Source organism: Nicotiana tabacum, chromosome 2 (genome assembly GCF_000715075.1).
Source record: "Nicotiana tabacum cultivar K326 chromosome 2, ASM71507v2, whole genome shotgun sequence".
NCBI lineage: Eukaryota > Viridiplantae > Streptophyta > Magnoliopsida > Solanales > Solanaceae > Nicotiana > Nicotiana tabacum.
This window is the reverse complement of record NC_134081.1, coordinates 2,589,684-2,733,862: the sequence shown is the minus strand read 5'-3', so window position 1 is coordinate 2,733,862 and position 144,179 is coordinate 2,589,684. Positions and strand designations below refer to the sequence as shown.

General features: G+C 37.6%; 2 protein-coding genes and 1 long non-coding RNA gene across 3 annotated transcripts; 2 read left to right on the top strand and 1 right to left on the bottom strand.

The window, feature by feature from the left end:
* The first annotated feature begins 866 nt into the window (after positions 1-866).
* LOC107824637 (uncharacterized) lies at positions 867-2,543 on the top strand. The gene is made up of 3 exons (XR_001656893.2): positions 867-1,010; positions 1,675-1,765; positions 2,303-2,543. It is a non-coding gene; the product is annotated as an uncharacterized LOC107824637 (long non-coding RNA).
* A 16,932-nt stretch (positions 2,544-19,475) lies between these two features.
* LOC142173849 (F-box/kelch-repeat protein At1g57790-like) lies at positions 19,476-20,588 on the top strand. The gene has a single exon (XM_075239715.1). It carries the CDS (start codon positions 19,476-19,478, stop codon positions 20,586-20,588), a length of 1,113 nt encoding a protein of 370 aa, XP_075095816.1.
* A 24,128-nt stretch (positions 20,589-44,716) lies between these two features.
* LOC142173847 (1,4-alpha-glucan-branching enzyme 1, chloroplastic/amyloplastic-like) lies at positions 44,717-142,679 on the bottom strand. The gene is made up of 10 exons (XM_075239712.1): positions 142,546-142,679; positions 67,619-67,764; positions 64,446-64,554; positions 61,237-61,262; positions 48,468-48,655; positions 48,020-48,118; positions 47,351-47,393; positions 46,150-46,209; positions 44,843-44,923; positions 44,717-44,758 (listed from the first exon to the last, which is right to left on the bottom strand). Exons 1-10 carry the CDS (start codon positions 142,673-142,675, stop codon positions 44,717-44,719), a joined length of 924 nt encoding a protein of 307 aa, XP_075095813.1. The 5' UTR covers positions 142,676-142,679.
* Between the last annotated feature and the right edge of the window lie 1,500 nt (positions 142,680-144,179).

The window sequence follows — 144,179 nt, the reverse complement described above, 5'->3', positions numbered from 1 at the left end:
AAATATTTATCGTACTATGCCCAGGAAGTATGGTAATGTATGGAGTAAGCCTAAGATCAGCCTTAGAGCCAAACTCAATAGACTCAGTTGTGAACCTAAATCCAGTAATGGCCCAGTTAACCATCCAGACTCCTCATAGGATGGAGAACCAAGAGAGCCCAACAGTGAATGGGAAATCCAAAAAAGGAAGCAACAAACCAACCCAAGGTTACTGATGAATTTCATCATCTGAAATGCTAGGGGGAAATTTTTAATAAGAACTTAATAGACAAATTTTATTAATTTTAAATATTAAAAATTAGCATATAAGGTATTATAGTCCAAAAAATAGATTATTACAGTTATGTCCTTTCCCTATGAGTTCTTCCGCTTAATATTTTAGGGCTATTTTGGTATATTAATATTATATTTATGCTTTTATAATAATATAGGCTCTCATTTTTCTAAATGAATTTGGACAATATAATACATTCTCAAATTAAATTAGTAATAGGACATTATAATATGTTTTCAAATTAAATTAGTAATAGGAATTTTTAAGAAGTATATTGTAAAGTAATAGGATTGCATGACTAAAAATATTTACTTTTTTAATTTTATATGAATTAGATATCCCGAAAGTAATTATACTAATAGTATTCCTAAAGGTAATCATGTAGGATTCCTAACGTGTAGTATTATATCCTAAAACTAATAGGATTATAAGACTAATATCTAGAATTCCGATTATGTCCTTTTATTATTAGTTATTATGCTTAATGTTAAAAGGTTATTTTTGTAAACCGGCACAATATATTCATATATATATATATATATATATATATATATATATACACGTTTTTTGCCCTTTGCTCTCTATTCGAAGCGCCTCTTCCGCCGAAGTGGAAGACAAACCGGCTGCTGCTTTTGCTGTTGTGAGTTGTTTTTCTAGGTGTGACCGCCAATAATATCAACATTGCCGCTTGGGTTTCCTCTTAGTCTTTCCGGCTTCGCTTTTCTGCTATCTATAAGTGAGTACTTCTTGCTTCCTCTTTTATCTCCTCCTTTAGATTTCTGTGCCGGGGTTAATGGACTGCAGTGGCTTCGGCAGCTTTTAATTGCTATCCAGGAGTTTGTTGCAAATTTTTTCTTCCCCTGTTTGCTTACGATATAATCTTTAACGGTGAAAAGCTAGGAAATTACAACTACCTTTAGTTGGAACAGATACTTAGATGCGTTGTTATTTATACTCCAAATTCCGTTGTTCTTTTAGGACGGAGGGAATTAATTTTTAATTTTAAGTTACTTTATCTTATCGTGAACAGAACTATTCTTGATTATCACAGAGTAATTTTTAGTTTCTGTACCAGAAGTAGAAACATTTACTAATGGTGAATTTTAGGTTCAGCAATTTTTCTTGTCTGCAATTTTTCTTGTCTTAAGGAATAAGAGGCGTTCAAACGGAGTGAAGATTCATACAGTCAACCCGACTAGCTTCGGAATAAGGATATTTATTGTTATTGTTGTTGATTAAGGGATAAGAGGTGTTCAAACGGAATGAAGATTCATATCGCTGATTCGACTAGCTTGGGAGCGAGGATAGTTATTGTTGTTATTGCTGGCTTTAGGAATATGAATTAAGATTTGAGAGCTCAAAGGGACTGAGAACATTTCTTCTGTTATTTATAACAACAGATATGCTGCCAGTGGCCACAAACTGTGGGATAGTTAAATACACCACCAATCAAACCAAGAAATTTCAACAGGCCATATTTATGGATGACAAGTAAGTCATTTTCTCTGATCAAATAAGAAGATGCTCAGCTGACATGCATAACTTTGCAGGAAGAAACCTTTCTTGTTCACCATATGGGAAGATCTGAAGTTTTCATAAAAGAATTCGTTGTTTTGGTTGTTGAAGAATATGAAATACATGTCAAGTGAAGTTGCTCACATATACTTTTCTGATAATGCCATTTGGCAAAACTGGAAAAAGGTAGATAGAGATATTTACTTACAAAAAGGATTGAATCTAAAACTTTTAGCGTAATTTTTTTTAGAATTTTGGTTTTTTCCATTCTTTGGCCCAGAGTAAAGATTTGGACAACTTGAGTTGTTTAGTTAGCCCTTCTGGTTGAGTATAAACAAAAAATATCTATGAATTGCTCAAATTAAAATAAACAATTTGGACTAAACACCGGCTTCGAGCAGGCTACATGGATGACTGCCTATTCATCTTCTAATTTATCTATTCTTTCTAATTTCTTTTTACATATTGTAAATTAATGCAGTTTCATTTGCCTGTATATTTTTATATGGGTAGGTGCAAAATCAATATACTTCTAATGTCGAATCAAACCTAAGGAACTGTTGAAGGCACCACAGGCCACAGGAAAAGTGTGAGCTATGGCGATGTGTGAGCTTATGATCCTGCTGTTAATGTTATAAGTTGCCAGTAAACATATCTTGTGAATTTGAGCACTTAAGATTTTGATCAGTTATGCAATACTACTGCAAGCAACTAACTATTGAAATATAATTACTTTTCTTGTTGTCAAGAGAAACCAGTGTCATCTAATTATCTTTAAGTTTTCCAAAAAGTGAACTTGGTAGTCTCTGCACAAGAGATCATTCCAGCATACATTGTCACTATATCTTTATTTACAATCCTTGTTACTATTTACAAAAAGCAATGACAATGACTTTGAAGATCACAGTGTATAAGGAGAAAATATTCTTTACATGAACAAAGATGTTTCGTGCAGAAAAGAACAAACTTTTCTAGAACAAGTAACTTTTCGGACAGTTATATTATTTCCAGTCCAAATGAGGCAGTGCCTAATGTCACCGGGAGCGAGTGGGGTGGGGGGGGCTGAGATCTTGAGAATGGATCAAGGAAATCGTGATGCTCCCCCAGCCATTCCTCATGCTGAACAGGCTATGGGGATCTGGATCTGGCCTTGCGATTGGGGCCGGCCAAGCCGACTGGGCTGGCTATCCCGATAGCAGACGGTCCACTACTTGCTTTGGACTTCAAAGAGTACATCTGTTCTGCCTAAATTTGCTTCCTCAGTTTACATTTGAAATAGTGATCGCTTCATTTTAAACTTCGAGGGGCACTTATTCATGAGATTACATACTTAAACTTCTCTTTGATGATTTCCATCAGTCATGATAATTTTAAAGGGTAGAAATATATTCCAAATTGAATTTAGTAATGCAAATTGACAAGAGTGGGTTGCTCTAGTGGTAAGCACCCTCCACTTCGTCATTTTTTATGAAGTTGCCCGTCAGCATGACTGCTTATCCTCTACAGATATTTTGGTCATTTTAGTTATAACTGTGCAGTATTTGGTTATTCTCTAGGCTTTAATGCTTTTCTTGAGGATTACAAATGTCTAATATTCGCTCAGCAAAGGTAATAATTTCATGAAATGAATAGTTGCTCAACATTTTTAGATATAAGAGTTGTTTTTAATTTTTATAAACTATATATCTTGCAAATGGATATCATGTTTCAAGAGATCCAGTTGCTGACAATCGGTCTCCAGCTTTTTATATTGAAAAAAGAAGTTAACTGATATTCGTACGGTAATAGTGATACTATTATATAATCAACACAACTGATTCAACCACAAATGTGGAGTAAGAATAAGCAGTGCGGTCGAAATAATAAAAAAATGCTCTTTCTTTAAAGATAAACTATTTTCGCTCAAATATAGATGATTTAAAAAAATGACTCTAAATGTTAATGGGTATCTCCATCTATAAATATTCAACCAAAAAACCTGGTTTATTATTTCGCTTTGACGAGTGCATACACTGTTCCGAGATTTTCCCAATTCCGGTTCTACGAGGTAAGCTAATTGAAAACATTTGCCTCCCCATTATTTAATTTGGCTTTTATAAATATTCGACTTTGGATTTTTAACGAAAAATCTGGTTTACCTATACTCAACTGTTTGCAGGTCTTTCCGATTACACGTCTGATATAAAATGCATTTTTAGATTGGGATTGTTACATAAATAACCTGTTAGATTTAATATTTATTTTTTATAACTGATATACATATATTATACATTGTTATATATATGTACATATATTGGTCAGAAAATTGACACTTAAACTCTAAACTGCTCCGTGCAACTTCTTTTAAATTAAGTAGCCCAAATAATCATAGAGCAGGAAGGAAGGAAAGCTTTACAGCTTTGACTATAGCTATTGGGTTCGGGCTTTACCTGAGCCTGGTCTCATTGTAAATGGGAATAACCAGGCAGCTCATGGTCAACGTGTATGCCTGGCCACCTGGAGGATAAAATTATAATTTGTTATTACAGTTATTATCCGTTTGATTTCTCTTACCAGACTAAACACCTCTTATCTTCACACCTCTGCTCACTCACTCCTCCCTTCTGACCATAGTTATTTTCTTAGTCAGCTCTAAGCCCTCACGCTATGTTGCATAACTGATGCATTGGCTACCTTATTTTGTCCAGTTTAGTGCTGCCTGAGAAAGACTTATTTATAATGCAGTACTACTTCATCTGTACGAGTATTCCAAAAACATTTGTATGCTTCGAATTTGATTTTGAACTTTCTGCCTTAATTTGTTATTACCTTTGTATTGTTGTAAAGTAATTGACAAGAATTATGTAACATATTTTTCAATATGAACTACCGGTATATTCCAATAAAGAAATGCCACTAACCTGAGATTCCAATACATCGGTGTAGTTGATTGATGAACATATTTTTGTTGATGAAAAAAGTTAATCATCATAGATCTTTTGTCTGCATAGCTAACATGGTGTTGTAACTATGTAGTCTGCCTGTATATACATATTTTGTAGGCTGCCAACTTGTGTTTGACTGGCAAATGAGAACCTGCAACTTTTTTAGGCTGCCAAATAACGCCATTACTAACGTCCTCTTATTTCCAACATTGCAGAAAACATGGAAAATGCGCTTTACTTTAATAACTTATTGGCATGTATATTTACATTTTTGTTAGCCGATAAAACATATTGGTCCTGTAACTGATGCAAATAGTGGTTACTGAAAACTCAACCCGAAAAGATGGTCTCTTCCACTAACCTCTTCCCATGAGCTTCCGGAGTCCTTGTTACGGCCAAACACACTCACGCAAGTATACGTGGTCGTCAAGTAATAAAGTAGTGAATAAAGTATCGTTCCCACGAAGACTTATGATTAACTTTGACTAATTCAAACTCGAATAGCTTATTGATTCAAGATATTTCTAACAAAATATATAATTTTCTAACTTACTACCTACGGACGATCAAATAATGAATCGCTAAGAATTCAACACAACACTTAAATAGTTTTGTTCAACAATCAATAAGATATAATATTCCAGGGTCACGGGTCATCTAACATTCATGTTGCATTCGTATTTTAAAATAGCTAATTGATTTATCTGAATTGTTGATTCACAGGGTTAATTTCACTCGTAAGAATCTGTCGAGTTCTTACTCGCATGCTCAAGTTAACTTAATACCTATATGTCTATGGAATTAAGTTTAACAAGAACTCATTTACAATTCCTGTATTTTAACCGAGTAAGGCAATTAGGTATATGTCTATCCTAATCGCGAATCCTTTCCCCGATGCCCGGGTTTTGAAAACTTACTCTATTTACTTCTATATGCAATCTAGGGTTCCCACTTTCGAGTTCAACTCTAGATTCGTAGATAGTATTTCACTGTTAATTACTCAGCAAAATAATTAGAAACAGAATTAAATAAACAACCCAATATGATAAACCCAACGTCGTCAAATTAAACTTCAAACATCAACATTCATGTATACCCATGACCCTAGAATAATAGGGTTCTTAGCCACTCATATTCAGGCAATCATCCCAAATTTCATAAGATTGCATAAAAATCAATAAAAGAAAGAAAGGATAAAACTCCAGACGAATTCCGTGGTCTTTGAACTTGGTTATAGCCTTTTTTCTTCTCTTCCCCCGTCTCTCCCCTCTACAAGAGGCGTTTTAAAGCTTATATATTGCGTCCAAAAGTTGTAATCTAGAGTTCTCCTAACTCTAGTCCAAATCGGCTTCAGGGGTTGATGCTAAGGCGGATGCGACGCATCCACCTCGTCCTCCATTTCTTAACTTTGCATGTGAGGGTAGACGCGACGCATCCAGCCTTCTCTTCTACTTCCCAGTTTCGCACGCGATGGCGAACGCTATGGCCCAACTTCACTGCTAAGGTTGCACGCAGGATGATATTTTCCTAGGTTGGATGCGACGCATCCAACCCTTCTTCCTCTGGCTAAACCACCTTTTCTTCATATTTTGCACTCCGAACACCTTAAATCGTCACACATAACTTAATTAGTCATCAAACCAATAATTACACCATGTTGGGAGTTTTAAAGATTAAATAACATCAAGAAGTGGTTAAAACATGGGTAAAGTAACATCAACACATATCGAAATATGCCAAACATCACTACCCCACACTTAAACCTTTGTTCGTCCTCGAACAAACCATCACTATAGTAAACAAAATAAAATTAAGCTCTTATCATTCAAAGCACACTACATCTATGACCATGGTTATTTGCTACAATTAGGCTCTAGACTATGCATCAACACACTTCCCTTTTCTTATGCCCTTCTTTAAACATATTCGAACAAAGACAACATGCTCACAACAATCCTAACCTCAAAAACCGACTCAATGTCACAATGCACTCATGGCTTGAACAACCAACATCATAGAGAAGTCTAATAACGTTACCTATCCCTCGTGAAACCATGTGCCCTCAGAACAAAAGCAGAGAGAGTAAAATCAATCCACACATTCGAATCTCATGCTCACAAAGAAAATTGCTCACTCTCACAAAAGAAGTCACATGCATGTAATTGGTACCATAGGCTTGCCCTTAATGTAAATCTCTACTAATGTAAGCTCGCTCGATCTAAAATCAATTAGGACTTTTTCATGGTTGTAATGTGGGCTAAGGGACGGGTAGGATATATTTAAGGAATAGTGACTCACCCTCCTAAGCACTTTAACACATCATCAAATAACTTAAGCGCGAATTCTTCAACACCCTTTCAATTTCACCAATAATATCACTCCAAACAATATTTCCTCTTTCTTTAAGCACTACTTTAATTCATACCCACTAGCAAGAACAAGACAACAATTTATTCATCTATATTTTTCTTTTTTTCTTTTTTTTTTCTTTCAATTTATGCTAGTGGCGTATTATTTTACAAAATAAGTGCACCCTTTTTTTTTTCTTTCATTGGTTCCACTCAAAAGTCACCCCACACTTAGTCCCTTCTTACTTCTTTTAGCGCTCATCTAACAATTAAAGTGCTTTAAGAGGTAAAAAGATCAAAACAATGTCAATTAAGAATAAAAAGGGTGTAGGCTTGTAATGCGGGTACCAAACAAAAGTCAATAGGCTCAAAAGGGTTAACTAAGGATCAATTTTATTTGGGATAAGCAATTAAGCTCAAAAAAAAAAAAAAATTCAAAGAAAGCCTAAAATCATTTTTCAAACTGAGCATCACCTCAAATTTCGCTTCAACTCACATACCGGGCAAGTTCTAGACACAAGTACACTACATGGACTACACAAAAACCTTACCACACATGGCACATGACTCATTAAGGACGGTCACATTCCGACTCTCAAACAATGCAAGTATTCACGGAGCAACGAGATATTAAGCATTAAGCGCAAAGTGAACACAAGTCAAGAAAATGAGAAATAGGCGCCACAAAATATGCTATCCATTTTAACAAGGCATCATCAATAATTTCAGAGTGAGAAGGGAAGATATTACATATGTAAAAGCCTAAATATGCCATTATCAACCAAGTCAAGGTCACCTAGGTTCATCATTCTTCCTCCTTTTATTCCCTACATTCCTACTCTACTCTAAAAAGAAAACAAAATTACCCGGTTCAAACTACATCCCATGGAAAAGAACCGAGGCACAAAGAAAAACCACAGGGGATTATTACTATCTACAAAGATACTATATATATATATATATATATATATATATATATATATATATATATATATATATATATATATATATATTTTTTTTTTTTAATAATGATAAACTGATAGTTACTCCATATAGATGAATTTACTGCTATTTTATGCCATTAATCCAGTGAATATTTTAGTACATTCATCCATACATCAAAACATGAATCACCCCCCACCCCACACTTAGGACTGTGCGTTGTCCCCAACGCACACAAACAAGGTAAAGTAGGGTGAGAAGAACTCCCTCAAGTCAAGGTGGAGGGCTCATCCGCAGTCTGTGGAGGAGCATCTGCATCCATAGCATTCCTATCATCAACAACTGGTGCTGATTCTGTAGCAGGTGTTACAGCGACCTCAGTAGGCCTGTTGAGTGGAGCCTCAGTGACTATGGGAGGAACAGGAGTGGATGGTCCGGCAGTGGATGATGCAATCAGCTGGGAGATGTCTGTACCTGCACATTGAACCAGAGCTCTGAGGAGTAATGATATCTCCTTCATCATCGTGGCCTGCTCGGTCTGAACTCGGCTTAGATCCGCACGAGTCTGTCTCAACTCATCCCTGGTGGCACTCAACTCGACACGAGTCGCTATCAGCTCAGCCCTGTTCTCTTGCATATCTGCTTGCATTTGCTCAAATAATTGTTGAATGGTGAGCTTAGAAGACCTTCCCTTGTTCGGCTCTAGAACATGAGTGACATCATATGGTCCTGGAGCTTTAGCCTCAATGTCGTCATTCTCCTTGTCCCATAGTACTCCCATCTCTGTCAAAAAAGCCGTTAGGGTATTAGCAAAGAACAGCCTCCACTTGTAATTCATCCTGGTTCGCTGCATTTGATCATGCATGATGGCTCCTAAGTTGAGTGGTATCCCCTCTAATAAAGCATATAATACGAGTGCGTGGTAACGAGGGACATCAGTTTTATGTTGGCATGGCATCAGGCGGTTACATATGAAATTTAGAGCCACACGTGCTAACGCACTCATGAATTCCTTGGCTATAGAGTGGTACTCCATACTCCCATGCTTCCATTCTGCATCCTTCCTGGTAGGGCATAGGACAGACTTAATGTGTGCATAATCTGGTGTTTTGCATATGGAGTCAAACCTATCTGTAAGTGTGTGTGGCACCCTTAAGAAGTTATTCAGAGCTTCAGCTGACACATTAATATCTACCCCTCTTACTCGCACAATGTTTCCCCTGGCGTGACGCCAATTGGCGTAGAGCTCTCTAACAATGGTGAGGTTGGCTTTGCCGTGACCTTTCAAGATGGGTCCCCATTTTTGCACCTCTCGAATTGACTTTAGAAACTCTGAGTACTTTGTCTTAAGTGGTCCGATGTTTATCAGCTTTTCCGGAATATACTTCTTTGAAACCAGTATCTTCTTATAGGCTCGGAATGCCTTCTCATTAACAAAGTATTTCTCCCAATCAACTCGGTCTATGGGTTCACCCTCGTCTTCATCACTCATGTTGACATGTAGGTGGTCATTGTCCGAATCGGAATCGGATTCAGATTCTGTAGTAATCTTCTCCTTCCCTTTATCAGTCGGATCACTCATTTTCGAAGCTTTTCTTTGGTATGTCACAGGCTCTCTTATCTCTATTCCTTTGCTTGGTGTAATACCCTTCTTCACTGTCCTCCTGACTAATGTTTCCTCCTCCTCTTGCTCTGAATCATCACTTAACTGCCTAGGCAGCAGTTCCATTTCCTTCTCCGTCCGCTTCCTTTTTTCTGTGGATTTGGACCGCCCGCTGCCCTTCCGGTAGGCTTTTTGGGCGGTTGCTTGTTACCATCTTTGTCTTGTTGCTTGGATGGTTTACTCACTGCTGTCATTTTACGAATCTAAGTACCTGCAATGCAAAGAATTCAACAATTAGCAGATGAAACAGCGAAGTTCAGCTTGAAAGCAATTGCAACAGCTTGCAGACTTCAAATTATTCGTAAAGTCATGCCATTCACTACTTCATGGAATTGTAGCTCATGACTTTCAGCAAGTATGTGATAACTCTCTTCAAAAATTCAATTTCACATAGCCCCTCACTCGACCCCACACTTATTCTCAAGCATACACCAATGTTGCTCGGTTACTCAGACTTCACCGATGCCTAAATTTTCCTCAGGGACAATTCGTCGAACATGTGGTATGCAACAAGTGTGCCTAGTTCATTCTATCAGTTGAGCAATGCAACTACCCTCCCAAAGTTTGACGAGATGAAGGGAATTATAGTTTATCATCTCGCAACCATTACAACGACCAAGAACGACAGCCGTAAAAAATTTTAAAATTGCAAAACCTACTTGTTGCTACCATTGAGGGAGGGAAGAGAGAAGAATTAGGAGAGAAGCCAACGGAAGAACGAAGAGGATGATGCGTACCTGTCGCGTTTGTATGCGTTGCAATTTCGATTAAAGAAATCCGTTCTGCGTTCGTAGGCGTCGCAAAAAGAGACGAGTGGATGCGTCGCAAGAAGAGTTTTTAACGAATTCGTTATCTTAAGATGTGTTAAAATATATAGTACTTACCTGTGCGTGCGAGCTTTGACGCGACGCATCCCCTTGTCTTCCTTCAAAAAAATTTTCGGACGCGACACGGACGCGATAGGCAGACTTCACTGCCTTGAGCAATTGGCCCGTCAAAAAAAAAAAAAAATTTTTGCTGAGGGGGATGCGACGCATCCCCTTGTTTTTTTTATTTTTTCATTTTTTTTATTTCTTTTATTTTTTTTATTTTATTATTTTTTTTTTAAGATCTACGTCCTACAAAAATAAAAATAAAAATAAAAATGAACTAACTAACTTGGGTGGCCTCCCAAGAAGCGCCTGATTTAACGTCGCGGCACGACGCAACATGTTCTTCATGCCTCCACTAAATCCATTGTGGTCTTGTGACGTGCAATGTCACCACCCCAATAGTGTTTTACTCTTTGGCCATTTACCAAGAATGTCGTATTGGACCCCTTATCACATAATTCTATCGCACCATGAGGTTTCACACTAACCACTTCAAACGGACCCGACCATCGAGATTTAAGCTTTCCTGGAAAAAGCTTTAGCCTTGAATTAAATAGTAGAATTTCTTGACCTGGTTCAAACTCACGATGTTGGATATGCTTATCATGCCATCTTTTGGTCTTCTCTTTATACAATTTGGCATTTTCATACGCATGCAATCGAAACTCATCAAGCTCGTTGAGTTGTAGCAATCTCTTCTCACCGGCCAAGTCCATCTCCATATTTAGCTTTTTAATCGCCCAATATGCTTTGTGTTCAAGCTCGACGGGCAGATGGCAGGCCTTCCCATAAACCAACCTGTACGGAGAAGTGCCTATTGGGGTCTTGTACGCAGTGCGATATGCCCATAATGCGTCATCCAGCTTCCCGGCCCAGTCCTTTCTATTCATACTTACTGTCTTTTCCAAAATCTGCTTGACCTCTCTGTTGGAAACTTCTACTTGACCACTCGTTTGGGGATGATAGGCAGTGGAAACTTTGTGCTTGACTCCGTATTTTGCAAGAATATTATTCAGCAGTTTGTTACAAAAGTGAGTTCCCCCGTCGCTTATCAACACTCTTGGAGTCCCAAAACGTGTGAAGATGTGCTTCTTTACAAAGCCTACCACAACCTTTGCGTCGTTAGTAGGAAGAGCAATGGCCTCTACCCACTTAGAAACATAGTCGACCGCCACCAAGATGTATCTGTGCCCGTTAGAATATGGGAATGTTCCCATAAAATCAATCCCCCAAACATCAAAAGGTTCTACCGCCAGAATATTTTGCAAGGGCATCTCGTGCTTCCTCGTGATAGTTCCAGTTCTTTGGCATCTATCACAATTTTTAACGAAGGCATGTGCATCCTTAAACAATTTTGGCCAATAAAAACCTGATTGTAGCACTTTTTGGGCGGTTCTATCCCCGCCGTGATGACCTCCATATGGTGACGCATGGCAGTCATGTAGTATAGCCTTCATCTCTTCCTCAGGAACACACCTTCTCACCAACTGATCTGCACACTGCCTATATAGGAATGGCTCATCCCACACGTAGAACCTTACATCATGTAGGAATCTTCTTCTATTGTCAGCTGTCCATTCTAGTGGCGTCACCCCACTTGCGATAAAATTCACATAATCTGCATACCATGGGGCTTCACCTGAGGTGACTGCTAATATTTGCTCATCCGAAAATGTTTCTTTAATTGACCCTCCTTCAGCTACATGGTCCCGACTTTCTAATCTGGACAAATGATCGGCCACTTGATTTTCTGTCCCTTTTCGATCTCGGATCTCTAAGTCAAATTCTTGCAAGAGGAGGACCCAACGAATCAGCCTCGGCTTGGCGTCTTTCTTTTCAAATAAGTATCTGATAGCTGAATGATCTGTGTAGACGATGACTTTGGTTCCCACTAGATAGGATCTAAACTTGTCAAACGCCCACACCACTGCAAGCAACTCCTTTTCAGTCACTGTATAATTCATCTGAGCTGGATTCATAGTTTTGCTTGAATAATAAATGGAGTGAAAGATTTTATCCCTCCTTTGCCCCAACACCGCTCCAATTGCTATGTCACTTGCATCGCACATCAACTCAAATGGTTGTGCCCAATCGGGGCCAATGATAATTGGTGCAGTCACCAATCTTCCCTTCAGCTCCTCAAATGCTTTCAGACATGCATTATCAAACTTGAAGGTAACATCTTTCTCTAGAAGCCTGCATAAAGGGGAAGAAATTTTCGAAAAATCTTTAATGAAACGACGATAAAAACCTGCATGACCCAAGAAACTGCGAATGCCTTTGATGGATGTCGGCGGGGGCAATTTTTCAATCGTCTCCACCTTTGCTTTATCCACCTGTAGACCATCTTTTGAAACCTTGTGCCCCAAAACTATACCTTCACGTACCATGAAATGGCACTTTTCCCAGTTTAGCACCAAGTTTGTCTCTTCACACCTAGCTAGCACTTTATCAAGGTTCATCAAACAACTATCAAAAGAACATCCAAACACAGAAAAATCGTCCATGAATACTTCTACAAATCTTTCAACCATGTCAGTGAAAATAGCCATCATACACCTTTGAAAAGTCGCAGGTGCATTACAAAGACCGAAGGGCATTCTCTTGAACGCATACGTGCCATAAGGACATGTAAATGTAGTTTTCTCTTGGTCTTCTGGGGCTATAGCAATCTGATTATACCCCGAATAACCGTCCAGGAAACAGTAGTATTCCTGGCCAGCTAATCTATCAAGCATTTGGTCAATAAAAGGAAGGGGAAAGTGGTCTTTCCGGGTGGCATTGTTCAGTTTTCTGTAATCTATGCAAATTCTCCATCCAGTGACAGTTCTTGTAGGAATTAAGTCATTATTTTCATTAACTACTACGGTTATCCCCCCTTTCTTCGGCACACATTGAACGGGGCTTACCCATTTACTATCAGAGATTGGAAATACAATACCTGCATCAAGCCACTTAATCACTTCTTTTCTTACCACTTCTTTCATGATTGGATTTAGTCGGCGTTGGTGTTCTACACTTGGCTTGTGTCCGTCCTCCATGAGGATTTTGTGCATGCAGAAAGCTGGACTAATGCCTTTAATGTCAGACATTGTCCACCCAATTGCTCGCTTGTGCTCACGTAGCACCCTTAATAGCTTTTCTTCCTGTAATTTAGACAAGTGAGCAGAAATAATAACAGGTAAAGTGTCAGAACTTCCCAAATAAGCATATTGAAGGTGAGGGGTAGGGGTTTAAGTTCCAAATTTGGAGCTTTTTCAATTGACGGCTTTGGTGGGGGGCCACTTGGCCTATTCAGGGGCTCAAACGGGATTATTCCTTGCATGTAACCACATGATGTATCTAGGATATGCATCATCTCCTCAACCTCATCATCCATCTCCAAGCTATCAAACATCATGATTGCTTTTTCTAAACAGTCGTCTAGATATACACTCGTGTCAAGAAGTTTCTCATCCACCTCCACCACAGATATCATAGAGAGCTCCTCATAGTGGCGGGGAAGTTGGATTGCTTTGTAGACATTGAAGACTGCTTCCTCGTTATCCACTCTCATAATCATTTTCCCTTCTCTCACTTTAATTATTGCATCGCCAGTAGCCAAGAGAGGTCGTCCCAATATGATTGGAACTTGTTCATCAGCCTCGAAGTCTAGAATAATGAAGTCAGCTGGGAAGATGAATTTTCCAATTTGCAGCAGCACATCTTCAATCACTCCTTCGGGGTAGGCTATGGACCTATCAGCTAATTGCAACATCACGGTGGTTGGTCTCGGAGCTCCCAGACCTAATTGCTTAAACAAGGATAAAGGCATCAGATTTATGCTTGCACCCAAATCACACAGAGCACGTCCCACGTCAATATTACCGATTTGTACTGGAATGGTGAAGCTGCCAGGATCCTTAAGCTTTTGGGGAAGCTTGTTTTGGACCCTTGATGTGCACTCCTCAGTAAGTGCAACCGTCTCGAACTCAGTCAATTTCCTCTTATGAGCCACTATGTCTTTTATGTACTTAGCGTACTTTGGAATTTCACGAAGTACATCCACTAATGGAATATTTAATTGAACCTGACTCAACATGGAGAGAAATTTGTTGAACATGCGATCGTCATTCCTTTTCTGTAATCTTTGGGGGAAAGGTGGTGGTGGCCTTGTAACCTCCATTCGCTCTGAACTTGCATCATCTTCCTTTGACTCTTGTGTTGCCTTAGGTGTCAACTCCCCCTCAGGTATAGGTTTTTCTTTTATCTTCCTTGGCACTTCCTCTAGTTCCCTCCCGTTTCTAAGTGTAACTGCATTAACTTGAGGGTTCTTCTCTGTATCACTGGGAAGTGAGCCTGTAGGTCTAGTATTTTGGTTTGCTGCTAACTGCCCCATTTGCCTCTCAAGATTTCTGAAATCGGTCCTGAGCTGTTGTTTGTCTAGCAACAACTTTTTCAGCAAGTCATTCGTACTTTCTTCCATTTGTTGGGGTGGCTTCTGAGGTTGAGTAAAATTCCCTTGAGGCCTATACTGATTCTGTTGACTTCCGCCCCATGAGAAGTTAGGATGATTCCTCCAGTTTGGGTTGTAAGTGTTCCCATATTGCGCATGTTGATTCATAGGACCTCTGTTTTGTTGCCCCACATAGTATATAGATTCAGGATTCGTGGGGCACATGTCAATCATATGACTGTCTCCGCATAGTTCGCAACAAATAGACATCTGCTGTACATGTTGCATTTGTTGTGTTGTCATTCTATTTATCTGATTTGCCAATTTTGCTATATCGGCTCTCATGGCGGAAAAGTCATCAAGCTCAATCAAACCGGCGGCCTTCTGTTTAATTCCCCTTCGTGAATCCCCCTCTCCTTGCCAATTATGGTCATTAGCAGTGAAATTATTTAGCAAGAGTTGTATTTCACTATACGGTCTTGCCATGCAACTACCCCCACAAGCTGAGTCAAGATTCATCTTTGATGCTTCATCTAACCCATCAACAAAAGTGTGACCCAATACCTCATCAGTTTGACAATGATGCGGGCAGTCTCTGAGTAGCTTCTTGTATCTTTCCCAAGCTTGACGAAGTGTCTCGCCATCCCGTTGTTGGAACCCAAGAATTTGGCTCCTCAGCGACTTTGTCTTCTTAGTTGGGAAAAACTTGATCAGGAATTTCCTTGCTAGATCATCCCAAGTGTGGATAGAGTTCGCGGGCTCCTTTTGCAACCATTCTTTAGCTTCCCCCAACAGTGAAAAAGGGAATAGTGTCAGCCTGACATAGTCCTTGGAGACGTTCGGATAATTGTAAGTGTCCGTGATTTCCAAGAAGTTCTGAATATGCCTCTGCGGGTCCTCATGAGATAGACCCACATATTGTCCTGTGGACTGAATCAGCTGTACCATGTACTGTTTGAGTTCAAAATGCCCAGTGATATCAGGCTTCACAATAGCCTGAGTCATATTCGCAAGATTGGGCCTTGCGGCTTCAATTACCGGACGCTCTTCATTGCCTGCCATATCTATTGGCTGTGGTTGGACTGCGATGTCCAACTCTCTTTCTATTCTCGTTCTAGCTTCGTGTTCCCTTCTCACTCTATGTAGTGTTCGTTCGATTTCTGGATCAAGAGGAATGAGGTTGTTTGCACTTCTACTCCTCTGCATTCGAGAGAAGACCCTGCGTTGACACAAACCAGGCAAACTGAAAATTAAAACTTGAAAACAAATATCTAATAAAAGCTTAACTTAGTCACGTAGCTAATTTCTAAGTCCCCGGCAACGGCGCCAAAAACTTGTTACGGCCAAACACACTCACGCAAGTATACGTGGTCGTCAAGTAATAAAGTAGTGAATAAAGTATCGTTCCCACGAAGACTTATGATTAACTTTGACTAATTCAAACTCGAATAGCTTATTGATTCAAGATATTTCTAACAAAATATATAATTTTCTAACTTACTACCTACGGACGATCAAATAATGAATCGCTAAGAATTCAACACAACACTTAAATAGTTTTGTTCAACAATCAATAAGATATAATATTCCAGGGTCACGGGTCATCTAACATTCATGTTGCATTCGTATTTTAAAATAGCTAATTGATTTATCTGAATTGTTGATTCACAGGGTTAATTTCACTCGTAAGAATCTGTCGAGTTCTTACTCGCATGCTCAAGTTAACTTAATACCTATATGTCTATGGAATTAAGTTTAACAAGAACTCATTTACAATTCCTGTATTTTAACCGAGTAAGGCAATTAGGTATATGTCTATCCTAATCGCGAATCCTTTCCCCGATGCCCGGGTTTTGAAAACTTACTCTATTTACTTCTATATGCAATCTAGGGTTCCCACTTTCGAGTTCAACTCTAGATTCGTAGATAGTATTTCACTGTTAATTACTCAGCAAAATAATTAGAAACAGAATTAAATAAACAACCCAATATGATAAACCCAACGTCGTCAAATTAAACTTCAAACATCAACATTCATGTATACCCATGACCCTAGAATAATAGGGTTCTTAGCCACTCATATTCAGGCAATCATCCCAAATTTCATAAGATTGCATAAAAATCAATAAAAGAAAGAAAGGATAAAACTCCAGACGAATTCCGTGGTCTTTGAACTTGGTTATAGCCTTTTTTTCTTCTCTTCCCCCGTCTCTCCCCTCTACAAGAGGCGTTTTTTTAGCTTATATATCGCGTCCAAAAGTTGTAATCTAGAGTTCTCCTAACTCTAGTCCAAATCGGCTTCAGGGGTTGATGCTAAGGCGGATGCGACGCATCCACCTCGTCCTCCATTTCTTAACTTTGCATGTGAGGGTAGACGCGACGCATCCAGCCTTCTCTTCTACTTCCCAGTTTCGCACGCTATGGCCCAACTTCACTGCTAAGGTTGCACGCAGGATGATGTTTTCCTAGGTTGGATGCGACGCATCCAACCCTTCTTCCTCTGGCTAAACCACCTTTTCTTCATATTTTGCACTCCGAACACCTTAAATCGTCACACATAACTTAATTAGTCATCAAACCAATAATTATACCATGTTGGGAGTTTTAAAGATTAAATAACATCAAGAAGTGGTTAAAACATGGGTAAAGTAATATCAACACATATCGAAATATGCCAAACATCAGTCCTTATCCAATAGTCCTTATCTATTGAAGTTATTACCTATTTGACTAGCCAGACTAAATAGAAATAAAACTAACTTTTTTTGGATGGGTAAAAATAGAATGATAAATAAATAGAAAAAGTTATTGCTTGTCCATTACAGACATGGGATCCAAAGGAGTATTCAAAGAGCTATTTTACGATGAGTTTAATATAGTTATCTTAATCTCTTTTCATCCCTCCCGATTGAGTTTTGCAGACTATATCTCAAATAATAATACATCTCATAGAAATTTATCCATTATTTTTATAAAATAATATAAATTTGGGTCCGGGCCCAGCACAGGCCATTCTCTATAAGTAGAAAGTATAAATATGTCCCCAAATGAGTAGCGCTAGCCGTGAAAGAAATTATAAAAAAAGTTGATTATACTATGATATTAAGAGTCAAAATATTTAAAATGCAAACTCACAAAAATACATAAATCCCCTACACGGCGAAGACTAGTATATTATATAAGGAGAGGAGCCAGGGGTTCACATGCACCATGCTCTTCCATATAGATATCATCCGATGGATATTTGGTCAAGACTATATAAGAATACAATCTTCAAACAATAAAAGACAAACAAATTGATCAATTGCATTTGGGAGGAAGTGTTAACCAGTAAAATTAGGCTCTGTGTTTCCAAATTGAATACATAAAGACGACGGTCTACGTGCTTAGTGAAGTAGATGGATTCTCTCTTGAGATTAGTAACTTTTGTGGAGCAAATTGTTCCCCGATAATCCTCTAGAAAAATTGCAGTTTCGCCAATACTTTTCACCTTTACCCACGTTTTTTCTATAAAATCAAATCGAAACACCAGAAAGCCGTATATCTCCTGCATTTGCCATCCATGATACAACATGTGAACATATAACAACGCGTCATTATCGTATTGAATGAGGTTACACGCATAGTGTGGCATGTCTAAGAATTCTCCAAAATCATCCGGGGGATGGTTAACCATTGGTGTAGCTGTTACTATTCCTGAGTCATGATCTAGATCGAAAAGTACTAGAATTTCTTTTTGAAAAGATAATCCATAAAGCTTTCCTATGAAAATTGTCCAGAACCACATTATGCTATTTTCACTAATTGGTTGTAAATCATATTTGTGAAATTCTTGATTATACGTCCCTGGCTTACAAAAATAAAGTGAAGACGGGGGGTCAAAGAAGAGAATGCAATATTCAGGCTCATGGGGTGGTGCGGACAAGAGGCATTGTAGTTCGTTGTATCTAGTATCTGGGAGTGGTGGGAGTTGAATTTTGTCATTTGAAATAGGATTCCAAATGTAGCAATCTCCAGAATTAGAGTCAAGTAATACCAGCCACCCATGAGCACATTCACATATCTTTTTGTTTCGAAGCTCTGGTATAGTTCACATGTAATACCGATCTTCTGAGATGCTGAAAAATATTTGTTTTTGCTTGTCAGCTCCATGAAAAATAACAAGCCAAGGGTGTTGTTGTGGAGAGAAAGGAGGTTCACCATATTTGTTCATGACTTTTTTTCTTTCTGCAAAAGAAAAAGAGAATAATATTATTAATGTATTGCTAATAACCCCTATTAATTACAAAGAATTAGGTAGAGTTAATTAAGTGTTTTAAGCTAATCGATTAATATCATTCGATTCAAGAAAGAGTATATTTTTGTTGAACAAAATTCTTGAAAGAATTAAGAGGACCCAAATTACTTAACAATTTGAAGATTAATGAACTGTGTTTAATTCGTAAGTTTTTAATTTTGTATATCCATATTGGCATTAAATCAAGGTTTTATCTTTATTTCACATGGAGCGTGCGGATGATGATAGACTTTGGTCTAATACTCCAATTGATATACTCGAATTAATCTCATCACGTCTTGTTGGTAGAGATTATATTATGTTTTGTGTTGTTTGTAAGAGTTGGCGCTTGCCTACACTAACCCCTCGGCCTCCTCCTCTGACTCTGCATGAATATGATTCTTGTATCAATACACCTTGTTTGATGACTATATATGAAGAAAGAGGCGAAATAGAATTCTTTAATCCACTCTACAATGCCGTAACTCACAAGATGAATATCCCACATGAGTTAAAGGGTTCCCGAATTCGTTGTGCAATAAAAGATTGGTTGCTCATGAGTCAAGGCAGACGTCGCATGTTCTTTTTCAATCCCATTACCAAAGTCATAATTCAACTCCCTGATATAGAAGAGGAGTTGGAAAACCAATTCCCCTCATGGACGTTTTCGTGTCCCCCAGATTCTTCATCATCTGATTGTTTTGTCGTCGGTTTTTTCATTGGTGGTTCTCCCCCACTGGTATGCATTATCAAAGTTGGAGACAATATATGGACGTATCATATTTTTTATGATGAAGACGAAGGATTATTTATGTGCAATAACCCGGTATTTTTCAAAAACAATAGTGTTTACCTATTAGGCAATAAAGGGAATCTAGGAATACTAAGTATAGAGGAAAACTCAGCTGAAGAGACACCTACCTGGGAATTTTATTGGGATTCCTTGCCACGTCGATTAAGAAGCTCAATTGAACATGTTTTCACGGCTGAAGATGTTGATAATGGAGGAATATTGGTTGTATTTCTAACTCATGAAGAAGGAAAAGTAGAGGTTTGGAGATACAACGTGATCGATGAAAACTTGGAGAGGGAACAAATAACTAGTTTGGATAACAGAACACTATTTGTGAAAAAAGAAGCTTCATTCTTGAAACCTTGTATTGCGCCAGGGTTAGGAAATAAAATATTTTTTTCAATGTTTCATGACAACAACAAGGCCGTTTTTTATTGTTTGGCCACTCGCAAATATTACTCTTTCAATGCAGCTTTCTCAAGTTCAAATTGTTACAAATTGGACCAACCAACACCCTGCATCTGGATTGATCCCTCATATGATTGAAGTAAAGAATGATTTTCCCTTTGTTTTGGTATTTTTCATTAGTTAGCAATGTGGTATTGGTACTACGAGATAAAGAGATGAACTACTTGCTTTGCGTTTTCACTTCATTTATTTTGCGCATCTTTCGCATTATTTGGTATTATATATTTTGATAAGTAACCCCGAGTACTGAACACAAGGTAAAAAATCAAAACAAAAAAATACTTATATGATAGTAGAAACTTGGCCAAACTTATGGACGTATATCACTTGAATATAATCAAAACCATGGACGGATTTATAGGTGTAATTACGGGGCACATGAACCCATAGTCTCTTCGTAAAATAAAATATTTTATATACATATTTTTTTAAATTAGTGTAATATTAACTGTTGGCATTCATGTTTTAAAAAGGTTGAATTGTTCACTTGGTTTAAGGTTGAGTTATTTACTAAGAGGTATAATGAGCAATTCCTACTAAATACATTTTTTCTCCATTTTTTAATAAATAATGCACTCATGCATGTACTAGAAATTCTAAATCCGCCTCTTATCGAGATAATGACCATGTCATGGTTAATTCGGTCACGAGAACATATATAGCAATTGAAGTCATCTAACCGACCGAAAAACATATATTCATTCCCAGTTTAAATTCACTTAATAGGAGATATTTATAAAGGAAATTTTGGACGGTGGTTGCCCATCTCTTATTTGCCAACCAATAAGATTTCTGAAATTAATCACTCGAGTTGGTTTGATTATTTTTTTCTATTGAAAAGGAGGTAGATGTTTGCACGTATATTGCTGTAGTGGCGGAGTCAGAATTTTTATTAAGGGGAGTCAAAACATGAAAATAAACTTACCAAGAAAAGAAAGGGGTGTCATTATGTAGTATATGTACATATTTTAAAAAAGATTACCGAGCTAAACACTGTAACAAACGACACCCATAGGGTGCATGTGGCTCCGCCACTGTATTGCTTCATATGTGGGTTTCGATCCTCCAAGACCTCTAACAGGGGCGGGTCCACGTTGGTTCAAGCGGGTTCAGACTTTAATTGGTCCTCCCGTGTTCTTCATTTTCTGATTTTTTTTTGTGGCTATTTCAAGGACGGAATATTGAGGTGAATATTTTAAAGACAGAATACATCGACAAACTCTTAAAGTTGTCTTTCACTTTTCCCTTAGATATTCCATCTAAGTCCGTTCCATTTGAACACTCCAATTACAGCTTAAATGTGTCATTTGAACACAAAATTCATAGACACCCAATTAATTCACACACCAAAGTGACGAATACGATGAGGACACGTGGATTTAACTTAATACCTCTCGTCGTCATCTTCCCAACGACCCCTCACCGGAAAAATTAATTTTCGGCCATTTCTTTTCCAAAACGCAGTAGCAAACGAACAGAACAGAAGGAATCCATTACCAATAAAATCATTAGCAAATAAACTAGAGCAGCAAACGAAGGGAAACACCAATGAACAACCAATTTAGATCCAACGTAAATGAACAAAAAATGGGGCTTAATCATAACAACCAATGAACAGAAGCATGAAGGTTGCCGGAAACACCAAAATTCGACTAAACCACAAAGTCGTCGGAAAACAAAATTTCGACCGGATTAAATAATGGTGGAGTTTCACCATATGTTTTTAGATATATAATCTGTAGACAAAAATGAAAAGACAAAACGAGGAGAAGACGACATCGACGCATAAGGGTCGCCAAAACTTGTTATTTCCGATCATATCTGCTCGAATCTAGCCGCATCTGGTTAAGATTAAGATTCAAGTCACAAAATTTAATTGTTGAGGAAAAAGCAAAACTTCGTCGGGAAATATGAAGTTTCGCCGGACGAGTGTAAATGAGAGGGCTCTTGCCACTGTTCTTGTTCGTGCCATCCTATAGTTGCTCACATGGTGGAAGATAAATAGGAAAGATGAGGTAGGCAGCTAGCGGCGATGCTACTTTTCCGGCAAGAATTGCAGCGTCAATCAGATCTTAAAAATGAGAAGGAAAATGAAAAATTTATGATGGTGGCTAGATTTAAAGGTGGTAGTGGGGTTGTGCGCAGATCTAAAGGAGGATACAATAGTAATGGTATGAACAAATCTAAAAATAATTTGGGTTAAGATGGGTTTTTTTTTTGGATGATTTCAGGTGCTTAAAAAATGTGATAAACACTTACTTTGACATGTCAGTATATTGTGCTTAAATGACATATTTAAGTTATTGGAGTGTTCAAATGGAACAACTTAAGATTGATATTTATTTGTAAGATTTTTTTAAGTTTAATAAATTGTTAAATTTGTAAAGGTAGATTGATTTGTTGTTAAAATTTATGTAAATCTAATTTTTCTAAAAAATTGTGCAGCTTCGAAACAAAATAAATAGTAGCGGGCAAAAAAAAATAAAATTTTGTTAGAACCAAAATAAAGAGTACAAGATAAACCTTGTTTGTTTGTTAACTCAGAGATGCTTCTATTACTGAGACTACTGTGATGACTCGCCATGTCATCATGCCACATAAGCGCCATTTGGCATATATTAATGCCATGTGGAAGCTTACATAGGAGGAATGCTTGCATTTGTGAGAAGATTCTAGAGAAGTATGGACATTTCCTTTGGAAGATCCTAGATGTTTATGGATTTGCTAGGAAAGTCCTTGGAATCTTCTAGGCTTGTAGAGAATTCTAGAGAAAGCCCTTATCTTGTAAATATTAAGGACTTGTGTAACAATTAATATTTGCACACTAGCCCCTAGGAGACTAGTATATAAAGGAGGCCATTCATTTGTAATACATCAAGCAAACAATTCAAGTTCTCTCTAATATAAAGCTTCCATTAACAATTCTCTTGTGTTCTTTCTACCATTCTCTTAGCGATCTTGAGTGTAGTAAGGCTAACTTGGCATAACAAGAACGTGAGCAAATTGTCAAGTGTCGCACGTGTACTTAGTTAATTACTAAGGACGTGACAACGTGGTATCAGAGCAAAGGTTGCGACTAAGGGAATGGCGAACGACAAAAAAATTAACGCTGCCAACACTCAAGCCAACGTCATCCAGGATGCTGCTGGCAAGAGCGGCCGTAACAAAAAGAGAAATGCCACCAACAAGGGCCAGGAGGTGCCACCTGAGGTTGCGTCAAACGAAGGGCTTACATCCCAAGAACCATCTGCCACTGAGGCGAGCGAGGATGAAGTGGAGGTCCTGCCTGAGGACGTCTCGCTCGGTAAAGAGTGGGTGATGAAGATGAACGCGGGGATGGACGCCGTGGAGATCTTTGGCCAACGCTTGGGGAAGGTGGAAGGCACCCTTAGTGTTCTTGAGGGGCACACTCTTGAAGAGATTGAGAGCATCCGAAATGACTTGGAGGGACGTACACAGACCGAGATGGAACTAAGGCAAACTATCACTGCCTTAGAGTGCAGACTCATGGAGGCTTTGAGTACTATCGATGCTATGAAGGCAAAGATAGAGTCACTCGAGGAGCATGTTAGTGCTGGCGTGACCGAGGCAGCTAGCAATGTTGTGGTGACGAGGGAGGCCAAGATCGAGGCTCCCAAACCCCCAGTGTTCAAAGGTGTTTGTGATGCGCAAGAAGTGGAAAACTTCCTTTGACACTTGGAGAACTACTTCAAGCGCGGCAAAGTGAAGGACGACGAGGCCATGATCAACACTGCGGTGTTGTACCTCTCAGAGACTGTCATGCTATGGTGGAGAAGGAAGATGGACGACGTGGATAAAGGTATATGTACTATTAGCACGTGGGATCAGTTCAAAGCCGAGTTCAATCGACAGTTCTTTCCAAACAATGTCTTGTATGAGGCAAGGCGCAAACTTAGGGAGTTGAAGCAAATAGGGAGCATATGTGTCTATGTCAAGGAATTCACTACCCTTATGATTCAAATCCCCAACCTGACCAATGATGACTTGTTATTCCACTTCATGGACGGGTTGCAAAATTGGGCTAAGCAGGAGTTACAACGCCGGCAAGTCACAAATATAGACCAAGCCATAGTGGAGGCCGAATCATTGATGGATTTCAGGCATGACAAACACAACAAAGGGAAAGTCAAAGAATCAAAGTTTAACAATGTCAAAGGTGGGGGAGACCGTGGCAAAGGCAAGGAGATACAACAACAACACTACAAGACTTAAGATTCCAAAAAGCTGAGTGGCCGTCAGGGGTACGCTGAGAAGAAAGTGCAGGCCGAGAAGAAGGGATGTTACATATGCGGAGGGCCTCACAGCTTCAGGAATTGTCCCGACCTAAAGAGCCTTAGCGCTATGGTCCGTGAACGGAAGGAGCAGCCGCAAGGAGAGAGTTCGGGAACCGCACAGTTAGGTATGATCGGATTATGCGGTGCTGTCACAAAGCAATCTATCCAACCTACCGAGAATGGAAACTAGTACGTGGATATCACCATCAACAACAAGCCTGCTCGTGCAATGATGGATACTGGAGCAACTCATAATTTTGTGACTGAGGCTGCCGCAAAAAAACTAGAATTGAAGCTTGCTCCAACCAACTCCCGCGTCAAGACCGTGAATGCCGAGGTACAAAATGCTCGTGGGGTAGCTAATGGAGTTGGTGTCAAATTGGAAACTTGGAAAGGTATGACAAACTTTACCGTAACTGCTATGGATATCTTTGACATCATATTGGGACAAGAGTTCTTTAGATATTGTCATATTTTGATCGATCCCTACCCCCAACATCTCTTGGTTATGGAGCGAGAAGGAGCTTGCATGGTACCTACAGTGTCTATGCCACACGGACAGAGCCAAGCACAACTCTCAGCTATGCAGGTTATAAAGGGGATCAAGAAGGGGGAGCCGACGTTCGTGGCAACCATCGCAAGTCTGGAGGAAGACAAGAGTTTTCAAGAGACACTACCACCTTGCATAGAGAAGTTGCTTGAGGAAAACAAAGATGTCATGCCCGAGGAGTTGCCTAAGCACTTGCCGCCTAGGCGAGAGGTGGATCACAAGATTGAGTTGGAGCTAGGGGCTAAGCCACCCGCATTTGCCCCATATCGTATGGCACCGCCCGAGCTAGAGGAGCTTAGGAAACAATTGAAAGAGTTTCTAGATGCTGGTCACATTCGCCCATCAAAGGCACCTTTCGGCGCACCAGTATTGTTCCAGAAGAAGAAGGATGGATCACTACGCTTGTGCATATACTACCGATCACTTAATAAGGTCACGGTGAAGAATAAGTACCCAATCCCGCTCATTGCTGACTTATTCGATAGACTTGGGCAAGCCAAGTATTTTACCAAGGTGGATCTTCGCAAGGGCTACTACCAGGTTCGCATTGCAGAGGGGGATGAGCCAAAGACAACATGTGTGACGAGATATGGAGCCTTTGAGTGGTTGGTGATGCCTTTCGGCTTAACCAATGCACCTGCCACATTTTGCACCCTTATGAATAAGATTTTCCATCCTTACCTTGATCAGTTCATGGTAGTCTACCTAGACGACATAGTCATCTACAGCAACACCTTGGAAGAGCACATGAAGCACTTAAGGAAGGTTTTCCAAGTCTTGCGGGAGAACGGGCTATACATCAAAAGGGAGAAATGCGAGTTTTCACAATCAAAGGTGCACTTCTTAGGCCATGTTATTAGCAATGGCGAGCTACACATAGACGAGGCTAAGGTACGTGCTATCCAGGAGTGGGAGGCACCTATAAAGGTAACTGAGTTGAGATCCTTCCTTGGCCTTGTTAACTACTATCGTCGGTTCATCTGTGGCTACTCAGCAAAGGCCGCACCATTGACTGAGTTGCTAAAGAAGAACAAGCCATGGGTTTGGACGGAGCATTGTCAAAGGGCGTTTGAAGACCTCAAGGCAGCTGTAACAGAGGAGCCAGTCTTGGCATTACCTGACTTTGCCAAGACATTTGAGGTGCATACAGATGCCTCAGATTTTGCCATTGGGGGTGTCTTGATGCAGGATAAGCATCCCATAGCATTTGAGAGTCGCAAGTTAAATGAGACGGAGCGGCGTTACACAGTGCAAGAGAAGGAGATGACTGCTATTGTGCATTGCCTTCGTACATGGCGACATTATTTGCTTGGGTCGAGGTTCGTGGTCAAGACCAACAATGTAGCTACTAGCTACTTTCAGACGCAGAAGAAGCTCACCCCAGAACAGGCTCGGTGGTAGGATTTCTTGGCCGAATTTGATTATGTACTAGAGTATAAGCCGGGCAAAGGTAACGTTGTAGCCGATGCCTTGAGCCGGAAAGCCGAGCTTGCTGCAATCACTTCAACAAGATGGGACATTCGTGAGGCTATAAAAGAAGGCATGCAACACGATCCAGCAACCAAACAACTTATCGAGTTAGCCAACCAGGGCAATACGAGACGTTTTTGGGTCGAAGACGGCCTACTACTTACCACAGGTCGGCGGGTCTACGTGCCTAAGTTTGGAGACATTAGACGGTGGATTATAAGGGAGAGTCATGACACAATGTGGGCTGGTCATCCGGGCCAACGTCGTACTAGGGCCTTGGTTGAGTCAGTCTACTATTGGCCACGCATGCGAGATGACATAGAGTGTTATGTGCAGACTTGTCTTGTCTGTCAACAGGACAAGGTTGAGCAACAAAAACCCGGAGGACTTTTGGAGCCACTACCAGTTGCAGAGCATCCATGGGAGAGCGTGACTATGGACTTTATCACTTGCCTACCGAAGTCTGATGGTTATGGTACTATTATGGTGGTCGTGGATAGATTTTCCAAATATGCCACCTTCATGCCCGCCACACCAGGTTGCACCGCCAAGGAAGCCGCCAAGCTATTCTTTAAGAATGTGGTGAAGTATTGGGGCTTACCAAGGCATATTATCAGTGATCGAGACCCCCGTTTTACTGGGAACTTTTGGAGAGAATTATTCGATATACTTGGCACGGAACTGCACTTTTCCACTAGTTTCCACCCACAGACAGATGGACAAACGGAACGGGTCAATGCCTTACTAGAATGCTACTTGAGGCATTATGTAAGCGCGCATCAAAAAGATTGGTCAAGGCTCCTAGACATCGCCCAATTCTCTTATAACTTGCAGCGGAGTGAGTCCACGGGACGGACACCATTTGAGCTAGCCACAGGCCAACAACCACAAACTCCACATTCATTACCAACCGCGTTCGAGGGAAAGAGTTTGGGGGCTTATCATATGGCTAAAGGATGGGAGGAGCAGCTTGACACTGCTAAGTCCTACTTGGAAAAGGCAGCTAAGAAGATGAAGAAGTTTGCAGATCGTAAGCGGCGTCCCACGGACTATAGAGTTGGGGACATGGTCATGGTGAAGTTTAATCCAAAACAGTTTAAGGCACTACGAGGCATGCATCAGAATCTGATTCGCAAGTATGAGGGGCCATTTAAGATAGTCGCCAAGGTAGGCAAGATCTCATACAAGCTTGACATGCCATCATATCTTAAGATCTACCCTGTCTTCCATGCCAGCATGTTTAAGCCCTATCATGAAGACAATGATGATCCAAGTAGGGGCCAATCAAGTCGAGCGCCTATTACTATCACCGCCTCGCATGACCGGGAGATTGAGGCTATTATTGATTACCAGGCCAGGCGAAAACAAGGGCAAAAAGCCACCGCAATGTTCCTCGTCCATTGGAAGGGGCAATCACCGGAGGAGGCCACATGGGAACGTTATGAAGATTTATGGCAATTCAAAGATAAGATCCGAGAGTTTATGCAGCAACATTGCGCCGCGGTCGTCGCAACATTAGGTGGGGGAGAGTGTGATGACTCGCCATGTCATCATGCCACATAAGCGCCATTTGGCATATATTAATGCCATGTGGAAGCTTACATAGGAGGAATGCTTGCATTTGTGAGAAGATTCTAGAGAAGTATGGACATTTCCTTTGGAAGATTCTAGATGTTTATAGATTTGCTAGGAAAGTCCTTGGAATCTTCTAGGCTTGTAGAGAATTCTAGAGAAAGCCCTTATCTTGTAAATATTAAGGACTTGTGTAATAATTAATATTTACACACTAGCCCCTAGGAGACTAGTATATAAAGGAGGCCATTCATTTGTAATTCATCAAGCAAACAATTCAAGTTCTCTCTAATATAAAGCTTCCATTAACAATTCTTTTATGTTCTTTCTACCATTCTCTTAGCGATCTTGAGTGTAGTAAGGCTAACTTGGCATAACAAGAACGTGAGCAAATTGTCAAGTGCCGCACGTGTACTTAGTTAATTACTAAGGACGTGACACTACAATATATATATCTAAGTCAATTTATTTAACTTTATTCCCCTTTCTTTCTTTTGTGTACCTCATCTTAATTTCCTATGTTTCTATGTCTACTCTCTTTTATATCCTCTCTTTATACAACTCATTTTTATTATTTATCAAATTATATATTTTCTTCCTTATTCTTTTTCTTTTTCTAGATTTTCAAAATTATTTGACTGTGACTTTAATCAATTTTTATTTTTAATCCATCTACTATTATTTTTTCCTTTAATTCAATATATTTTAGAATGATGGTATGATATAAGTAGATTGAATGGGGTGTATTTGGTAAAAAAAATTAATTTTATATTTTTAAGTCACATTATTCAAAAGAATTTGAATCGAGAGAATTAAACCGAATTGGACAAAACTTATTCGATTTGATGATAATGTATTTATTTATGTATCAAAAAGTTATAAATCGAACTGAATTAACTACAAAGCACCGAACCGAACCAAATTAAGTCAAATGAATTGAACCGACTAAATTTTCAATCTTGTAGGTTGCATTAATCAAATCCTAGATCTGCCTCTGCCTAATGGCTGAAACTGCTCGTCCCATTTCCTAGTTGTCTCGTTACTATTCATAGTATCTGCAACAAGAATATAATACTATATAAATAATGGTTATCTGGGTAAGGCGTGAATGTTATCAAGGTCTAACATTTACATTTTTGACATATTATAAATGTTAAAATAGCACGGGGTTGCTAGTTTTCGGACTGATAATTAAAAAATAGCCAGCGTTTGCAAAGTCATTTTAAAATAGCCATTATTTTGCTACAACACGAAAAGTTCCAGCATAATATACTGGAGATCGGAGCACATGTCTATGAACTTCCAAGATATTATGTTAGAACTTCAGCACACTGAAAGTTCCAACATAATATACTAGAGATTGAAGCACCTGTGTATGAACTTCCTGCTGGAATTCCAACAATATATTCCAATAGTCTACTACTAGTCCTGACTCGAAGATACAAGTTGAGTTTTATCCGATAAACCAGTGCCTCTTCAGTCTTCTCCACTCTTTGAAAAATCTTTTTATTTTTCTCAATCCAAACAACATATACCACAACAACAAAATTAGGTTTCAACAATAAGATTACCTAGAAGGAAGAATTCTCAAGTCGTCATTAGCCGAGGTGGGCCAAGAAGCAGAAAAGTGAGTTCGATATGACAGATGTAGGGCTTATGTCATACTACTTGGGCCTAAAAGTGAAGCATATAGAGGATGAAATTTTTATCTCTCAAGAAAACTATACAAAAAGAGATATTAAATAAGCTTAACATGATCGATTGCAACCTCATGAACACAACGATGGAGGGTAGGACAAAATTGTCCAAGTTTGATGAAGGAGAAAAAGTGGATCTTACATTTTTCAAAGGTCTCGTGGGAAGTTTGAGGTACTTGACTTGTACCGGACCAGATATACTCTTTGCGGTTGGAGTAGTAAATCACTTCATAGAAGCTCCTACCTCCACTCATTTAAAAGTCGCTAGAAGAATTCTTCGTTACCTAAAAGGTACGTTTGATTTTGGGCTATTTTATTCTTCTTCTAACGTTTTCAACCTTATGGGATATTGTGATAGTGATTATGCAGGAGATATTGATGATAGAAAAAACACAACCGATTTTGTATTTTTCTTGGGTGATTCTGTTATTTCTTGGAGTTCAAAGAAACAGTCCATAGTTACTCTCTCGACTCATGATGTTGAATATGTTGCAGCAACATCATGTACGTGTCATGCTATTTGGTCGACAATATTGTTGAAGGAACTCAATTTACCACAAATTGAAGCTACAGAGATTTGTATTGACAAAAAATCTGCACAGGCACTCGCGAAAAATCCTGTGTATCATGATCGAAACAAGCATATAGACACAAGGTACCATTTCATCAGAGAATGCATTATCAAGAAGGAATAGTTGAGCTCAAATATATGAAGTCTCATGATCAAGTTGTAGATATCTTCACAAAGCCTCTGAAGTTTGAAGATTTTCAGAGATTGAGATCAAGATTTGGAATTAAGAAGAATAATCAAATTAGTGGGGAAATTTGTGGGACCTATTTAAGTAAAAAAAATTAAAGAAAACAAGTTGAATGGAAGGCTTACAAGTTGTGCAAGTTGCAAATTTGATAAATAAATAAGGAGACAAAAAAATAAAAAGAATTACATGGGATGAGGCCACCATATTAAGGCATTATGGGAAGTTAGGGATCGGGAGAAACAACTTCAAACTTAAAGAAACAAAAGGGAGTAGTTACTGAAACAAAATTGGACGGCAATAAATTGACAAACAAAAGTGAGGAAAATATAAGCTTTTGGAAGTAAGATTTACATTTAAAAGGAAGGAGAATTGAACCTATATAGCAGCTTTCAGTGAAAGTATCCTTCGACGTAAAGAGGTCAATTTTCCCTTTCTTTGATTCTTTTTTTATTTTCTGGTGAATTTCTTTAATCTCAATTTTTGTGTTTATGGTATTCCATTGGGCATTAGAAATCTAAATTCCAAAAAAAACAAATTATGGACAATAATGCTATTAAGTTTCAACTTATATACAGGGTAAAGAAGATTGAATAGTATAATGAAAAAAAGATATGATTGCTTGTTATTTAGAAGATTTTGGACTAGTTCAAAAATTAACCGTAGCATTGGTAGACACTAGACACAATCTTGAAAGATTGAGAATTAAAGATATGACCTTGAGGGTTGGGCATTCTAAATTAACTAGGAATTAGCCTAAACAAGAAAATTAACATGAGATCAATATTATGTAATTATAGATTGATTGGAGGAAGTTGTATGAATTGCTCGAGGTGAAGCATTTAATATTTCGGCACAAGTACTGTGAGTAGTAATCTTACCGCAATTTGTGTTTTTATAACTTGCATGATTTACACTTGATTTTTAAAATGAATATGTTACCGATTATTTTGCGTTGCATGCTGGACAAGTTTTTTACTCGATATGATACCGAAATAGTTATTTGAGATGATTACCATTGTTTAAAATATTTTTGTTGTCACTAGATCTCTTTTACCGTTACTTGAATTTACTGTACTCGAAATGAAATTATATGATTTGATAATAACCGAAATACCCTATATTATTTTAAAATATTTTCTACGAGCATATACGGATTACAGAGAGAAGTATAAATGGGAGTAGACATTGAAGGATCATGTAGCTAACGGACGGATTCGTTAGACCTGGTGCACCTTGTAATTACCGATTACCGTTACAACCCTCACTAGTGGGAAGGTAGAACTAGCATACTGTTACTAATTTCCCTCGAGTAGGGTCTACCGTTATATTTGACTTCTTGCGAAGAAGTCCACATTTATACCGATTACATGATTCGTTCATTGAAACCTCCCAAACATGAATATTGATATTACATAATATTTACCAAGCTTATTACCGAATTGTCAGTTGATTTATATTATATGAAAAATATGATGAGACTGATTATTGTTTATTATTTTTGAAAGGGCATTTTTATGATTTTTTTTGTTTAATATACTAGCATGATTTCTGACTTGTCCCCAATAAAAACGGTTGTTATTAAGTGTTATTGCTCACTGAGCTAGCGAATCATTCCCCGCTAATTTATTTTTTACAGAGATAGCAGTTGACGCGGGCGGGGATTTCGTTAATTAGAGCACACATGTTGATAGTTCTTGGTAAGCCTCTCACTTGTTCGCGTGGGCGGAGATTTTAATTATTGTTATGATTTTTTCTTTGAACTCTTAAAGTCACTCCATAGTCATTCTTTTAGTGTCGTGAGTATTTATTTGTTGATACGGACTACTTACTAGTATTATACTTTTTCCGTATTTTTAGAGTTGGTTTTGGTTTTATAATGTTGAGGAGGTGGGTAATATTGGTGGAAACCCATTTGTGGTTAGTTGATGAAGATTGTGACTGATTAAGGTGAATATTGGTTGGTTGTTACTTGTTTATGAGACAGGAAACTTTTTGGATAGCCCCAAAATAGGGAAAACTCTGTCCGTTTTTTTGTAAAATACCGGTGAGGCTCACTTGGGGGCACTTGCTCCTAAGTGCCGGTCATGATCCTAAATTGGGACGTGACAAAGTTAGTATCAGAGTTTAGCATTTAAGTCCTGAGTCATGGAGCAATGTTTAGTAGAGTCTTGCTTATGGGTATGTAGGCGCCCATACTTATGATCTTGAGGCTAATGAACATCTAGGAATGTTTTCCCTTCTTTCATTCTTTGATCGTGTGTTAAGATAACTTGAGATTGACTTTGGAGTATGTCTTTCGCAGATGGCTAGGACACGCACACCCTCATCTGCTGGACGTGGTACTACCCGGGGTGGCGGTCAAGTTGGGCTTCATCAAACTAGAAGACAGACTACTCCTCAACATGAAGTTGGGAAAATGGGTCAACCCCAAGCTGCTATGCCAGATCAAGTGCAAGGGTAGGGAGTTCAGGACACTCCACCACCAGTGCCAACTGTTGTAGATACGGTTGCCTTACCTGCAGACGTAGTGGCAAGGTTATTGAATGTGTTAGAGGCATTGGTGCCTACTCAGGGTGGAAGTTCAGCTCATCAACCTACTTTACAGTCACAAGCACCTACACAGACTCAGACTTTCGGGAATAAGGAAGTATCCCTACAAGAGTTCCTAAAATTAAAATCACCAAAATTCACAGATTCTGATAATTCAGCAGATCCTCAAAGTTTCTTGGATGGGACACTCAAGGCATTACGTGCTCTAGGATGTTCTAGTGAGAGAACCATGGAGCTCGCAGCATACAAACTAGAGGATATGGCCAACACATGGTATGAAACTGTATTGCTAAGAAGGCCAACAGGAGCAGCACCACTGACATGGGATGAGTTTAGTAAGTTGTTCATGGATCATTTTCTTCCAGACAACCTGATGCAAAAATATGCTAGAGACTTTGAGAGATTGGTTCAGACTCTAGATATAGATGTGTCAACATATAACACCAAGTTTTGTAAGCTGGCTAGATATGCTTTTTACTTAGTGCCTACCGAAGAAGCTCGAGTTCAGAAGTTTGTTGATGGATTGGTTGGTCGTCCATACACTACAGTATCCCCATAGATGAAGACCTTATCCTACTCTGTTGTAGTCGACCTTGCTAGAAAGATTGAAAACAAGGGACGTGATAAGCGTGTAACTAGTGATTTACGTAAGAAGGCCAAGACAGGATGGTCTTTCAGTGGCGGTTTCAGTGAAAATCGAAGAGCGGGAAATCAGGGACAACAACAACAGGGTTCTCAGACAAGGACACATTTGTCTTCACAGTCCACATACATACCACATTACAGACAAGGTACTAGGGGACCGTCAGCATCTGAACATCATAATTCTAGGCAGATATACGCCACTACTCCAGTCTGCCAGACCTGTGGTAGATCACATTTGGGCCAGTGTCGTGTTATAACTGGAGGGTGCTTTCGGTGTGGCTAGTTGGGACATCACTTGAGGGATTGCCCCCAACCTCCGAGGAATTTCAATCAGGCTTCTATTCAGTCAGATACACCTACTCAGACTACTCATAATACTCCAGGTGCTACAGGTACAGAAAATAAAGGCCGAGGTGTTGGGGACCGTGCTACTGTGACTCAAGGACAAGGGAATGCTGGTAGAGGTCAGGTGAGAGTTTTTGCATTTACTAGACAGGATGCTCGGGCCTCGAATGATGTGGTTACATGTATTCTTTCTGTCTGTTTACATTTGCAATTTGAAGAGATTTGCATTTCTATATGGACTGAAGGCAAATAGATGGAGTTTCAATACGTATCTGTAATTCTAAGAAATTTGCAACAAAGTTATACTGTATAATCGCAATGGGATTTTGCTATTCTAAGAGATCACGGTATAATCTTTCTCAAGAATATCATACGGATTTTTCCCTACTTCGATCCACCGTTATATGTTTTGTTGCAATCAATGTATGTTGGAGGGATTGTCAAGAGAATCGATTCAGGTATGTTAATGCTATCCCTTCTTTTTTTGGCATGATCTATACGACACAAACGAAACAAGCAAATGCACAATTTCTATACATGACTCTATTCATAGAAATACTAGAAATGCTTATGTTCTTGATTCCCCATGTGTCATATTATTCTATCATCTGTTCATGGGTCTCAGAAAATACGTAAGTTGATAAAGTTTATTTTATGATATTAATCAAAGGCATAATGGTCTTATGACAGTCCGAAAGATTTTATTGACGTATTTATCATATATTGCATTCATTACACTTGCGTTGATTGATCCGGGATCTACTCACTCCTATGTGGCCTCGTACTTTGCTTTGAGGTTTAGTAGACAACCTGAGTTATAGAATGACCCTTTTCTAGTTGCTACTCCTGTTGGAGAGTCTCTATTAGCTGAATACGTGTATCGTGCTTGTCAGATTCGGGTTGAGGGTAGAGATACTCTAGTTGATCTTATTGTACTTGATATGATTGACTTTGACATACTGATGGGAATGGATTGTTTATCTTCTTGATATGCTATCGTCGATTTTCATGCAAAGATAGTTAAGTTTGAGATACCAAACGAACCCAGTTTTGTTCTAAAAGGGGGTCAGGTTCCAGAGACTTGCAAAGTTGTATCTTTTATGAAAGCTCAGTGACTTCTGAAGAAGGGTTGCTTGGGTCTCTTAGCTATTGTAAATGACACAAGAAAGGAAACAATTAGTATAGAAAATGTACCAGTAGTAAGAGAATATTTTGATGTATTTCCTGAGGATTTACTAGGATTGCCTCTAGTACGAGAAATAGACTTTGGTATTGATTTTCTAACTGACACACAACCCATATCGATACCCCCATATCGAATGGCACCAGCAGAGTTGAGGGAGCTAAAGAAACAGTTACATGATTTGTTAGATAAGGATTTTATTAGACCTAGTGTATCACCACGGGGTGCACCAGTACTGTTCGTAAAGAAGAAAGACGGATCCCTGAGAATGTGCTTTGACTACAAGCAGTTGAATAAGATAACAATACTCAATAAATATCCTTTGCCTCGTATAGATGACATGTTTGATCAGTTACAAGGAGCTGCCCACTTTTCAAATATTGACCTCCGTTCGGGTTATCATCAACTTAGAATCAAAGATAAAGATATTTCTAAGGCTGCTTTCAGAACTCGATAGGAGCACTATGAGTTTCTTGTGATGCCTTTCGGACTGACTAATGCTCCAGCTGCATTCATAGATTTAATGAATAGGGTGTTCAAGCCATTTCTGGATAGATTTGTAATAGTATTTATCGATGATATCCTGATATATTCTCGTAGCCAAGAATAACACGAGAATCATCTCAGGACTGTGTTGCAGACATTGCAAGAACATCGGCTTTATGCTAAGTTCTAGAAGTGTGAATTTTGGCTAGACTCAGTATCATTTTAGGGGCATGTTGTATCCAAAGATGAAATTATGGTAGATCCTAAGAAGACCGAAGATGTGCAGAAATGGCCCAGACCTACTTCTCCTACAGAGATTCGCAACTTTTTAGGCTTAGCAGGCTATTACAGGTATTTTGTGCAGGATTTCTCTAGAATAACAGCGCCACTGACTAAGCTAACACAAAAAAATACAAAGTTTTAGTGGACGGAGGAATGCGAGCAGAGCTTTCAAAAACGCAAAACATATTTGACAACTGCACCGATATTAGCCATACCATCATGTTCTGGAGGATTTACAGTATTATGTGATGCCTCGATGGTGGGATTAGGATGTGTTCTCATGCAAAATGGTCGTGTTATAGCTTATGCTTTGAGACAATTGAAAAAGCACGAGCAAAACTATCCTACACATGATTTGGAGATAGATGCAGTGGTATTTGCTCTAAAAATTTGGAGGCATTATCTATACGGCGAAACTTGTGAGATTTATACTGACCATAAAAGTCTGAAGTATATCTTTCAGCAGAGAGATCTGAATCTTCGGCAGCATCGGTGGATGGAAATACTCAAAGACTATGATTGTTCTATTTTGTATCATACTGGAAAAGACAATATGGTGGCTGATGCATTGAGCAAACAATCTATGGGGAGTTGGGCACATATAGCTCCTGCAAAGAGACTTTTGGCCAAAGATATTCAGAAACTGGAAGATACAACTATCAGATTTAGTGTCGAAAATTCAGAGGCATTGTTGGTTTGTGCTCAAGCTAAGTCTTCATTAGTTGAGCACATTAAGGCCACCCAATATGAGGATGGGCAATTATGCAAATACAGAGATGGGGCCTTAGATGGTAAAAGCAAGGATATGATTGTTGAAAGTGATGGTGTGCTTTGAATGGGTGACAGGCTATGTATAGCAGACGCAGATGAATTGAGACATGCTATTCTTAAAGAAGCCCACAACTCTAAATACACTATACATCATGGATCCACAAAAATGTACCATGACCTGAAGCAATTTTGTTGGTGGGAAGGTATGAAGAAAGATGTTGCTAACTTTGTTTCTAGTTGTTTGACTTGTCAGCAGGTCAAGGCTGAGCATCAGCGACCCGCAGGACTGTTACAACAAATTGAGATTCCAGAGTGGAAATGGGAAAGAATTATTATGGATTTTGTCACCGGGCTACCACGAACCCTTAGAGGTTATGACTCTGTATGGGTGATTGTAGATCGACTGACGAAATTATCATACTTTTTGCTAGTGAAGACTACATATGGTGGAGTGAGGTATGCACAAATATTTATGATCAAAATTGTTCGACTTCACGGAGTTCCAATATCCATCATCTCTGATAGAGGATCATAATTTACCTCACACTTTTGGAAATTTTTTTAAGAAGTATTGGGTACACGAGTAGATCTTAGTACTGCATTTCATCCACAGACAGATGGGCAGTCTGAACGTACTATACAGATCTTGGAGGATATGTTGAGAGCTTGCATTCTTGAGTTTGGAGGTAGTTGGTACGCTTATCGACCTTTAGCTGAATTTGCTTACAACAATAGCTTCTAGCCCAGTATTCAAATGGCACGTACAAAGCATTGTATGGTAGAAGATGCCGTTCTCCTATCGCATGGTTTGAAGCTGGTGAGACTAAATTATTGGGACCCGACCTAGTACAAGAAGCTATGGACAAGGTCCAGTTGATCGGACAGAGATTGCTTACAGCTCAAAGTAGACAAAAGTATTATGCTAATAAGAGAAGAAGAGATTTAGTATTCACAATCGGGGACAAAGTGTTCCTACGAGTCTCCCCTATGAAAAATGTGATGCGGTTTGGGAAAAGAGGCAAGTTGAGCCCCAGGTTTATAGGACCGTATGAGATACTAGACTGAGTGAGAGCCGTGGCTTATCATTTGGCACTTCCGCCTGAGTTGTCCTTTATTCATCCATTGTTTCATGTCTCAATGCTAAGGAAATATATATCAGACTCATCTCAGGTGCTTGAAGCACATGCTATACCGCTTGATGAGAAGTTATCTTACGAAGAGGAACCGATGGCTATTGTTGATAGGCAAGTAAGAGAGATACGGTCAAAAAAAATTGAGTTCGTAAAAGTCTTATGGCAAAATCATACAGTTGAAGAAGCTACTTGGGAAATAGAAGATGTTATGCGAGTCAAGTACCCCCATTTGTTTCAGTCTACAGGTACGTACTTGAGTTAAATTCGGGGATCGAATTTTATAAGGTGGGGAGAATGTAATACTCCATACGTAAGTTAGAATATTTAAGTCTTTAGCATAATAAATAAATAAATAAAAAGACAAAAAAAAAAAAAAAAGAATTACATGGGCTGAGGCCCACCATATTAAGGCATTACAGGGAGTTAGGGATTGGGAGAAACAACTTCAAACTTAAAGAAGCAAAAGGGAGTAGTTACTAAAACGAAATTGGACGGCAATAAATTGACAAGCAAAAGTGAGGAAAATATAAGCTTTTCTCAGTAAGATTTACAATCAAAAGGAAGGAGAATTGAACCTATATAGCAGCTTTCAGTGAAAGTATCCTTCGACGTAAAGAGGTCAATTTTCCCTTACTTTGATTCTTTTTTTGTTTTTCGGTGAATTTCTTTAATCTCAATTTTTGTATTTATGGGATCCCATTGGGCATTAGAAATCTAAATTCCAAAAAAAAAAATTATGGACAGTAATGCTATTAAGTTTCAACTTATATGCAGGGTAAAGAAAATTGAATAGTACAATGAAAAAAAGATACGATTGCCTGTTATTTAGAAGATTTTGGACTAGTTCAAAAATTAACCGTAGCATGAGTAGACACAACCTAGAAAGATTGAGAATTAAAGATATTACACTTAAGGATTGGGCATTCTAAATTAGCTAGGAATTAGCCTAAACATGAAAATTAACATGAGATCAATATTATGTAATTATAGATTGATTGGAGGAAGTTGTACGAATTACTCGAGGTGAAGCATTTGGTATTTCGGCACGAGTACTGTGAGTAGTAATCTTACCGCAATTTGTGTTTTCATAACTTGCATGATTTACACATGATTTTTAATATGAATATGTTACCGATTATTTTGAGTTGCATGTGGGACAAGTCTTTTACTCGATATGATACCGAAATAGTTATTTGAGATGATTACCGTTGTTTAAAATATTATCGTTGTCACTAGATCTGTTTTACCGTTACTTGAATTTACTATACTCGAAATGAAATTATATGATTTGATAAGAACTGAAATGCCCTATATTGTTTTAAAATATTTTCTATGAGTATATACGGATTACAGAGACAAGTATAAATGGGAATAGACATTGAAGGCTCACGTAGCTAACGGACGAGTTCGTTAGACCTGATGCACCTTGTAATTACCGATTACCGTTACAGCCCATGCTAGTGGGAAGGTAAAACTAGCATACCGTTACTGATTTCCTTCGAGTAGGGACTACCGTTATATTTGACTTCTTGTGAAGAAGTCCACATTTATACCGATTACATGATCCATTCATTAAAACCTCCCAAACATGAATATTGATATTACACAATATTTACCAAGCTTATTACCGAATTGTCAGTTGATTTATATTACATAAAAAAAATGATGAGACTGATTATTGTTTATTGTTTCTGAAAGGGCATTTTTATGATATTTTTTGTTTAATATACTAGCATGATTTCTGACTTGTCCCCAATAAAAACGGTTGTGATTAAGTGTTATTGCTCACTGAGCTAGAGACTCATTCCCCGCTAAATTATTTTTTACCGAGTTAGCAGTTGACGCGGGCGAGGATTTTGTTAATTAGAGCGCACATGTTGATAGTTCTTGGTAAGCCTCGTACTTGTTCGCGTGGGCGGAGATTTTAATTATTGTTATGATTTTTTCTTTGAACTCTTAAAGTCACTCCATAGTCATTCTTTTAGTGTCGTGAGTATTTATTTGTTGATACGGACTAGTTACTAGTATTATACTTTTTTTCGTATTTTTAGAGTTGGTTTTGGTTTTATTATGTTGAGGAGGTTGGTAATATTGGTGGAAACCCATTTGTGGTTAGTTGACGAAGATTGTGACCGATTAAGGTGAATATTTGTTGGTTGTTACTTGTTTATGAGATAGAAAACTTTTTGGATAGCCCAAAAAATGGAAAACGCTGTCCATTTTTCTGTAAAATACAGATGAGGCTTATTTGGGGGCACTTGCTCCTAAGTGTCGGTCATGATCCTAAATTGGGTCATGACAAATAAAGAGTGTTATTTCTTTTGAAGTTGTAGTAGTCTCTTGACACTACCAAATTGTAATATTATAGTGATATTATATTGCTCTACTCGAGTATTGTATTTTATCCCGTTAAAAGATTTAGTGTCGTTGTTATTTTTTTGTGTTATTGTTATTTACCGTGAATATTATTGCTGGGTGGGATATATTTTTTCCAACAACGTGTGAACAAAAAGGGTAAGAAAATTGTGCAAAATGCTGCTAAAAGTGAAATATAAAATTTTGCTAAGCTATGCATTCAGGGAATTACCTGATTAAATTCACCTGCATTAAAAACTTCAATCAGGTAGGGGATATAAGGTCCGTCAGTAACGACGGGTGAAACTATGTATGGCAAGGTGGTCAACTGAAAACTATATTATGTATAGGATAAAATACTATTATTGTTATTGATTAAAAAATAAATTTTGAATATTCATGCATAGACTTTGGATATCCTTATTAAATTTTCTGATTTCACCATTGCGTGAGTCCCATAAAAGATGCATCTAGGAAGTATTTGCAATTGAGTGCTGGAAACAATAATAATAAATATTGGGTATAAATATAAAAAAATATGTATGTATAAATAATAACAATAATAATGAAAATATTGGGTATAAATATAAAAAATAATACCGTTTATCGTTACAACGGATTATTTATTTGTTCAATTCTTCAAATGTTGATGTCGCTTGTAAAGATTCTTGTGTACGTCAATGTCACTGGTATAGTATAATATAAGTAGGTGTTCTTGCGTTTTATATTAATCAGTCACTAATACATTTCTTTTCTTATTTTTCATATGTTATCAAAGCCTTTATAATCTTAGCAGAGACCTAAGCAGAGGCGGATCCCGGATTTAAATTTAAAATAATTATATTCATAATTCAGTGTGGGATAAGCTCGAAGGTTTCAAGTTTAAATTTTAAATCTACCACTTTGAATTATAATAAGAGAAAACTACACCGGTGAGCATTTTTAAAAAGTTATTTAAGAGAATGCTATCACTCTTTATTTTTATTCAATAAATAACATATTTTTTTCAAATAATATTCCATCCGTTTCAATTTATGTAAACTTATTTGACTAGGGGTGAAATTTAAGAAAAAAGAAAACACTTTTAAATTTATAGTGTAAAATGAGATACATATATTTTGGGTGACGATAAATTATGCATAAAGGTAAATTGCTTTCAAATATAAAAAATTAGTCATTTTTTTTACACGGACTAAAAAGAAAATAAATTCTAAAATATTATAAAAAATTATAGGCACAATTGATTCCGTAAATCAAGGTATTTGTTTTTTATCCTTATTTATCTTTTACCTACTCTCTCGACTTAGCAACTTTAAAAATCAAATAATCCCCAATTCAAGGAATCACACAACTCTTCTTTTATTCACTTAAGGGGTAAAAAAAAGGGATTTGCTTATTCACTTTTCTCTCTCTTCTTTAAACAAATACTAATATGTATATAGAGAAATTTTCACCTAATTCCTCAATTATATCATAATCAAATCCTTGTTATGAAATATTATATTATGTAGTGGATGTCTATAATTCATAAAGAAGTTACTCGCACAACTCTTCTCCATTAACCTCCCGATACTTCTTACAATTGTTGTTGTAACTCCCACACCTCCATAACTCACTCCATGATCTTCCCTGTGATCTCAATAGTTAATATCATGTTCATGATATCCCTTTGTATTATATCAATGACATCCTATAAATAAAGGGTTTAGATATCACATTGTACACACTTGCTGAAATAAGATAGTTCTTTCTTCCTCTCCACATTTCATATCTATTTTCTTGTTTTATAATATTACTTTGAGCTTAGTTTCTTAATAATCCTCAAAATGTTGGATAATATCTAAATAAAGTACATACTATTTTTATAACAAAAAAGCAAGTAGATAAATAGAATATATCATGTATTTTGAAGATTTTTGTACCTAGTTAATACGATTAGATAATTCCATATATTTTAAGGTATAATAATAGTAGTATATACTTTGTCTTCAAAATACATAATATATACTCACATACTTAATACATGCTGTAAAGTTTACTATGTGGGGCAAATTAAACGTGATTTAATGAATGAATGTAATTAGAAGATGATTTTGAGGAAGTGTGAGTAGCTTGATTATAGGAGGAGTTAAGTTATTGATGTCCTAATTTTCTGGATGGATTTTAAGGAATTGAAACGTTTGAATTAATATTGAAATCTGTATTTCCAATAAACGTTTCAAATTGTTTTTGGAAAACAAAATATCGAAAGGTTTAGGTCAAAATGTGGGCCCGCCTCAACCAAATTCAAGGAGAAAGTAGAGGAAACGTTTCAGTCGGTGTATTGATAATTAATGGGAGGAGTTATTTGCAATTTAACTTTATTACAAGGGCCAAGGAGGAAAACCATTTTTACAATATTATTTATAAATTATAAATTTATAAATAATAGGAGTGGTTCCAGAACCATTTTTACAATATCGAGCCATGGCTATGGCGACATGTGTGTTAGTTTGGGTCAAGCAGTTACTCAAGGAGCTAAAGTTCGGAGAAATCAATAAGATGGAACTAGTGTGTGATAACCAAGCTGCTCTTCATATTGCGTCAAATCCGGTGTTCCATGAGAGGACTAAACACATTGAGATCGACTGTCACTTTATCATAGAAAAAATACTTTCAGGAGATATTATTACAAAGTTTGTAAAGTCGAATGATCAACTACCAGATATTTTCACTAAGTCTCTTACTGATTCTCGTATTAGCTACATGTGTAGCAAGCTCAGTACATATGATGTGTATGTACCGGCTTGAGGGGGGGTGTTAGTATGTATAGTGTAGTCTTGTCCCACATTGAAAGATAAGTAATATCTCCTTGTAGTGTATAGTTATAAATAGGGACCTCTTATATTGTATTTATCATCTAATATCAATAACATATTTTCTCCCGTGCCTTCTCACAAATATGTGTCTAGACAAAGTTCCCCCCCCGCGCGACTGAAAATATTTAAATTTTAACTGCGTGCCACAAGTTTTACACTTAGCCTTATTTTTTGGAATTAGTTGAGTAAAAAATGACTAAACATGAGATGTTTCCGTCTGTTTGGTAGGTTATCTAGAAAAAGTAGGGGCAGTAACAAGAGTATCAGATGGGGCATTATTTGGATTAGCAGGGTTATCACTAGTGGGTGTATCGTCATCCGGTTGAGTTTCATCAAAATCTATTTCCTCCTTATCATTTTCATCAATAGTTGGATTAGAATAAAGAGCATTCATTAATTCATGGTCTAATTGTTCACCAGCTCCAACATTATGGCAAAATTGACTCTTAGTAAATTTTAATAAACTATTATCGCTATCAAGAATAGCATGTGTAGGACGGATATGAGATTTGGTTCGGGGAGCCGGGGGCAGTGGAGGAGGAACAGATTGACCACTAGATTCGTCACTCTTGGATTTTTCCTTATTTTTATCAAATAATAGAAAATAAATAAAACAAACAAAACTATAATATTAAAACTTAAGAGTTGGAACGAGTTTACTAAATTGACGAACAACTTGTTGAAAATTGATTATCGTTGAAGACTTGAAGACTGATTCACCAACTTCATAATTTTTTCACAAATTGTAACAATAAAGTAAGCAATAATAGCAATTATAGAAGAAAATTAGAGAGAGATTGATGATTTTGTATGAAAAATGAAAGAATGAGGGGGTATTTATAGTTGAAAATAGGAAAAAAGTGTAATTATAAAACGTTTGGGGTTAAAACAAAGTTTGGGGGATTAAATGGCTATTTTGTAAATAGCCAACATCTATTTTGACAGACCCAACGACCATATTTTACATGCCCAAACGGGCAGAATTGTTTTTTTTAAAATTTTTGACTGTTTGGTCGACCAGGGACCGGTTTGGTCCCAAACGGTCCCGGTCCTAGCGGTCCCAAAGTAGAGAGCCTGCCCAGAAGCACGTTTGGCCCACTTGGCCCGTTTGGCCCCGGGCCGGTCCACTTGTGACCCTTAGCTGAAAGAGAGAGCGAGAAGGGAGACAGAGATGTTATAAACTTTGGAAGGGGTGTCTCCTTGAAAGAGTTTGCAGCCAGCACTTAACAGGCTTAGAAGTGAATAGACCTATATAACTAAAAAGAATTCTTGAGCATTCTTTGACACAAGTATTTTAACTGAAAGGTAGAAAACAGTAGTATCAACAGCCAATGGATAAAATACCCAAATATCAATCAGAGCACTGTAGAAAATGAACATACCTTCACTCTAGGCCCATGAGGAATTGCAGGAGAGCCGTCCGCATTATTTGGCAAAAAAATCTCCCAGACACCAAATTCGTTCTGCTTATGGATCATGAATTAGTTTTATGCAACATTCCACCACTGCATAGAGCTTAACATTGTAACATGCAAAGCAAATAGATGATCCTTCTACATATCTTTCATTGTTAACATATTAATTACAGAAGATAACCGTAACACTGAAACTCTCTGTAACACCCACCTGCTCCCACCACCACCACCCCACCCCTGCCCCAAGGGGCAAAAAGGAGAGAAGAGAAGAGAAGAGAAAGACAATGCGAGCTAGTGAAGATGCGACTCATCTACTATAGCAGTGCAAGATTGTATAACAATTGTGGAATATGATCCATAAAATTTCAGGAAGTAGTTGGACAATGCCTGAAAAATCTTTAGGGAAACTGGAAAATAAATAAAAGAAGGAATGAAGACAATGCTTGGACAGAAATTTCTCAAGCGATGATTCTGTCAATTCGGAAAGAAGAGAATAGAAGATCTCTTGAGCAAGTGAAATTTTTTCCTTTTTTTGATAAGTACAAGTGGGACTTTCTTTTGTTCCAAACAAAACGTATGATGTTCGCTTAGAGTACTTCAGGAGTACTCAAAAGATGCAACTTGTATAGGTGATAGGATGTCTTCTGCAGAGAGCAATAATTTTTGTATAGCTCATCTTTGACCTGTACACTTGTCTAATATCCGGTTGATCCCTTTTGTGCAATGAACTGAAAAGGAAGGAATTTTATTGCATGCTCGTAGAAGTAAAGCAGAATTCTGAAAGACTCAGGAAAGTTCTAAAGAACAACACCAGATCTTGAATATTTCATTTTATCAGATCAATGGAACATTTGACAAAATAATTAGACTTCTTTTCTTTTTTTGATAAGTAACCAGACCAGTTAGACATAGAAAGCACTATTCTCACCGAATACCAATTTAAAGTGTGTCGTCATTTTTAGCCCTACTATCAAGGAACTAACGAAATATGAGCCTTACTAGAAATAAGTCAAGAAACTGTCACTTTGAAATCTTAAGAAATCCATATTTTCTTGCAAAGACTCCCTTGTAACATGCAAATTTGAAAAGGGGATCACGTGCCAAAATAACTCGATCAACAAAGGGGTAATAAAAAAGGTAAACAGAAATAAGAATACGAGACATTTGCTAGAAACTTTGAAATGAGTAGCAAAGACAATCGAATGTAAAGAACACAAGGCTCTCAAACAAAAATGGCAACAGAACAACTTGGATATGTACTGTAAGGGATATACCCGAGTCATGATGTCAGCATTTGGGTTCCAATTGTTGAAATCTCCAATGAGGGCAGCCCACTGCAAGGGAAAGCATAGGATATACATGCAATTTAGACTTTCACAAAACCGATATTATCATATCATAAACAAAATGCAGAAGTTGGTATAACAACTGATGGGCATATAAGGAGATCACCAATGACTTTTCACGTTATTTCACATTATTGATCTCTCATTTCACCGTATACTGCACTTGAACCTTATCGTTTTAGTAATCAGTTTACACAAAACGTCAGAATTTGCAGCTTTGGCAGAAAAATATTTTGCCATACATCCAGCAATTATGTGTTGCCAAAGGGATTCTCCTTTCTTTTAGAAGGCTCCTCAATCTAAAATCAGCGTACTGAACTCATCGGACTTAGTTAAACTCAAGAAACAACATTTTATTCTGATAAAAGCACCCCCTAACCAAAAGAGAAATACTTGATTTGCTGATATAAGTACCTGTACTGGCATAACACAAACCAGGTCAAAATATCATGATTGTGTTCTTCAAGACAAATTTGTACTTATTTGGCTGATCTTGAGTCAGTGTAGTTCTTGGAATCCTGGGAGCTAATTCTTACATGCCAAAATAGATCTTTTACTTGCTAGTGGCAGAAGAAAGATGATTCACTAATTATTTTGGGATACAGAAGTTTGCAACCTGGAGTATTTTAAAATAGTTTCCTAGTCCTTGACCTTTATTCTGAAAAGATGACTTAATATATGTCTATTCTCACTCCATCCTCAAAGTGACCATCACATTGGACCAGAATAAGTCTTACAAACTAAGTCAATGGCTCACCAAGTCGATGCCTAGATCAAGCTTGCAGAGCTAGTGAGTAATGCTATCGAGTAGCAAAACCAAACTTTAATGAGTTAAGCCAAAGGAATCTTATCCTCGTTTTTAGGTCAGAAGTCCATCCAGGGTGAAGACCATAATCTGTGCAAATGACAGAAACTGTGGAGCAATTACAATATTCTAAACTATCAGAAAAGAAACATATTTAGGTCAGAAGTCCTTAAACAGGCTTCTTGAGAATTAAAACATAAATCTTCTCCTTTCTATTTTCTCTTAGTTTCTCTCACCTTTTACTTTAAAAAAGAAGTGGTTATCAATTTTGTGGTCCTTTTTATCATAGAGAATCTAAAACAAAACAAGAAAGGACACACTGACCTTGGCACCAGGAGCCCACTCCCGATAAGTGATACCTGTAGCACTAGCAACAAAGTTCACAGGCAATCAGTGACTGATACTTCAGCCCCTCTCAGTAGAGCAAACTTACAAAAGGGAAAGAAGGAGCACCTACAGTAAGGTCAGGCTTACAGATCTGATATAACATACATATACTCCAAGGAAAAGAAAAACAGAAAGTAAAATGATCTACAATAAAGGGATGAAGTATATAGATTCTCTTCAAAACAATTAGGTGTAACATGAGCTCCAGACGGTTCCTTTTCGTAAACATTAGCTTTGGAAGGTCACTTTCCGGGAATCACTCCTGCTGTCTGAGATAAATACTTCAAATTCCAATATATACCATGCCTAGATTGCTAGAAACTAGATGATAGCTATTTTTAGTAAAGGGCTGAGCATGTCAAGAATTAACCGCTGCTATATACATGTCTCCAAATACAAAATGTAATCTGTTTCTCTTTCTTTCATCTGCAGATATTACAACCTATATCACCTTTTCACTCCTCTATAGGTTTGAGTGTGGGCCAAATAAGTACCAAGTTGGCATCAACGAATAACATTATGGCATGAAATTGACAAGGTTTTGCTCAAGGCCGGTCTCGAATACCTTCAGAAAGAAAATTAAATAAGATAGAAAGCAGTTATTACCTACGAGTGAAACCCTTTTTTTCGTAACCACGAGAAAAAGCTTCCAAACCACCCTCATACTTGTCAATTGCCTCCCTCATTTTCTTGTACTCTGAAAACCTAAAAGTGGACAGCATAGAAAAAAAAATCTTTAGGCCAGACCGCCACATTTTCTATGGTTATCTAGCAACTAGCAATGAGATTACAAGTCGAACATTCCCGCCCAAGAGCTTTAATGATCAAAAAAGCAATGAGATCTCATCCTATGTAGTTACAGAGAGGATGTAAGCAAAAATTTTTTCTATCGATAAAATTCTCTCCAATTGCGTTAAACAAGTCGAACATTCCTGCCCAAGCTTCTCCAGAGCTATGTTTGTAGGCAAGCTCCGGTGGCATTCCCTATTGTCTTCTGAAAGTCGCTCCTCCACAAACAAACCTCCTCCGAAGTTGTGTCTTGGCACTTTAAAACCGTACTCTCCATTTTACTTGAGCTTCCCATGAATGGTGCTCTATATTCAATATACTCTGGTATCTGCTACACGATGCCTTAGTCCCCACTTTATAGTAAAATGCCTTTCTCCTGTTACCAAATGGTAATTCCCGCGACAAAACTAGTTTCACATCCTCCTCTGATGATGTAGCGCAGCTACGCACGCCCTGCACTAGTATTTATCAAATAGTGCTCACTTGTCCAAAAGACATCTATACTGGTGGAACAAGTATAACATGTCTAATTACCTTCTATCAATTTTAGGGCATTTACTGTGGATAGCGTTCATGTATGGAATGTGAACAATGCCTCTACATATAAAACTCGTATGTATGAATAGTATTATGCGGATAATTTGTATTATTCCTGTGAATGGTGCCCATGCTTACACGGAACCAAGCTATTCCCTAGTCCTAGTACTACTTGTAGGGACATGCAATATACCGATAGTGATAATTCAACCGAGCGTTTTGATACCATTTGTTGAGACCAAAGACACCCACAGTAAATAAAGGGAAATGATGATAGACATTGAAACTTCCAATTCTCAGATAAGGAAAAAATCATGACTAAAGAGAAAAAATAATATCAGTATCATAGAGAATAACATACACTTACTACTCTAGTATCATAGAGAATAACATACACTTAAAAGAAATACCCTCTTTAGAGACACTCTCAACATAATACTGTCAAAGTAACCACATTCCTCACATACTGTTGTGATATTGACTTTTAAACCTTCAGTTGGATTGACGAAGGAAACAGTCTCTCTTTTTGTGTCTTTATCTTGTTCAAAGTTTGCTCCCTCAATTGATACTTGCGTAGACAAAATAGATCACCTATTGGGAGGGAGATTTTGGACTCAAAAAATATTTTTCCATAACTTGAGATAAGCATGCGTCTGTTGCAATTATTTAAACAAGACTGCTCAAGAAGCCTTAGTCATTCCAATATTATGGAAAGGATCTCTCTACCAAAATCCCAGACAATGGACTTTAAGTGTGGTAGGTTGAGCTGCTATGCATCATTTTTTTAATCCTCAAAAGTAATATTATTAATCATGGATTTATAGGCACTATTTGCTTATACGATGCCTAACACCTCAAATTTGCAGGTAATAGGAGTAGATAACTTATTGGGAGAACCTAAGGGCACCAAAGCATACTCATGCCTCCCTCTGAACTAAGAGTGCACACAAATTTGTTTTCACGAGTTAGTAATGATGCATCAACTGTAGCTAGAAGCCACGCATCTGGCATCTAGAAAACGGAAATATTGAGAAGACTACTTTTTAACGACACTGTTCTCATGGGAACAAAATGCAATAACACTTTCATTCAAGCAGACTCAGAAAGATATCTATTTAGAAGTGTTTCTGCAAGAAAATTTGCACTTGAACCTTATCTTTTTAGTAATCAGTTTACACAAAACGTCAGAATTTGCAGCTTTGGCAGAAAAATGTTCTGCCATACATCCAGCAATTATGTGTTGCCGAAGGGATTCTCCTTTCTTTTAGAAGGCTCCTTAATGTAAAATCAGCGTACTGAACTCATCGGACTAAGTAAAAATCAAGAAACAACATTTTATTATGATAAAAGCACCCCTAACCAAAAGAGAAACACTTGGTTTGCTGTTATAGGTACCTATACTGGCATAAGACAAGCCAGGTCAAAATATCATGGTTGTGTTCCTCAAGACAAATTTGTACTTAGTTGGCTGATCTTGAGTCAGTGTAGTTCTAGGAATCCTGGGAGCTAATTCTTACATGCCAAAATAGATCTTTTACTTGCTAGTGGCAGAAGAAAGATGATTCAATAAATTATTTTGGGATACAGAAGTTTGCAACCTGGAGTATTTTAAAATAGTTTCTCAGTTCTTGACCTTTATAATGAATAGATGACTCAATACATGTCCATTCTCACTCCATCCTCAAAGTGACCATCACATTGGACCAGAATAAGTCTTATAGACCAGGTCAATGACTCACCAAGTCGAAGCCTAGATCAAGCTTGCAGAGCTAGTGAGGAATGCTATCAAGTAACAAAGCCTAACTTTAATAAGTTAAGCCAAAGGAATTTTATCCTTGTTTTTAGGTCAGAAGTCCATCCAAGGTGAAGATCATAATCTGTGAAAATGACAGAAACTGTAGAGCAATTACAATATTCTAAACTATCAGAAAAGAAACATCTTTAGGTCAGAAGTCCTTAAACATCTTTCTTCAGAATTAAAACATAAATGTTCTCCTTTCTACTATCTCTTAGTTTCTCTCACCTTTTACTTTAAAAAGAAGTGGTTATCAATTTTGTGGTCCTTTTTATCATAGAGAATCTAAAACAAAACAAGAAATGAAACACTGACCTTGGCACCAGGAGCCCACTCCCGATAAGTGATACCTGTAGCACTGGCAATAAAGTTCACATGCAATCAGTGACTGGTACTTCAGCCCCTCTCAGTAGAGCAAACTTAGAAAGGGAAAGAAGGAGCATCTACAGTAAGGTCAGGCTTACAGATCTGATATAACTTACTCCAAGGAAAAGAAAAGCCCCTCTCAGTAGAGCAAACTTAGAAAAGGAAAGAAGGAGCATTTACAGTAAGGTCAGGCTTAGAGATCTGATATAACTTACTCCAAGGAAAAGAAAAACAGAAAGTAAAAAGATGTACAATAAAGGGATGAATTACATAGATTCTCTTCCAACAATTAGGTGTAACACTAGCTCCAGATGGTTCCTTTTCGTAAACATTAGCTTCGGTAGGTCACTTTCCGGGAATCACTTCTGCTGTCTGAGACAAATACTTCAAATTCCAATATATACCATGCCTAGATTGCTAGAAACTAGATGATAGCTATTTTTAGTAAAGGGCTGAGCATGTCAAGAATTAACCGCTGCTATATACATGTCTCGAAATACAAAATGTAATCTGTTTCTCTTTCTTTTTTCTGCAGATACTACAACCTATATCACCTTTTCACTCCTCTATAGGTTTGAGTGTGGGTCAAAGAAGTACCAAGTGGGCGTCAACGAAAAATATTATGGCATGAAATTGACAAGGTTTTGCACAAGGCCGGTCTCGAATACCTTCAGAAAGAAAATTAAATAAGATAGAAAGCAGTTATTACCTACGAGTGAAACCCATTTTTTCGTAACCACGAGAAAAAGCTTCCAAACCACCCTCATATTTGTCAATTGCCTCCCTCATTTTCTTGTACTCTGAAAACCTAAAAGTGGATAGCATAGAAAAACATTCTTTAGATTTTAGCTGGACATGTCCAGGCGCAGGAACTGCAGAGAAAGATAGCACTGCCACTTGGGGCAGAATGAAGCAGATAAATGCTGAGGCATACAGATACACCAAGAGCAAAACCATAATTGCATAACCAAAGGCAAATAATGTCTCGAGAGCAAGAACATCCAACAAAGCAAACAATTCATAGAGAAAGAACAAAAATTCTGGAAGTACATGTGAGCAATCAGCTCTCAGAGTTAGTAAAATTGGAAAGTTGAAGAATAAAACAGAACTGCTGACGAACAATCCAACCAATACAGAGCATGATAGACTGCTACTAGAAATTAAACTAGCATGTTGCTGTGCTATGGACCTATTGCGTCCTTCAAGAATTAAACTTGGAAGACAAAAATGAAGAATATACAAAGCAAATAATCAAACATAGGCAGAAGAACAAACAAAACCCAACATAGGACCACGGCAATTAAAAACAAACATCGATGACAATAACAAAACAGAAAATATTAAGAGCATTCAGATTGGAAAAAAAAACTTCTGTTTCAAACAATGACTAAAATATTATAAAGCATCTTAAATGGGTATAAACAAAAACAGTGGCTGGTAATGCCTAAACCAAGCATAAAAAAGGGGTCAGATGGACCAAATTGTGCATCTTAACTGGTCAATGGTTCCCCGGAAGGCTTCTTCCCCTCCCAAGGAGACTTGGGACAAGGTGATCATCTCCCTCTTTGTTCACGCAAGTGGTGGTCACCTATCTCCCATTTTGTCCATGGCCAAAAGATTAAGGCACTTAGAAATATGCTGAAAGTGGCTGTAGACGGGATGGATTGAGGGATTTAATGGGGAGCCAGTAAACCTTCAAATTGTCTCCATTACCCCTATGTTTATGCTGATAATACCGTCATGCTCTGTGATGCTGAGGAGAGGCAACCAATGCACCTAAGAGTCATTCGTGATGCCTTTGAGGCTGTTCCTGGCCTAAGGATCAACAATGAACTAAAATTTCCTCTTCCCAGTCAATAAAGTTCACAGCATACACTCACTGGCTGACCTGATCAAACGCAGAATTGGGGAACTACCCGCCATTTACCAGGGAGTTCTCTCAGGGCCAAATATAAAGACACGGCAGGGGAATGGAGTTAGAGAAGGTGGAGAGGAGGCTGTCAAACTAGAAGAGGCACTATCTTTCAATGCGTGGCAGACTAGTATTTATTAATTGAGTCCTAGATAGTCTTCTTCCAATGCTTCATCACTACAACTAGAAGAAGGTGGTAAACTGAAGGAGTCCAAAACATTATATACTTCTGAAGAGTCAATCATCGATGAATCTGATAGAGTTAGAAAGAGGGGCATTCCTCCCACTGTACTTGGTCAGAAGATTTACGAAATAGACCCCCTTTTGACAAACCATCGTCAACACCTTGATTACAGGTAAAAATGTTTTCATTCGTTGAGTAATTTACCTATTTTAGAGGCAGAATTCGATGATTGGGAGATTGAGAGATGATATTATATCGTCTATAGGCTGTTATACTTTTTCCTGTGATGATCTGGTTGATGATGTTTAGGTTTTATTATAGACTTCTGTCACGCCCCGAACCTAGGAGCGAGACAAACACCCGATGCCTCACCTAACCTGGCGTACCAATTGCGACTAAGGGACTCTGAACACATAATATCATACTTTGGCCATGGGGCCACCTTGCAAGACAATTTGCGAAGCAAAATATAAAACTGAATGGAAACTAGCGCTAACTAAACATCAATATAAAGCTAGGCTGAAAAGGCCGTCATAGCTACTACAGCTGACAAACCACCAAATTATACATACCAGGCCTACAAACCCAACATACTGCACTAACCAACAGGATATGTCTACAAGCCTCTACTGATAGATGTACTATGATCGGAACAGGGCCCCGACCTACCCATAATATATATACAGATATACATAAGATGTACACAACACTCTAGACCTGGCAACTCCAAAAGACGTGGAGCTTACCGATCAGGCTGAACTCAGGAAACACCTACTGAGGAGATCTACTCGTCTGTTTATCTGAACCTGCATGCATGAAATGCAGCATCCCCGGAAAAGGGACGTCAGTACGAAATAATGTACCGAGTATGTAAGGCAATAACATAACTGAAAATCGAAACTGAACTAATAATATAATAACTGGAAGTAACTGGGAGTCAAAGATGATCTGGAGATATACTTACCTGCTGATACTGACTCAACTCCTTCAATATAGTAAGTAAAATAATTGTACGGCCTTATAAGGCTCGGTATATATAACTGCTCTGCCATAGTAGGCTCACTCATAGGCGCTCGGCCATACTAGGCTATGTATCTCGACCATGCTGGGCTCGCTCATAGGCGCTCGGCCATAGTAGGCTCGGTATATAACTTTCCATCTGATCAGAGGTTGCCCAATAGGGGCCTGCCCATCGATTATAGCTCGATGGTAATGAAAATACTGTAATACTGTATATATAGGCTTGCTGCTCTCTTGACTGGAAGAAGACAATACTAAAATTGAATATAGAGTCTTGATAAGGAATAATATTGTAACTTATGAGACTAGAATAGTGTGAATAAATTGATGAATATGAACTTCTCTTTTTGTCTCATTACTAACACATGTAGCTACGAGATCATGCCAAAATGAAGGAAGGCTTAGCCTTAACATACCTTATCACAATCTTTCCAATCACCAAGTTGAACTCACCTCTTCGCACCTTAATCTACAAGAATGATAATAATACTATCGTCAAGTTACGAAAGGTACAACTATCGCACAACGAACGACAAACCTATTTTGTATTAAAACGGGCAGCATCTCCCCTATAATCCTTACTTCCTCCAAATTCAAGATAACACCAACAATACAAGAACAGAACAATAACAACATATATACATCATTTTTCAGCCCTATATACACCATCAAATACTACAAAACAGCCCAACACACCCCAATCTCTTCGTACACAAAACGACCACCATAGTAGTGTCAAACGACCCGAAAATGTTATGTCAAACGACCAGCCAACCACCCTACATTTATATGGTGTTTATAAACCCCCTTCCTCCTCCAAAACTCCAAAAAATAGTAGTAAAACACGCAGCCCAACAACAACACAAAATAGTCCACAAAACAGTCCGCTACAAGTGAATAACTCGAACTCACGGCTTCCGATCACCGTCCCGTGAGTTCTTACAAGTATAGAACGACTTACCATGAATTTACAGAAGAAAAATTGGATGAAAGAGAGAAGTAAACTCACCTTATTTGTTGGATAACTCAGCTCTTATCTTGGTTCTTCAAACTCTAGGTTTTACCTCCAATTGAAACTTGAAAGGGAGAGAAAATCAATTAGGGTTTGTGGGAAATTTTTGGGAGGATTCTTTGCAGAGCTTATGTCTGGTTATTATGCTCTATTTTAAGTCTAATATATGAAGAAAATAGGCCCTTAAAAGGCCTCTTTGGACGACCCAAAATGGCCCATTTTTTTGGGCTCTCATTTAAGCAAGTAGGTGACACACCTACTTGTCACCTAGCAGCTTGCGCAGTATCGCACAAATGCCCATATCTTTCTACTCCAATGTCGTATTAACAAACGGTTTAATGCGTTGGAAAATAGACTCATAGATATTTAATTTGATGGGTGGAACACCCCATAACTTTAAGTATATTGGGAGAAAATTGCAGTTACATTTGACCCAAAGTTTCAGTAAAACTTATGAATGTAACTTGTGATGACTTTCATCGACTTTTGTTCCACAACTCTCTTGACTTCAAAACATAACACACGGATGTCATACGACTAATATAAATCATAACATAATCTCCTTATCATGTTAAGCACCCTAGTATCACCCCAAAGGTATATGTTATAACATTCCCAACTTGTCGACTTTCGACGAAACATTATTTTCTTCAATTGCTTTATCTTCTGAACCGTCCAACCCTCTTTGTACTTGTTGTTCATGATCTTCAATATTTGTAACCTCAGAGGTAACATGATTAAATTAATTTATATACTTTTAAATATTATCTAATTTTTGGTCCTACATTAGTTTGCTTACGATGCATTTTTATGTACGAAAATATAGGGTGTAACATCATTCCCCCTTGGAAACATTCGTCCTCGAATGTTTACTCTTAGAGACTTTGGAAACTTTTGCCAGAGTATCCTTCGTACATTAGGTTAAAACCAACCTGTACGTATCCAGAAAACATACTATGCATGCCACACATGGCCAATGTTTATAAATAGCAACACTTTGCCTCACCAACCGTAAATCATAAATACTAAAAGTGAAAAATAAAAGCTTACCTGCTGACCTGCTAGCCTGAATAGAGCTGTGTTGTAGCATCCCATCTCGAGCCATATCTTCAGTTTGAAATAGGTGGGGGTATTTAGACTTCATTTCTTCCTCCGATTCCCACGTCATCTCTTCTACATTCTTGCTCCTCCATAAAACCTTTACGGAAGCTACCTCCTTATTTCATAGATTGCGGATTTGTCGGTCTAGGATGGCAACTAGAATTTCCTCGTATGACAAGTCCTCTGTAATCTGTACATCATCCGTGGGCACCACTCGGGTAGGATCGCCAATGCACTTCCGTAGCATAGATACGTGAAAAACCGGATGGACAGACTCTAATTCTGAGGGCAACTCTAACTCATAAGCTACTTGGCCCACTCTCCGAATGATCCTATAAGGCCCAATATACTGTGGGCTAAGCTTGCCTTTCTTGCCAAACCTCATCACGCCCTTCATAGGTGATACCTTTAAGAATACCCAGTCATTAATCCTGAACTCTAAGTCTCGTCGCCGCACGTCAGAATATGACTTCTGACGACTCTGAGCTGTCAACAGTCGCTCCCGTATAAGCTTTACTTTCTCTATGGCCTGTTGAACCAGGTCTGGCCCATATAACCCAGATTCCCCAACATCAAACCACCCTATAGGAGATCTGCACTTACGCCCATACAAAGCCTCGTACGGAGCCATCTGAATACTGGAGTGGTAACTGTTATTATATGCAAACTCGACAAGAGGTAGATGTTCATCCCAACTTCTTTTAAAATCCAACACACATACTCGTAACATATCCTCGAGCGTCTGAATTGTGCACTCGGCTTGTCCATCAGTCTATGGATGAAAAGCTGTGCTGAGATTCACCTGAGTCCCTAGACCTCTCTGAAATGACCTCCAAAAATATGCTGTAAACTGAGCCCCACGGTCAGATATAATAGAAACTGGTACTCCGTGTAGCCGCACTATCTCCTTAATATATAACTTTGCATAATCTTCTACTGTATATGTAGATCTGACCGGTAGGAAGTGAGCTGATTTCGTGAGCCTATCGACTATCACCCATATGGAATCGAACTTACGATTAGAACGAGGTAAACCCGTGATAAAGTCCATGTTTATCGCCTCCCATTTCCATGTCGGGATCTCTATAGTCTGCATTAGCCCTCCAGGCTTCTGGTGCTCTATCTTCACTTGCTGGCAACTAGTACATTGGGCGACAAACTCAGCAATGTTCTTCTTCATATCATTCCACCAGTACACATCCTTAATGTCATGATACATCTTCGTCGACCCAAGATGGATGGAATACCATGAATAATGTGCCTCTGACATAATCCTGTCTCGTAGCCCTGCTACATCTGGAACACATAAACGACCCCTATATCTGAGAACCCCATCTCCCTTTAGCTCTAACAGTGGCTTCTTCTGCTGCGGAACTCGCTCTCTCAGCTCGACCAACTCTGGGTCCTCGTACTGCCTTTCCTTGACTTCCGCTATGAGGGATGATTTTGTAGTGTTTTGGAGTACAACTCCACCATCCTCAGAATCTACTAACCGAACCCCCAATGAAGACAATTGATGAATCTCTCTAGCTAATTGTCTTTTCTTGGGCTCTACATATGCTAAGCTACCCATAGATCGGCGACTTAAGGCATCTGCTACAACATTAGCTTTCCCTGGATGGTAGAGAATGTTAACATCGTAATCTTTCAATAACTCAAGCCATCGCCTCTGTCGCAAATTCAACTCTTTCTGCTTGAAGATATATTGTAGGCTTTTATGATCAGTAAATACATCAACATGAACACCATATAAATAATGCCGCCATATCTTAAGTGCATAGACAACCGCAGCTAACTCAAGGTCGTGGGTCGGATAATTCCTCTCGTGCTTCCTCAACTGCCTTGAAGCATACGCAATTACCTTCCCATGTTGCATCAGGACACATCCTAACCCGACACCTGATGCATCACAATACACGGCATAACCCTCTAGACCCTCTAGAAGTGTTAGAACTGGAGCTGAGGTCAACCTATTCTTAAGCTCTTGGAAACTCCGCTCACAAGCCTCTGTCCATTGAAACTTAGTTTCTTTCTGTGTCAACTTCGTCAATGGTGCCGAAAGGGAAGAAAAACCCTCTACGAACCTCCGATAGTATCTGCTAAGCCTAGAAAGCTACGAACCTCTGTCGGAGTGGTAGGTCTAGGCCAAGATTTCACGGCCTCAATCTTCTGAGTGTCCACCTTTATCCCTTCATCTAATACAATATGCCCCAAGAATGCTACAGACTTCAACCAGAACTCACATTTAGAAAACTTAGCATACAACTTACGATCACGGAGGGTTTGGAGTACCGCTCGCAGGTGGTCCGCATGCTCATCCTCTGAACGGGAATAAACCAGAATATCATCAATAAATACTATCACGAACAGATCTAAAAATGGTCGGAATAGGCTATTCATCAAGTCCATAAATACAGCGGGTGCATTAGTCAACCCGAAGGACATGACAAGGAACTCGAAGTGGCCATATCGGGTCCTGAAGGCTGTCTTCGAAATATCTTTTTCCCGAACTCTGACTTGGTGGTATCCCGACCTTAAATCTATCTTTGAAAAACATCTAGCCCCCTGCAACTGATCAAACAAATCATCGATCCTTAGAAGTGGATACTTATTCTTAATAGTTACCTTGTTCAGCTGCCTATAATCGATACACATCCTCAGCGAGCCGTCTTTCTTCCGCACAAATAGTACTGGTGCACCCCAAGGTGAGGTACTGGGCCTGATGTAACCTTTCTCCAACAAATCTTTTAACTGCTCCTTCAACTCCTTCAATTCGCCAGGTGCCATTCTATAAGGAGGGACGGATATTGGTTGAGTTCCTGGAAGCAAATCGATGCTAAAATCAATCTCTCGCTCTGGAGGAATACCTGGAAGCTCATCTGGAAACACATCTGCATACTCTTTGACTACGGGAATAGACTGAAGTGTAGGTATCTCAGCATCTGCATCTCTAACTCGCACAATATGATAAATGCACCCTTTTGCGATCATTTTCCTCGCCTTCAGATAGGAAATAAACCTACCTCTGGGTGTTGGTGTATTACCTACCCATTCAAGGACTGGCTCATCCGAAAAATGAAATCTAGCTGCCTTTGCTCGGCAATCAACTGTGGCATAGCAAGCTGCCAACCAGTCCATGCCCATGATAGCATCAAAATCCATCATCTCTAGCTCAACTAGGTCAGCTGAGGTCTAACGACTACAAATTGTCACCGTACAACCTCGGTAAACCCGTCTAGCAATAATCGATTCTCCGACCGGTGTAGATACCGCAAAAGGATCACTTAGTATTTCAGGCACTATACCAAACTTCCTCGCGACAAATGGGGTAATATACGATAAAGTAGATCCTGGGTCTATCAAAGCATAAGCATCGTGAGAGCAAATGGTTAATATACCTGTCACAACGCTGGTGAAGACTCCTGGTCCTGTCGACCCGCTAAAGCATAGATACGGTTCTGATTACCACTTGAACTGGAACCTCTACCTCTGCCCCGACCTCTACCAGCCGAAGACTGAGACTCGCGCCCTGAAGGATGCACGGACATAGATGATCCTGTTGCTGAACTCGCTGGTTGTGCCATTCCCCCCGAATCTCTATTTGGGCAATCCCGCATCATATGCCCTGGACGCCCACATGTATAACAAGCATCAGAACCTGCTCGGCATTGGCCCAAGTGTCCTCTACCACAGATGTCACACCGTGGAGGAAATGACCATGTCTGCGCAGATCCTCGCTGTCGCTGCAAACCCGACGCCCATGAGCTCTCACCTGGTCCTGACTGAGTATAGCGGTCATACCTGTAACCCTGTAACTGAGGTGGCGGAGGCCTAAGTGGCTGTCCAAAGTACTGGGTCCTATAACTACCCTGATATTTCTCCTGAGACCTGGGAAATCTCATCCTCTTACGTTGCCCTTGCTCAGCCCTCTCTGTACCCTGCTGCCGACGCCTACCCCTTTCTATATTTTGGGCAAATGCCTGAATCCGGGAGATATCCATACTATCCTGCAATGCAGCGGTGGCACATGCCTCGGTTAACTCTGGGGCTAACCCTGCTATAAACCTGTGAATCCTGTCCTGCATAGTAGCAACTATGGATGGTGTATATCTGGCCAATGAGTCAAAACGGAGACTATACTCTCGAACACTCATATTACCCTGCTTGAGGGCTAGAAACTGATCGACTCGAGCCTGTCGGATCTCCCGTGGTAAGTACTGGTCAAGGAAGGCATTCAAAAAATTCTCCCAAATAGCTGGAGGTGCATCACGTCCCCTGGACCTCTCCCATCCCTCATACCAAAGGATGGCTATATCTCGGAGTCGAAAAGCTGCTAGCTCAACTGCCTCTTTCTCCGTGGCATGCATAACACGAAAGATCCTGTGAAGCTGATCTATGAAATCCTGCGGGTCCTCCCTCTGATCTGTCCCCGTGAACTCTGGGGGACTCAAAGCAATAAACTCTCGGACCCTTGAACTCCCAGACCCCTCAGAAGTTCCTGCACTAGCTGATGCCCTAGCCTGTTGCTGGGTAGCTACCAACTGTGTCAACAAATGCACCGCACTCCTTAAGTCCTGATCTGATGGAAGTGGAGGGGGAACTGGATGTGCGGTTTCCCTAGGAATCTCCGTAGTTGGTGGGGGAGCCGGTAATGGCTGAGTAGGGGTCTCACCTTGAGCCTCAGACTGGGCCCCATCTACTGGGGGTACCCTGCTGGTCCCCTCACCTACTACTGTATCTCTCCTCTGGCTAGCCGTAGTCTTCCTAGTCACCGTAATCTGTGCATGCAAACACCAACACATAAGTTTAATTCAAATTTCCTATAACTCAGTTTTGTAGCACGATTTAGATTTCAAAGAAGCGTAACCAACTCCTAAATGCCCTGTAGTGCCCTGCTTATATAATGTGGTGCACAACACATCTATAAACAAGACTCTACTAGACACGGCTTGTAGACTCCCTAGGATAGAACTGCTCTGATACCAAGTTTGTCACGCCCCGAACCTAGGAGCGAGACAAGCACCCGGTGCCTCACCTAACCTGGCATACCAAATTGCGACTAAGGGACTCTGAACACATAATGTCATACTTTGGCCATGGGGCCACCTTGCAAGGCAATTTGCGAAGCAAAATATAAAACTGAATGGAAACTAGCGCTAACTAAACATCAATATAAAGCTAGGCTGAAAAGGCCGTCATAGCTACTACAGCTGACAAACCACCAAATTATACATACCAGGCCTACAAACCCAACATACTGCACTAACCAACAGGATATGTCTACAAGCCTCTACTGATAGATGTACTATGATCGGAACAGGGCCCCGACCTACCCATAATATATATACAGATATACATAAGATGTACACAACACTCTAGACCTGGCAACTCCGAAAGACGTAGAGCTTACCGATCAGGCTGAACTCGGGAAACACCTACTGAGGAGATCTACTCGTCTGTTTATCTGAACCTGCATGCATGAAATGCAGCATCCCCGGAAAAGGGATGTTAGTACGAAATAATGTACCGAGTATGTAAGGCAATAACATAACTGAAAATCGAAACTGAACTGATAATATAATAACTGGAAGTAACTGGGAGTCAAAGATGATCTGGAGATATATTTACCTGCTGATACTGACTCAACTCCTTCAATATAGTAAGTAAAATAATTGTACGGCCTTATAAGGCTCGGTATATATAACTGCTCTGCCATAGTAGGCTCACTCATAGGCGCTCGGCCATACTAGGCTATGTATCTCGACCATGCTGGGCTCGCTCATAGGCGCTCGGCCACAGTAGGCTCGGTATATAACTTTCCATCTGATCAGAGGTTGCCCAATAGGGGCCTGCCCATCGATTATAGCTCGATGGTAATGAAAATACTGTAATACTGTATATATAGGCTTGCTGCTCTCTTGACTGGAAGAAGACAATACTAAAATTGAATATAGAGTCTTGATAAGGAATAATATTGTAACTTATGAGACTAGAATAGTGTGAATAAATTGATGAATATGAACTTCTCTTTTTGTCTCATTACTAACACATGTAGCTACGAGATCATGCCAAAATGAAGGAAGGCTTAGCCTTAACATACCTTATCACAATCTTTCCAATCACCAAGTTGAACTCACCTCTTCGCACCTTAATCTACAAGAATGATAATAATACTATCGTCAAGTTACGAAAGGTACAACTATCGCACAACGAACGACAAACCTATTTTGTATTAAAACGGGCAGCATCTCCCCTATAATCCTTACTTCCTCCAAATTCAAGATAACACCAACAATACAAGAACAGAACAATAACAACATATATACATCATTTTTCAGCCCTATATACACCATCAAATACTACAAAACAGCCCAACACACCCCAATCTCTTCGTACACAAAACGACCACCGTAGTAGTGTCAAACGACCCGAAAATGTTATGACGAACGACCAGCCAACCACCCTACATTTATATAGTGTTTATAAACCCCCTTCCTCCTCCAAAACTCCACAAAATAGTAGTAAAACACGCAGCCCAACCGCAACACAAAACAGTCCACAAAACAGTCCGCTACAAGTGAATAACTCGAACTCACGGCTTCCGATCACCGTCCCGTGAGTTCTTACAAGTATAGAACGACTTACCATGAATTTACAGAAGAAAAATTGGATGAAAGAGAGAAGTAAACTCACCTTATTTGTTGGATAACTCAGCTCTTATCTTGGTTCTTCAAACTCTAGGTTTTACCTCCAATTGGAACTTGAAAGGGAGAGAAATCAATTAGGGTTTGTGGGAAATTTTTGGGAGGATTCTTTGCAGAGCTTATGTCTGGTTATTGTGCTCTATTTTAAGTCTAATATATGAAGAAAATAGGCCCTTAAAAGGCCTCTTTGGACGACCCAAAATGGCCCATTTTTTTGGGCTCTCATTTAAGCAAGTAGGTGACACACCTACTTGTCACATAGCAGCTTGCGCAGTATCGCACAAATGCCCATATCTTTCTACTCCAATGTCGTATTGACAAACAGTTTAATGCGTTGGAAAATAGACTCATAGATATTTAATTTGATGGGTGGAACACCCCATAACTCTAAGTATATTGGGAGAAAATCGCAGTTACATTTGACCCAAAGTTTCAGTAAAACTTATGAATGTAACTTGTGATGACTTTCATCGACTTTTATTCCACAACTCTCTTGACTTCAAAACATAACACACGGATGTCATACGACTAATATAAATCATAACATAATCTCCTTATCATGTTAAGCACCCTAGTATCACCCCAAAGGTATATGTTATAACATTCCCAACTTGTCGACTTTCGACGAAATATTATTTTCTTCAATTGCTTTATCTTCTGAACCGTCCAACCCTCTTTGTACTTGTTGTTCATGATCTTCAATATTTATAACCTCAGAGGTAACATGATTAAATTAATTTATATACTTTTAAATATTATCTCATTTTTGGTCCTACATTAGTTTGCTTACGATGCATTTTTATGTACGAAAATATAGGGTGTAACAACTTCAATATGCTGCTGCTTACTAGTCCTATTGTGTACATATATATGAAATCTTTCTGAACATTCTTCAGCAACTTAGTTGCAAATTATCTGCCATGACGTAGGATCTGTGGATTCATCTTTGAGGGTAATATGGCCCTATTATGCATCTTGTCAAAACTTTAATTTCTTCCATTGCCTAGATTGGCATCTATACAAGTGAACAAATCAGCCCAATGATTCCTTGTGTTTTCCCATAGGTAGACTCCATAAGACGTGCACTCACTGGTTGAAACACCACAGAGTTGACCAACCATACTTTTGCTAATCACTACTCCCACATTCCTTCTTGTTGAGACTTGAGAAGTTTACCTCCATAGCCATTTGTATAAGAGCTTCAGTCATACTTTTTCAGGTTTCTTACTCCTAGACCACCGGCCTCCTTTCACTTATGCATTTATCCCACCTAAGCAGGTGGTACATTTTGGTTTCTGCATTTCTTTCCCATAGGAATGCCTTCTGAGCTTTGTCACACGTTTAGGACTCAGGAAGGTAGTGGTGTTGAGAAAGTGATCATTGATGAAGTCAGAAAACTCCTTCATGGCCCTCGAAATCAGACTACACCCTAATCTCTCCTCCGGGAATTTAATAGTGTTAAAGTCTTCCCCTAGAACCCATGGAATGTCCCATTCCCCCATAATATTGGCCAGTTCCTCCCAGAAAGACACCTTGGACCCTTCCCCTACCGGTCCGTACACTACCCCAAATCCCCACTCCACCCCACTCACTCTATCTTTGACGAGAGCTGCCAGCTCTTCAACATTTCCTTTAAGACCACTTGCTGGCTCGACGTCACCGTTCTCAGCTTTAATCTGGCTAGCATGTTCCATTTCTGAACTATCTACATCAGTTGATGCCTAAAATAGAAAAAGTAATAGAACAATTATGAAGCAAAGTGACAATATGCATTGTCAGTGGTTCTATTATATTCCAAAAAGATTTGTACATTCAATTTAACAAGATTAAAATTATATAGTAAAGAGACATGCTCTAAGGATCTACAGATCTAATCGGTGGTTGGAGCAAGATTACTGTTGAAGCTAGAGAAGTCTCACTGCTTACAATGTTTTAGGGTTTTCATCATCTTACTAGTGAAGCTTTTTTAACTCATGTGCAAAAGATGCCACCAAGATTCAAAAACTCACACGTCTAGCCACCGAAACCCAAGCGTCTTCTTTCAATCATAATGGAGTACGAAACTAGAGATATCAAACCAGTCAAAGATCAATTCCAGAGGTACACAAGCTGGAAATATTATCAATCAAGCATCCGATGAATAGCTTTATCTATCTCCTAATAAATTGAACAAGAGGTTGCCTCCAAATTAATTTGAAAAGGAGATTCCAAATTGCTTTACGTATGAGAATTATATAGAGATAAAGGCCCACCATCAAAACTATAAATAGATCAAAACAGTGTTCGAAAATGACTCTCTTCAGAATTAAAATGATGATAATTTTCTTTTATTTGTTGTTGATATTGTTTTTTTTTCCGGTCGTTGGGGGGGGGGGGTTGTTAATAACATCATTTTTTTGTTAAGTAAACAACATGATTATATTGTTGATGGACTAGATACAGATGAGAGATGACATTGAAAGGTGTGGAAACATTCGGAAATATTTGGATGCATGTTAGGCTATTCGGAGAGTGAGTTAATTCATAGCCCCAAAATATTTTTCTTTTTATCCTGTTAGACTATTGCTTTAATTTCTATAAAATGCAGAATTATCGAAAGATTTGGGATGAGTTCTATAAAGGTCTTACATGAAGGTTAAGTGCTGTTGCTGGTCTTACATGACTAGTGGTGGCAAAATGGTTAAAAGAAAACAGTTAAACATCCATATTATCCACTAAAAAATGGGTTGGATAATGAACTTTTTAAAAACGAGTCAAATATGGATAAGAACCATATTATCCATTTAGAAAATGGATAACCAATGTATAACTAATAGGTTTAACTTTTACATTTGTAAAGCCTCAAATTGGGGGTTCCTCAAGTTTGGGAGATTAGGAATTCTCCCAAAAGTGATCATATTCAAGAAGTCATGGATATTATGGTTACCCATATTATCCGCCGGTTAACCTGTTTTTTATTCGTATTAAATATGGGTTGGGTCGGATGATTTATCCGTTCTTCATTATCCGCTTTCCACCCGAACCATATCCGACCCGACCCGTCTGTTTGCCACTCCTATACATGACGGTTAAGTTGAGAAATCACTTGTAAAGAGTAGACGTCTGTGACAGAAAGGCCAGACCGCCACATTTTCTATGTTTATCTAGCAACTAGCAATGAGATTACAAGTCGAACATTCCCGCCCAAGAGATTTAATAATCAAAAAAGCAATGAGATCTCATCCTATGTAGTTACAGAGAGGATGTAAGCATTTTTTTTTCCATCGATAAATTTCTCTGCAATTACGTTAAACAAGTCGAACATTCCTGCCCAAGCTTCTCCAGAGCTGTGTTTCTAGGCAAGCTCCGGTGGCATTCCCTATGGTCTTCTGGAAGTCGTTCCTCCACAAACAAATCTCTTCAGAAGTTGTGTCTTGGCACTTTAAAACCATGCCTCTCTATTTTACTTGAGCTCCCCATGAATGGTGCTCTATATTCAGTATCCTCTGGTATCTGCTACACGATGCCTTAGTCCCCACTTTATAGTAAAATGCCTTTCTCCAGTTACCAAATGGTAATTCCCCCGACAAAACTAATTTCACATCCTTCTCTGATGATGCAGCACAGCTACGCACTCCCTACACTAGTATTCATCGAATAGTTCTCATTTGTCCAAAAGACATCTATACTGGTCATACAAGTATAACGGGTCTAATTACCTTCTAAATTTTAGGACATTTAATGTGGATAGCGTTCATGTATGGAATGTGAACAGTTCCTCTACATATAAAACTCGTACGTATGAATAGTATTATGAGGATAATTTGTATTATTCCTGTGAATGGTGCCCATGCTTACACGGAACCAAACTATTCCCTAGTCCTAGTACCACTTGTAGGGACATGCAATATACCGATAGGGATAATACAACCGAGCGTTTTGATGCCATTTATTGAGACTAAAGACCCCCACAGTAAAATAAAGGGAAATAATGGTAGACATTGAAACTTCCGATACTCCCTCAATTAATACATGCGTGAGACAAAATAGGTCGCCTATTGGAAAAGAGATTTTGGACCCAAAAAATATTTTTCCATAACCTGATATAAGCAATTATCTAAACAAGACTGTTCAAGAAGCCTTAGTCATTCCAATATCATGGAAAGGATCTCTCTACCAAAATCCCAAGCTGATTGTACAAATGGCTTTAAGTGTGGCAGGCTGAGCTGCTATGTATCATTTTCTTAACTCCCCAAAAGTAATATTTATTAATCATGGTTCTATAGGCACTGAAGGGAGCGGACCATAAGGGTCTATTGTACGCAACCTTACCCTGTATTTCTGCAAGAGCCTGTTTCTATGGCTTGAACCCGTGACCTCCTGGTCACTTGGCACAAACGTTACCAGTTACGCCAAACACATCAAATTTGTAGGTAATAGGGGCAGATAACTTTCTACTATTATTTATTGGGAGAACCTAAGGGCACCAAAGCATAATCATGCCTCCCTTTGAACTAAGAGTGCACACAAATTTGTTTTCACGAGTTAGCAATGATGCATCAACTGTAGCTAGAAGCCACGCATCTGGCATCTAGAATACGGAAATATTGAGAAGACTACTTTTTAACGACACTGTTCTCATGGGAACAAAATGCAATAACACTTTCATTCAAGCAGACTCAGAAAGATATCTATTTAGAAGTGTTTCTACAAGAAAATTTGCCACCTCCATCTCCACCTCCCACCCCCCCTCCCCCCCAAAAAAAGAACTCTCTTTTCATGCGGTTGGAGATTAATGAAACATACCAGGGCATTTTTTGGAACTGTATCAGCAACCTCCAATTGTTCAGTTGAGGATAAGGAGCTGTCACTCTGGCCACCAGGAACAAGGACTTTCTCTGATGCTGCAACTGTAGAAGATCGGGATTCGGGCTCGTAAGCAAAAATCTTCCCTACATACATATATCAGATTAGTGTTATATCTCCACTAGGCTACTTAAGTGTCAATTAATCATGGTTGAAGAGAGCAAATATTTGTGTAATTAATTAGAAGTGATACTGCAGACACAATCAAAAAGATTTTTTCCCAACCCCAAATTCCCAAGCACAATTTTATAGTGTGACAAATTAATCCTATAGCGAAAAACAGATTTTATACTTTGGGGTCGTTTGGTGCGGACTAAATTATTTGCGGGATTATATTCCCAAAATTATAATTTCAAGATTAATTTATACTATATATATGAAATAGGATAAGATATAATATTATGGATTAAGTTTGAAATTAAATTTATATCGTATTTGACTGACGGTATAAATTTATTCCAAGATATATTTGTACCTCTTATCAAATCCCACATCTTATCCTACTAATAATAGTGCGTGGGGATTGGTTGAAAGACTCCACACAAGACTCTTCATCGTCAATTCAACGCCAACTTGAACTCTAAGGTTGTTGTGCACCCGTTTATCTTTAACTAGAGTTTTTGAGTCTAAGTGTTACATATGAAATAACTTTTATTATGAAGTACTTTATTTTATAATATGGATCTTTTTGGGCAAATTTAGATTTTGACGAGCAACTCAATGTCGAACTCCAATATAAATACAAATAGGCAGGACAACTCAATGCACAAAGCATCTCGGTGCACAAAGTATTCTGTATTCACGCAGAGAAAGGATCGCACTTCAAGGGTGTAATATAGACAGTCTACCCTAATACAAGTATTAATGGTTGTATCCACAATTTGAACCTATAATAACTTTATCGTGCTCCAAGACTCTTTTTCCCAATACAAATATATACTCCCTCCGTTCACTTTTACTTGGTACGTTTTGACTTTTCACGTCCCTTAAAAAATAATAAATAAAGTGCATAATTTACTATGATACTCATATTAATTGATGCATATTTTATTGGATTTAAAAAAATAATTTAAAATCAGTAATAAATATTGTGGGTATAACATGAAAAAAAATTATCTTCTCTTGATATGCATAAAGTATTAATTAAAAATAAAAATCTATTTTTAGTATACATGTCAAGTAAAAGTGAATACAGGTAGTACACATGATGAAAAAAGAAAAAGAATCTTTTTTTTCAATTATTTTATTTTTTCAATGTTTTGATATTTTTCCAAAAAAGAAGTGTGTACTCTTGAGCCAAAGGGCCCACGTGGGGTGTTAGAAAAATGGAGTACTATATGAATCTTCGAAAATATGAGGAATGAAAGGCTGGTAATGTATTCCATGTGCAACTGATTAGCCGTCTTTTTCAATCTTGTGGGGTTTTCACTTGTGATCTTTTTAGTGGCATTATTCCACGTGTCTCCTAAAAGTTAGGAGTGTACATTTTGTTAAAGATTATTTTGATGCGATATTCTTCTTGCTTATTTTTATGCTTTATACATCATATGCTAATTGAAAAAATACCATTAATATTGATTTTAAGTTCCACTTTAATGAGTTGATGAGATAATCACATGGATTTTAGTGGGTATCTTTTAGAACAACAACGACTCAGTGTAATTCTGCCTAGTGAGGTATATGGATGGTAGTATGTGTGCAAACTATTTAATCATTTTTTATAGAGTAAATCAACTAGACAATAGCTTTTTTCACAATTAAGCAATGATCTTTATGATCAGTATTATTACTGCTAGTCTATTATTATCTTATTCTTTAATTTTATTATTATTGTTGTTTCTTTTACTTTGAATATCTTTATTACTTTTATTGTTAATACCTTTATTTTTTCAGTATTTTAATCATAATTTTTTTACTCTTGCATTTTCAAACATGTTTTGAAAACGTTTTTCTGGAGTCGAAGGTTTATCAGAAACAACATCTTTATCTCATATAAGGTAGAGTACAGTTGTGCATACGCTATCCTTTCTAGACCCACTCTTGTGATATCACATTGGGTATGTGGCCATTGTTGATGTTCCAAATAAGCAAGGATCCAGAATTTCAAGAGAATGAGTACGCTATTACGTAGTGGTCGATCTAAAATTTATATTTAACAAGTTCAATCTTTAGATTCTTACCATGAATTTATTATATTTTTGAGATTATAGGTTTAAAATTAAGTTATTTTGTAATTTTATTTGTTTCTCGGGTATATATCTTTACAATATCAGAAATATTTTTACAGTCTACTTGGCCAAAGTTTAATCAAAACGAGCCGAGTTTTTCGGCCTTTATCAAATTTTATGGATCCAAAAGTGTAAGATATGGATCCAAAAATTTGTGAGATAAAAAAAGGTTCCATACAATTAATGTCATTTGTGTGAGGCACAAAATAAATATTTTCTCCGTTGGCCTGTATGATTTGAATACTAGGCCGCTTTCCCCTATTTATCTTCTTCAACCCAACTGCCTCTTGTTTGTCAGCTGAGAAGCTTGATTTTGTTACTGTGTTTGGATCTCAAATTGTAGTTAAAGAAACTAATTTTATAAGATTTGGGTTATGAAAATTATATTTGAAAGGTAACTCACCATTGTTGAACAAGTTTGAAGAAGTGGATTTAAATTTCGAATATGATATTAGTGAAAATTTTGGAGTTGGCATTATTTAGATTTAATAGAAATAATTATAGGAGTTCATCTACAAATTTGAAAGTTATTCGATGGAGATTTAATTATACTGATTTGGAACAAGAATTGTAACTAAAAATCGCAGAAAAAGTTTGTTTCTGTAGCTAGTGACGTGTTATACAATTTTTATATATTATTATACTTTTATACATTATTATACACTTTTATATAATATAGATACATTCGAGCCGTGGAAACAGCCTCTTGCAGAAATGTAGGTAAGGTTGTGTACAATAGACCCTTGTGGTCCGACCCTTCCCTGAACCCCGCGCATAACAGGAGCTTAGAGTATCGGGCTGCCCTTTTTTTATAAGATAGGTCATTATTTATAGAAGTAGATAAATACTATATAATAATGTATAGAAGTATGTAAATATTACTGCAAACAAATTATTGGCTATTTGGGCATAAACTGAAAAATATGAATGCGTAGGTGAAGAGTATTGTGTTGGGATGTATGTTTTTAAATATTTCTCTTTGATTTAATTATATAAATATTTTTATAGTGGCAAACAGAAAATAGAGATTTCAATATATTAAATTTGGGAATGTCGAAGGAATATTTCAAACAAATAAAAATAAGTACGTCGGATCTCAATTACAATGACAAAGAAAAAAGAAAGTATGTCAGATCTCTGTACAGATGCACCGAATAAGTATTGCACCAGATGACCTTTTGAGTTTGATCGCGCATACATATATTTAAATAATTTGAGAAAATATAACATTAGTATATATGGTCTAGGGACAGGAGTATCCCTCCACCTAGATACACCCTTTGTGGATGGGATCCCTTCACACTCTTTCGAGCCTTGTGAATGAAAAAATTCTAGTAGGGAGTGTTTCTCCCTTAAAATAGCCTTATGCGATTCGAAGTTGGATTAGTCGGGTCAATAAAATTCAAAAATGAGATGGATATAACCTAAAGAAAGAAAGAAAAAATTTCAAAGTGCTTGTTTTATTGCAATCTTGAAAATGTTGTTCAACAAGCCCAAGTTGATTAAAACATGTTTTAGTCTAAATTAACTCTAGAAATTTAGATTCTCTTTGAAAAAGTTAGAGCAAAAAAACTCTCTCTAAAATTATTCCCCCCCGGGGGGATGGCCCCATCCCCACCCCTCGCACAGGACCAATTATCACCATCAGAACTAAAACTCCCCGACCCACCAGACACAAGTTCAACACCGATGGAAGTTGAATCAACTCCAAATAGGGGCAGTACCCAAATCAACCACTAACTACACTGTTGGGCCCATCATCCTCAGCCAAGAACAAAAAAAAATAGACTCTACCACCCATGGCGTTTCTCATTAATTATCAAGATCTTTGGGAAAAAGGTCCCCCACCACCTATTAAAATCAAAATTGCAACACCTATGGAATCCCAATGAACATCTGAAACTAATAGATCTGGGCAGAAATTTCTTTATGGTGAAATTTGAGAAAGAAGAGAACATGATGATTGCATTGCACAGAGGCCCATGGTTCATCATGGAACACTTCCTCTCCGTCAGAAATTAGGAACCAAATTTTGTGTCAGCGGAATAAAAATACACGATACCACCATCTGGATCTGGCTCCCCCAATTACCCACAGAGTTCTACGATAGAGAGATCCTGGAAAGGGCGGGGAGAGAGGCTGATAGGCTATTAAAAATCGATATGTGTATCTCTGCTACCTTAAGAGGCAGGTATGCACAAATTTATATCCAAGTACCCATCGAGGTACCCCTCTAAACGATGGTGCTAATTGGTGAGCATAAGCAGCCCATTGAGTATGAAGGGGAGGTCATCATATGCAAAGGGTGTGGGTGACTGGCCACATGCTCAAAAGAATGCCTAAATTAACGACAGATAGAGGCAAACGACACAGTAAGGGCGTCAACGGCAGTACATAGTGCCCAAGACGACGAGTGGAAAGTGGTGTAATTTCCACGGAAATCAAAAAGGCAAGGGAGAAAGGAGGGATTCAAAAACCAAGGACGACCAGAGGCAACAGAGAACAAACCAGGGAGCGGCCACTAGATTCATGTAAGTTTTCCATCCTTAGTAACATCGATGAGGGTGAGGGCAACAACAGGGTAGAGGAGTAGGGAAGTGCTAAGGTTGTGGAAAACATGGGCCAAACAAGACATGCCCAATAGTCACCATACGGGCCTCGTCTAACTAGCCCCCGACGAGACAAATAACTTAGACCATATGTGCCCAAGTTACAACTGTCTTGGCCTTTAGCGCACGGCCCAAACCAAATGCACAATTTACAGTCTGTGCCAAATATTGAACACACGCAAGGCATATACTCTACCACACACGTACCTACTGCCTCGCACACGGTACAAGGGAGAAAATACGCACCCACATCGGGTAAGAAAAATACCCAAAATGAATTTCCAAATCTAATACCTCCCTGCTCTAACATAGGTCAGCTTCTGGGGTCCACCAATGGGGCTAAGCCCAATCTCACTACTAACATTACTAACACTGGGCAACGGGAACAAGATTTAATTATGCATTCTCACCTTCCCTCTCATATCACAACCCATCATGTGTCCCATCATCACTTCCCCGCTACTTATTTTACTGACTCTGTCGCCTCTCAAAGATCTTTAATGATGAGAAATCTACATGCACGAAATTCCAACGGTGAAGATCTTTGCTTAAAAGAAAAAGAATGCATACCAATTAGAATAAACTCCATTACCAGGCTAGACACTAACAACGGAGGGGAAATTAAACAACCCAACGAACAACAATAACATACAGAGCCAAGGGGAGGACCCAAACCAAATGCGGGTATCATCAACCCCACTCCTCATGGATAGTGGCAGATGCAGGATTTTTGCTAACGGGGTTCAAAAAAAGAAAAAAATTAAAAATTAAAAGAGATTGTAGCCAGTGGGAATTGAACCAATGACCTCACAAAGGTTTTGAACCCCCCTGACCATTAAGCTATGCTTTTGGGCTATATCAAGGGGATTCAAAACATAATATATAGAGGCAAAAATTAAATTTTGCCTTATATATACAGTGTAATTTTTCGGCGAACCCCCTTCCGCCCCTACCCATGGACCACATCCCAACATCATGGTTGGAGATGGCACTACAGGGTATTGTTTTTCCCCTGAACGTCTCAATAGGGACTGTGCCCATCTCAGTGGTCATTAAAAACCCATACTACTTGGCCAGCTAGTCACATCCAGCCTGAACCATGCCCTGCTAAACTATGGCCACCTATTGTGGTTGTCAACATTCATGCAAGCTCAGTTTGCACTAAGCCAGCAAACAATGAAAATAGACCAGTTGAGCCTTCTTATGCAGCAGATAAGCCACACCCTCCCCTTCTTCCAACTAGTCTCCCCAAGAGAGGCGATCCCCAACCCCTCTTTCTCTCCATGGACACCAGGGAGGACAATGACCCTATTACTAATAACAGGGTCAGAAAATGTCCATGAGCACCTAGAGGCAACCAACACAGAACTAGAGAAAATGATAGCAAGGCTGAGAGTACCCAAGACCAAAGTTATGCTCTTACAACAGGAGGAAACATTAAGTTCAGATGGCCTAGGGGATAAATATTTATCGTACTATGCCCAGGAAGTATGGTAATGTATGGAGTAAGCCTAAGATCAGCCTTAGAGCCAAACTCAATAGACTCAGTTGTGAACCTAAAACCAGTAATGGCCCAGTTAACCATCCAGACTCCTCATGGGATGGAGAACCAAGAGAGCCCAACAGTGAATGGGAAATCCAAAAAAGGAAGCAACAAACCAACCCAAGGTTACTGATGAATTTCATCATCTGAAATGCTAGGGGGAAATTTTTAATAAGAGCTTAATAGACAAATTTTATTAATTTTAAATATTAAAAATTAGCATATAAGGTATTATAGTCCAAAAAATAGATTATTACAGTTATGTCCTTTCCCTATGAGTTCTTCCGCTTAATATTTTAGGGCTATTTTGGTATATTAATATTATATTTATGCTTTTATAATAATATAGGCTCTCATTTTTCTAAATGAATTTGGACAATATAATACATTCTCAAATAAAATTAGTAATAGGACATTATAATATGTTTTCAAATTAAATTAGTAATAGGAATTTTTAAGAAGTATATTGTAAAGTAATAGGATTGCATGACTAAAAATATTTACTTTTTTAATTTTATATGAATTAGATATTCCGAAAGTAATTATACTAATAGTATTCCTAAAGGTAATCATGCAGGATTCCTAACGTGTAGTATTATATCCTAAAACTAATAGGATTATAAGACTAATATCTAGAATTCCCATTATGTCCTTTTAATATGAGTTATTATGCTTAATATTATAATGTTACTTTTGTAAATCGATATTATATATATATATATATATATATATATATATATATATATATATATATACATACGTTTTTTGCCCTTTGCTCTCTATTCGAAGCGCCTCTTCCGCCGAAGTGGAAGACAAACCGGCTGCTGCTTTTGCTGTTGTGAGTTGTTTTTCTAGGTGTGACCGCCAATAATATCAACATTGCCGCTTGGGTTTCCTCTTAGTCTTTCCGGCTTCGCTTTTCTGCTATCTATAAGTGAGTGCTTCTTGCTTCCTCTTTTATCTCCTCCTTTAGATTTCTGTGCCGGGGTTAATGGACTACAGTGGCTTCGGCAGCTTTTAATTGCTATCCAGGAGTTTGTTGCAAATTTTTTCTTCCCCTGTTTGTTTACGATATAATCTTTAACGGTGAAAAGCTAGGAAATTACAACTACCTTTAGTTGGAACAGATACTTAGATGCGTTGTTATTTATACTCCAAATTCCGTTGTTCTTTTAGGACGGAGGGAATTAATTTTTAATTTTAAGTTACTTTATCTTATCGTGAACAGAACTATTCTTGATTATCACAGAGTAATTTTTAGTTTCTGTACCAGAAGTAGAAACATTTACTAATGGTGAATTTTAGGTTCAGCAATTTTTCTTGTCTTAAGGAAAAGAGGCGTTCAAACGGAGTGGAGATTCATATAGTCGACCCGACTAGCTTCGGAATAAGGATATTTATTGTTATTGTTGTTGATTAAGGGATAAGAGGTGTTCAAACGGAATGAAGATTCATATCGCTGATTCGACTAGCTTGAGAGCGAGGATAGTTATTGTTGTTATTGCTGGCTTTAGGAATATGAATTAAGATTTGAGAGCTCAAAGGGACTGAGAAAAAGTGAGAGAGGACTCACAGATTAAATAAAGCTTGGTTGCCAAACTAACCACTGGTTTTAACAACATTTCTTCTGTTATTTATAACAACAGATATGCTGCCAGTGGCCACAAACTGTGGGATAGTTAAATACACCACCAATCAAACCAAGAAATTTCAACAGGCTATATTTATGGATGACAAGTAAGTCATTTTCTCTGATCAAATAAGAAAATGCTCAGCTGACATGCATAACTTTGCAGGAAGAAACCTTTCTTGTTCACCATATGGGAAGATCTGAAGTTTTCATAAAAGATCCTATGACTAAATTCTAAGTTTTGCTGACTTTAAATTTTCAACTAATGATGACTGCTACAAAAATGTGTATCACTTTTATTATTTTGATTCATTTATTGAGCTTCTTAACTTGTAATAGATTGGAATTACTGATGTAGCCCTTTTCTGCTATTGCTGCTGGTTATTTACATGTACTCTGGCGGGATGGAAATTTTTTTACCTTCGCAAAGAATTTGTTGTTTTGGTGGGGGAGAGGGGGCTGAGATCTTGAGAATGGATCAAGGAAATCGTGATGCTCCCCCAGCCATTCCTCATGCTGAACAGGCTATGGGGGATCTGGATCTGGCCTTGCGATTGGGGCCGGCCGAGCCGACAGGGCTGGCTGTCCCGATAGCAGACGGTCCACTACTTGCTTTGGACTTCAAAGAGTACATCTGTTCTGCCTAAATTTTCTTCCTCAGTTTACATTTGAAATAGTGATCGCTTCATTTTAAACTTCGAGGGGCACTTATTCATGAGATTACATACTTAAACTTCTCTTTGATGATTTCCATCAGTCATATGATAATTTTAAAGGGTAGAAATATATTCCAAATTGAATTTAGTAATGTAATTTGACATGAATGGGTTGCTCTAGTGGTAAGCACCTTCCATTTCGTCGTTTTTTATGAAGTTGCCCGTCAGCATGCCTGCTTATCCTCTGCAGATATTTTGGTCATTTTAGTTATAACTGTGCAGTATTTTGTTATTCTTTAGGCTTTAATGCTTTTCTTGAGGATTACAAATGTCTAATATTCGCTCAGCAAAGGTAATAATTTCATGAAATGAATAGTTGCTCAACATTTTTAGTGCATTTTTATTTATATGATATAAGAGTAGTTTTTAATTTTTATAAACTATATATCTTGCAAATGGATATCATGTTTCTGTTGAGGTTTTTGTTATTTAAGATGAAATAGTCTTAAAATGAGGGTGAATGAAAAATAGAGGGAAAATGGAATTTTTGAGTAAAATTTTAAGTTTCTCCCTCTTGACAATGAGACATTGTCCCATATTGGAAGAGGAAAAGATTTTTGGTGGGTATATATATAATTGCTCTTCTTGTAGCTCTTAAAGAGTTAAGAAGAAAGCAAGCCTCGCGCCGTCGTTGTCATCGCTCGGCTCGGCTTTGGCTTCGGATTTCCCAGAATTATTATTTACAAATACAGCAATATTGGCGGGAATAACAATCTTAAGGAATTTAATATTTATTTTTGTATTTGTGTTATTCTTATTATTCTGCAAAATAAAACCTTTGAGTTTTTGTGTACTCCCGTTTTGGAGAGTAAAGCTTTCGTGGCGTTTTGTTGGAGATTAAAATCTACGTGATTTTTACTCCAGTTTGAAAACGATTATTAAACGTTTGTTTGTGTCGTTCTTTTACAGAAAAAATGACGGCTGAAAGCGAAAACCAAGCTGTTCCGACGGTGACTGCCAACGCATCGACAAGCCGAACACCGGCGTTGGCACCGGCAGAAAAACCCGAAAAATTTTCCGGGATTGATTTCAAGCGCTGGCAGCAGAAGATGTTCTTCTACTTAACTACGTTATGTCTACAGAAGTTCATCAAGGAAGATGTTCCTGATCTGCCAGATAAAACTCCAGAGAATGAACGCTTTATCGTGATTGAAGCGTGGAAGCATTCTGATTTTTTATGCAAGAATTATATTCTTAGCGGACTGGATGATAATCTGTATAATGTATACAGTAGCGTGGAGACGTCAAAAGAATTGTGGAATGCGCTTGAAAAGAAATATAAAACTGAAGATGCCGGGATGAAGAAATTCGTTGCCGCAAAATTTTTGGACTACAAAATGGTAGATAGCAAGTCTGTTATTACCCAAGTCTAGGAATTGCAAGTGATTATTCATGATCTACTTGCTGAAGGTCTTGTCATCAATGAAGCATTCCAAGTAGCAGCAATGATTGAGAAGTTGCCTCCGTTGTGGAAGGACTTCAAAAATTATTTGAAACACAGACGAAAGAAAATGTTCCTTGAAGATCTCATTGTTCGGTTGAGAATCGAAGAGGACAATAAAGCTGCTGAAAGGAGAGGCCGTGGAAATTCAATAATAATGGGAGCAAATATTGTTGAAGATAACAAAAAGAGGAAGAAGGCTTCTGGTCTGAAATACAACCCAAGCAAGAAGCGGTTCAGTGGAAACTGCTACAACTGTAAAAAAATCGGACACAAATCTATGGAGTGTCGTGCTCCGAAGAAAGACAAGAAAAGGGGTCAAGCAAACATGGTAGTAAACCATGATGATGTTGATAACTTGTGTACCATGCTTTTTGAATGTAACTTGGTGGGAAATCCTAAACTGTGGTGGTTTGATTCAGGAGCCACTCGCCATGTTTGTGCAGTTAGAGAAGCTTTTGCTACTTATGCTCCCGCTGGACCCGGAGAGACAGTTTATATGGGAAATGCTTCTACAGCAAAAGTTGAAGGATATGGGAAGATATTTCTGAAAATGACTTCTGGCAAGGTCATGACATTGAACAATATCCTTCATGTTCCCGAAATGAGAAAGAATTTAGTCTCTACTGGACTTCTTGTTAAGCACAGTTTTAAGTGCGTTTTTGTGTCCAACAAGGTTGTCATAAGTAAGAATGAAATATTTGTAGGAAAAGGTTACCTCACCGAGGGCCTTTTCAATCTGAATGTAATGGTTGTGGAAAACAATAATAATATTTCAGCTTCTTCTTACTTACTTGAGTCAAATGATTTATGGCATGTACGTTTGGGTCATGTCAATTATAAAACCTTGCGAAAAATGATTAACTTGGAAGTACTGCCTAAGTTTGAATGCGAAAATCAAAATGTCAAACATGTGTGGAATCTAAGTATGTTAAACATCCTTATAAGTCAGTTGAAAGGAATTCAAATCCTTTAGACTTAATTCACACAGATATTTGTGACATGAAGTCAATACCATCTCGCGGTGGAAAGAAGTATTTCATAACTTTTATTGACGATGGTACTCGATATTGCTATGTTTACTTACTGAATAGTAAAAATAAAGCAATAGACGCATTCAGACAATACAAAAATGAAGTTAAAACGCAACTTAACAAGAAAGTTAAAATGATAAGAAGTGATAGGGGTGGTGAATATGAATCTCCTTTTGAAGAAATATGTTTAGAATATGGAATTATTCATCAAACAACAGCCCCTTACACGCCCCAATCTAATGGGATTGCGAAAAGAAAGAATCGCACATTAAAGGAGATGATGAACGCGTTGTTGATAAGTTCTGGTTTGCCACAGAACTTGTGTTGGGGAAGCCATTCTTACGGCTAATCGAATATTAAATCGAGTGCCCCATAGCAAAACACAATCCATTCCATATGAAAAATGGAAAGGAAGGAAGCCCAACTTGAATTATTTTAAAGTGTGGGGGTGTTTGGCAAAAGTGAAAGTTCCTAAACCCAAAAGGGTAAAGATAGGACCGAAAACCGTTAATTGTGTTTTCATAGGATATGCGACAAATAGTAAAGCATATCGATTTCTGGTTTACAAATCAGAAAATCCCGACATTCATAATAATACGGTTATAGAATCAGATAATGCTGAGTTCTTTGAAAATATATATCCGTATAAAAAGGAATGTGAGTCGTTTGGTGAATGATCTAAACGACCTCGGGAAGAAACAAAAGAAAGTATATGTAATCAGGAGGATCCAAGACGTAGTAAACGTCAAAGAACGTCTACTTCATTTGGACCAAATTTTGTGACTTTCTTATTGAAAAATAAGCCTCAAACATTTAAAGAAGCTATGACTTCTTCAGAATCATTGTTTTGGAAAGAGGCAGTCACTAGTGAAATAGAATCCATATTGAACAACCATACATGGGAATTGGTTGATCTTCCTCCTGGAAATAAACCTTTGGGTTCTAAATGGATTTTTAAGAGAAAAATCAAAGATGATGGCACTATTGATAAATTCAAGGCAAGACTCGTAGTCAAAGGGTATAGACAATGAGAAGGTCTAGACTACTTTGATACATACTCTCCAGTTACAAGAATTACGTCCATACGGATGTTAGTAGCATTAGCTGCAGTGTATGGTCTTGAAATTCATCAAATGGATGTTAAGACGGCCTTCTTAAATGGAGAGTTAGAGGAAGAAATTTACATGGAACAACCTAAAGGGTTTGTGGTTCCAGGTAAAGAAAAGAAGGTTTGTAGACTTTTTAAGTCTTTTTACGGACTAAAACAAGCACTCAAACAATGGCATGAGAAATTTGACCAAACAATGTTGTCAAATGGTTTTAAGATAAATGAATGTGATAAATGTGTGTACATTAAAAATGTTCCAAATTACATAGTCATTGTTTGCCTATATGTGGATGATATGCTGATAATGAGTAATGACATTGCCAACATAAATTCTACTAAGCGTATGCTCAATAGCAAGTTTGATATGAAAGACTTGGGAGTTGCTAATTTAATTCTGGGAATTAAGATCCATAAGACTCCTCAAGGTCTGGCATTGTCACAATCTCATTATATTAAGACAGTACTTGAAAAATTCAAGCACTTGAGCTTTAAAGTTGCAAAGACTCCAATTAACGTGAATCTTGCATTAACAAAGAATAAAGGTCAAAGCATATCACAATTGGATTATGCTCGTGTGTTGGGATGCTTAATGTATATCATGAATTGTACACGACCAGATATAGCTTGTGCTATAAGTAAACTGAGTCGATATACGAGCAATCCAGGCCAATCTCATTGGATGGCAATGAAACGAGTTTTGGGATATTTAGAACATACCCAGAACTTTGACTTGCACTACAGTAAATTCCCTGCGGTGATTGAGGGATACTGTGATGCAAATTGGATCACCGGTTCAACTGATTCTAAGTCCACGAGTGGATATGTATTCACTATTGGTGGAGGAGCGGTATCTTGGAAGTCGTCCAAACAAACATGTATTGCCCGCTCTACAATGGAGGCTGAATTCATAGCCTTAGATAAAACCGGTGAAGAAGCTGAATGGCTCCGGAATTTCTTAGAAGACATTCCATTTTGGCCCCAACCGTTGGCACCAATATGCATACATTGTGATAGTCAAGGGACAATTGGAAGGGTTGGGAGTGTTATGTATAACGGTAAATCTCGTCATATACGACGAAGACATAAAATCGTTAGGCAATTACTCTCTAGAGGAATTATCACGATTGACTATGTAAAGTCAAGTGATAATGTGTCGGATCCACTTACAAAAGGCCTAACTAGAGAGGTAGTTGAGAAATCATCAAGGGGAATGGGGCTATGGCCGAGAACAAGTCATTGTGGCGGTAACTCTACCTAGAAGACTGGAGATCCCAAGATCTAGGTTCAAGGAGATCAAACAAAGTCATTAATGACGGTTCAACATTGTCAAATAAAATTTTAGTCCGTTCTCGTGATGAGACAATGTTCAGTACCAAGGATAAAGTATTAAGGCTTTTTAATGATTTCTAAATTTGATACGGGGTATATCAAATAGTGTATCTACAGGATGACACGTTTAGGAATCACCTATGTAAGTGTGAAGTGTTAGCCGCTTCAAGGAGAACTTTGTAAGGCCAGTTCTCTATACACTTATGAAACCAGGCGGTGTTCATGGCTGAAACGAACACAACAATGAGAACCAAAGACGGTTAAGGGTTGATTGTGTGACTTATGATTGTCTAGGTATACACCAAAGATCGTCAGTTCAAAGATATCAAATCTACCGATTGACCGAGTATATCCGACATAAGTTCACTACGGAAAGTTCAAAGAGAAACCTACTTATCCAGATGCGATTAATCCTTGCTTGCAAATCACACAGTTTTTCCATGCATACTTCCGTGATATAGCCATTCCCCATTCATGTGGGAGATTGTTGAGGTTTTTGTTATTTAAGATGAAATAGTCTTAAAATGAGGGTGAATGAGAAATGGAGGGAAAATAAAATTTTTGAGTAAAATTTTAAGTTTCCCCCTCTAGACAATGAGACATTGTCCCATATTGGAAGAGGAAAAGATTTTTAGTGGGTATATATATAATTGCTCTTCTTGTAGCTCTTAAAGAGTTAAGAAGAAAGCAAGCCTCGCGCCGTCGTCGTCGTCGCTCGCTCGGCTCGGCTTCGGCTATGGCTACGGCTTCAGATTCGGCTACGGCTTCAGATTCGGATTCGGATTCGGATTTGGATTTGGATTTGGTCAAATGATTGATTGATTAATTTTTTGGACCACATTTATTTATTAATAGTAAATATTAACGTAAGATTATCCGCATTTGTAACAGATATGTTCCAATCCGTGTATTGACCACCAGCTGCAATAGCAGCCGCCTAATGCTCTTCCCACCATGGCCAAGTGCTTGCTCCACAAACAAGCTAGTGCATGCTCCACCATGGAGGGTGGAGGGTCGTTCATCTTTAAAGCTGGCTGCTATATATATGTGCAGCAGCTGTTGAAGAAAGATACGAACGAAAAACGGAAACACCAACAAAACTGAAAAATGCTCAACTTTGGTTATACATTGCACTCCTTCCTCTCAGCATTTCCATACGATTTTCTGAGTTTCTACTCTTTCGTTCTGCATTGTTTTAACTTCAAACAAAGCAACTGTAAGTGTGATTTGCTACCGAACTTTGTGTTCGCTGAAACAGTGGGGTTTGAAGTACCGCTACATCAGTGTGTTATTCGTTCTATCCTGGGAGGAAATAATCCATAACCTTGGGTACTAGAAGGGGATTAAATTCCTTAAGGAAACACTGTGAATTCAGTGGGCTCGAATTTATTACTGTTTCATTACTATAACTTATATTTTCCAGAATTATTATTTACAAATACAACAATATTTGCGGGAATAACAGTTCCAAGAGATCCAGTTGCTGACAATCAGTCTCCAGCTTTTTATATTGGGGAAAGAAGTTAACTGATATTCGTACGGTAATCGTGATTCAACCACAAATGTTAATGGGTATCTCCATCTATAAATATTCAACCAAAAAACCTGGTTTACTTATTTCGCTTTGACGAGTGCATACACTGTTCCGAGATTTTCCCAATTCCAGTTCTACGAGGTAAGCTAATTGAACATTTGCCTCCCCATTATTTAATTTGGCTTTTATAAATATTCGACTTTGGATTTTTAACGAAAAATCTGGTTTACCTATACTCACTGTTTGCAGGTCTTTCCAATTGCACGTCTGATATAAAATGCATTTTTAGATTGGGATTGTTACATAAATAACCTGTTAGATTTAATATTTATTTTTTATAACTGATATACATATATTATACATTGTTATATATATGTACATATATTGGTCAGAAAATTGACACTTAAACTCTAAACTGCTCCGTGCAACTTCTTTTAAATTAAGTAGCCCAAATAATCATAGAGCAGGAAGGAAGGAAAGTTTTACAGCTTTGACTATAGCTATTGGGTTCGGGCTTTACCCGGTCTCATCGTAAACGGGGATAACCAGGTAGCTCATGGTCAACGTGTATACCTGGCCACCTCGAAGATGAAATTATAATTTGTTATTACAGTTATTATCCGTTTGATTTCTCTTACCAGACTTAACACTTCCTGAAAAACTCAATCTGCAAACACCTCTTATCTTCACACCTCTGCTCACTCACTCCTCCCTTCTGACCATAGTTATTTTCTTAGTCAGCTCTAAGCCCTCATACTATGTTGCATAACTGATGCATTGGCTACCTTATTTTGTCCAGTTTAGTGCTGCCTGAGAAAGACTTGTTTATAATGCAGTACTATTCATCTGTACCAGTATTCCAAAACATTTATATGCTTGAATTTGATTTTGAACTTTCTGCCTTAATTTGTTATTACCTTTGTATTGTTGTAAAGTAATTAACAAGAATTATGTAACATATTTTTCAATATGAACTACCGGTATAGTTCAATAAAGAAATGCCACTAACCTGAGATTCCAATACATCGGTGTAGTTGATTGATGAACATATTTTTGTTGATGGAAAAAGTTAATCATCATAGATCTTTTGTCGGCATAGCTAACATGGTGTTGTAACTATGTAATCTGCCTGTATATACGTATTTTGTAGGCTGCCAACTTGTGTTTGACTGGTAACACAAATGAGAACCTGCAACTTTTTTAGGCTGCCATAACACCATTACTAACGACCTCTTATTTCCAACATTGCAGAAAACATGGAAAATGCGCTTTGCTTTAGTAACTTATTGCCATGTATATTTATATTTTTGTTAGCCGGTAAAACATATTGGTCCTGTAACTAATGCAAATAGTGATTACTGAAAACTCAACCCGAAAATATGGTCTCTTCCACTAACCTCTTCCCATGAGCTTCCGAAGTCCTTATCCAATAGTACTTATCTATTGAAGTTATTACCTATTTGACTAGCCAGACTAAATAGAAATAAAACTAACTTTTTTTGGATGGGTAAAAATAGAATGATAAATAAATAGAAAAAGTTATTGCTTGTCCATTACAGACATGGGATCCAAAGGAGTATTCAAAGAGCTATTTTACGATGAGTTTAATATAGTTATCTTAATCTCTTTTCATCCCTCCCGATTGAGTTTTGCAGACTATATCTCAAATAATAATACATCTCATAGAAATTTATTCATTGTTTTTATAAAATAATATAAATTTGGGTCCGGGCCCAGGGCCATTCTCTATACGTAGAAAGTATAAATATGTCCCCAAATGAATAACGCTAGCCGTGAAAGAAATTATAAAAAAAGTTGATTATACTATGATATTAAGAGTCAAAATAGTTAAAAAGTTCACATGCACCATGCTCTTCCATATAGATATCATCCGATGGATATTTGGTCAAGACTATATAAGAATACAATCTTCAAACAATATAAGACAAACAAATTGATCAATTGCATTTGGGAGGAAGTGTTAACCAGTAAAATTGAGACTTTTTCTTGCTAACATGTGGGCATGGGAGGGATACTGATAGGCTCTGTGTTTCCAAATTGAATACATAAAGACGACGGTCTTCGTGCTTAGTGAAGTAGATGGATTCTCTCTTGAGATTAGTACCTTTTGTGGAGCAAATTGTTCCCCGATAATCCTCTAGAAAAATTACAGTTTCGCCAATACTTTTCACCTTTACCCACCTTTTTTCTGTAAAATCAAACCGAAACACCAGAAAGCCGTATATCTCATGCATTTGCCATCCATGATACAACATGTGAACATATAACAACGCGTCATTATCGTATTGAATGAGGTTACACGCATAGTGTGGCATGTCTAAGAATTCTCCAAAATCATCCGGGGGTTGGTTAACCATTGGTGTAGCTGTTACTATTCCTGAGTCATGATCTAGATCGAAAAGTACTAGAATTTCTCTTTGAAAAGATAATCCATAAAGCTTTCCTCTGAAAATAGTCCAGAACCACATTATGCTATTTTTGCTAATTGGTTGTAAATCATATTTGTGAAATTCTTGATTATACGTCCCTGGCTTACAAAAATAAAGTGAAGACGGGGGGTCAAAGAAGAGAATGCAACATTCAGGCTCATGGGGTGGAGCGGACAAGAGGCATTGTAGTTCGTTGTATCTAGTATCTGGGAGTGGTGGGAGTTGAATTTTGTCATTTGAAATAGGATTCCAAATGTAGCAATCTCCAGAATTAGAGTCAAGTAATACCAGCCACCCATGAGCACATTCACATATCTTCTGAGATGCTGAAAAATGTTTGCTTTTGCTTGTCAGCTCCATGAAAAATAACAAGCCAAGGGTGTTGTTGTGGAGAGGAAGGAGGTTCACCATATTTGTTCATGACTTTTTTTCTTTCTGCAAAAGAAAAAGAGAATAATATTATTAATGTATTGCTAATAACCTATTAATTACAAAGAATTAGGTAGAGTTAATTAAGTGTTTTAAGCTAGTCGATTAATATCATTCGATTCAAGAACGAGTATATTTTTGTTGAACAAAATTTTTGAAAGAATTAAGAGGACCCAAATTACTTAACAATTTGAAGATTAATGAACTGTGTTCAATTCGTAAGTTTTTAATTTTGTATATCCATATTGGCATTAAATCAAGGTTTTATTTTTATTTCATCCAAAATATGGACAAAAATTTCGATCTACTAGTTGCTAACTTAGATCACGTACACAGCACAACAAGTTATATATCGAGATATTAATTGCAAATCTTGAAACTTATATATAATGACCTAAAATTAAGAAAACTAATATACATTTGGAAATTAACGCAAAATACCAGTACTGAAATAATAACTGAAAGAACAAGAAAACCAACGAGAGGAGCAGACACAAATTAAAAAAACTTACCTTCTCGATTAACCTCGTATGCTTTTGGTGAAAACTTGTAAGAATAATGAACAAATCAGCTTAAATAGAATGAGTGGTTTCCTAGTTCAAATACAATAAGGAAAGGAGTCAGCTTTAAATAAGGAAAGGAATTCTTTTCCAAGTTCAAATAGAATAAGTAATGAAGTTCAAAAACAGTAGAGGTTTGGAGATACAACGTGATAGATGAAAACTTGGAGAGGGAACAAATAACTAGTTTGGATAATAGAACACTATTTGTGAAAAAAGAAGCTTCATTCTTGAAACCTTGTATTGCGCCAGGGTTAGGAAATAAAATGTTTTTTTCAATGTTTCATGACAACAACAAGGTCGTTTTTTATTGTTTGGCCCCTCGCAAATATTACTCTTTCAATGCAGCTTTCTCAAGTCCAAATTGTTACAAACTGGACCAACCAACACCCTGCATCTGGATTGATCCCTCATATGATTGAAGTAAAGAATGATTTTTCCTTTGTTTTGGTATTTTTCATTAGTTAACAATGTGGTATTGGAACTACAAGATAAAGAGACGAACTACTTGCTTTGCGTTTTCACTTCATTTATTTTGCGCAACTTTCGCATTATTTGGTATTATATATTTTGATAAGTAACCCCGAGTACTGAACACAGGGTAAAAAATCAAAACAAAAAAATACTTATATGATAGTAGAAACTTGGCCAAACTTATGGACGTATATCACTTGAATATAATCAAAACCATGGACGGATTTATAGGTGTAATTACGGGGCACATGAACCCATAGTCTCTTCGTAAAATTAGATATTTTATATATATATTTTTTTTAAATTAGTGTAATATTAACTGTTGACATTCATGTTTTAAAAAGATTGAATTGTTCACTTGGTTTAAGGTTGAGTTATTTACTAAGAGGTATAATGAGCAATTCCTACTAATTACATTTTTCCCCATTTTTTTTTAAAAATAATGCACCCATGCATGTACTAGAAATTCTAAATCCGCCTCTCATCGGGACAATGACCATGTCATGGTTAATTCGGTCATGAGAATATATATAGCAATCGAAGTCATGTAACCGACCGAAAAACATATATTCATTCCCTGTTTAAATTCACTTAATAGGAGATATTTATAAAGGAAATTTTGGACAGTGGTTGCACGTCTCTTATTTGCCAACCAATAAGATTTCTGAAATTAATCACTCGGGTTGATTTGATTATTCTTTTCTATTGAAAAGGAGGTAGATGCTTGCACGTATATTACTGCAGTGGCGGAGCCAGAATTTTTATTAAGGAGGGTCAAAACATGAACAAATAAATTTACCAAGAAGTGAAGGAGTGTCATTATGTAGTATATATATACATATTTTACATTATCGAGTTAAACACTGTAATTTTTTGACGAAGGGGTGTCGGTTGACACCCCTAGGGTGCATGTGGCTCCACCACTGTATTGCTGCATATGTGGGTTACGATCCTCCAAGACCTCTAACAGGGGCGAATCCACGTTGGTTCAAGCGGGTTCAGTTAAACCCGCTTCGTAAAACTTTTTGAAGAAATTATTTTTCTGCGAAACAAAATTGTCACTACTAAAAATCTGCTAAAAACCGACCAAGTATTTCCGACCAACATTGGTCGGTCAAAAAAAAGCGACCAAAAACCATCTAGCTTGGACGGAAACTGGAAAACAAAAATTATATTTTTTTAAAAACTAAATACCGACCAACGTTGGTCGGTAAATTGGTCAACGAATTGACCCAGCTGGTCAGACAAGAAAATTTTGGATTACCGACCAACGTTGGTCGGTAATCTGGATTCAATTTTTTAAATTTTAATAATTATTTTATTATTTAAAATATTTTATAATATTTAAGAATTTATATTTAAAATTACCGACCAACGTTGGTCGGTTAATGTAGGAGAAGCATTTACCGACCAACTTTGGTCGGTAATTGTTATTTTCTGCAAAATAACCGACCAAAGTTGGTTGGTTATTACGTCAACATTGGTCAAACTTTCGAATTACTTTATAACATGCTATTTGTAAATTGATTCATCGACTTATAACTTACTTAGATGCATCGATGAATATTAAAAATAAAATGTTTGACCTATATCGACTAATAGTAAAAACAAAACATCTCGACCTATATCGATTAATCTAGCTATGCCATGCATTAATAGTGATGAATGAATGAAAAATAAAAGAATTAATACTAAACATCTTTGACATATATATATATATATATATATATATATATATATATATATATATATATATATATATATATATATATATATATATATATGGATCACAAATTAAATAAACGAAAGAAGCTATTAGTATTAAGTAAACGAGTTAAATTAATAGGTCAAACATGGTCAAACTTTAACAAGCTATATATATACACACTAACATATACTATAACAAGCTATATATATAGTTAAAGTATTACAGTGAAGTGTGTTACTATAACAAGCTATATATATAGTTAAAGTATTAAAATGATGTGTGTGTGTGTGTGTGTGTGTGTGTGTATAGGTATAGCCGTATATATATAAGAACACGAAGCGCTAGGACCACAGGGTCGGGTTCTTTTAGGGATAGACTTGGGAAGATACTAATTAGTATACATACTTTATCATCAAATATATCTATTTGTAAATTGATTCATCGACTTATAACTTACTTAGATGTATCGATGAATATTAATCGATGATTCATCAAAACGTCTCGACCTATATATCGATTAATCTATGTCATGTATTATTAGTGATGAACGAATGAAAAAAGAAGTTATTAGCATCAATTACAATATAGTGTATGTGTGTGTGTGAGAAATTACTCACATACTTAATTATAACTTAGAAAATTTACTTAGATAGATGCTATTATAATTTATTAAAATTAAATAGTTAATATAATTATTTATAAAGATTATGCTTATAGTTTATAATTATTTATAATAATTGCATAGTTAAATAAAATAAATGCTTGTAGTTAATAATATTTTTTTTATAGTTTATAATATTTTAAGAAAAAAACACAAAAAAAGTTTTTTTTTTTTTAAAAAAACCGACCAAAGTTGGTTGGTTTTTGGTCAAACGGTCAACACTTAATGTACCGACCAACTTTGGTCGGTAATTCTGAAATCAGAATTGAAAAATGGGGAAACCCCCATTTCTCTCTTATTTTCCCCTCTCCTTCTCTATTTCCCTCACTCAAAACCTTCCCCTCTCCTTCTCTATTTCCCTCACATAAATTCCATTCCCCACCCCGCGTCGCCACCGCCCAGCCCTCGCCGTCGTCGTCGCCACTGCCGCCCCTCTCCTTCTCCATCTCCTAAAAATTCTAGGTTTGAATTACAACCCATTTATTTATTATTTCTAGGTTTTGTTAATTAGTTATGAATTAGTTTTAATTGATTAGTGTTTCTATTATTTGAACATTGCATTTTATTGAGGATTAGGGTGTAGGTCTTGTTTTAATTAGTTTTGTTAATTAGTCAATTAGTTATGAATTAGTTTTAATTGATGAGTGTTTCAATTTTGAGTTTCTATTGTCTTGAATAGTTTAGTTAGAATTGAATTATTAACTTTGTATTGTCTTGAATAGTTTAGTTAGAATCTAAGGTTTACGATTTGTTCTTGTGAATCGAACTTTTAGGGTATGGGTTGAATTTCTTTAGTTTAGTTAGTTTATGTTTAAACTCGTAGGATATGAATTGAAATTTTAGTTTTTAGGATTTGTTCTTGTGAATTGAACTTTTAGGATATGAATTAAACTTTTAAGATATGAATTGGGCCTTTTGGATATGAATTGAACTTTTAGGATATAAATTTGTGTAATTAGGAAAAAATAATTATCTTGAATTAAATAAAAAAGATATAATTAATTTATAATTGTAGAATAAATTAATTTGTTCTTATGAATCGAACTTTTAGGGTATGGGTTGAATTTCTTTAGTTTAGTTAGTTTATATTTAAACTCGTAGGATATGAATTGAAATTTTAGTTTTTCTTATGAATTGAACTTTTAGGATATGAATTGAACTTTTAAGATATGAATTGGACCTTTTGGATATGAATTGAACTTTTAGGATATAAATTGGTATAATTAGGAGCTAATTATTATCTTGAATTAACTAAAAAAGATATAATTAATTTATAATTATAGAATAAATTATTTTGTTCTTGTTTTATTTGTATAGATAGAACATCGTACTTGGATGTACAATAGGAATTATCCTAATCGGCGGGGATTGCGGGAGGATTTTGTAGAAGGGATTGATGACTTTATTAGACAAGCAATGTCACTTCCACCATACCAAAGTGAAGGAGTAATTAGGTGCCCTTGTGTCAGGTGCGATTGTATGAAGTTTAAAAAATCGGAGGAAGTTAAGCTTCATCTTTATTGGAAGGGGTTTATAGAGAATTACTTTGTGTGGACTAATCATGGAGAGATCGATGGTATCCGTGGGATATTTCATAACATGGTTGTTGGTGAAAGTAGTAGGTCGGTAAGAATACAAATCTTGATTCTAGAATTCAGGATATGGTTGCAGATGCTTTTGGGATGCACTTCGGGGGTGAGCCCAATGAAAATGTTGAACAAACTCCTTATGATGACACAAAATATTTTTATGAACAGTTAGAGGAAGCTAGTCATCCACTACATGAAGGAAGTCCGCACTCTGAGCTGTCTGTTGCAGTTAAATTACTAAGTATCAAATCTGATTGGAATATTTCTCAAGTAGCCATGGACTCTTTCATTGACCTTATGAGTGAACTAGTTGACCCTAATATCAACTTACCTGGTGATTTCTATAAGGCAAAGAGATTGGTTTCTAAGTTAGGACTTTCGTCAATGAGAATTGATTGTTGTGAAGATGGTTGCATGTTATATTATAAAGATGATGCAACTTTAGACAGTTGTAAATTTTGCGAAAAGCCTCATTTCAAGAGGCTTTCCAGCGGGAATATGGTCGATGTCAAGGCGATGCATTATTTACCTCTTATACCTAGGTTAAAGAGGTTATATGCGTCGATGAGTTCTGCTCCTCATATGAGATGGCACTTTGAAAATAGAAGACCACCTGGTGTTATGTGTCATCCTTCAGATGGAGAAGCTTGGAAGCACTTTGATAGGACATATCCAGATTTTGCTAGTGAACCAAGGAACATTCGGTTAGGTCTGTGTGCGGATGGCTTCACGCCTTTTTCTATATCTGCGACACCATATTCATGTTGGCCTGTCTTTCTTACACCTTATAATCTACCACCTGAGTTGTGTATGACTAGTCCATATATATTCTTAAATTATATTATCCCCGGTCCACGTAATCCAAAAAGTTTGATTGATGTATATTTGCAACCTTTGATTGATGAGCTAAAACAATTGTGGTATGATGGTGTTAAAACATATGACATATCAACCAAGCAGAATTTCAATTTGCGTGCTAATTTAATGTGGACTATTAATGATTTTCCTGCGTATGGAATATTGTCTGGGTGGATGACTGCTGGGAAGCTAGCTTGTCCTTACTCCATGAAAAATAGTAAAGCGTTCACTTTGAAATATGACCGAAAGCAATCATGGTTTGATTGTCACCGTCAATTCTTGCCTGATGATCATGAGTTTAGAAGGATGAAAAATGCATTCAAAAAGAATAAAGTGGAATATGATTCTCCACCTCCGATACTTTCAGGTGAGAAAATTTGGGAGAGGGTCCAGAACTTCAGTAAAGTTACTGAGGCTCCACCTAATAGATTTCCCGGATATGGTGTTAATCATAATTGGACGAAACAGAGTATATTTTGGGAGTTGCTTTATTGGAAGGATAATCTTCTCCGACACAACCTTGATGTCATGCATATAGAGAAGAATTATTTTGATAATTTGTTCAACACAGTGATGGATGTTAAAGGTAAAACAAAAGATAACCCGAAGGCTAGAAAAGACTTACAATAATATTGCAGGCGGCCTGAATTATACTTGCAGACAACAAACAATGGTAAGGTGTTCAAGCCCAAAGCAAGTTACACATTCACTCTGGAGGAAAGACGACAAATTTTTGATTGGGTTACGAAATTGAAGATGCCTGAGGGTTATGCGTCGAATCTTGGAAAAAAAGTAGATATGGAGGTAGGGAAGTTGAGCCATTTGAAAAGTCATGACTGCCATGTTTTCATGGAGACCTTGGTGCCTATTGCATTTTGTGGTTTGCCTGAAAGAATCTGGAAACCCATCACTGAGATTAGTTTGTTTTTCAAAGACTTGTGTTCTACCACATTAAGGGAAGAAAACCTACTTCGGATGGACCAGAACATCCATGTAATTTCTAGTAAGATGGAAAAAATATTCCCATGTGGTTTCTTTGATGTGATGGAACACCTTCCAATACACCTTGTACACGAGGCACGATTTGGAGGGCCTGTTCAATGCAGATGGATGTATCCCTTTGAGAGGTAATATTATAAGTTTGATGTAATATTCTATTTTATTTGAATGTTCTTGGCTAACATGACATTATGTAGGACAATTGGCAAATGCAAACAATTTGTTAAGCAGAGGAATAAGATTGAAGGATCTATATGCGAAGCCTATCTTGCAAAGGAAACTGCACATTTTTGTTCTTATTATTTTGAGAGTAACGTGCCATGTTCTAGGAATAGGCCCAATAGGCACACGGTCGAATGTGTGAATGATCCATTATATCCAGCAATGTCCATATTCAATCAACCAGGCCGATGTTCTAAGGATGTTAGAAAGAGAAGTTTGAGTGATATGGAGTACAAGTCAGCTACACTTCATGTATTGCTAAATTGTCCCGAAGTTGTACCATTTCTCAAGTAAGTATTGATTTATTAGTTATCAAAATGTAAAATTTACCGTGACTACATATTGATGCAACTACTAAAAATATTTGATATGTCACAGTCGCTTCGTGGGTCAATTTGGCCATGATGTTGTATATACGAGATTTGATATGTGGTTCAAATATATATATATATATATATATATATATATATATATATATATATATATATATATATATATATATATATATATATGATGTTGTATATACGAGATTTGATACGTGGTTCAAACGAGATTTGATACGTTGTCACAGTCACTTCGTGGGTCAATTTGGCTATGATGCTGTATATATATTGAATGTATAAAAATTGATTCATAAGTTGTGCTAACTTATGACTTTTTTTAACTCTATGTAGGTAAATAATCCAAATAATGGTGTAAATCAATTTTTGAAAGATATATCTTGGGGACCTGGGCTTCAGGTCACAACAATGTCTAAGTACGTAGTGAATGGTTATAAGTTTCATACAGAGGATTGCTCTAAAAATAAAAATAGCAACAACAGCGGGGTGTGGGTTCAAGGTGGTGATGGCAACCAAGTTGGAGATATTGATTATTATGGTGTGGTCAAAGAAATATTACAACTAGAATATACAGGTTGGCCATATAAGAAATTGATACTCTTTAGATGCAAGTGGTTTGACCCAAATCCAACAAGAGGTACAAGAGTACACAACCAATACAACATAATTGAGGTTAATCATACGTGGGAGTATGATCGTTATGATCCTTTCATAATTGCACATAACGTTAGGCAAGTGTATTATGCTTCTTATCCATTACGGCGGAATAAGTCCGATTGGTGGGTTGTAATAAAAACTAAGCCTGTAGGTAGGGTGGAAGTCGAGAGTGTGTTAGATGTTGCATATCAAAACGATATCTCCAATGTTCACCAAATAGTGGACGATCAGTTAGAAAATAATTTGGAACATCCTGAACGCATATTGGAAGAAGTTGATATAAATGAAGTAACAATTATAGAAAATGAGGACGAAGAATCAACTGATGAAGCTCAAACAAGCGAGGACGAAGAATTCTCGGACGAGGAACAATACGTCGATGAGGATTAAAAAGTTGGTTTTTTAAAGCACTCTCATTTTATAGCTAGTTTCTTATATGTTTCAATCTAAATGTGTATTAAATTATGCAGATGGCAGGCAAGGGTCAAGGTAACAATGACCCTACTAGTTCTCGGGGTCGAGAAAAGGGTAGGAAGGGAAAGTGGAGGGTAGAAAATAATACTCCCTCTTGTCCACCCTTTTCAGAGATACCTATTTCTTATCCTCCACCACACGGCTATACTGAGCTGCCATAGCATCACGAGCCGTACACCTTCATTCAGACACCAAGTGTTCCATCACAGGGCCATAGGACTATACGTCCGACATACAGTCCAGCTGCCTCGCAGCCATCTGCATCGCAGCCATCTACATCACTTCCACATGGATCACATCCCTACATATCACATCCACATGGATCGCATCCATCTGGGTCACAGCCATCGGTATCACATCCACTTGGGTCGCATCCAGCTATGTCGCAGTCACAGGGATCGCAACCATCTTCATCATTGACTCCATCTATTGCAGGCCTTCGCCTATGAGGCAGTAGCTCTGACCCGCCTACACCGTCTTCACATTCCTCTGATACACATGCTTCGGATGGTGATGACGAGGTAGTGCATTATGATCGATATGGCAGGATCATCATAGTCCCTGAGGGTGATGGGTAAGTGTTATTAATTATTTTTGCGTCTATTGTTTTGTAACATTTTTACTAAGATATTAATGTGTTTTTATTGTTAAATTGCAGGTTCAGGCCGGGTAATAAGACTACGAAGATAATTACCAATGCCATGAGAAAGCTTTATGATGGTCCTTGTACGACTTGGACTGATTGCCCATTCTCACTGAAGGAGCAAATTTTTAATCAATTTAAGGTATAAATGTTCTTTTAAACAGTTTAATAATTTATATTTATGATGTTTTCATCTAATATTTAACTTTTGAAATATAGAGCAAGTGTGTATGGGAACACCACTATAGCGCGGAAGTGGCTGCAAATTTTCATCATAAAGCTCGCAAGAGATTGGCGGATGTTTTCTCGGATGCTAGAAAGAAGAACAAGAGGCATGGCTGGTTACTTGAGTATTTATGTAATGATTTGCAAAGGCAATGGCTTACCGCAGAGTTCTTAGAGAGGAGCGAAAAAGGAAAGAAAGCTCGCGCATCCGAGTAGGGAGGCTCCTTGCACACTGGAGGTGCGATCAACCTAGGGACAATAAAAAGAAGATTGGTACGTAATTGCTTAAATTATTTTACTTTTCTAAGTATATCTATTCTGTTTATTAACTAAATTAATTTATTTTCAGGAAAAGAAGTATGGGCGTCCAATGAGTCATGATGAGCTATTCAAGGAGACGCATATTGTGAAGACGAAGAAAGAGGGGGATCAAGATAGGTGGGTCGAGGACCGGGCCTCGACTGCATATGTAAGCTTTCAATTTTCTTTAAATATTATAATTTACTTTTATAAAAATTTTAAAATACTGATTTAATTTAAAATAATATAGGGTCGCTATCAAAGTAACATTGAGGAATTCATCCGTAGTCATCCAGCTGGTGAATCGGGTAAGCCAACCCAACCTTCGGACGAGGATGCTGAAAGAATATGGTTGGAGTCTGTTGGCGGTCCAAAATGGGGGAAGGTATATGGGCTTCCTACTAAAAACATCCATCGCTATAAGTATGGAATGCGAGGAATAAGGACTTCCTCGCAAGGTGAGCAACTTAATAGGGAGAGCATCTCTGCTATGCGGGAGACAGTGACAAAGCTCGCATCCGAGCTAGAAGCGGCCAAGGAAAGAGAAAGGCTTAGAGATGCTCAATTCCTTGGCATGCAAGCTCAGATCAGAACTCTCCTATCTAGTGGAGCTTTTCCGTTGCCCCGATATCGTGAGGCATCTCCAGAGGGTCGACCTCCACGTGATCGTTCCTCCCGTCCTCCCTGTGATCGTGCTTCCCGTCCTCCACAATACCGTTCTCTATATCATCTTGTAAATGAAAGTTCATCAGACGGTGATGATAATGTTGTAGAAAATGCCCCTTGACTTTTATATACTTTGAACTAGACAAATAGAACTAGTTTTGAACTAGTTGTAATTAGTTTTAACTTGGTTTTGGATTTTTATATTCAATTGAACTTTAATTTGTTAGTTTTAAAGTATTTATTGAATATTTTGGTTGTTGTTGTGTTGTTGTTATTGTTGTTGTTGTGTTGTTGTTGTTGTTTTTGTTATTGTGTTGTTGTTGTTATTAGGTGTATTGGTATGCTGGCAGGTGGTGTAGCTGCCAAAACAGGCATTTTATGCCAAAATTAAACCCAGAAAAACAGACCAAAGTTGGTTCGGTTTTTAATAAAAAAATAAATTATTCCAAAATACCGACCAAAGTTGGTCGGTTAATGAACATTGAATTCCCTAAATTCAACATTACCGACCAACTTTGGTCGGTATTTTACCTGCACTGTTGAGATTACCGACCAACTATGATCGGTAATGTTTAATTTTAATTATTTTAAAAAAATATATATTTTCAATTACCGACCAAAGTTGATCGGTTATTTTAAATTTTAATAATTAATAAAAAAATATAATTTAGTTAAACCGACCAACTTTGGTCGGTAAAATTAAATTAATAAAATATGTTTCCGACCAAAGTTGGTCGGTAAATACTTAAACTTGTCAGATGATCGTTTTAAGCTACCGACCATCAAAACACTGTCCACACCCTAATGGACGCATTTTGGTCGGTAATTGGCCATAACCGACCAACTTTGGTCGGTTTTTAGCGAATTTCTAGTAGTGTGTTATTAAAAAAGTGGTTGAATCTGTTTAACAAACCTATATGTTGGCAGTGGGTCTTGTGATTGATTCCTTACTTAGCATCGTCAATTTCTTTTTCACTTTTCTAAAATACTTTTTGTTAAGAAATAAGAGCAAAATAGAATAATATAGTAATAGAGACAAGATATATAGGAGGAGAATGTAGAAATTATCTTATAGTGTGTTTTTTGTGTCTACTTCCATGGACAAAGAATGTCCTATTTATAGTATACAAGATAACACCTAAAGTTCACCAGATACATCTTAAGAATTAATAGGTATATCTTTCTAAGTAGTATATTGAATAATATGTATGGATGGATTAAATGAACATCCATATACATTCACTTTATTTCATAACACTCCCCCTTGGATGTTCATTTGAAAAAGCCTAGTGAAGGAAAAAGAGTACGCATATCTTGTAATACGCATTGAGTGCTGCCTCATAAAAAACCTTGCTAGGAAAACCCAATTGGGACAAAACCTTGGTTAAGGGTAAAAGAGTAGAACGCGTATTATACTCCCCCTGATGAAAGCTTTATTTGATATCTCGGAGACGACACATTCCAATCTTATGTCTCAGCTTCTCAAATGTTGATGTTGGCAATGCCTAAGTGAATAAATCTGCTAGATTGTCACTTGAACGGATTTGTTGAACATCTATCTCACCATTTTGCTGAAGATCGTGTGTGAAAAAGAACTTTGGTGAAATATGCTTTGTTCTGTATCCTTTGATATATCCTCCTTTAAGTTGAACTATGCAAGCAACATTGTCTTCATAAGCATTGGTCTAGCAATTAATTGGAGGCGTTTGATCAATGATTCCGCTAAACCATTTTGAGTATGAACATGAGCAACTGGATGCTCAATTATTATTCCAGTTGATATGCAATAATCATTAAAGGCCTGGGACGTAAATTCACCAGTATTATCAAGACGAAGTATCTTAATTGTATAATCTGGAAACTGTGCTCTTAATCTTATTAATTGAGCTAGTAACCTCGCAAAGGCCAAATTACGGGTTGATAACAAGCACACATGTGACCATCTTGTAGATGCATCTATCAAAACCATATAATATCTGAATGGTCCACATGGAGGGTGTATGGGCCAACATATATCACCCTGTAAACGTTCCAAAAATACAGGAGATTCAACTCCAACTTTGATTATTGATGGTCTAATAATCAGTTTTCCTTGAGAACATGCAGCACAAGAGAATTCTTTAGTTTGAAGAATCTTCTGGTTCTTCAATGAATGACCATGTGAATTCTCAATTATTTTGCGCATCATATTATAACCGGGATGGCCCAACCGGTCATGCCAAATAATAAAATCATTAGTAAACTCCTTGTTTACTAATATGGTGTGCGTCGTAGCACTATCCAGAAGACATATTTCTTCTTTAATAGTGTCACTAAGACCTTTAGCGTCAAGGTGTATTTCAGCACCAAGCACCCATGGCAAATAGTTATTCCCAGAGATGTCAAGTGCCATAAATTCAAGCTTTGACAAATTCGACATAGTGAAAACTATCATAGAAATAAGTGAATTAGAATGACAAGAATTATTATTAATTCAGTGCAGTACATAATCGTGTATTAATATTCTATATATAAAATTATCAAACAAACAATTATGTGCAGCGCGATGATAAATTAGTTTGTACACTTAGGTGATAAATTTATTGAAGACACATTTAAACCTTTTGAAAATTTTGCAAGAATTCCTTCTAAATGCATATTCTGTTAGAATATTTGGATGTGGGCTTAATTAATCTAATTATTGTAATTCAATGTTAATACTTATTTATTTATGTGTAGGATTAAACTTCTTCGTAGTTTATATAATGAAATAACAATTTAACCGAAACTTATTATTTTCATACCAATGCAATTATTATAATCATATTCAAAATAAGTTATGCATTTGGTAATTAAATTACAGGTTAAAGAAGATCCTAATAGAAACGTTATAAACATATGAATGTATACCTGAATCGGAAAAGAAACTGACTATCTCTTTTAGGAAGAAGATAAAATTCGGATGAAGCAGATAACCTCAGTTGGTTAGAACCTCGTATTGATAACGTGTTAAGAAATGAGAGCAAAATAGAACAATATAGTAATGGAGACAAGATATATAGGAGGAGAATATAGAAATTATCTTATAGTGTATTTCTTGTGTCTACTTCCATGGACAAAGAATGTCCTATTTATAGTATACAAGATAACACCTAAAGTTCACCAGATACATCTTAAGAATTAATAGGTACATCTTTCTAAGTAGTACATTTAATAATATGTATGGATGGATTAAATGAACATCCATATATATTCACTTTATTTCATAACACTTTTACTTTAATTGGTCCTCCCATGTTCTTCATTTTCTGATTTTTTTTTGTTGTTTCAAGGACGGAATATTGAGGTGAATATTTTGAAGACAGAATACATCGACAACCTCTTAAAGTTGTCTTCGCTTTTTACTTAGACACTCCATCTTAAGTCTGTTTCATTTGAACACTCCAATTACAGCTTAAATGTGTCATTTGGACACAAAATTCATAGACACCCAAACACAAAAGATGCATATAATTCACATACCAAAGTGACAAATATGAAGGGGACACGTGGATTTAACTTAACACCACTCGTCGTCATCTTCCCAACGACCCCTCACTGGAAAAATTAATTTTCGGCCATTGCTTTTCCAAAACACAGTAGAAACGAACAGAACAGAAGAAATGCATGTCACCACCCAAAATCCCACCACAAGCGTCGTGATGACACCTAGTCTCTAAGACTAGGTAAGCCGATTTCCATTATATTTCGAAGCCATTTTTTTTAATAAACGAAACCAACAACGAAAATAATTATAACAACCTCCCAAGACTGGTAGTACTGAGTCACGAACTCTAACATAATACATGAAATGATCTCAATGATAGAATACTCAATACTGTTTGATTAAAAATTAACAGTACAATGACATGAACATACTCCAAAGGACTGCGACGACCAAGCAGATCTACCTTGAATCCTTGCGATCACACTCTAACTCTGTCCAGGTCCGATACCTCCAATACTTGGCTCTGCACAAAAATATGCAGAAGTGTAGTATGAGTACACCACGGTCAGTACCCAGTAAGTATCAAGACTAACCTCAGTGGAGTAGAGACGAGATACAGTCAAGACACTCACTAGTCAAATAACCTGTACAATATAGCAGTATATAATAGTACTGGAAAACAACTAGCAATGATAACAACAAACTCAACCAGTGATATAATAACAAGGCAATAAGAACATCATAATTATTACTTAGGCGAATAAGGAACACAAGTACAATCAACAAGTTAAGTCCTTCAAATATAAATCCTTCACATATTATTCTTTAAGATAAATATCTTTCAAATATACTTCTTTTGAATAATTATCTTTCAAATATAATTCTTTCCAATAAATATATTTTCAAGTAAAAGTCACCATGTGATACCTCATTTCACAATCATAAAAATTAGGGGTCTCAGCCCACTTTCATATTTTTTCACGGCACCTCGTGCCCATATTTCTATCACCCTCACACCAACAACTCACGTGTCAATAATAAAATCATCATATTTTTCCATATTATTTTCATAACTGCATGGACAACTCACGTACCAAAATATCAATGTATATAAGATCCGTATGATCAATTTATTTTCAATAAAGTAAGGTTAAAAATCTTTAAATCAAGTAAAAAATCAACAAAAAGATAAGTTTATTTTAGAAATCGTTTAAATAAGGAAAAATGACATTTCCATTAAAATAAAGCATCAGCTAAACTACTGATTTGGATATAGAATTTATTAAATTAAACATACTAGAAATGTTTCTTTTATTTAAAACAACTCAATCATAAAAAACAAGTACAACCCAAAAATACAAAACCTCAAAGTCTCGTACGAAAAAGTCAAGGTCAACACAATACATCAAGAAATACAAAACACTTAATATTAAGTCAAATAATACATCACGAAAAACACAAGAATTTATAAATTACGGAAAAATATCAACAAAAGGGCACTCCTGAAGTACTGCCTCGTAGTCCCAAAAGTAAATATGCAAAATAGGGGAAATCTCCCGAGCTACCGCCTCGTAGTCCCAAAAGTAAATATGCAAGACAGTGGGAATCTCCCGAGGTACCGCCTCGTAGTCCCAAAAGTAAATATGCAAGACATGGGGATCTCACGGAATACCGTTCTGTAGTCCCAAAGTAAATATGCAGGGCAGGGAGATCTCCCGGAATACTATCCATAGTCCCAAAGTAAATATGCAGGGCAGGGGGATCTCCCTGAATACCGTTCTGTAGTTCCAAAGTAAATATGATTTCAACAACTGCACATCAAGTGCTCACATATCACAAATGGCTCATCAATTGCTCAAATATTATAACATATAACAAATTGCACATCGAGTGTTGATCATGCCCAACTATGCCTTATAAAAAGGACTAAGCGGTCGTTGCAAATATATTCCGGCTAATAAGTTCGGAGTCGAATCCCACATGGAATTAACCTATCAAATACAGCTACTAGACTCGCACAAATTCACACAATCAATCTTCAGAAGGATTTAAGTAACAGATTGGTTTTTACTAACTAAATATTACGTAATTAAAATGTAATAATTAACAACTAACTACGAACGGGTTGTAAACAAGAATTGGAATGACCTAAGGTTGTAATTTCCCCTATTGTCGGAATCTTTTCCGCTACGTTTTCTACAAGTTTGCCTAAGTCTTCTCTACCGATCATGAGCACTCTAACTGTCGTAATTCTCTACCGAGTAATTACCACAATTACTAGATATATTCTTTCGAATTACGCTAGCTAGCATTAAGCACAGCTCATTTAGATCGCACCAAGGTTTCGTTATCCCTAAACCCACCTTTAAACCTCCGTATTGATCCCTCATATACGTTTAGGAGTGATGTTGTTCAACAACTACCTAAATATGCACTCTCTCCCGAGTAATACATACTAAATAGGCACAGCTAATTGAAGGCCCTTCAATCAACCACAAGAATAATATAATTGAACAAATAGAGAAAATACTACGGCAAATCTATATTAACATAACAAGAAAATTATCCTTCAATACGTTCCATCAAAACCCTAGATTAGGAATTTAGCTACTCATACACATAATAACAATATCCCAAATATTTTGCATAATTAAAATAGAGAGTAAAGATGAAAAGATGTAAAAATGATGATTCTAACTCCAAGGAGTGATTCCACAAGCTCTTCTTGCCTCTAGCTGCCAAAAAACGTCCTTCCAAGTGGTGTTTTAGGTCTATTTATATGTGTAGAAGAAATCCTAAACGTGTGGGCCGAGTCCTAGTCAAACCCGGAATGAAAGTCTTCAAAACTCGGATTGGACCTGGCCTCAGGCCTGGTGTCGCTAGCTAACGCCTGGAATTTGGCTGGCCTCGCCAGGCTAAAGCCTGGTTCAGCCTGGCCTTAGGCTGGCCTCGCCAGGCTAAAGCCTGGTCTAGCCTGGCCTTAGGCTGGCCTCGCCAGGCTAAAGCCTGGTCCAGCCTGGCCTTTGGCTGGCCTCACCAGGTCTCTCCTTTTCACTGTTCTCGAGCACACCTTTGACGTTTAAGTATCCGTTTTGCTCTACTTTCATCTCCAATTCACCTACATATAAAATAGACTCCATTATGCGCAAATAAAGTGTAATTTATCATTAAAGCATGTAAAATGCAAGGCACATAATGTACGAAACTATGGAATTATAGCCACACATCAATACCCCACACTTAAACATTGCTCGTCCTCGAGCAATCAAACTACACTTATAGATACGACCTTTTAAAGCAATTCTCCTAACTCATTATACCAAGAATTTTTAAAACAGTTTAATCACACAAGTGTGACATCTTCGCCTCAAGATTCGACTCACAAATACCATGCCTTATTCACAATTCACTTACTTACTCTGACATGGATATCAAGAACATTACCTTTCCTTTATGAGTCATGTGCCCTCACCCAATCAAAGAGCTTAGTTCCACACATAATGAATTTTTAAGAACATAGGAATTCAAGATAGACAAAATTCACTCGCTCTCAGAAATAACATTCATATGCTACAAATGATGCACCATAGGCTTGCCCGTAGTGTAATACTCTACGAATCGAGTTCATTCAATCTAAGATCAAGTAGGACTTTCATTGGTTGTAATGTAGGTTGCGGGTCGAGTATGATACATTTGGATATGAGTGACTACACCTCCCTTAGCACTTTAATACATATACTTTACACACATCCCATACTTGTGCCAAACCAAACATTCCACCTTCACTTCAATTTATATTACCCCATATTTCTTTAAGCATAATTACATTAAGAGTCGCCACTTTTCAACGAATATTCTCTTTTCTTTTTTTTCTTTTTCGATTCAAGCAGCTCTTACTTTTTCAAAACAATTCACCTTTCTCCTTATTTCATTGGTTCCACTCAAAAACCAAACCAATCACCCCACACTTTAACTTTTACAAAGTTCATAACAATTCAAGTGTTCATTCGAGGTGAAAAGGTTCAAATAGACGGTTAATTCAAACAATTGGGTAAGGCTTGTAGTGTGGTGGTTGCCAAAGAAACAGGATTACAGGATCAAAGGGGTTAACTACGTTACATAACTTTTAGGTGGGTAAACTATATATATCAGGCTTAACAAAGAAATGCCTATATCACTTCTCAGACTGAACAAGACTACTATTTCGCTTTGCACACACACAGGGCAAGTTCTAGACATTAAATGCAATGCACAGAATACATACAAAACTCACACACGCATAGCACATAACTAACTCAGGATTGGTTTCATCGCGACACTCCAGTCAAAGCAGCTAAGCAAAATTAGGAATCTACGATTTAAGGTTCTTATGCGAGAGTCAAAAACCGAGCCTAAGCGTCACAACCTTAGTACTAACTATTCTCAAGGCATAACAAAGCTAAGAGATATTGCTACAATTAAATGCATAGCTTCGTGGTTCCTACTCCTAAAAATTAAAACTAACTACGCCCGGTTCAACTAAAAGCCCCTGGAAAAGAACCACGACCCAAAGAAAAACCAAGGGGAAATTACTACACTACCTGCACACAACAAAAAAAAATCGTTTTGGTATTTTCTTTTGACTTACTTCCCTCAAGAAAACCATTTGGGAGATCCATCGTCGGGATGAGTCCAACTCAATTTAAAGATTTTTTTTTCTTTTTCTTTTTCTTTAGCCAAATCAATTACTAAACTACTAAAAACACATACTAACACAATTAACATTAAATAACTAAATGACTAAAATTAACCATGTACAAGAAAACATGCTGAAACCCTGTTCGACTTGCCCAACTCGCCTGCAAACTTGTTAGTACCTAAAAACAAAACCAAAACAAGGAAAAATTCTAACTACACTAAAAATCAACTACGAATTGGGTTGCCTCCCAACGAGCTCCTGATTTAACGTCGTGGCACAACGCAGATAATTGCACTTAAGGCTCGCTTAACCTTGGTGGCTCAAGCAAATGAGTCACCAACACTACCTTCACATCTTCCATGCCCAAATAATATTTTAACCTGTGCCCATTGACTCTAAACGTGCGAGAGTCATTTGATGTAGCAATCTCTATGGCTCCGGTGGGGTGAATCTCCACCACACTAAATGGTCCCGACCATCGTGACTTTAACTTACCCGGGATAACCTCAACCTCGAGTTTTATAACAATACCTTATCTCCGGGTTTAAAACTCCGCTCAAGAATATTTTTATCATGCATTATTTTCATTCTCTCCTTGTATAATCTTTTGCTCTCAAAAGCATGGTAACAGAATTCATCAAGCTCGTGCAGCTCTGTGACTCTACTTGTGCCTGCAGCTTCTATATCAAGATTCAACTGTCGCAGTGCCCATAAAGCTCTATGCTCCAACTCCACTAGTAGGTGACATGCCTTCCCAAATACCAATTTATATGGCGTCATACCAATCGGAGTTTTGAAAGCTGTATGATAGGCCCAGAGTGCATCATCTAACTTTCTTGCCCAATCCGTTCTTGTAGCATTCACAGTCTTTGTCAAAACACTCTGTATCTCTCTGTTCGACACTTTTACTTGCCCACTCGTTTGAGGATGATATGGGCTGGCAACTTTGTGATGTACACCATACTTTTCTGACAGCTTTGCGAAGGCTCGATTACAGAAGTGAATGCCTCCGTCACTGATTATCGCCCTTGGAGTGCCAAATCGGGTGAATATATTCTTTCTCAAAAAGCCAATTACTCCCTTAGCATCATTTGTCGGGAGCCCTGTAGCCTCTACCCATTTCGACACGTAGTCCACAGCTATGAGTATGTATTTGTTGCTATATGAGCTGACGAAAGGCCCCATGAAATCGATTCTCCACACGTCAAACACTTCTACCTCTTGAATTGGGTTCATAGGCATCTCATGTCGACGGGAAAAATTCCCAGTTTGTTGGCATTCGTCACAATCTTTCACCCATAAGTGTGCATCCTTGAACATTGTCGGCCAGTAGAAGCCTGATTCCAGCACTTTTGCGGCGGTCCTTACTCCTCCGAAGTGGCCACCATATGATGATGCATGACAAGCCTGCAAAACAGAAGATTGATCTATCTCGGGGATACATCTCCGGATCATGTTATCAACACAAATTCTGAACAGGTAAGGATCATCCCAATAATACATGTGACAGTCACGAAAGAACTTTTTGTTTTGAACAGAGGAAAGATCATAGGGGATAATACCGCTTGCCAGGTAGTTTGCAATGTCTGCATACCATGGTGCTTCCTCCAATATCACTGCTAGCAATTGTTCATCTGGGAATGTCTCAGTTATATCTTCTACCTCGTCTTTCTTTTCAGCTCCCTCCAACCTTGAAAGGTGGTATGCCACTTGGTTCTCTGCCCCTTTTCTATCGCGGATCTCCAAATCAAATTCTTGTAGAAAAAGAACCCAACGGATCAAGCGTGGCTTTGACTCCTTCTTTGCTATCAGGTACCTAAGTGTTGCATGGTCAGTATAAACAATCACTTTTGAACCAATCAAATAAGACCTGAATTTGTCGAATGCAAACACCACATCCAACATCTCTTTCTCAGTCACGGTATAATTGAGTTGTGCACCGCTCAGCGTTCTGCTTGCATAGTAAATTGGGTGCACCAGTTTGTCCTTCCGCTGCCCCATGACTGCTCCTATTGCATAGTCACTTGCATCACACATGAGCTCAAATGGTTGTTCCCAGTTGGGTGCAACGATGATTGGTGCAGTCACCAGTCTCCTTTTCAGCACCTCAAAGGCTAACTTGAAGTCATCAGAAAACACAAAAGAATGATCTTTTTAAAGGAGTTTACATAAGGGGTTAGCAATTTTTGAGAAATCCTTTATAAATCGCCTGTAGAACCCGGCGTGCCCAAGGAAACTTCTTACTGCCTTAACTGAAGTGGGCGGTGGCAACTTCTCAATCACCTCAACCTTAGCATGGTCAACTTCAATACCCTTACTGGACACTCGATGCCCCAGCACTATACCTTCTTGTACCATAAAATGGCACTTCCCCCAGTTCAACACTAAATTTGTCTCCACACACCTTTTTAACATTCTTCTTAAATTGTGCAAACAGTCTTCAAATGAATCCCCTACCACAGAGAAATCATCCATAAAGACTTCCATAATATCTTCAACCATGTCAGTAAAAATGGCTAACATACACCTCTGAAAGGTGGCTGGTGCATTGCATAGGCCAAACGGCATTCTCCGGAAAGCAAAGATGCCATACGGGCAAGTGAATGATGTCTTCTCTCTATCCTCAGGGACTATAGAAATCTGATTATACCCTGAATACCCATCCAAACAACAGAAGTGAGACCTCCCTGCCAGTCTATCCAACATTTGGTCAATGAATGGTAAAGGAAAATGGTCTTTCCGGGTGGCTGTGTTCAGTTTTCTATAATCCATACAAATTCGCCAACCCGTAACTGTACGAGTTGAGATCAACTCATTATTCTCATTGGGCACTACAGTCATTCCACCCTTCTTTGGCACACACTGAACTGGGCTAACCCAATTACTGTCAGAGATTGGGAAGATGATTCCCGCATCTAACCACTTGATCACTTCTTTCTTCACCACTTCTTTCATGTTGGGGTTCAACCTTCTTTGATGTTCTTTGGAAGGTTTGTGCCCATCTTCCAATAGAATCTTATGCATACAAAATGTCGGGTTGATCCCCTTTAATATCTGTAATGGTCCAGCCAATTGCAGTCTTGCATTCCATTAACACCTGCAAAAGTTGTTCTTCTTGCACATCTAACAAACTGGATGAGATAATAACATGTAAAGTTTATTTAGGTCCTAAGAAAGCGTACCTGAGGTGAAAAGGTAACAGTTTTAGTTCCAACTGTGGTGGCTCTTCAATTGACGGCTTAGCTGGAGGTGTTTTTCTTTCTTCCAAGTGTAAGGGCTCGAATTCAAGCTCTCTTTTCCAGTACCCTCGCCCTTCAAGGGCCAAAACCCACACTATCAAGTTTTCACCATTCATTTCTTCTAAGTTCATAAGACATGCTGCTAGAGGGTCTTTTGCATTCAGAGTCTCATCTTCCTCCTCCAAGATCACATCCACAGCTTCTATCAGAGAGCAGTTAGCAAACTCACTAGGTCACTACATAGATTTTTGCACATTAAACGTTATCTCTTCATCGTTCAATCTCATCTTTAGCTCTCCAGTTTCAAAATCAATTAGGTCTCTTCCAGTGGTCAAGAATGGCCTTCCCAAAATTATGGGAATCTCCTCGTCAACGCGGCAGTCTAAAATGACAAAATCTGTTGGGAAAACAAACTTCCCCACCTGTACTAATACATCATCAATGATACCAGAGGGCCTCTTCACTGTCCAGTCGGCCAGCTGTAACAACATAGACGTCGGTCTAGCTCTTCCAATGCCTAACCTTTTGTAGATAGTCAAGGGCATCAAGTTTATGCTTGCCCCCAAATCACAAAGTGCCTTAGCAAATGCATAGTTGCCTATTGTGCATGGGATTGTGAAACTCCCTGGATCAGATAACTTCTCGGCTATGGGTCTTGTCACAACCGCACTACATGTCTGAGTCAGTGTAACCGTGGCCAAGTCTTGAAAGTTGAACTTACGAGACATCAAGTCCTTCATCATTTTTGCATAACCAAGCATTTCCTTTAAGGCATCAATCAATGGAATGTTTACCTGAATTTGCTTCAACATCTCCAAGAATTTCTTATATTGCTCATCTTTTTGATATTTGGCCAATCTTTGGGGGAAGGGTGCTGGAGGCCGCTTCTTTAATGTGCTTTGATTTTGAAGCTGCTCTAGCACTATTTCTGCTGCCTTCTCTTGCTCTGACTCAGTTTCCTTCGTGACTTCTTTTTCCTTGCTTATTTCTGCTAGCGCATGTTGTACCATCACCTCTGTTAACCCTGTTGAGTCATCTATCTCGATGGGTATAAGCACAAGTGTTTCAGTAGGCTGTCTTTCGCGAGCCATCTCTTGCACCAGATCTAGGTCTCTACCATTTCGTAGACTCACTGCCATAAGCTGTTTTGGGCCCTGTTCTTTTAGATTGACTTGTGTATCTGCAGGTAACGCCCCTTGGGGACGATTGTTTAGGGCCATAGAAATCTGTCCTAATTGGATCTCAATAACCTTTATTGCTGATTTATGCGAGTCTACCCTTTGATGCATTTTTCCCGTGGACCCAATCAATTGTTGCAGCATTCCCTCAAGTTTAGTAAACCCATCCTCTGGTCTCATAATCTGTTGCTGTTGAGGTTGTTGATAAGTCAGCTGCTGATTTTGCTGGATGTAGCCTTGTTGCCTTTGGTAAGGCGCAACTTGACCCATTGGTCGCATAGCTCCAGCATTGTTATTGTTATTGTACTGTTGTTGAGCTGGTCTATATTGTTGATTCTGTTGACCCCAATTCAAACCACCTTGCCTTTGTCCCCCATAGTTGGATACATAATTCATATCTTCATGATATTGCTGGTTGTCACCTTCCGCACTCCACGAGCAAACATATGGTTAGTTAATGCATGATGTACATAAGCCCTCATTAGTTGTGTCAACTATGTGAACCTGCTGCTTCTGGCCTGATTCATCAATCTTTTTGGTGAGGATACTCATTTGTGTCATTAGGGTGGCCACATTCTCAGCTATGGAGTTGTTTGGATCCAACGCCACTGAGTGAACTACCGGAGTGATCGTAGAAGCTCTAGTCATCCATCCTGAGTTTTGTGCCATCTTATCAAGTAAGATCTTGCATTCTGGGAATGTTTTACTCAGAAATGCTCCACCCGCTGAAGCATCAACATTGGCCTTTAAGCTGTCAGCCAGTCCCATGTAGAATATCTGCCCCAACATCTGATCTGGGATACCATGATGTGGACATTTAACCAACATGCCCTTGAATCTCTCCCATGTTTCTTGTAGTGATTCTGTTGGTCTCTGCCTGTAGCTCAATATATCATCAATCTGTTGGGCAGTTTTATTTGGTGGGTAGAATTTGTTCAAAAATTGCTTGACTAATTCCTCCCAAGTAGTGATGGAATTTATGGGGAGTGAATTAAGCCAAGTCTGAGCTTCTCCTGTCAGTGAGAATGGGAACAACAAAATTGCGTCCGGTGTTACGTTAGGTTGCCTTTGCGTTAAACATATTGACATGAAATTCTTCAGGTGCTGCTGAGGATCTTCAATGTGTGACCTAGAGAACAGTCCCTTGTTCTGCAACAAATGTAGCATGTTATTTGTGATTTGGAATGATTCTGCTTGTATCTGAGGGACTGCAATTGCGGTTGCCAGATTGTCGGCGGTGGGTTGTGCCCAATCATATAATGCTGTTTCTGGTACAAGAGGCACCACACCCCGAATGTTTGGTTCATTCTCATTGTTTCTGTTGTTTATTGGATTTTCTATTCCGTCAGCCATGTTTGGTTCGATTTGTTCTCTCGAGTTTCATTGTTGTTTGCTTCTCTTGTTTGCACGATTTAGTGCCTTGAAAACTTTCTCAGGATCTGATATCGCTTCAAGCAATTCACCAGTTCTTGAGGAATTTCTAGGCATGCACCTGTAACACCCAAGACTACAAACGTTAAAATTTTAATGTATTTGGTTTAGAATGGGGAAAATTGACTACACTAAGAATTCTAGCACTTCTTTTAACTGTAATTAATACCGTTAACTCCCCGGCAACGGCGCCAAAATTTGATCACGCCCAACTATGCCTTATAAAAAGGACTAAGCGGTCGTTGCAAATATATTCCGGCTAATAAGTCCGGAGTCGAATCCCACAAGGAATTAACCTATCAAATACAGCTGCTAGACTCGCACAAATTCACACAATCAATCTTCAGAAGGATTTAAGTAACAAATTATTTTTTACTAACTAAATATTACGTAATTAAAATGTAATAATTAATAACTAATTACGAACGGGTTGTAAACAAGAATTGGAATGACCTAAGGTTATGATTTCCCCTATGGTCGGAATCTTTTCCGCTACGTTTTCTACAAGTTTGCCTAAGTCTTCTCTACCGATCATGAGCACTCTAACTGTCGTAACTCTCTCCCGAGTAATTAACACAATTACTAGACATATTCTCCCGAATTACGCTAGCTAGCATTAAGCACAGCTCACTCAAATCGCACCAAGGTTTCGTTATCCCTAAACCCACCATTAAACCTCCGTATTGATCCCTCATATACGTTTAGGAGTGATGTTGTTCAACAACTACCTAAAGATGCACTCTCTCCCCAGTAATACATACTAAATAGGCACAGCTAATTGAAGGCCCTTCAATCAACCACAAGAATAATATAGTTGAACAAATAGAGAAAATACTACGGCAAATCTATATTAACATAACAAGAATATCATCCTTCAATAGGTTCCATCAAAACCCTAGATTAGGAATTTAGCTACTCATACACATAATAACAATATCCCAAATATTTTGCATAATTAAAATAGAGAGTATAGATGAAAAGATGTAAAAATGATGATTCTAACTCCAAGGAGTGATTCCACAAGCTCTTCTTGCCTCTAGCTGCCAAAAAACGTCCTTCCAAGTGGTGTTTTAGGTCTATTTATATGTGTAGAAGAAACCCTAAACGTGTGGGCTGAGTCCTAGTCAAACCCGGAATGAATTAAGTCTTCAAAACTCGGATTGGACCTGGTGTCGCCAGCCTAACGCCTGAAATTTGGCTGGCCTCGCCAGGCTAAAGCCTGGTTCAACCCGGCCTTAGGCTGGCCTCGCCAGGCTAAAGCCTGGTCCAGCCTGGCCTTTGGCTGGCCTCACCAGGTCTCTCCTTTTCACTGTTCTCGAGCACACCTTTGACGTTTAAGTATTCGTTTTGCTCTACTTTTATCTCCAATTCACCTACACATAAAATAGACTCCATTATGCGCAAATAAAGTATAATTTATCGTTAAAGCATGTAAAATGCAAGGCACATAATGTACGAAACTATGGAATTATAGCCACACATCAAGTGCTCAAATATTTTAACTTGCCACAGAAATCAACAATACATTATTTTTCACAATAAGGAGCCCATGGCTCGACCATAATGCGCACAAAATCTTAACAAAATATATTTCACATAAATTCAAGGTGGCAATCACACCAAATAATCATATAAAAACAATTTCAACAAACAAGGATCTAGGCATGACAAATAGAGGATTTAATAAGTGTCAAAAATTCCAATTTAATACATAAGGGCATCTAAGGATTTTTAGTCAATGAAATTTGCACATATAAACCAAGTACGTACTCGTCACCTCGCGTACATGATTTTCAATTACACAATTTGCACATAAGACTCAGTGACTAAGGGGAAATTCCTCCAACTGATATTTTAAAATTGCCTTCTTGCTTGAATTGACCTCCGGACGGCTCCAATCTTTCTTGAGCATTCCTTACATTACTACGAGGTTCTGAAAATTCTAGAAACTTCAATCTACTTAGAAGCATAACAAAAGTGAACCATAATTAGGAAGATTTTCATGGTTTCAGCTCATTTGAGTATTTTATCAAACACTAAGTGTGCAAATTTGATTACAAAGTTTTTCTACAAGATTTCCTTCATTCCACAACCCAATCTTTACTTATTTGATCTCAACAATCTTCCTACAAACCTTATTGGTACAAGCATATATACATAATATTCTTACACCCAAGAATCATACTCCCAATCACCAATCTTTTACCCCAAACTCGAAATTGAAGACTAGGGGTTGAATCTTACCTCTTAGATGAAGATCTTGTGATTAGCTTCCTTGATTCTTGAAGATTGGATGATTAGAATGTTAGGTTCCCTCCTTCTCTCTCTAAAATTCTTTTTACCTCTCTCTAAAACCCTCAGAAAAATACCCCAAAATAAGCCCCAAAGCCTATTTATCAAAATGGGGTCGGGTTATGAAAATAGAAAAATTAAACCTCCGAAAGTAGGTCTGCGGTCGCATAATAGACCGCAGAATGGGTATGCGGGCCGCATAATTGATCGCAAAATCGGTGCCCAGAACTCGGCTGTTCTGGTCTATTCCGCGACCAGTTTTGCGGTCGCAGAAGCAGTTTTGTGATCGCATAACGATTTTGCGATCGCAGAATTGGTCGCAGAATCGCATTTTTTCAGCCTTTGGTAATTTGGTCATAACGTCTTGTAAGAGTGTCCAAATGACGAACTGTTTGAAGCGTTAGAAACTAGATACATAAACCTTTCTTTTGATAGGTAACACACCATAACATTCTTCATATCAAGAGAGGTATGCTCGTTTGAAACTAGGTCTTGTGCGAACTCACTTGAAACTTGAGTCTATTATGAAATTTCCAACTTCAACATTCGATGCCGAAACCTATCGAATCAAGTCCGATTGACCTCAAATTTTGCATACAAGTCATAAGTGACATAACAGACCTATTCCAATTTCTAGAATTGGATTCCGACCTCGTTATCAAAAATTCAACCATCGATCGAACTTTCCGAAAATCGTATATTTTTCAACTTCGCCAAAATGCATCGAATTGTCCTACGGACTTCCAAATCCAAATCTGAACACGCACCTAAGTCCAAAATCACCATACGAAACTATTGACATCATCAAAATTCTATTCCGAGGTCGTTTGCTCAAAAGTCAACTATTTGATCAACTCTTTCCATTTAAACTTCAAAATGAGAATTTCTCTTTCAATTAAATTCTAAATCTTTCGAAAATCAAATTCGACCACACCCGCAAGTCATAATACATATTATGAAGTTGCCCGGGACCTGAAATCGTTGAACGGGGTATTAATTCTTAAAACGATAAAGTCGGGTCGTTACAATACATTACCAATAAAATCATTAGCAAATAAACTAGAGCAGCAAATGAAGGGAAACACCAATGAACAACCAATTTAGATCCAACGTAAATGAACAAAAAATGGGGCTTAATCATAACAACCAATGAACAGAAGCATGAAGGTTGCGGAAACACCAAAATTCGACTAAACCACAAAGTTGTCGGAAAACAAAATTTTGACCGGATTAAATAATGGTGGAGTTTCACCATATATTTTTAGATCTATAATCTGTAGACAAAAATGAAAAGACAAAACGAGGAGAAGACGACATCGACGCATAAAGGTCGCCAAAACTTGTTATTTTCGATCATATCTGCTCGAATCTAGCCGCATCTGGTTAAGATTAAGATTCAAGTCACAAAATTTAATTGTTGAGCAAAAAGCGAAACTTCGTCGGGAAACATGAAGTTTCGCCGTACGAATGCAAATGAGAGGGCTCTTGTCACTGTTCTTGTTCGTGCCATCCTATAGTTTCTCACATGGTGGAAGATAAATAGGAAAGATGAGGTAGGCAGCTAGCGGCGATGCTACTTTTCCGGCAAGAATTGCAGCGTCAATCAGATCTTAAAAATGAGAAGGAAAATGAAAAGTTTATGATGGTGGCCAGATTTAAAGGTGGTAGTGGGGTTGTGCGCAGATCTAAAGGAGGATACAATAGTAATGGTATGAACAAATCTAAAAATAATTTGGGTTGAGAAGATGACCGGAAAATTTTCCGGCGTAAGCTATACATTTTCGGATAAGAATTATGTGGAGATTGGGTTTTTTTTTTTTTGATGATTTCACGCGCTTGAAAAATATGAGAAACACTTACTTTGCCATGTCAGTATATTGTGTTTAAATGACATATTTAAATTGTAATTGGAGTGTTTAAATGGAACAACTTAAGATGGAGTATCTAAGTAAAAAATGAAGATAACTTTGTATTCTGCCTATTTTAAAGCACCCCAATATACAAAAATTATAGGAGTACAATTATCTAAATGTGTAACATAATAATTTTGGTTTTTGACTTTCCTTCAAATATTATTCTATGTCAATTTTGCAGTTTTTTCTTTGAAACGTTTCATATATTTTAAACTGATTTACTTGTCTGATGTCTCCTCCACTTCCTCCTCGTTATCGGCCTGCACTTATTCTTCTTCTGTTATTCTTTATTCTAATTCAGCATCTTTTCATAGTTTTAGAAATTTTAATATGAATTATCAATTTAGTTTAGTGTGTAGATCTCTTATGTTATTTTTTGTTAACAATTAGCACAAGTTAAATTAAAAATAATTAAATAAATAGAGATTAGTAATTTAGTATAGATCAAATTGATATTTGTTACAGAAAAATTTTGTAAGATTTTTTTAAGTTTAATAAATTGTTAAATTTGTACAGGTAGATTGATTTGTTGTTAAAATATATGAAAATCTAATTTTTCTAAAAAGTTGTGCGGCTTCGAAACAAAATAAAGAGTAGCGGGCAAAAAAAATTAAAATTTTGTTAGAACCAAAATAAAGAGTCCAAGATAAACCTTGTTTGTTTGTTAACTCAGAGACGCTTCTATTACTGAGACTACAATATATATATATATCTGAACTCTCTTACACAAAACTCTGGGTCCGCCAATGATTTCTAAGTCAATTTATTTAACTTTATTCCCCTTTCTTTCTTTTGTGTACCTCTTCTTAATTTCCTATGTTTCTCCGTTTACTCTCATTTATATCCTCTCTTTATACAACTCATTTTTATTATTTATCAAATTATATATTTTCTTCCTTATTCTTTTTCTTTTTCTAGATTTTCAAATTTATTTGACTGTGATTGTAATCAAATTTTTTTATATACATCTACTATTATTTTTTCCTTGAATTCAATATATTTTAGAATGATGATATGATATAAGTAGATTGAATGGGGTGTATTTGGTAAAAAAAATTAATTTTATATTTTTAAGTCACATTATTCAAAAGAATTTGAATCGAGAGAATTAAACCGAATTGGACAAAACTTATTCGATTTGGTGATAATGTATATATTTATGTATCAAAAAGTTGTAAATCGAACTGAATTAACTACAAATCATCGAACCGAAACAAATTAAGTCAAATGAATTGAACCGACTAAATATACAATCTTGTAGGTTGCATTAATCAAATCCTAGATATGCCTCTGCCTAATGGCTGAAACTGCTCGTCCCATTTCCTAGTTGTCTCGTTACTATTCATAGTATCTGCAACAAGAACATAATACTATATAAATAATGGTTATCTGTGTAAGGCGTGAATGTTATCAAGGTCTAACATTTGCATTTTTGAGATATTATAAATGTTAAAATAGCACAGTGTCGCTAGTTTTCGAACTGATAATTGAAAAATAGTCAGTATTTGCAAAGTCATTTTAAAATAGCAATTATTTTACTGCAACACGAAAAGTTTTACCATAATATACTGGAGATCGGAGCACATGTCTATGAGCTTCCAAGATATTATGTTAGAACTCCAGCACACTTAAAGTTCCAACATAATATACTAGAGATTCGAGCACATGTGTATGAACTTCCGGCTGGAATTCCAACAATATATTCTAACAGTCTACTACTAGTCCCGATTCGAAGACACAAGTTGAGTTTTATCCGATAAACCAGTGCCTCTTCAGTCTTCTCCACTCTTTGAAAAATATTTTTATTTTTCTCAATCCAAACAACATATACCACAACAACAAAATTAGGTTTCAATAATAAAATTACCTAGAAGGAAGAATTCTCAAGTCGTCATTAGCTGAGGTGGGCTAGGAAGCAGAAAAGTAAGTTCGAGATGACAGATGTAGGACTCATGACATACTACTTGGGCTTAAAAGTAAAGCATATGGAGGATGAAATTTTTATCTCTCAAGAAAACTATACAAAAAGAGATATTAAAGAAGCTCAACATGATCGATTGCAACCCCATGAACACAACGATGGAGAGTGGGATAAAATTGTCCAAGTTTGATGAAGGAGAAAAAGTGGATCCCATATTTTTCAAGGGTCTCGTAGGAAGTTTGAGGTACTTGACTTGTACCGGGCCAGATATACTCTTTGCGGTTGGAGTAGTAAATCGCTTCATAGAAGCTCCTACCTCCACTCATTTGAAAGTCGCTAGAAGAATTGTTTGTTACCTAAAAGATACGTTTGACTTTGGACTATTTTATTCTTCTTCTAACGTTTTCATCCTTATTGGATATTGTGATAGTGATTATGCGGGAGATATTGATGACAGAAAAAACACAACCTATTTTGTATTTTTCTTGGGTGATTCTGTTATTTCTTGGAGTTCAAAGAAATAGTCCATAGTTACTCTCTCGACTCATGAAGTTGAATATGTTACAACAACATCATGTACGTATCATGCTATGTGGTCGAGAATATTGTTAAAGGAACTCAATTTACCACAAATTGAAGCTACAAAGATTTGTATTGACAAAAAATCCGCACATGCACTCGCGAAAAATCTGGTATATCATGATCGAAACAAGCATATAGATACAAGGTACCATTTCATCAGAGAATGCATTGTCAAGAAGGAGTAGTCGAGCTCAAATATATGAAGTCTCATGATCAAGTTGTAGATATCTTCACAAAGCCTCTCAAGTTTGAAGATTTTCAGAGATTGAGATCAAGATTTGGAATTAAGAAGAATAATCAAAATTAGTGGGGAAATTTGTGGGACCTATTTAAGTAAAAAAATAAAAAAAATAAAGAAAACAAGTTGAATGGACGGCTTACAAGTTGTGCAAGTTGCAAATGCAAATTGCAAATAGGCAAATTTGATTTTGCCAAAACCAAGTCGATGAAAACTTAATAGCAGCCTCGTTTCTTCATTTTAAGTACACCAAAACGAGAAAAGCAGAAAACAGTTGAGATAAATAGTGAGTGATAGTAATATCATAGTGAGGTGTTTAAAATAATGTAATACTCCATACGTAAGTTAGGATATGTAAGTCTTTAGCATAATAAATAAATAAATAAAAAAGGAGACAAAAAAATAAAAAGAATTACATGGGCTGAGGCCCACCATATTAAGGCATTACGGGAAGTTAGGGATTGGGAGAAATAACTTCAAACTTAAAGAAACAAAAGGGAGTAGTTACTGAAACAAAATTGGACGGCAATAAATTGACAAACAAAAGTGAGGAAAATATAAGCTTTTGGAAGTAAGATTTACATTTAAAAGGAAGGAGAATTGAACCTATATAGCAGCTTTCAGTGAAAGTATCCTTCGACGTAAAGAGGTCAATTTTCCCTTTCTTTGATTCTTTTTTATTTTTCGGTGAATTTCTTTAATCTCAATTTATGTGTTTATGGTATTCCATTGGGCATTAGAAATCTAAATTCCAAAAAAAACAAATTATGGACAATAATGCTATTAAGGTTCAACTTATATACAGGGTAAAGAAGATTGAATAGTATAATGAAAAAAAGATATGATTGCTTGTTATTTAGAAGATTTTGGACTAGTTCAAAAATTAACCGTAGCATGGGTAGACACTAGACACAATCTTGAAAGATTGAGAATTAAAGATATGACCTTGAGGGTTGGACATTCTAAATTAACTAGGAATTAGCCTAAACATGGAAATTAACATGAGATCGATATTATGTAATTATAGATTGATTGGAGAAAGTTGTACGAATTGCTCAAGGTGAAGCATTTGGTATTTCGGCACGAATAATATGAGTAGTAATCTTACCGCAATTTGAGTTTTTATAACTTGCATGATTTACACATGATTTTTAATATGAATATGTTACCGATTATTTTGAGTTGTATGCGGGACAAATCTTTTACTCGATATGATACCTAAATAGTTATTTGAGATGATTACCGTTGTTTAAAATATTTTCGTTGTCACTAGATCTCTTTTATCGTTACTTGAATTTACTGTACTCGAAATGAAATTATATAATTTGATAAGAACTGAAATTCCCTATATTATTTTAAAATATTTTCTATGAGTATATATGGATTACAAAGACAAGTATAAATGGGAGTAGACATTGAAGGATCCCGTAGATAACAGATGGGTTCGTTAGACCTGGTGCACATTGTAATTACCAATTAATGTTACAACTCTCGCTAGTGGGAAGGTAGAACTAGCATACCGTTACTGATTTCCCTCGAGTAGGGACTACCATTATATTTGATTTCTTGCGAAGAAGTCCACATTTATACCGATTACATGATCCGTTCATTGAAACCTCCTAAACATGAATATTAATATTATACAATATTTACCAAGCTTATTACCGAATTGTCAGTTGATTTATATTGCATGAAAAACATGATGAGACTGATTATTGTTTATTATTTTTGAAAGGGCATTTTTATGATATTTTTCGTTTAATATACTAGCATGATTTCTGACTTGTCCCCAATAAAAACGGTTGCGGTTAAGTGTTATTGTTCACTGAGCTAGCGACTCATTACCAGCTAAGTTTTTTTTACAGAGACAGCAGTTGACGCGGGCAAGAATTTCGTTAATTAGAGCGCACAGGATGATAGTTCATAGTAAGCCTCGCACTTGTTCGCGTGGGCGGAGATTTTAATTATTGTTATAATTTTTTATTTGAACTCTTAGAGTCAGTCCATAGTCATTCTTTTAGTGTCGTGAGTATTCATTTGTTGATACGGACTAGTTACTAGTAATATACTTTTTTCCGTATTTTTAGAGTTGGTTTTGGTTTTATTATATTGAGGAGGTTGGTAATATTGGTGGAAACCCATTTGTGGTTAGTTGATGAAGATTGTGACTGATTAAGGTGAACATTGGTTGGTTGTTACTTGTTTATGAGACAAGAAACTTTTTGGATAGCCCAAAAACAGGGGAAACTCTGTCTGTTTTTCTGTAAAATACCGATAAGGCTTACTTGGGGGCACTTGCTCCTAAGTGCCGGTCATGATCCTAAATTGGGTCGTGACAAAGTTGGTATTAGAGCTTAGGCTTTAACTCCCGAGTCATGGAGTAATGTTTAGTAGAGTCTTGCTCATGGGTATGTAGGCGCCCATACTTTTGATCTTGAGGCTACTGAACATCTAGGAATGTTTTCCCTTCTGTCATTCTTTGATCGTGCTTTGAGATAACTTGAGATTGACTTTGGAGTATGTCTTTTGCAGATGGCTAGGACACGCACACCCTCATCTACTGGACGTGGTGCTGGACGTGGTACTACTCGGGGTGGCGGTCAAATTGGGGTTCATCAAACTAGAAGACAGACTACTCCTCAACCTGAAGTTGGGAACATGGGTCAACCCCAAGCTGCTATGCCAGATCAAGGGCATGGAGTTCAGGACGCTCCACTACCAGTGCCAACTGTTGTACCTAATGTTGCCTTACCTACAGACGCAGTGGCAAGGTTATTGAATGTGTTAGAGGCAGTGGTGCCTACTCAGGGTGGAAGTTCAGCTCATCAGGCTACTTTATAGACACAAGCACCTGCACAGACTCATACTCTCAGGAATAAGGAAGTATCCCTACAAAAGTTCCTAAAATTGAAATCACCAAAATTCATAGGTTCTGATAATTCAGCAGATCCTCAAAGTTTCTTGGATGGGACACTTAAGGCATTACGTGCTCTAGGATGTTCTAGTTAGAGATTCGTGGAGCTCGCAGCATACAAACTAGAGGATATGGCCAACACATGGTGTGACACTGTATTGCTAGAAAGGCCAGCAGGAGCAGCACCACTGACATAGGACGAGTTCAGTAAGCTGTTCATGGATCATTTTCTTCCAGACAACCTGATGCAAAAATATGCTAGAGACTTTGAGAGATTGGTTCAGACTCCAGATATAGATATGTCAACATATAACACCAAGTTTTGAAAGTTGGCTAGATATGCTCCTTACTTAGTGCCTACCGAAGAAGCTCGAGTTCATAAGTTTGTTGATGGATTGGTTGGTGGTCCATACACTGCAGTATCCCCATAGATGAAGACCTTATCCTACTCTGCTGTAGTCGATCTTGCTAGAAAGATTGAAAATAAAGGACGTGATAGGTGTGCAACTAGTGATTTACGTAAGAAGGCCAAGACAGGATGGTCTTTCAGTGGCGGTTTCGATAAAAATCGAAGAGCAGGAAATCAAGGACAACAACAACAGGGTTCTCAGACAGGGGCACACTTGTCTTCACAGTCCATATACAGACCACATTACAGACAAGGTACTAGGGGACCGTAAGCATCTGGACATCATAATTCTAGGCAGATATATGCCACTACTCCAGTCTGCCAGACCTGTGGTAGATCACATTTGGACCAGTTTCGTGTTCTAACTGGAGGGTGTTTTCGGTGTGGCTAGTTGGGACATCATTTGAGGGATTGCCCTCAGCCTTCGAGGAATTTCAACCAGGCTTCTATTCAGTCAGTTACACCTACTCAAACTACTCGTAATAATTCAGGTGCTACAGGTACATAAAATAAAGGTCGAGGTGTTGGGGACCGTGCTACTGTGACTCAAGGACAAGGGAATGCTGGTAGAGGTCAGGCAAGAGTTTTTGCATTTACTAGACAGGATGCTCAGGCCTCGAATGATGTGGTTACATGTATTCTTCATGTCTGTTTACATTTGCAATTTGAAGAGATTTGCAATTCAATATGGATTGAAGGCAAACAGATGGAGTTTCAATACGTATCTACAATTTTAAGAAATTTGCAACAAATTTATACTGTGTAATCGCAATGGGATTTTGCTATTCTAAGAGATCACGGTACAATCTTTCTCAAGAATATCATACGGACTTTCCCCTACTTCGATCCGTCGTTACATGTTTTGTCGCAATCAATGTATGTTGGAGGGATTGTCAAGAGAATCGGTTCAGGTATGTTAAGGCTATCCCTTCTTCTTTTTTTGGCATGATCTATACGACACAAACGAAACGAGAAAATGCACAATTTCCATACATGACTCTATTCATAGAAATACTAGAAATGCTTATGTTCTTGATCCCCCATGTGTCATATTATTCTATCATTTGTTCATGGGTCTCAGAAAATACATAAGTTGATAAAGTTTATTTCATGATTAATCAAAGGCATAATGGTCTTATGACACTCCGAAAGATTTTATTGATGTATTTATCATGCATTGCATTCATTACACTTGTGTTGTTTGATCCGGGATCTACTCACTCCTATGTGGCCTCGTACTTTGCTTTGAGGTTTAGTAGACAAACTGAGTTATTGAATGACCCTTTTCTAGTTGCTACTCCTGTTGGAGAGTCTCTATTAGCTAAATATGTGTATCGTGCTTGTCAGATTCGGGTTGAGGGTAGAAATACTCTAGCTGCCCTTATTGTACTTGATATGATTGACTTTGACATGCTGATGGGAATGGATTGGTTATCTTCTTGATATGCTATCGTCGATTGTCATGCAAAGATAGTTAAGTTTGAGGTACCAAACGAACCCAGTTTTGTTCTAAAAAGGGGTCAGGTTCCAAAGACTTGCAAAGTTGTATCTTTTATGAAAGCTCAGTGACTTCTGAAGAAAGGTTGTTAGGGTCTCTTAGCTATTGTAAATGACACAAGAAAGGAAACAATTAGTATAGAAAATGTACCAGTAGTGAGAGAAGTTTTTGATGTATTTCCTGAGGATTTACCAGGATTGCCTCAAGTACGAGAAATAGACTTTGGTATTGATTTGCTAACTAACACGCAACCCATATCGATACCCCAATATCGAATGGCACCAGCAGAGTTGAGGGAGATAAAGAAACAGTTATAGGATTTGTTAGATAATGGTTTTATTAGACCTAATGTATAACCATGGGTGCACCAGTACTGTTCGTAAAGAAGAAAGACGGATCCCTGAGAATGTGCTTTGACTACAAGCACTTGAACAAGATAACAATACTCAATAAATATCTTTTGCCTCATATAGATGACATGTTCGATCAGTTACAAGGAGCTGCCCACTTTTCAAATATTGACCTCCGTTCGGGTTATCATCAACTTAGAATCAAAGATGAAGATATTTCTAAGGCTGCTTTCAGAACTCGATAGGGGCACTATGAGTTTTTTGTGATGCATTTCAGACTGACTAATGCTCCAGCTGCATTCATGGATTTAATGAATAGGGTGTTCTAGCCATTTCTGGATAGATTTGTAATAGTATTTATCGATGATATCCTGATATATTCTCGTAGCCAATAAGAACACGAGAATCATCTCAGGACTGTATTGCAGACATTGCGAGAACATCGGCTTTATGCTAAGTTCTCGAAGTGTGAATTTTGGCTAGACTCAGTATCATTTATGGGGCATGTTGTATCCAAAGATGGAATTATGGTAGATCCTAAGAAGACCGAAGTTGTGCAAAAATGGCCCAGACCTATTTCTCTTACAGAGATTCGCAATGTTTTAGGCTTAGCAGGCTATTACATGCATTTTGTGCAGGATTTCTCCATAATAGCAACGCCACTAACTAAGCTAACACAGAAAAATACAAAGTTTTAGTGGGAGGATGAATGTGAGCAGAGCTTTCAAAAACTCAAAACATGTTTGACAACTGCACCAATATTAACCATACCATCAGGTTCTGAAGAATTTACAGTATTCTGTGACGCCTCGATGGTGGGATTAGGATGTGTTCTCATGCAAAATGGTCGTGTTATAGCTTATGCTTCGAGACAATTGAAAAAGCACGAGCAAAACTATCCTACACATAATTTGGAGATGGATGCAATGGTATTTGCTCTAAAAGTTTTGGAGGCATTATCTATACGGCGAAACTTGTGAGATTTATACTGACCATAAAAGTCTGAAGTATATCTTTCAGTAGAGAGATCTGAATCTTCGGCAGCGTCGGTGGATGGAACTACTCAAAGACTATGATTGTTCTATTTTGTATCATCCTGAAAAATTCAATGTGCTGGCTGATGCATTGAGCAGAAAATCTATGGGGAGTTTGGCACATATAGCTCCTGCAAAGAGACTTTTGGCCAAAGATATTCAGAGACTAGAAGATACAGGTATCAGATTTAGTGTTGGAAATTCAGAGGCATTGTTGGCTTGTGCTCAAGCTACGTCTTCATTAGTTGAGCACATTAAGGCCACCCAATATGAGGATGAGCGATTATACAAATACAGAGATGAGGCCTTAGATGGTAAAAGGAAGGATATGATTGTTAAAAGTGATGGTGTGCTTTGAATGGGTGACAGGCTATGTGTAGCAGATGTAGATGGATTGAGACATGTTATTCTTGAAGAAGCCCACAACTCTAAATACACTATACATCCTGGATCCAAAAAAATGTACCATGACCTGAAGCAATTTTATTGGTGGGAAGGTATAAAGAAAGATGTTGCTAACTTTGTTTCTAGTTGTTTGACTTGTCAGCAGGTCAAGGCTGAGCATCAGCAACCCACATGATTGTTACAATAAATTGAGATTCCAGAGTGGAAATGGGAAAGAATTACTATGGATTTTGTCACCGGGCTACCACGAACCCTTAGAGATTATGACTCTGTATGGGTGATTGTAGATCGACTGACGATATCATCACACCTTTTGCCAATGAAGACTACATTTGGTAGAGTGAGGTATGCACAGATATTTATGAACGAAATTGTCCGACTTCACGGAGTTCCAATATCCATCATCTCTGATAGAGGATCACAATTTACCTCACACTTTTGGTAATCTTTTCAAGAAGTATTAGGTACACGAGTAGATCTTAGTACTGCATTTCATCCACAGACAGATGGGCAGTCTGAACGTACTATACATATCTTGGAGGATATGTTGAGAGCTTGCATTCTTGAGTTTGGAGGTAGTTGGGACGCTTATTTACCTTTAGCTGAATTTGCTTACAACAATAGCTTCTAGCCTAGTATTCAAATGGCATGTACGAAGCATTGTATGGTAGAAGATGTCATTCTCCTATCGGATGGTTTGAAGCTGGTGAGACTAAATTATTGGGACACGACCTAGTACAAGAAGCTATGGACAAGGTCCAGTTGATCGGACAGAGATTGCTTACAGCTCAAAGTAGACAAAAGTCTTATGCTAATAAGAGAAGAAGAGATTTAGTGTTCACAATTGGTGACAAAGTGTTCCTACGAGTCTCCCCTATGAAAGGTGTGATGCGGTTTGGAAAAAGAGGCAAGTTGAGCCCCAGGTTTATAGGACCGTATGAGATACTAGACTGAGTGGGAGATGTGGCTTATCATTTGGCACTTCCTCCTGAGTTGTCCTTTATTCAGCCAGTGTTTCATGTCTCAATGCTAATGAAATGTATATCAGACTCATCTCAGGTGCTTGAAGCACCTGCTATACCGCTTGATGAGAAGTTATCTTACGAGGAGGAACCGATGGCTATTGTTGATAGGCAAGTAAGAAAGATACGGTCAAAAGAAATTGAGTTCGTAAAAGTATTATGGCGAAATCATACAGTTGAAGAAGCTACTTGGGAAATAGAAGATGATATGCGAGACCCCCAATTTGTTGTAAAGTCTACAGGTACGTACTTGAGTTAAATTAGGGAATCGAATTTTATAAGGTGGGGAGAATGTAATACTCCATACGTAAGTTAGGATATTTAAGTCTTTAGCATAATAAATAAATAAATAAAAAAGAAGACCAAAAAAAAAGAATTACATGGGCTGAGGCCCACCATATTAAGGCATTACGGGGAGTTAGGGATTGGGAGAAACAACTTCAAACTTAAAGAAGCAAAAGGGAGTAGTTACTGGAACAAAATTGGACGGCAATAAATTGACAAAGCAAAAGTGAGGAAAATATAAGCTTTTGGAAGTAAGATTTACAATCAAAAGGAAGGAGAATTGAACCTAGATAGCAACGTTCAGTGAAAGTATCCTTCGACGTAAAAAGGTCAATTTTCCCTTTCTTTGATTCTTTTTTTGTTATCCGGTGAATTTCTTTAATCTCAATTTATGTGTTTACGGGATTCCATTGGGCATTAGAAATCTAAATTCCAAAAACAAAAATAATATTATGGACAATAATTCTATTAAGTTTCAACTTATATACAGGGTAAATAAAATTGAATAGTACAATGAAAAAAAGATATGATTGCCTGTTATTTAGAAGATTTTGGACTAGTTCAAAAATTAACCGTAGCATGAGTAGACACAACCATGAAAGATTGTGTAACAACCTGACTTGTCATTTTAAGAATTAACATCTCATTCAATGACTTAAGGTCCCGGTCAACTTCATAATATGTATTATGACCCGCAGGTGTGATCGAGTTTGATTTTCGGAAGATTTAGAATTTAATTGAAAGAGAAATTCTCATTTTGAAGCTTAAATGGAAAGAGTTAACCAAAGAGTTGACTTTTGAGCAAACGGCATCGGAATAGAATTTTAATGATGTCAATAGCTTCGTATGGTGATTTTGGACTTAGGCGCGTGTTCGGATTTGAAAGTCCGTAGGACAATTCGACGCATTTTGGCGAAAGTTGGAAAATAGACGATTTTCGAAAAGTTTGATCGAAGCTTGAATTTTTAATAACGAGGTCGGAATAAGATTCTGGAAATTGGAATAGGTCTGTTATGTCACTTATGACTTGTGTGCAAAATTTGAGGTCAATCAGATTTGATTCGATAGGTTTCGGCATCGAATGTTGAAGTTGGAAATTTCATAAAAGATTAAAGTTTCAAGTGAGTTCGCACAAGACCTAACTTCAAACGAGCATACCTCTCTTGATATGAAGATTTATATAGTGTGTTACCTATCAAAAGAAAGGTCTATGCATCTAGTTTCCAACTCTTCATACTGTTCGTCATTTGGACATTCCTACAAGAAGCTTTGACTAAATTACCAAAGGCTGGAAAAATGGTCGACTGCAAAATGGTCGCAAAATGGTTATGTGATCGCAGAAGTAGTTATGCGACCGCAAAATGGTCGCAGTCCTATCCAGTGAAGCCCATTTCTGGGCATCGATTTTGCGGTGCATTTTGCGACCCGCATACCCATTATGCGGTCCATTATGCGACCACAGACCTGCTTTCGGAGGGTTAATTATTTTATGTTCATAACCCGACCCAATTTTGATAAATAGGCTTTGGGAATTATTTTGGGGTGTTTTTCTGACGGTTTTAGAGAGAGGTAAGAGCATTTTAGAGAGAGAATGAGCGAACCTAACATTCTAATCATCCAATTTTTAAGAATAAAGGAAGCTAATCACAAGATCTTCATCTAAGAGGTAAGATTCAACCCCTAGTCTTCAAATTTCGAGTTTGGGGTAAATGATTGGATATTGAGAGTATGATTTTTGGGTGTAAGAGTATTATGTATATATACTTGTACCAATAAATTTTGTGGGAAGATGGTTGAGATCACATAAGTAAAGATTGGGTTGTGAAATGAAGGAAATCTTATAGAAGAACCTTGTAACCAAATTTGCATACCTAGTGTTTGATAAAATGCTCAAATGAGCTGAAACCATGAAAATTGTTCCTAATTATGGTTCAATTTTGTTATGTTTCTAAATAGATTGAAGTTGCTAGGATTTCCGGAACCTCGTAGTAATGTAAGGAAGGCGCAAGAAAGATTGGAGCCGTCCGGAGGTCAATTCATGTGAGAAAGCTATTTTGGAATATCGGCTAACTTTAAAAAGGTAAGTATCTTGCCTAACCTCGAGTGGGGGAATTACCCCTTAGGCATTGAGTCTTACGTAGAAATTGTGTAATTGAAAACCATGTACGCGAGGTGACGAGTACGTACTTGGTTTATATGTGCAAATTATATCGGTTAAAATTCGTAGACGCCCTTAAGTATTAAGTTGGAAAATTGTTGTAACTTATTAAATCACTTAATATCATGCCTCGTTCCTTGTTTGCCGAGGTTGTTTTTATATGATAATTTGGTGTAATTGCCACTTGACTTTTATGTGAACTCTGTGTTTGTTTGAGTTGCCATTTTTATGAAAATTACTTTCATTATTGATTTTTACCTACAGATAATTTAAATGGATAATTTAGTTAATAAGATGAATAAATCTATTTATTTCCTGAAGTTGTGATTTAAAAGAGGTGTTGTTCCTTGACGAATTACTTTTCAGTTCATGTTGTTAAAAATTTTGGTATTGAATTATAAAGGCCGTGAATTATATTGAGGCAAAGTGCCAAATTGTGAAATATTATTCGGTTGAGTTGTTCACTCCCGAACATTTTGTTAATATGTTGTGCACATTATGATCGAGTCGTGGCTCCTTATTGTGGAAAAATAATGTGTTGTTGATTTCTATGGCAAGTTGTAACATTTGAGCACTTGATGTGCAATTTGTGATATGTTGTAAGATTTGAGCACTTGATGTGCAATTTGTGATATGTTGTAAGATTTGAGCACTTGATGTGCGATTTGTGAAATATTGTGATATTGATACGCATGCGGTGAGATAAGGGTGGCTTGAAACGCGTGGCTAGTAGGGGAACTACTAGAAGTCATGCGGTGATATAAGGTCAGGGTGTTGAAACGCATGCGGTGATATAAGGGTGGCTTGAAACGCGTGGCTAGTAGGGGAACTACTAGAAGTCATGCGGTGTAATAAGGGTGGCTAAAACGCGGGATGCTATTTCGGAAAAAATGATTTTTAAAGAATAATATGTGAAGGCTCCCGTAGTGATATAAGGAAAGATTTTGAATTTATTTATGATTTGGGACTACAAGGCGGTACCTCGGGAGTGCCCTTTTGTTGATATTTCTCTATGGTTGCACTTACCTTTGGTTATTTTATTTTTTCATAATTTATAAATTCTTGTGTTTTCTGTGATGTATTATTTGACTTAATATTAAGTGTTTTGTATTTTTTTGATGTATTATGTTGACCTTGACTTTTTCGTACGAGACTTTGAGGATTTGTATTTTTGGGTTGTACTTGTTTTTTATGATTGAGTTGTTTTAAATAAAAAAAAATTCTAGTATGTTTAATTTAATAAATTTTATATCCAAATCAATAGTTTATCTGATTCTTTATTTTAATGGAAATGTCATTTTTCCTCACTGAAACGATTTCTAAAATAAACTTATCTTTTTGTTGATTTCTTACTTGATTTAAAGATTTTAACCTTACTTTATTGAAAATAAATTGATCGTGCGGATCTTATATACATTGATATTTTGGTGCGTGAGTTATCCGTGTAGTTATGAAAATAATATGGGCATGAGGTACCGGGAAAAAATATGATGATTTTATTATCGACACGTGAGTTGTCCGTGTGATGATGATAGAAATATGGGTACGAGGTGCCGCGGAAAATATGAAAGTGGGCTGAGACCCGTAATTTTTATGATTGTAAAATAAGGTGTCATGTGCTAACTTTTACTTGAAAATATATTTATTTGAAAGAAGTATATTCGAAAGATAATTATTCAAAAGAAGTATATTCGAAAGATATTTATCTTAAAGAATAATATGTGAAGGATTTATACTTGAAGGACTTGACTTATTGATTGTACTTGTGTTCCTTATTCGCGTGAGCAATAATTATGACATTCTTGTTGCCTTGTTGTTATATCACTGGTTGAGTTTGTTGTTATCATTGCTAGTTGTTTTCCTGTACTATTGTAAACTGCTATATTGCACAGGTTATTTGACTAGTGAGTGTCTTGACTGTACCTCGTCTCTACTCCACTGAGGTTAGTCTTGATACTTATTGGGTACCGACCGTGGTGTACTCATACTACACTTCTGCACATTTTTGTGCAGATCCATGTATTGGAGGTATCGGACTCGGACAAAGTTAGAGTGTGATCGCAAGGATTCAAGGTAGAGATGCTTGGTCGTCGCAGTCCCTTGGAGTCTTTTCATTTTATTGTAATGTTAATTATTAATCAAACAGTATTGAGTATTCGATTCTTGAGATCATTTTATGTATTCAGTTAGAGTTCGTGACTCAGTACTACCAGTCTTGGGAGGTTGTTATATTCATATTTGTTCCGTTGTTGGTTTTGATTATCTATTTAATTCAGATTCTATAAATATAAAAAAGATGGCTTCGAAATGTAATGAAAATCGGGTTACCTAGTCTTAGAGACTAGGTGCCATCACGACGCCTGTGGTGGAATTTTGGGTCGTGACAGATTGAGAATTAAAGATATTACCCTGAGGGTTGGGAATTCTAAATTAGCTCTAAATTAGCTAGGAATTGAAAGTTCTGCAATATAAACTAAAAAGTTAGAAATAGTAGGGTGATATTGCCAGAAAATTCATTTGTAGCAATATGAAATTTTTCTAAAAAATCTACAAGCATTTTAACATTAGCTCAATCCGCATTTGTAAGGTGCTCATCATCATCACTTACATGAGCATTAAACGTTGAGTTTATGGGGTTTCTATATTCATATGCAACAACTAAACCTTCATACATGTAATTCCATCTACTTGGACAAGGTTTATGAACCTTTTTTTCTCTTAGTCCAAATTCATCGCATCTTTTAAAATATTCTCCAAGTCTACTTCTATGGTTTGAATAAAAAAGTCAGTTAAGAGCCATTTTAACCTTTTCAATTTCAATATTTAAAATTCTCATACCATCACCCACAATAAAATGGTAAATATGACAAATACATCTAACAAGAAAAATGTTACTAAATGTAGGACTTAGTGTAGTGATAGCAATGCTATAGCATTTGTGTTACTAGTAGCATTATCCATTGAAACTGACATTAATTTTATCATTAATGCAAAAATATTTACAAATATCCGTAACTGTGCTAGCAATAAACTGCTCTCTGTGACGCGAATTAATTATTCTATAAGCAATAATGCACTTTTGCATTATCCAATCCTCATAAAATCCAATGACTGGTAACAGTAAGATAATCACAATTGTTACCACTTTTACCAATATCAGTTGTAATAGCAATACAACAATTTATATGAGTAAATAAATAGTGCAGATATTATTCCTATTCATATTTATATTTATAAATATCGCTCTTTACGGTTGTGCGAGTAGGATTAAAAATATTTCTAATATAATGCACAAAGTTAGGGTCACAAGGAAAACTATAGGGTATGGACATAATAGTAACCATTTTTGCCAATTCTTCCCGATCTTTTTTGGATCATAATATAAAATACCACCGGTAACAATGTTGATTCCCGGTTGAAATTGATTTGAACCGGTACTAGGGTCAGCCTGACTAGGAGGTACACTTTTTCCCTTGGTCAAAGCTTTCAAACAAAGATATCTGACTCTATCTTGAGGGTGTTTCAATATTGTTAGTAAGTATAGTGTAGTTTTGTACCACATTGGAAGAGGAGTAATATCTCATTGTAGTGTATAGCTATAAATAGGGACCTCTTATATTGTATTTATCATCTCATATCAATAACATATTTTCTCCCGTACCTTCTCACATGGTATCACAACATTAGTGAGAAACTCGTCGCTGTGCATCATTCCAGTGACTTCCGGGAAGAATGTCCTCTTCGCCATGCAATTTTCCGACGACTTAGAAGGTTGTCCGTAAGCAAATCACTTTTTGTTGGTGTTGTGTAAAAACCAACACCACCACAAGACTCCTCAGGCTCTGGCGACCAAACCCCAGTCAACCCCACCGGAAAACACACGTCCACGCGCCCTCACGCACCTGGTAAAGAAAAAAAATTCCGGCGAAATCTGACCCACACGCCTGCGCGTGAGTACTATTCCAGCTAGATTTTGAAAAAGTTCCAGTTGAACAGTAGGATCGCTGGTAATTCCGATCCTACCCTCATTGGTTTTGTTTTATTCTGACCACTTTGAGTTTTTTCCGTCAGCTATAGTAGATTCCGGCGAGCTACAGTATTTCCAGCGTGAACAATGTTTCCGGCGCAGAAAAGTGTTCTGGTTTCCTGCTGTAAACAGTATTTTTCAAGCTATTTCTTCAGTTTTCTCGGCGGAGTTCCTTATTTTCACTATTTCAAGTTAACCCTACTACTACAAATTGTAGCGACATGGGAACCGATGCTTTGAATAGTCAGATGGTTTCTTTAGCAGATTATATTGAGTTCCTTCAGTACAAAACATGTAAGCAGACATCTTCTAAGATAGCTTCTGTTGTTCAAACAGGTAATAGAGTGACTTGTATCTCTCAATCTTCATCCTCTGAGTCTTGGGTCATTGATTCAGATGCATCAGATCATATTTCTGGTAACAAATCTCTTTTCACTACTATTTCATATTCTCAATCTTTTCCAAAAGTCACAATGGCCAATGAGTCTCAAACCATGGCAACTGCAATAGGTCAAGCAAGCTCACCTCCTTCCTTACCCTTAAATTCAACCTTTTATGTTCCCAATAGTTCTTTTAATCTCATAGCTGTTAGTCGCTTAGCCAAATCATTTTAATGCATTGTTTTATTTCTTGATGACCATATTTTTATACATGAACGCAGTACGGGGCGGATCATTGGTACCGGGCGTGAATCAAACAGACTTTATTACCTTATCCTTACTAAATCACATGGACTCACATCTTGTGTTCCTTCTACAACTTGTCCTATTACTGATTCACCAGATTTATTAAATAAACAGTTAGGACATCCCAGTTTGTCAAAACTTCAGAAAATGGTATCTGATTTATCTCACTTGTCAGCTCTAGAGTGTGAGTCATGTCAGCTCGGTAAGCATCCTTGCTCTCATTTCCCTCGGCGTCTTGATAATCGAGCAGTCACCTTTTACTTTAGTCCATTCAGATGTTTTGGGTCCTAGTTGGGTCAGTTCCACCTTGGGATTCTGCTACTTTGTCAGTTTTATTGATGATTATTCCAGGTGCACTTGGATATTTTTGATAAAAAATCGATCTGAGCTGTTATCTATTTTCCAGACCTTCCACGCTGAAATTCAAAATCAATTTGGGGTTTCTATTCGCACATTTTGTAGTGATAATGCCCGAGAATATTTGTCTTCCTCATTTCAGCAGTTTATGAAATCTCATGGAATTATTCATCAAACATCTTGTCTGTACACATCTCAACAAAATGGGGTAGCTGAAAGAAAGAATAGACAGCTTATTGAAACTGCTCGTACCCTACTCATACAATCTCATGCTCCGTTGCATTTTTTTTAGGGGGGGATGCAGTTCTTACACCTTGCTATCTTATTAATCGTATTCTATCTTCAGCTATCCAGAGCCAAGTTCCATTCTCTGTCATGTTACCCCACTTACCTTTGTTCTCTCGTCCACCCCTTATCTTTGGAAGCACTTGTTTTGTCCATAACCTTACTCCAGAAACAGATAAGTTAGCTCCTCGTGCTCTTAAGTGCGTATTTCTGGATTTCTCGAGAACACAAAAGGGGTATCGATACTACTCTCCTGACCTACAGCGGTACCTTATGTCCGCTGATGCTACCTTCTTTGAAACCCAATCATACTTCACATGTTCAGGTCATCACTTAGATATATTTGTGGTACTACCAGTTTCATCTTTTGGAGATTCAGCCACTCTAGCTCCACCACCTACAACTCCAGTTGTAGCTCCACCACCTATAGCTCCAGTTCCACCACCTACAGCTCTAGTTGTAGCTCCACCACCTATATCTCCAGTTCCACCACCTACAGCTCTAGTTGTAGCTCCACCACATATAGCTCCAGTTCCTCCACATAATCCAGTTTAACCTTCTGCAGCTCCACCACTCTTGACTTATCATCGTCGTCCACATCCAGCATCAGGCCCAGATGATTCACGCCCCACATCAGATTCTGCACCTACTGCAGACTTGTCTCCTCTTAGTCAACCAATTGCAGTCTGCAAAGGTGTACGGTCCATACTTAATCCTAATCCCCACTATGTCATTTAAGTTATCATCGTCTGTCGTCACCTCATTATGCTTTTATATCTTCTTTGTCCACTGTTTCTATCCCTAAGTCTACAGGTGAGGCACTATCTCATCCAGGATGGCAACATGCTATGATTGACGAGATGTCTGCTTTACATGCGAGTGGCACTTGGAAGCTTGTTCCTCTTCCTGCAGGTAAGTCTACTGTTGGTTGTCGTTGGGTTTATCCAGTCAAAGTCGGCCTAGATGGCCAGGTTGATCGACTTAAGGCTCGTCTTGTTACAAAAGGATATACTCAGATTTCTGGGCTTGATTATAGTGATACTTTCTCTCTCGTGGCTAAAGTAGCATCTATTCGTCTCTTTTTGTCCATGGTTGTTGTACGCTATTGGCCTCTTTATCAATTAGACATTAAGAATGCTTTTCTCTACGGTGATCTTGAGGAAGAAGTTTATATGGAGCAACCACCTGGTTTTGTTGCTCAGGGGGAGTTTAATGGTTGTGTGTGCAGATTGCCCAGGTCACTATATGGTTTGAAACAATCCCCTCGAGCTTGGTTTGGTAAGTTAAGCATAATTATTTAGGAGTTCGGCATGACTCGTAGTGAGGTTGATCACTTTGTGTTTTATCGGCATTCTGCTCCTAATCTGTGTATTTATCTAGTGGTTTATGTTGATGATATTGTTATTACTGGCAATGATCAGGATGGTATTACTAATCTGAAGCAACATCTCTTTCAGCACTTTCAGACTAAGGATCTAGGAAGATTGAAATATTTTCTAGGTATTGAGGTCGCTCAGTCTAGCTCAGGTATTGTTATTTCACAGCGGAAGTATGCCTTAGACATTCTTGAGGAGACTGGAATGATGGGTTACAGACTTATTGACTCTCCTATGGATCTGAATGCTAAGCTTCTGCCTGGACATGGGAGGCTCTTAGAGACCCTACGAGATATAAGAGGTTGGTTGGCAAATTGAATTACCTCACAGTGACTAAACCTGACATTTCTTTTCCGGTGAGTGTTGTAAGTCAGTTTATGGATTCTCCCTGTGATAGTCACTGGGATGCAGTTGTTCACATTCTTCGGTATAAAAAGTCAATTCCAGGTAAAGGATTACTATTCGAGGATCGAGGCCACGAGCAGATTGTTGGGTACACAAATGTTGATTGGGCAGGATCACCTTTTGATAGACGTTCTACGTCTGAATATTGTGTTCTAGTAGGAGGTAACTTGGTCTCGTGGAAGAGCAAGAAACAGAATGTATTTGCTCGATCTAGCGCCAAAGCTGAATATCGAGCCATGGCTATGGCGACATGTGAGTTAGTTTGGGTCAAGCAGTTGCTCAATGAGTTAAAGTTCGGAAAAATCAGCAAGATGGAACTAGTGTGTGATAACCAAGTTGCTCTTCATATTGCGTCAAATCCGGTGTTCCATGAGAGGACTAAACACATTGAGATCGACTGTCACTTTATCAGAGAAAAAAAATACTTTCAGGAGATATTGTTACAAAGTTTGTAAAGTCGAATGATCAACTACCAGATATTTTCACTAAGTCTCTTACTGGTTCTCGTATTAGCTATATGTGTAGCAAGCTTAGTACATATGATGTTTATGCACCGGCTTGAGGGGGAGTGTTAGTATGTATAGTGTAGTCTTGTCCCACATTGGAAGATGAGTAATATCTCCTTGTAGTGTATAACTATAAATAGGGACCTCTTGTATTGTATTTATCATCTAATATCAATAACATATTTTCTCCCGTACCTTCTCACATGGTATCAGAGCATTAGTGAGCCTCCCCCCACCCCCGTGCGACTGAAAATATTTAAATTTTAACTGCGTGCCATAAATTTTACACTTAGCCTTATTTTCTGGAATTAGTTGAGTAAAAAATGGCCAAACATGAGATGTTTCCGTCTGTTTGGTAGGTTATCTAGAAAAAGTAGGGGCAGTAACAAGAGTATCAGATGGGGCATTATTTGGATTAGCAGGGTTATCACTAGTGGGTGTATCGTCATCCGGTTGAGTTTCATCAAAATCTATTTCCTCCTTATCATTTTCATCAATAATTGGATTAGAATAAAGAGCATTCATTAATTCATGGTCTAATTGTTCACCAGCTCCAACATTATGACAAAATTGACTCTTAGTAAATTGTAATAAACTATTATCGCTATCAAGAATAGCATGTGTAGGACGGATATGGGATTTGGTTCGGGGAGCCGGGGGCAGTGGAGGAGGAACAAATTGACCACTAGATTCATCACTCTTGGATTTTTCCTTATTTTTATCAAATAATAGAAAATAAATAAAACAAACAAAATTATAATATTAAAACTTAAGAGTTGGAACGAGTTTACCAAATTGACGAACAACTTGTTGAAAATTGATTATCGTTGAAGACTGATTCACCAACTTCACAATTTTTTCACAAATTGTAACAATAAAGTAAGCAATAGTAGCAATTATAGAAGAAAATTAGAGAGAGATTGATGATTTTGTACAAAAAATGAAAGAATGAGGGGGTATTTATAGTTAAAAATAGGAAAAAAGTATAATTATAAAAAGTTTAGTGTTAAAACAAAGTTGGGGGATTAAATGGCTATTTTGTAAATAGCCAACGTCTATTTTGGCAGACCCAACGACCATATTTTACATGCCCAAATGGGCAGAATTGTTTTGTTTTAAATTTTTGACTGTCGGGACCATTTGGTCGGCCAGGGACCGGTCCAGTCCCAAACGTTCCCGGTCCTAGCGGTCCCACAGTAGAGAACCTGCCCAGAAGCCCATTTGGCCCGCGGTCCCGGGCCGGTCCACTTGTCACCCTTAGCTGAAAGAGAGAGCGAGAAGGGAGACAGAGACACTATAAACTTTGGAAGGGGTGTCTCCTTGAAAGATTTTGCAGCCAGCACTCAAAAAGCCTTAGAAGTGAATAGACCTATATAACTAAAAAGAATTCTTGAGCATTCTTTGACACAAGTATTTTAACTAAAAGGTAGAAAATAGTAGTATCGACAGCCAATGGATAAAATACCCAAATATCAATCAGAGCACTGTAGAAAATGAACATAACTTCACTCTAGGCCCATGAGGATTGCAGGAGAACCGTCTGCATTATTTGGCAAAAAAATCTCCCAGATACCAAATTCGTTCTGCTTATGGATCATGAATTAGTTTTGTGCAACATTCCACCACTGCATAGAGCTTAACATTGTAACATGCAAAGTAAATAGATGATCCTTCTACATATCCTTCATTGTTAACATATTAATTACAGAAGATAACCGTAACACTGAAACTCTCTGTAACACCTACCTGCTCCCACCACCACCACCCCACCCCTGCCCCAAGGGGCAAAAAGGAGAGAAGAGAAGAGAAGAGAAAGACAATGCGAGCTAGTGAAGATGCGACTCATCTACTATAACAGTGCAAGATTGTATAACAATTGTGGAATATGATCCATAAAATTTCACGAAGTAGTTGGACAATGCCTGAAAAATCTTTAGGAAAATTGGAAAATAAATTGAAAGAAGGAATAAAGACAATGCTTGGACAGAAATTCCTCAAGCGATGGTTCTGTCAATTCGGAAAGAAGAGAATAGAAGACCTCTTGAGCAAGTGAAATTTTTTCCTTTTTTTGACAAGTACAAGTGGGACTTTCTTTTGTTCCAAACAGAACGTATGATGTTCGCTTAGAGTACTTCAGGAGTACTCAAAAGATGCAACTTGTATAGGTGATAGGATGTCTTCTGCAGAGATCAATAATTTTTGTATAGCTCCTCTTTGACCTGTACACTTGTCTAATATCCGGTTGATCCCTTTTGTACAATGAACTGAAAAGGAAGGAATTTTGTTGCATGCTCGTAGAAGTAAAGCAGAGTTCTGAAAGACTCAGGAAAGTTCTAAAGAACAACACCAGATCTTGAATATTTTATTTTATCAGATCAATGGAACATCTGACAGAATAATTAGACTTCTTTTCTTTTTTTGATAAGTAACCAGATCAGTTAGACATAGAAAGCACTATTCTCACCGAATACCAATTTAAAGTGTGTCGTCATTTTCAGCCCTACTATCAAGGAACTAACGAAATATGAGCCTTACTAGAAACAAGTCAAGAAACTGTCACTTTGAAATCTTACGAAATCCATATTTTCTTGCAAAGACTCCCTTGTAACATGCAAATTTGAAAAGGGGATCACGTGCCAAAATAACTCGATCAACAAAGGGGTAATAGAAAAGGTAAACAGAAATAAGAATACGAGACATTTGCTAGAAACTTTGAAATGAGTAGCAAAGACAATCGAATGTAAAGAACACAAGGCTCTCAAACAAAAATGGCAACAGAACCACTTGGATATGTACTGTAAGGGATATACCCGAGTCATGACGTCAGCATTTGGGTTCCAATTGTTGAAATCTCCAATGAGGGCAGCCCACTGCAAGGGAAAGCATAGGATATACATGCAATTTAGACTTTCACAAAACCGATATTATCATATCATAAACAAAATGCAGAAGTTGGTATAACAACTGATGGGCATATAAGGAGATCACCAATGACTTTCCACGTTATTTCACATTATTGATCTCTCATTTCACCGTATACTGCACTTGAACGTTATCTTTTTAGTAATCAGTTTACACAAAACATCAGAATTTGCAGCTTTGGCAGAAAAATGTTCTGCCATACATCCAGCAATTATGTGTTGCCAAAGGGATTATCCTTTCTTTTAGAAGGCTCCTCAATCTAAAATCAGCGTACTGAACTCATCGGACAATCTAAAATTAGCGTATTGAACTCATCGGGCTTGGTTAAACTCAAGAAACAACATTTTATTCTGATAAAAGCACCCCCTAACCAAAAGAGAAATACTTGATTTGCTGATATAGGTACTTGTACTGGCATAACACAAACCAGGTCAAAATATCATGATTGTGTTCCTCCAAGACAAATTTGTACTTATTTGGCTGATCTTGAGTCAGTGTAGTTCTTGGAATCCTGGGAGCTAATTCTTACATGCCAAAATATATCTTTTACTTGCTAGTGGCAGAAGAAAGATGATTCACTAATTATTTTTGGATACAGAAGTTTGCAACCTGGAGTATTTTAAAATAGTTTCTCAGTCCTTGACCTTTATTTTGAAAAGATGACTTAATATATATCCATTCTCACTCCATCCTCAAAGTGACCATCACATTGGACCAGAATAAGTCTTACAAACTAAGTCAATGGCTCACCAAGTCGATGCCTAGATCAAGCTTGCAGAGCTAGTGAGTAATGCTATCGAGTAGCAAAGCCTAACTTTAATAAGTTAAGCCAAAGGAATCTTATCCTCGTTTTTAGGTCAGAAGTCCATCCAGGGTGAAGACCATAATCTGTGCAAATGACAGAAACTGTGGAGCAATTACAATATTCTAAACAATCAGAAAAGAAACATATTTAGGTCAGAAGTCCTTAAACAGCTTTCTTGAGAATTAAAACATAAATCTCCTCCTTTCTACTTTCTCTTAGTTTCTCTCACCTTTTACTTTAAAAAGAAGTGGTTATCAATTTTGTGGTCCTTTTTATCATAGAGAATCTAAACAAAACAAGAAAGAAAACACTGACCTTGGCACCGGGAGCCCACTCCCGATAAGTGATACCTGTAGCACTAGCAACAAAGTTCACAGGCAATCAGTGACTGATACTTCAGCCCCTCTCAGTAGAGCAAACTTACAAAAGGGAAAGAAGGAGTACCTACAGTAAGGTCAGGCTTATAGATCTGATATAACATACATATACTCCAAGGAAAAGAAAAACAGAAAGTAAAATGATCTACAATAAAGGGATGAAGTACATAGATTCTCTTCAAAACAATTAGGTGTAACACGAGCTCCAGACGGTTCCTTTTCGTAAACATTAGCTTTGGAAGGTCACTTTTCGGGAATCACTCCTGCTGTCTGAGATAAATACTTCAAATTCCAATATATACCATGCCTAGATTGCTAGAAACTAGATGATAGCTATTTTTAGTAAAGGGCTGAGCATGTCAAGAATTAACCGCTGCTATATACATGTCTCCAAATACAAAATGTAATCTGTTTCTCTTTCTTTTATCTGCAGATATTACAACCTATATCACCTTTTCACTCCTCTATAGGTTTGAGTGTGGGCCAAAGAAGTGCCAAGTTGGCATCAACGAATAACATTATGGCATGAAATTGACAAAGTTTTGCACAAGGCCGGTCTCGAATACCTTCAGAAAGAAAATTAAATAAGATAGAAAGCAGTTATTACCTACGAGTGAAACCCTTTTTTTCGTAACCACGAGAAAAAGCTTCCAAACCACCCTCATACTTGTCAATTGCCTCCCTCATTTTCTTGTACTCTGAAAATCTAAAAGTGGACAGCATAGAAAAAAAATCTTTAGGCCAGACCGCCACATTTTCTATGGTTATCTAGCAACTAGCAATGAGATTACAAGTAGAACATTCCCGCCCAAGAGCTTTAATGATCAAAAAAGCAATGAGATCTCATCCTATGTAGTTACAGAGAGGATGTAAGCAAGATGTTTTTCCATCGATAAAATTCTCTCCAATTGCGTTAAACAAGTCGAACATTCCCGCCCAAGCTTCTCCAGAGCTGTGTTTGTAGGCAAGCTCCGGTGGCATTCCCTATTGTCTTCTGGAAGTCGCTCCTCCATAAGCAAACCTCCTCAGAAGTTGTGTCTTGGCACTTTAAAACCGTACTCTCCATTTTACTTGAGCTTCCCATGAATGGTGCTCTATATTCAATATACTCTAATATCTGCTACATGATGCCTTAGTCCCCACTTTATAGTAAAATGCCTTTCTCCTGTTACCAAATGGTAATTTCCGCGACAAAACTAGTTTCACATCCTCCTCTGATGATGCAGCGCAGCTACGCACGCCTTGCACTAGTATTTATCGAATAGTGCTCACTTGTCCAAAAGACATCTATACTGGTGGAACAAGTATAACATGTCTAATTACCTTCTATCAATTTTAGGACATTTACTGTGGATAACGTTCATGTATGGAATGTGAACAATGCCTCTACATATAAAACTCGTATGTATGAATAGTATTATGCGGATAATTTGTATTATTCCTGTGAATGGTGCCCATGCTTACACGGAACCAAACTATTCCCTAGTCCTAGTACCACTTGTAGGGACATGCAATATACCGATAGTGATAATTCAACCGAGCGTTTGATACCATTTGTTGAGACCAAAGACACCCACAGTAAATAAAGGGAAATGATGATAGACATTGAAACTTTCAATTCTCAGATAAGAAAAAAATCATGACTAAAGAGAAAAAATAATATCAGTATCATAGAGAATAACATACACTTACTACTCTAGTATCATAGAGAATAATATACACTTAAAAGAAATACCCTCTTTAGAGACACTCTCAACATAATACTGTCAAAGTAACCACATTCCTCACATACTGTTGTGATATTGACTTTTAAACCTTCAGTTGGATTGACGAAGGAAACAGTCTCTCTTTTTGTGTCTTTATCTTGTTCAAAGTTTGCTCCCTCAATTGATACTTGCGTAGACAAAATAGATCACCTATTGGGAGGGAGATTTTGGACTCAAAAAATATTTTTCCATAACTTGAGATAAGCATGTGTCTGTAGCAATTATTTAAACAAGACTGCTCAAGAAGCCTTAGTCATTCCAATATTATGGAAAGAATCTCTCTACCAAAATCCCAGACAATGGACTTTAAGTGTGGTAGGTTGAGCTGCTATGCATCATTTTTTTAATCCTCAAAAGTAATATTATTAATCATGGATTTATAGGCACTATTTGCTTATACGATGCCTAACACCTCAAATTTGCAGGTAATAGGAGTAGATAACTTTCTACTATTATTTATTGGGAGAACCTAAGGGCACCAAAGCATACTCATGCCTCCCTCTGAACTAAGAGTGCACACAAATTTATTTTCACGAGTTAGCAATGATGCATCAACTATAGCTAGAAGCCACGCATCTGACATCTAGAATACGGAAATATAGAGAAGACTACTTTTTAACGACACTGTTCTCATGGGAACAAAATGCAATAACACTTTCATTCAAGCAGACTCAGAAAGATATCTATTTAGAAGTATTTTCTGCAAGAAAATTTGTCACCTCCACCTCCCACCCCCCCTCCCCCCCAAAAAAAGAACTCTCTTTTCATGCGGTTGGAGATTAATGTAACATACCAGGGCATTTTCTGGAACTGTATCAGCAACCTCCAATTGTTCAGTTGAGGATATTTTTCAGCAAAAATCTTTCCTACATACATATATCAGATTAGTGTTATATCTCCACTAGGCTACGATAGTGTCAATTAATCATGGTTGAAGAGAGCAAATATTTATGTGATTAGAAGTGATGTTGCAGAAGCAATCAAAACGTTCCTTTCCCCAAGCACAATTTTACCAAACTATTTCAACTACATGTATAGTCTCGGAATCAACAGTCCCATCTAGCTTAAAGTAATGTTAATAGGATCTCATTCTTCCGTGTGACAGTATTTTCATGGTAAACCAAGAAACTTCTATACAAATAGTAGAACAGCAATGACATCACTTAGTAGCTTAGAAGCCCCACCTTCCAGACAAAACCTTAACTTTCACTATTCAATCAACAAATCAACTAAAAAAACAAAATTCAAAAATATCTAATCACACAAAAGAGGGGAAAAAAGTATAACCACTGATCATTCATACAACTTGCTTTTTGGAGGAATAAAGAAACCTCCAGAAAAGCACCATACAGAACGTCCTTTTAAACCCAGAACCCACACTTCAAAAGAGTTAGTATTACCTTTAGAAATGTAAAATCAAAATTTTTGCATTAATATTCATTGATTTGTTTTCTTAGAGAAAATACTTAACAGACTTCAGAAACACCCAATTAGACTACCAAACATTTTCACCAACAATATTGTCTAGAAAGGTACAACAGACTGACATCACTTGTTAATACAAAAAAAAAAAGCCCCATTTCTCCAGATAAAAACCTTAACTTTCAGCAATCACCATTCAATCAACAAATCATGTAAGGGAAAAAACAGAAACTGATCAGTCAATTGAAGAATATAAGGCCCTTTTACACCCAAGACTAAGTCAATTATAACTGACCAATTCTTCAAAAAGTTACCACTGTTTCAGTAATGTCAACCATGAAAATTCATAATTTTACTTTTTGAGAAAATATACTTAAAATGCTATAATAAGTACTACTAACTTTAGAAAATACCGAATTACAACAAACCAAAGAAAACACACACACACACACACACATAGAGAGAGAGAGAGAGGAGGGGACAGGGTAGTACGTGAAACAGAGTGCTTTTTCAAGAAGACGGAAACGCTAGGATTCCTCCGATCAGCATTGGAAGTGAAAGCAGGGGATTTGTGAAGCGATGGAACAGTAGGAAAACGAACACCAGAGAGTGTGTACACCATTGTTTTCCTTAGGGTTTTACGAATCTTAGTTCATGAGGTTCAAGTCCTACACTAAAACTACAGATCTGATAACTAACTGTCAAAAGGTGCTGAGTTCAAGGCGCCAAGAGAAGCGTGATTACAGAGAGAGAAAGAGCAACTGACTTTGAGTGGCGGAGGTTTTATATTTATATATTTAGTGAAACCACCTTAGTGTGAACAATGAAAACAGACTAGTTGAGCCTTCTTATGCAGCAGATAAGCCACACCCTCCCCTTCTTCCCACTAGTCTCCCCAAGAGAGGCGATCCCCAACCCCTCTTTCTCTCCATGGACACCAGGGAGGACAATGACCCTATTACCAATGATAGGGTCAGAAAATGTCCACGAGCACCTAGAGGCAACCAACACAGAACTAGAGCAAATGAAAGCAAGGCTGAGAGTACCCAAGACCAAAGTTATGCTCTTACAACAGGAGGAAACATTAAGTTCAGATGGCCTGGGGGATAAATATTTATCGTACTATGCCCAGGAAGTATGGTAATGTGTGGAGTAAGCCTAAGATCAGCCTTAGAGCCAAACTCAAGAGATTCAGTTGTGAACCTAAAACCAGTAATGGCCCAGTTAACCATCCAGACTCCTCCTGGGATGGAGAACCAAGAGAGCCCAATAGTGAATAGGAAATCCAAAAAAGGAAGCCACAAACCAACCCAAGGTTACTGATGAATTTCATCATCTGGAATGCTAGGGGAAAATAGTAGGGAATTTAGGAGACATTATGCTCAGTTGGTTAAGCTGCACAAGCCTACCATGCTGGTCCGCCTACCATGCTGGTCCTCTTGGAAACCAGAATGGTTGAGCAGAAGCACCTGATCCAGGAGTTGGGTTTCACAAGGCAAATTCAGATACTTGTTGCAGGAATGTCAGGAGGCGTTGTCATCATGTGGAAAGATGACATTCTGAAAATTGATGAAGTCTCCACCACCGCAAGGCATCAATGTCATGGTCAAGGTAACTCCCTCTTCCACCCTTGGCTTTTCACTACGATATATGCCAGCAACACTTATGCTAATAGAAGGGCACTGTGGGACCAGCTTAGAACCATCTCTAATAGTTATAAGGGGAGCTGGCTGGTAGGGGGGACTCCAATGAAGTCCTAAGGGCCAGAGATAAACAGGGAGAAATTTTATCTCTACCCGAAGAGCTAACCTGTTCTGGCACAGCCTGAACCATTGTAAGCTTATTGACCTGGGATTTAAGGTGAGTAAATACACTTGGACTAACATGAGGTATATGAATAGGAGTCAACTAATCTTGGAAAGACTAGATAGGTGCTTTGCCAATGATGAGTGGTGTCACACCTCATTTTTCCGAGTAATAGGAAATTTTTCCAATTAAAGTGACATTAATCGAGATTAGATTATTTATTTAATTCAGAGTTACCACTTGGGATAATTATATGGTGTCCCAAGTCAACGGTTTATTTTAAATCCCAAATCGAAGAAATTTGACTTTGTGTAAAGTAT

Bases quoted from the DNA above. Each gene is read 5' to 3' on its own strand.
- LOC142173849 (XM_075239715.1), top strand. From the start codon at position 19,476: ATGGAGCGTGCGGATGATGATAGACTTTGGTCTAATACTCCAATTGAT.
- LOC142173847 (XM_075239712.1), bottom strand. From the start codon at position 142,675: ATGGTGTACACACTCTCTGGTGTTCGTTTTCCTACTGTTCCATCGCTT. The intron at 67,765-142,545 runs GTACTACCCTGT...ATATGTATGTAG, and splicing joins GAAAAAGCACTCTGTTTCAC to GGAAGATTTTTGCTTACGAG. The intron at 47,394-48,019 runs GTAATAACTGCT...CTTTGTTGCTAG, and splicing joins AAAAAGGGTTTCACTCGTAG to TGCTACAGGTATCACTTATC.